Source organism: Vulpes vulpes, chromosome 4 (assembly GCF_048418805.1).
Source record: "Vulpes vulpes isolate BD-2025 chromosome 4, VulVul3, whole genome shotgun sequence".
Taxonomy (NCBI): Eukaryota; Metazoa; Chordata; class Mammalia; order Carnivora; family Canidae; genus Vulpes; species Vulpes vulpes.
Genome location: NC_132783.1, coordinates 4134351 through 4278529, shown reverse-complemented (window position 1 = coordinate 4278529; position 144179 = coordinate 4134351). Strand labels below are relative to the sequence as shown.

The 144179-nt window shown below is 43.5% G+C and overlaps 1 long non-coding RNA gene and 1 other non-coding gene across 5 annotated transcripts; both read right to left on the bottom strand.

Annotated features, from left to right (window-relative positions):
- Positions 1 to 13969: 13969 nt before the first annotated feature.
- LOC112934952 (U6 spliceosomal RNA) lies at positions 13970 to 14076 on the bottom strand. Its single transcript, XR_003238079.2, has one exon. It is a non-coding gene; the product is annotated as a U6 spliceosomal RNA (small nuclear RNA).
- Positions 14077 to 56866: 42790 nt separating this feature from the next.
- LOC140598496 (uncharacterized) lies at positions 56867 to 120996 on the bottom strand. 4 transcript variants are annotated; one of them, XR_012000922.1, is made up of 7 exons: positions 120848 to 120996; positions 103508 to 103719; positions 101277 to 101448; positions 98818 to 98980; positions 90354 to 90541; positions 57962 to 58136; positions 56867 to 57145 (listed from the first exon to the last, which is right to left on the bottom strand). It is a non-coding gene; the product is annotated as an uncharacterized lncRNA (long non-coding RNA). The 4 variants fall into 4 exon arrangements; XR_012000920.1 differs by lacking the exon at positions 90354 to 90541 and adding an exon at positions 78581 to 78767; XR_012000921.1 differs by lacking the exon at positions 90354 to 90541.
- Positions 120997 to 144179: the final 23183 nt, after the last annotated feature.

The window sequence follows — 144179 nt, the reverse complement described above, 5'->3', positions numbered from 1 at the left end:
TTTATTTCATTCCTATTTCCGGATTTTATATTGGCACTGACTCTCCCAAGCTTGGATGTCTGTTTCTCCTTAAGGAACTGGACTGAGGCAAACCTTTCTTACCCCTCTCCCTTCATTCAACCTGACTTGAGGCAGCCTGGAAATCCTAGCACTCCCCAAACCCAATGGCATGTCTCTAAGCTTCATGCAAACAGATCATATCCACAGTTTTTAATATGGCTTTCCACATTATCCACTCCAAACAAGAAAGGTACGGAAAGAGGGAAAGCAGGGATCACACATGGAACTGGTCCATAACCTGGTCCCCACTGCAGGAAAATTCACACAGAAGGAGGGTCAACCACCATCCCCTTGTACACATGCCCTTCCCCATGTTGGACAATTTCCTGAAGGTGAGTAAAGGAAGTCATTAGAATTCTTGAAGGAAACAAAGTGAAAGATAATGGATGCTCTACTCATTTAAAAAAAAAAAAAAAAGGAAAGAGAAATGGCAAATTTTAAGTTATTTAAAATAACTTTTTTCTCTTAAAAAAAGAATTTTTAGAATTCTCTAAAAAAAAAATTGTCACTAAATTTCTCTCCCACTCATACGGTAGAAATAATCTTTTCAACTAGCACTAACTCCATGGCAATTTCTCCACAGCAGCACCACTGACATTTTGAGCTGGATAATTATTTGTTGTGGGCACCACTGGATGCTTAGCAGCATCCCTGGGCTCTACCTACTACATGCCAGTAACATCACTCCCTCCAGGTTGTGACAATCAAAAATGTCTCCAGACATTACCAAATGTCCCTTGGGAACCAAATTGCCCCAGGTTGAGAACTGCTATTGTAAGGCATAATTCCTATATGTAAAACATCGTGAAACCTAGCCCCGGTTGGGGAAGTAAAAGTTAAAGCACAAATCATCTTTTCTGGATGTTTCGCTATAACCGTAAAATAAAACATCCATAAACATTTTTCCCAAAAACTTTCCCAAGAGTTTTGATTTCTTATCACAAGTGTTAATTACACTTTTACTTAAATCTTCAGTTGATATGGGGCGGGGTGAGTGTTTGGGGAGGAAGGTAAATTTCTAAGCTGAACCTGCATTTTTTAGTTGCCAAGAAAGTTGAGGAATTACGATTTCACTATATAAAAGTTAAAAATATTGCAGGTTCAGAAAAAAATTAACCCAAATAAAATAGGCAAAAATTCAAAACCTATAACAAAGATTAATGTTCAACACAGTCTCTAAAAAATGAAACCGATTCTCTAAAAAAGGAAAGCCACTGAGCTAGCAACTGATAAGTAGCCAAAAGAGACATACAAATAATTTACAAAACAGAACACTCAACAAGCAAATAATGAGCACTAGAAAACTGTAAGCATCACTAGAAATCAAGGAAAACTAAATTAAAGACAATTTTTGTCTTTAAAATTAATATCTTTTTAACTAAAATGATTCCACACTGGTAAGGGGGAGATGAAAAAGACACACACAGTGACGGAAGAACTTCTAAAACTAATTTGGCAAAATTTATAATAAGCTTTAAAAACATTCGCTTTGCATAATCTAGCCTAAGGAATTAATCCTAATTACTGGAAAAGCTCAAAGATACTCATTACAGCATTATCTAAGATAATGAAAAATAGAATATCACGATGCCCAACGAGTCAGTATATTATACAGGTTCTTTGTGACAATTAAATGGGATATTATGAAGCCATTTAAAAGCTGCCCTAGAAATAATAGGTAAAAAATCATACTAAAAGTATCATTACTATATATATATATATAGTAGGCACTAGATGGATACCTATGGGTAGCTGGAATACAAGCAAAACTTTTCACTTTTTCTATTTTCTATTTCTAAATTTTTTGTAATGAGCATGTATAACTTTTACAATGGAAACAGTAAACTCCATAAAAAGTTATCAATTCTTCTAAAAGTGCAGCTCAATATAGTTTAGGCCTTAAAAGAAACTGGCTTCTCTGCCATGTTTTCTTCAGATTGGGCTATTTTGAAAACATTCTCATCATATAAAAGTTGATTGAAGCCAATGAAACCTAATCTGCTCTAATTTCAGGGTTATCAACCTCAGCCACGTAAATAACCAGGAGAAGATAGATTCTGGAATGCTCTTAAAGAAGCCTTAAGACATGACTTTTCTCCCTTCTCTCATCCCATTTCTTCACTGAATACATCAAACAGCTTCTACACACACTATTGGTATCTACACACCAGTAGAAAATCCCAAACAGAGAAAAATAACATCAAGTCAACTCTGATTGATGGAGAGGAATTTAAAAATAAATAAATACGTTGGCAAATTGATGTTAATGTTAAAAATATTAAAAATAAATCAATAAATCATGAACCCTCAGTGTTTCCCCTTCATTATTGAATCCTGATCAATAATATTTATTACAGCTCTGTTCCTCTTATTGTATTACATTCATGAGTCATAAGAAAAAACAAAGACATGAAAAGATCTCAGTTTTAGGAAATAATATGATTAGGAAGTAGAAAAAAGATGAATGAATGGATAGATACATAACTATTTATCTCCTAACAATTCAAGTCAGAAATTTGTAGAATTTAGGAATTAGAAGGTACTTAAATACAACTACCCCTACCTCCTCATTTTGTCTGTGCTTTTGTGTCAAAACAGAGAAGAACGATGTAAGCGATCATTGTAGACAGACTTCAGAACAGGCCACAATGGTGGGAAGAGCCTTAGAATAGCAGTCTTGGATTAAATTATTAAATTAAATTAAGCAATTAAAATGGTAGCGTAGTACCTTTAGCCATCAAGAGCAGGATTCTTCTCTACATCCCTGACAGATGGTCACCCTGATGAGGTTGGAATCCTTTAAGAATTATATCACTGATGCCTTCCTCCCCACAGCCATTCCTAGGTCGTGTGAATTTTAATTTGAGAAGGTCTCTTGCATCCATTCCACCTTTCCTATTCTCATCAATCTAGATGGAAATAGGGAGGAAAGAATGGCATTAATCCAGGCAGAGAATGAGGATCTGAGCTGAGATGGTGACAAATGAGAATAGGGAACAGAACAGGGTAGAGATGAGACGTCCATTAAAGGAAGATAAACAAAGGTATTGATGACTGAGTGGATTTAAAGGTGATGTCCATGTCTTCTGAACCAAAAAAAATGGGACACGTGGACTGACGATCATGAGGGTACTTTTGGGTTCAATGGGGCAGATTATTTGCTCTCAGGACTAACACAGAAAATCCATACAGACACTTTTTTTTTTTTTTAAGTGAGCATGGCTGAGAGTTATAGAAGAGGAGTCAGGATGAAAGAGCATGGAGAGCCAGCAACAGGTAAAGAAAGAAGGCCTCTGTGTGCTCTAAGTACTAGCTTATTTTCTGTTTCTATTCAAGCATGTTCTCTTCTGCTGGAAAATGCTTTGTTAAACTGATCTGAGGTCGTTTCCATCCTCATGAGAAATCTGATGCAGTATTTCATCCTAAACATTATAAAGCTTGGCATTAAAAGCTTCCCAAAGTCTATTTTCCCCTGGAGTCAGGTACCGTTTGTCATTTGCTCACACATTCCTTCTGGCAGACTGCTTTACGATGATTCCCATGGGCAGCTATGGGGCTGGAGAGCATCCTTCACACATGACTTCCCTCCGAGTCCAGAGGCCGATGGACACAAGTAGAAAACGAACTCACCCCGTTATTGATGGCATCTAACAGTTAGGGCACACATGGGTTGTCTTCTTTTTATACTGTTCACCTGGGTTTACAATGCACCACAGAAAAACAAAACTTGAAACCTGAGAATAAGTTCTATATTAAACTACTCATCCTATGAATCCAATATTGTTCTTTTTGGGTGCTTGCCCAAGCCTATCTGTCCCAAAGAGACAGGGAATAGTAAGTATACTCTCAAGGTGAAGACAAAGGATTGTTAAAAAAAAAGGGGAGGGGAGGGATATGAGCAGTATTGTAACCATAGATATGGTGACCACATTTCTTGAAACAAAAAGTATGATTTATAACCCCCCCAAATTTTTATATTTAATACAATGGAGAACAAGAGACAAGTATTTTTGAAATTAACACTGAAAAACCAACACCATAGCTATATAGTCAGATGGAGAACAGACTTTCCTTTTTAATGAAAAGATTTCTTAAATCCTGAATTATTAAATTTAGAAAGAAGAAGAGGTGAGGATCAGAATATACATTTATCTTACTAATTTTTTTAATTTTATTTATTTATTCATGAGAGACACAGAGAGAGAGAGGCAGAGACACAGGCAGAGGGAGAAGCAGGCTCCATGCAGGGAGCCCGACGTGGGACTCGATTCTGGGACTCCAGGATCACACCCTGGGCTGAAGGCAGCGCTAAACCGCTGAGCCACCTGGGCTGCCCTATCTTACTAATTATATGAGCACACCACTGTCTGGTTTTGTAAACATGGTTCACAGTCTAGAAAAAAAAATTTTGGTCCATAACAGCTTTCTTTTTTTTTTTTTTTTTTTTTTTTTAGAGAGGGAAGGATAGGGGGTCAAGGAAGGGCAGAGGGAGAGAGAGGATCTTAGGACTCTATGCCCAGTGTGTAGCCCGATGGGGGGGATGATCTCACAACCCTGAGATCATGACCTAAGCCAAAATCAAGAGTCGAACACTTCGCTGACTGAGCCACCCAGACGCCCCCATAACACAGCTTTCTAATACTCTTTTGACCTACAGCCTAAAATGAGTATTAAGCACAGACCCTGTTGGGAGTTGTGGCAAGTGTTCAGAGTGTAAATTTTTCTTACCTTGTGATAGGAAGGAGTATGGGTAGATGAGTGTAGAGCCCCTATGAACAAAGCACCCTAAAATAGCAGTTTGATAATCTGCGATAATTGGTGGTGGTCTGTTGTACCCTCAGAACGCATGCCTAAAAGCCATTACACTTGATGGGGGGTAGTGGCGACACAAGAAACAGAGCTCTAAACAAGGCTTTTCGGAAGCTGTGTCTGTGAATATGAGGTGAGTTTTCTGGTATCTGTTAATGTTATTGATCAAACCACAACACTTATATACCCAGAATGTAGTTTAAGTTGAGTATTTTTCTTTTAAATAAAGATTTTCTGTACCTTTCAGCCCCCCCCCCATTTATAGTGGAAATTTTTCTCTGCTCAAAGAGCAATCATAAGGTAGAAAAGGCTCCCCCACCGCTGGGCACCAAAGAAGGGGATTCCTGAACCACTAGACAGGCCTTGGGGTAGTTAAAACCATGCCTATATGGCCTCTAACTTGTGTCTCTCTCCATATGGCAGTGACAGGTTTCCCCTACCAACCCTCACAGACCCAACCCCCACTGGAACCCCACGTTCAGTGTTCGGGTACCAGTTCGGTTCAGTGTTGCATACCACACACAATAATCCTATTATTTCAGGGAGATGAAAAGAAACTGCCCCTTGGAGGAGTGAGGGGGTAGAGAACAGGTGTCAGACCTAGAGTAACTCATTTCTACGGAGGGTCTTGTACTTCCCCTGAATACCAAACAGATTCCGCAAAACTCCAGAAGAAAATGGGGCATATTCTCAAGGTGTCAAAATGCTAGGAAAGATCTAAGGGAAGAGGCAAGTGTCACTCAGTACCACAGCCATCAGGGCTGTGTCTACACACAGGTAAATTTATGTTTTCTTTGTTGAGTTCAAACAAAACTCATATGGAAAGTTTGCCCCATGACTTAGGCCTATCTTTAAATTGTCACAAACATAGGGACACCTGGATGGCTCAGGTCGCGATCTCAGGGTCGTGAGCCCCCCTTGTGGGGCTCCATGCTCAGTAGTGAGTCTACTTCTCTCCCTCTCTCTCTCTCTCTCTTTCCCTGCCCCTCTCCCTCTAAAATAAAAAAAAAAACTTTAAAAATAAATACATAATAAATCATGATAAATATCAATAGGTTTAACAATTCTGAAGGACAATTATTTATTTATAAATATTTATTTATTATTTATTTATAAATATTTATTTATTTATTTTTCTGAAGGACAATTTAGCAAAACTTTTCAAAAGCTTTTAAATGTGTATGTACTCTAGGACTCAGCAATTTCCCATCTAGAACTTTATCCTGAAAATGTATGTGTATGTATATGTATATATATGTAAAACCATATATATATGGATTTATGCAAAGATCTAACCATAAAGGATATTTAACCTATATTTGTTTACAGTAGGAGAAAACTGGAAGAAGGGGCATCTGGGTAGCTCAGTTGGTTAAGTGTCTGCCTTCCACTCAGGTCATGATCCAAGGGTACTGGAGCCCCACATCAGACTCCCTGCTCAGCAGGAAGTCTGCTTCTCCCTCTGCACCTCTCCCTTCTCATGCCCTCTCTCTCTGTCTCAAATAAATAACTAAAAATCTTAAAAAAAAAAAAACTGAAAAAAAAAACTGGAATCAATTAGCTAGCTAGCATTAGGAGATTGAATAAACTCTAATATATTTAAAAAAAAAAACTCTAATATATTGGCATGAAACGCTACACACCATTTAAAAGTAGTGTTATGGAAGGATATTTAGTAACATAATACATTAACAGGGAAAAAAGATTATAAAACAATATGAACCATATGATTCTATTGGGGAAAGCCACCATAAAAAATATAAGTAAACAAAAGTAAGAGAATCAAAAGCTTCACCAACGTGTTTATATTTTGGGGTGGCTTCTGAAGTCTATACAACGAATATGGACTATTTCAAATAAAAAGTGAAAGTTGTTTAACTACGACTTCTAGATCTCAAACAGATATCCCCCAATATTAATTATTAGCACAGCTACTGGGAAAGAAGAAAGAAGGGAGGAGAAAACTAACTTGAGTTGTTTTTGCTTATTCAAGTTCATTGAAATGTAGGGTCAACCCAACTTGAATCGCGCCCTTTTGGTAGATATCAAATATAATTAGAATGTATATCCTCTACTGAAAAAGCAGGAGGAAAATGCCTTGCTTTTTCTCTCAATCCTTTATCATTAAAACCCTATGATTAAGATTACTTCTTCTATTTACTGAACCTGGTGAATGCTAAAGTTTTTTTTTTTTCCTGAGGTGAAGGTGTTAATTTGCATTACCTCTGATTACTCATTCAAAAGAACGAGCCGGGTTGCATCTGCTATATATTATGCAGTGAGCTGTTGATTATCTGCGGAGACAAGGACAGTACAAATAATAAAAATCCACAGAGAATACCCAAACTTCATTTTAGCCAGAAGTGTCAACAGTTTGCCAGAGTTGTTAGCAAGGAACAAAGCTGATTTGAGTTTTATCTCCCAACTCCCTTCCATATGCTTGAGGATTATGCTAATAAGAAGTGAAATGACCAGCAGCAGAGGCAGCCCTGAGTAATTCCTAGTCAGGAGAATTGGTTTCTGATTAATCAAGATCTGGCTGACTCGGAGCAGGGACATGCAACTGTCTCCTGATAAGGATCCTAAATATTCCTTAAGTGTTCAACGCCTAAAAAATTCCGTTTACTTGACAACCTGTTTACCGGAGTTTATTTTACTTACAAAATCCCATCCATGTACTATCCCATTTCGGCCCTACGTGAACCCTAGGTGCACAGAATAAACAATGAACTCATCTCTCTTTGTCATCCTGTCCTATGAAACTATCAAATTAAAATTTCTAAATATGTGGTTTTGTAGTAATTACAATTCCATTTACCGGATCAATCTATTTAGGCAATATGCAATTAACATAAAATTCAATAGCCTAAAATTACTAGCTTTCTAAAGCTTGGAAGGAAAATGTGTCCTTCTGTGACCTTCCGTTAGTCAGTGTAATCCACAGAAATTCTACACTCCTGCATATTTACACACACACATAAACCCTAGCAATGTCCACGATTTGATTTAACAGATGCCTCTGACACTCCATATGTCCACATATCTCATTTGAAATTTGAAATTAAGAAACTTAAGACAGGCCTTCTCAGACCTTGGGAGAAATATCATTTCTCTAAAACTGCTTTTCGTTGAGAGACTATCATAAATTGACTGACAGGGATGTTAACTGCATTAACTTTTTAAGATTCTTTCAAGCCTCTGTCTTTTGTGAAATAACTATAAATTCAGACTGGTGGTTCATATGGCTTTCTTCCCCCACAACAAATACGAGTAAGATAAATTGAACTAAAACTCTTTTATGCTTTATTGAATAACAGCCAGTAATAAGACAGGCTCAGGGAGCAGATTCTAATATCAGATGCATGGCGTAGCTTTAAATATCTCCTATTGCACTGGATAGCAGGTTAAAATCTGTCCCCTTCGTAGGAGATTCAAATTGCTTCTTCTAGACTTTTTCAATAAGAACTTTTTGGTCTTTCCTTTTGCAAGTGATAAGATTTTCTTCACCTAGTTCATACATAATTCGTGTCCCTCTCCTGGGAAAAAGTTCCATTGTCACCACCACCTAAGAAAATACGAGGCATTCTAAGGAGAAACTGATTTATGATTTACTGATTCTTTAACAAATCATACTCTTTTTATTATGAATGCTGTGAGTCATTGTCTCCAAGTTGAAAGACAAACCCGAACAATCATCCTCAGTGATCCCTACTTAAGTTCAAGAAGCTTCCTGGCTTCATGAAAAGTAATATAAAAATTAATTTGCATTAACGTAAAATTTCAGAAAAAGACCACCAACTTACATCTTTCCTGGCCCATATATTTGCTTCCTGACTCGCCCTTTCTTTAAATAATTGGGCTCTCCCACTGGAGTCTGGAGGTCTAGTGGCTTTCTTCTGTATATGCGACTATTTCAAATCAAGCTTCACAGTCACTATCTCAATGTCTCCTACATGAGACACAGGAAGGAGATCTAACACATTAGAACACTGCACAGTGATTTCTAACACCCATTTCCTGATTTGTGGGTAATTTTTCCCCCCAAAGTTGATTAAATGCTTTAAAAAGACAAATGTTTATTTTCTACCTAGAAACAATCCAATCAAACTTACTGCAGTATTTCCACATCCTATAAAATTCAGCCTCAACATCTATTGATCTTTCTGGACCTCAAAATGTCCTGGGTAGTTTCTAAAACCAAAAAGTTGAAGAAGTAGGATTGAAAAAAAAGAAAATAGCATCCACTTAAATATGAATGGCCACGTCTAGATCACATATTCATCAGGCATTCAATAATTGCTTACTTTTAGCAAAACAAACTCGAGTGGCAATGATAGGGAAAATTATGCCTTCCATGATAAAAATATGATGCCATTGTATGATGCAAATTTTTCCAGATTTGGCAACGCTCTTTTTTTTTTTTTAACACTTTCCTTACTCTTTTCCCTCATTTCGACTTGTTGGCAATGGTCCTGAACACTGAAAGCTTGAACTCCAAAGGAAACATGTTTACTTAGCCCAGAATCAACCTGATGGTCAGGCCAAGGGCTGATTCTCACAAGAAGACCACGGAGTCTCCAAGTTCCTGCCTCCCTCCTGTACCTTGTAAAATTCACTTGGTGGACAACGGACAGCTCTGTTTATTCCCCTAGCGCAACCAGGATTTGAAAAGCCCTTTCACTGAGAGCACCGAAAATGCTATTTAATACTAAAAAGGAGTTTAATAATAAAAGGAAATAATAATAAAGTTTAATAATAAAAAGGAAATAAGTGGAAAATATGGTAGTTGTGGGTCTCATACTGACTTTTATAAAGAAGTTGGAAATCGTCCTTTTAAAATATAAATGAATCAAATGTGTTTTGCATTTTTTTTTTAAAAAAAAAAAGCTCTTTATACAACTAAATGTTACCTTAGGTTAAATGTCTACTGCTTCTTTAGCTATTAGGTGAAGCCAAACTCATTTATGCCTTATATACTAATTTTAAACCAATGTATTAAATAAAGTAGGTTCTATATCTCTGCTAATTTTAAAAAGTCAAAAAAATGTCTAGAGTAAAGAGGAGACAGGTCAGATTCCCTTGAGGAATATTCTCTTTAAAAGGCTGTTAGAAAGAAAAAAACAAAACAAAACAAAACGTGGGGGAATTGAGCAATGGTCTCCTGATGTCATTAATTGTGTTGGCTATTTGAAAAATGTACACTTAATGGAGTCTGGGTTTTGTTTAATAGCAATACTTAGGGGCCTGAGATATCTAAATATCAACTTTTTTTTCTTTGCTTTACATGCAAGCCTACACTGAAAACACTCTAATTAGGAATTTATCTTGCTCCAAGGGGCACCTGGGTCCTCAGTCCATTAAGCACCTGCTTTTGGCTCGGGTCATGATCCCGGGGTCCTGAGATGGAGCCCCAGTGGCGACCTTGGGCGTTCCGCCCTGTCCTCCTGGAGCACCTTTGCATGTTCTAAGAGAACTTCCATGCAGCAGGGGACCCATTTATTTGTCTCCCCCACCTCCCCACTGTGTAGGAGCAACGCCACGACAGGCTTTAGCCTTGTTTATCTTGATACCCACATCGCCCACCCAGGGTCTCAACTCTGCTCTCTCCTCAATCTCAGGAGGTAGGCCAGCAAGTGCTGGATGCTGCACGGTAGTAGCTACTTCTCATGCCATCGAGACAGAGAGGTCTGGCCTGATTTCTTTCCAGGCAAAGTTCTCATCCGTACATTCCTCATCCCAAGCAAGGAGGGTCCCATCTCAGGCCTCCGTGTCATCAAATATCCCAAGGCTCCTCTTGTACCTGAAATGGAGCCTGCAGGGGAAGGAGGTGTGCGGTGGCCAGGGGAGAAGGAGAAAGCAGACACTTAGGAAGTTTCCAAAATAAATCCACTTTTCCTGCCTCTGCCTCCTTCCCCTGCTCTGTGCATTTTCCTCTCTTTCAGAAGCACTGACACCTCCTAGCCATCTAATCAAGACAAATCTTTTACGCGGTAATTAAAATACAGCTCATCTTCAAGGGGAACAGAAAAACAAAGGCTGGAACAATTAGCTGACTGCGCCAAACAGCACGGTGCGCCCCCTCCCCTCCCGCCCCCACCTGCTCCTCTCCCTCCTTCCTCCAACTGCTCGCTTTTAAGTATTTTCACAGGAAGGAAAACTTCATTTTGCTGAAAGGTAAGAAACGGAACAGACACTTAGACTAGGAAATAGTTTAATTGAATTTCATATGAAAAATGCTTAGGACTGTTTAAGACAAACGTCAGGTTCCCTGCTCGACTGGAATCACATTAGGCAAGAAAGGGAGTCAGGGACACTTGCTAATCTGTTTGGGGTTTTTGGGGGGGTTTTTTGTTTTGTTTTTTGTTTCTTTTTTTTTTTGTTTTTTTGTTTTTTTGTTTTTTTGCTAATCTATTATGGTCAGGTTAGAACAGAATATTGCATTAGCATGCAAAAGGACACAGGCCAGCAATACAGGAGGAGACGAGCCCACCCAGAATAAAGACTGTAGAGGGAAGAGGTAAATGGTACCAGTAATCACTCCGAAGGTGGAAAATGAACTTGCACCTCGTCGGGCTGTGTGGGCCTTGATTACATTAGCGCTGCTTGTGATATTATGCAGTATATTCATTTTTATTGTATTAGTTTTTGAATAGTCTGTAAAAAGGCCAGTGTTTTATTTGGCTCCCTGAGCCACCTGTCTTTTCTACAACATCCCCTACCAGCACGTTCAAGCATTAGCATTCAGGTTTTCTAAAATCTTTTAACCATTGATGGCTGCCAGCAGTCAAATTAAATTCAAAGGGTTTAGTATAGCTCCAGGTTTTAGCTATATAATTTACTAAGAATGCCCAAAGCACTTGCAATCTAATTTGCAGTTCAGCAATGAATACCATTTCCTAACGAAATCTACCTGAAATTTCCTTTTGAGGCTCTGGAAAAAATACGCTGGTGACACCTGTGTGTCTTCCTTCTGGCGCTGACTCAAAAACACAAAACAAAACAAAACCAAACCTGCCAAGAGAACGCTATACCTTGTGCAAGGGGGCATAGGAGAAGGAATCACAGGAATGGATTTGTTTTTACTGCCGGGTTATCTGAGCCAATACAGCCACTCTACATTTCTTTTTTAAATTTAGACTTTTTTTTTTTTTCCCAGTGTCTTCCAAATCCACTAATGTGCCATATCCATGAGAGCTTCACCAGCATGGACTTTACCCAAATCTTGGCTCTCTGACAGATGATGGATAGACAGATAGATAATAAGTATCGATACAGAAAAACCCAGACTTCATCATTTCATAACTGGCCGGTCTGTCTTCCATGGCAGTCCAGAGTGTCGATTCCTAATCCTAGTGCCAATTTCATTTCTGTCACTTACTCCGGAAGCACCACTGTCTCCATGTCACCCTTACGGAAGGGAAATAAAGTAGAAAGTTACTGGTCACAGTGTACAGCTAATCATACACTATCGTTTTTGTCTTATAAACAGATAGCTCTCTCCGACCTTCTCGAGATTAAGGCACGAGGAATCCTTGAAAGGTGTTTGGGGAATCTTCTGTGAAAGCTGAAAATATGTTACTTAACTTTAATTTTTAACTTTAATCTCTCCCCCCTGGTATAGAGGAATTCCGATTCCTAGTGTCAAAGCAATAATGACAAAGCAGGGGGATCCCTGGGTGCCTCAGTGGTTTGGCACCTGCCTTTGGGCCAGGCCCTGATCCTGGAGACCCGGGATCGAGTCCCGTGTCGGGCTGCCTGCATGGAGCCTGCTTCTCCACCTGCCTGTGTCTCTGCCTCTCTCTCTGTGTCTATCATGAATATATAAATTTAAAAATCTTTAAAAAATGATAACAACGACAAAGCAGCTAAGAGAAATTGCAGCTAACAATTGCTAGGTGAAATCTAAATTCTTACAAGCATTCCCGATCACAGAGATAATACTCACCAGTGACGGAGGCTATAGAAATAAAATCACCAGGCTGAGTTAATTTAGTTAACAAATGGCATAATTTGGAAGCCTGTTAGAAAAGCCAGAGGTGCCAGCTCTACCCACAACAGCGTTAATCACTCACCATCCAGCCAATTTAAGGTAACCAGAGATCAGACCATTAAGGTATAAATTGGAAAAAGCCAAGTTCGTAATGACTCCAATGATCTACATCTGGTTGTCGATCTCTCATTTTCCACTCGATAGGCCTCTTTATACCTTATAAGAAGTTCTTGAGTTTATAAATTTTGAAAATACTAGTGGAGAAGCATATTTAATGTTTTTAAGGCCTACCAAAATACCAGCCATTGAAAGGGAACAGAGGCATCCCAAAACAAAGGAGCGGAAGCTAAGGCCACAGGAGCGCCTGCCCCCAGGTCACACCTCCCATTGCTAACCCCTCTCCCCCACGCACGACTCCGCAGGATGCCTCAGGTATCCAAAAGCGTGGCAGACTGTGCAACAAAAGAGAACGCCACAATATTTTGATTTTTCATTTCCATCACCATGGAATGAAAACCATAACCTATTGAGTAAAAATGAAAGTGAACCTGCTTTTCAAGCATCCCCTTGCTCCTCAGTCCTAACCGAATGGCTCTCCACACACTTCAGCTAACAACAAGAACCCGTATTTGTTTGTAGAGCACCAGACAGAAAATTAATGTAGTCAGCTGTTCACTTTCCAATTAATTTAGTGAAGCGGCAACTAAATAATCCAATTCCATCAAGTCTGAACATAAAAATATCAGCTGCATAGCACTCGGCAACAGGAGAAGGAAGAGAAGTCACTAGCATTTTTAAATGCCCTCTACATCGGGCACTTCGCTAGGCCCTTGCACGGATCTTTTATATTTTCATCCTCATAGGAGCACAGGAAAGGAAGGAATGATTATCCCCATTTTACATAAACTCTCCTTAAGTGCAAAATTTAAATGACGTCCCCAAGACCACGGAACGAGTGTGTGGTATCGCTGGGACGAGACCCGAGGTCTCTTGGACAACTTGAGTTAAAATGGAAATAAGGAAATGATAAAAAATCATGACACCTTATGTATGATTATTCACTACGTGAGTCTCTGGACTTAATTTTAATAATTCTGGTTGGTTTTTTTTTTAAATATGGAACGCTTCACGAATTTGCGTGTCATCCTTGCGCAGGGGCCGTGCTAATCTTCTCTGTATCATTCCAATTTTAGTATATGTGCTGCCGAAGCGAGCACAATTCTGTTTATTTTTAAGTGTTACATTTGCTTTGCTTCTACCTTATTCTTGGGGATAGTCATTTACTTCTTAAGAAACAAGAAGCTCATCTGTACCCATTCCTTTCTCCTCCTTCATCTGCACCCTTTCCTTCCTTCACTGGCTCGTTTAGATCTCCCAGGGATCCAGGCAAGTCAAGATCCCCATATGACTTGATGGGAATTAATGAATTGTGTTTAGTGAAAAATTAATTCTGAATACAGATTGTTACACTTTATGGATACTTCTCGTGTGCGTTTGTGATTAGAATAACTTTACAGAGGATTAAGGCCCAATAAAACCCCACAAAATGTACAGTGAATGTGTCAGACATCTAAAAATTCTTGAGAAAGCAATTATACTGAGTGCTGTCTAATAATAAATCCAAATGGACAGCTCTGGTACGAACCGCGTATCCTAACAACACTACCCCCACCTGACTCTGCATTGCAATCTTTGCTAGACTCTCTGCAAAAGAACAGATGTTCTGCTTTGGGTTGAGAAATCAACAGTTACCATTCATATGTTCCAAAAATTCAAGGGCCTAGTGCTGCTGTTTTAAGGATGCTAATTAATTCTAGCCCTTATGCTCCAATATTCTTGCAGTTTCAATCAACCGCATTCTCATAGGACTTTGGTCCCAGCGTCTCCTTTGAAAGCCTGTGGGGAAAAGCAACTAGGAAGTGTACACTCCACGGACCTGGGGGGAAAGAAAAGGATTCATCTGATATGCTCTGATTTCGTCTGTTTCTCATAATGTTCCTCTCTGTGTATTGATTTGAACAGGTAGGCCCAGCCCAGACGACAAATTTAATTGAAATCAAACCTGGAGATGCCTTTGGTCATACTTTTTTTTTTTTTTTTTTTTTTTCCCATTTATTCGCCACTGAAGCACAGGAACACAGACTAATTTTGGAAGCTGCATAGAAAGAGCTATTTACTGAATCTGCTTCTGGGTTTGTTTATGTCTTTGTTTTTATGTCTGGTGTTGACTGTGCATAACATCCAGCTAGGAGCGGGGTAAAAATGCAGGTTCCTGGGCTTCACAGCGTACAGATCGGCAGATCTGTGAAAGTACTGAGGTATCTGCAACCTTTATCTAAAAGCCCTTCTCTGAAGCAGATGATCTGGGGGACCTCGGGAAGTGCTGTGTTCATCCTCATGCACGCCTGGACGTGGGTGTTAACGATCCCTGTGACCTTGGCCCCAGATGAGAGAGCTCCAGCGAAAACGGTGCCACGAAGCAAGTCTGGCATTAAGATCCCACTCCACTTACTTTAACGGATCCTGTTCTGCTCCTGGCCCCACAGACATCCTTCACACCAGAGTTTTCCATAGCGTCCTATGGTTTGAATCACCTGGGGTATGACAATCCCTGGGACCTCGGACGGAGTCCAGTGATTTGCTCTTTTAACAAGCATGCCAGGCAAATGTTACGTACCCTAAAGTTCGCTGCGTAACACCAAGGCAAGTATGCCCAGGGAAAGAGCATCAGCTGAGGAGTCAGCCAGACGTGGGTTAGAACCCCAGATATTTTACTTATTACTGCCTGACTTGGGTGTGTTCCTTAACCTTGACCTAATTTCCGTGAGCTTTGGGTCCCTCCCTGTAAATTTGGGATAGCTCCAAATTGTTGTGAGAACTAAATGTGAGAATGTATGTCAAAATGCAGAGCACAGAGTACAAATCTGAAAACAGGAAGAGCAAGGGTTTTCACATTTGTGTGTTGCCCACTCATCTGAGGAACAGGGCCTGCCATCCTTTCCAACAATTATTCGCATCAGTTGATATACAAGATTCTTTTGTTGTCTTGCTCAAGGAGGGCAAGGAATTATTTTTTGTTTTAGGAGAGTCTGGGAGGGAGAAATGAAGAACACAGGGAAGGTAATAAGGGACCTATTCCCGCCCTGCCACTTGGCTTCATATGGTTCCTCAAGTCAGGGAGGACAAGGTCTGAAGGAGCTGTGTTCTTTTTCTTAAAGGTTTTATTTATTTATTCATGAAAGACACAGAGAGAGAGAGGCAGAGACACAGGCAGAGGGAGACGCAGGCTCCATGCAGGGAGCCCGACGTAGGACTCGATCCAGGGTCTCCAGGATCAGGCCCTGGGCCGAAGGCAGATGCTCAACCACTGAGCCACCCAGGTGCCCCTGAAGTAACTGTTTTCTAAAGCAACTTTTGTGACTGTATACCCAAGTTGTGATGTTTTAGGGCCCAAGTGAGGCAAAGAAATGGAAGAGAGCCGTTCTCCATTTCGGCGGAGAATCCCCTGACACTCAGAAGCCTAAAGATGGGCATGAGTAGAACCAAAAGGCAGCACTTAGCACCAGTATCAGTGGCCTCACAGCTGCCACCATGACCGAACAGACATCTGAGATGCAGAGGCCCCCCTCCGATGGCTCTGAGGGCTGGGAGCCAGGGGGTCGCCGCAGAAAACAAGCAAAACAGTCCATAATGCTGCTTAATTTCTAAAGCTGAGAATTCAGTTGTCAGGTACATTCCCCGGCTTCACCTGGGACCCCCCACACGCCTGGAGAGGTCTTTAAAAAAAAAAAAAGGAGGACAAAAAAAAAAATGCCTATTATTGGTCCCAAGGGGGACCAGCCCAGCAAGAGCAGAGAGAAATAAATGCTTTTTTTTTCTTTGCCAGAACTAAAAGCTCCAATGGTGTTAAGGATCATTTCTACATGGGCTTCGTTGTCAGTGGCTCAAACAAATTATTTTACCCTATATATGATTCAGTCTCCTCATCTGTGAATTAGCCCACCTGAGAGATGCTCCAGGCTTAACATCTGAGGGTAAAAATAGCTCAGTATGATACCTAGAAAGCATACAAAAGAGTCAAAACTTAAGGATTTGGTCTATAGCTGATGATCAAGAGGTGGTGGAAAGGGAGGTGGGCGGGGGTGGGGGGTGGGGGTGACTGGGTGACGGGCACTGAGGGGGGCACTTGATGGGACGAGCACTAGGTGTTATGCTATATGTTGGCAAATTGAACTCCAATTAAAAATAAATAAGTAAATAAATACTTTTAAATTAAAAAAAATAAATCTCTCACCATCATAAAAAAAATACAGCATTGCTGTCTGTGAATTAGATTTTATTCAGAGGGGTGGCAGGAAGAGCACAGAAACTGGGGGTTTGCTCTGCCAATAGCAAGCTGAGCAACCTTGAGCAGGTCCTTTGCTCTCTGTGAGCCTCACTTTCCTCCTCTGTAAAGGGAAGGGGTCTATTTTGTCCGTCACGTTCAAGGTAGATGTCAGGTCTTGAGAAAGGCAACTAAAAATATGATCTCTTTGTGATGCCAAGGGAGTTTCATCACCCCACACTTACAAGAACCCAAATGTTGACTGAGATCTTCTGTAAGCAAAAAGAAACACTGAAAAGCCTTGTCAGGCATTCTGTAGTCGGTTGGTAATGCAGATTGGAATGTGTCTATCTTGAGCAGACCCAGATGTTTATGCCATTTGGATGTGTGTTAAAATGTTAATGCTTCACTTAATGAGATGCATCCAGGCCCCTTTCTGGCAGTAGAGCCACAGTGAAGGGGGGTGGGGGGAGGAACGGGACAGTGTAGCCCCACAGGGACAATGGCACCCTGCAGTCACCAGTTATTGATGACACTGGTCATTAGCGTTCAGTCCTCTGTGCTAATTCATTAGGTCATCAACAAATATTTACTGTGTACCTTTCCTAAGCTAGGCACTGTGCGAAGATGTGGGGAACGCAGGGCGTGGTACCCTGGCCTTCCCCCAACGTGAAGTCTCGTTTGAAGAGACAGGTATCCAAGCAATTATAAAAACAAGGCTGAAAAAATAAATTAATTAATTAATTAATTAATTAAATAAAAACAAGGCTGTTTCTGACGAGCGTCACGTGATTCTAGGCAATAAGTACCATTTATCCAGAGCATTCTAAATCTATCCAATTTTTTTCTTCAGCTGAATGAGGCATCAACTGTTGATGGCGTGCCCCAAGGTCTTTCCAGTGAACCTGGAATTTGAGCCTTTGAGCCGGATGGAATGGACACAGGTAATGAGAGGAAGGACCCGGAGGAAGCTGACTTTAGGAAGGGAAATTAGCATAAACAGAGACACTGAGCTGGGAAATCCCAAAGCCACCAGGACAAAGCAGGTGAAATCCGACAGTGTTGCTCAATGCGGGAACCACCTCCAGGTCCCCACTCACTATTTCTGTGCCTCGCAAAGAGGATCCCATCCAACTGACTATTATAAACAGCTCCCTGCCACCAAGTGCTTGTTTCTTTAACCAGAATTAATCATTTCATTAACTTAAGTGGTTAGTTGCCAGACTACAGTCCAGAGATGTGTAGATCCAATCTTTCCAGTAACACCAGGCAAAAAACAAACACCTCGCTCTTGCTCACACCCAGTAAGAAGAGAACAGTGTGCGGCCCCCACTGCGCTCTTAGTGTTAGGTGGACCTTCGGCCTTTAGCCAACCTGATAGCCATCAGGGCAGGAGCAAGAAAGGGGCCAAAAGGCCAAACCAAGGGGCTTCCCACTGGAAAACAGATTGACGTATCTGGATGGAGCAGTACGTCATGGCTCTGCTGAGCATGGAAGAGATGCTGCCAACCATTGGCCATTGGTGATACCCTATCCCTACTGTGACCGTTCCTTGCAAACTACAAAGACCCTTAAAATGACATCAGCAGTCGCTGGGGCTGGAAATAAACTGAGGATTAATACCAGCCAGAAATGTAAATATTAGGATAAGCAAATATGTTCCCCCAAAGAGATAGCCTGCAGACCATACATCTAGCCATACCCTCCCTCACAACTGAGTTGAATTCATCCTATTTAATAAGTGGGAGCCTGAAACAATCCTCATCATTTTACATATTTTTCTGTAGTTGGAGTACTTTAAATCATACAAAGCTTTTTACAAACAAATTACCTTCTTTGCCAAGTTTCTATTTCAGTGACCTTCCGTAACACGGCAGGTCTGTTATTTTAAAGTTTGGTGTTTTTCCTTCACCTTACACATTCCACCCTTTGACAAGTTTCTCTCAATTGGCAGTTTCTATTTATATTTCAACATATTAGTATAACAAATTTAAATAAAATCCTCCACTTGTATCATTAATTAGCATTTGGCAATGGGCCTGATTATATGCCCTTGGCAGCAAAATGATTTAAGTATCTAAAAGGTTATTTTTATCATTTATTAAGAATGCCTGTTAGCAAACTATTCCCGCCAACTTCTCAACGAGGATTCTGCAGATTCCAGTGCAGCTCTTGACATACCTCTCCAGGTTCTGCTGAGTAACTGACAGTCGGTGTGGTCAGTTTTTCTAACAAATGAGGAAAGCCTGTCTGAATAAAAGGAAGTTTAAATGATAAATAATAATAATAATAATAATAATTTAAGTTTAAATGATTTAAGATAATTTTGCTAATCTCTGCTGGAATCTGAGGAAACAAAACTTTCCCCTCATCTTTGACAGTTTAGCAAAATATGAACTGGGCTTTATTTAACCAGCAGAAGTCCTAATCTGTACTCTTCCAACTAAGAAGCTGAATATATCTCTTCAAACACCCTGACTGAATATGAACTGCACGAAGCCCGGAAAATTTTTGCTTTATAGCTATGAACTCTCATTCCTAGGTCTCCGGCTTACTGGGTATTTCCAGAAACTAGCCCAGAGCCTGGAATATGAGTGCTCAGTAAATATCTATTACGTAGGGGCGCCTGGGTGGCTCAATCAGTTGAGCAACCAACTCTTGATTTCAGCTCAGGTCATGACCTTGGGACTCGGGCCCCGCATCCAGCTCCACACTCAGTGGGGAGTCTGCTTGAGATTCTTCTGTCTCCTTCTCCCTCTCCCCATCTCCCCGCTCACACGCTCTCTCTAAATAAATAAATAAAATCTTTTTTTATTTTTATTTTTATTTTTTTGTAAATTTATTTTTTTTTTTTTTGGTGTTTAAATTGCCAACATATAGAATAACACCCAGTGCTCATCCCATCAAGGGCCCCCTCAGTGCCTGTCACCCAGTCACCCCCACCCCCCGCCCACCTCCCCTTCCACCACCCCTGTTCGTTTCCCAAAGTTAGGAGTCTCTCATGTTCTGTCTCCCTTTCTGATATTTCCCACTCATTTTTTCTCCTTTCCCCTTTATTCCCTGTCACTATTTTTTATTTTCCCCAAATGAATGAGACCATATAATGTTTGTCCTTCTCCGATTGACTTATTTCACTCAGTAATAAAATCTTTTTTAAAAAATCTGTTACATAATAAAGGGAAGAATATCAATTGCCTATATGCCTCTAAAGAGAGAAAATGACTTAAAAATGATGTGAGTTGGGGGTACCTGGGTGGTTCAGTCAGTTGAGCATCTGACTTTTGATTTCGGCTCAGGTCATGATCTTGGGTTATGAGATGGAGTCCCTTGTTGGGCTCCATGCTGAGTATGGAGCCTACTTGGGGTTCTCTCTCTCTCTCCCTCTCCCTCTGCCCCACCCCACCCTCTCTCTCTCACTCTAAAAAAAATTGAATAAATAAGTAAATAAAAAATGAGGCCAATTGCCATATGTTTTGTATTTGTTTGTGATTCTATTTAAATATGAGATACAACTATAAGACCTGAACAGTATGGAGGAAAAATTTTTGGAGCAAGCAACGTAGTAAACCTTGGAAAATCAGCCACGGTGATAGCATATTTTCAAGATCTTCCAAAAATTAATATACATACTGTATAAAATGAATAAAAATATCCATTTGCTGTGGCCCTTCCAGGCACAGTGTTTTGTGGTTTTCTGACTTATCAGGAGAATTAGAAACAATGTTCCATGAAGACAATGCTTTGATGACTAGAAGAAAGACCTGAGTATTACAAATAGGGAATTTGATCTACTGGAGACTCCCCTGGGCTTTGGGCTTATAAATATGGATTTATTGAGCAAAGAGATTTAAGACAGGAAGACTTCCTTCAGGGAACTTACAATCTGGTGGCTTTCAATAAGAGTCTTAGGAGGAAGAAAAGAAAAATAGGGACATGGAGAGAAAATCTGTGTTTCAAGAAAACCTTCAAGAAAGAAAGAGAAACTAGAAACTTCCAAGAAATGCCAGAAGGGGAAACTATGTAATAGAATCCATTTAACACCTGGGAGAGCCTGAAACTCCAGGAAAGAAAAAAAAAAATGTAATCCACCTCCACCTTCAGTCATAAGTACACTGTCATTCAATTTTAGCAAAAATGAAAAAAAAATCCAAATATGGAAGGAAATGAAAATAGGCCTGTGCCATATTGTGAATAAAATATTCATCAGTCAAACAAAAATTCATAATCAGAAGCTGGCTACTTTTCAAATATAGTTCAACAGTGAATGAGGTGAATTTTAGATTATGTGTGTGGAAGAGGCTTCAAATGATTCCCTGAATATCAACACTAGGTTTTTAAACACAGACAAGACATTCTGCAGGCATATTGGGACCCCTCCATCTTGGGCAATGCCCACCTCATTAGTCACAGAGTCTCACTTTTCTCACGTTTCTTTAGTGCTACTGAACAGTAAATAGTTGAAGAAAGGTAAAACCATCAGACTAATGGATGACGTGGGCAAGCCCTCCCTGTGATAAAAGAGGAAAAGATGGAGAAAAGTCTTTATTCCACATGGCCAGATGCTGTATTAAGTATCTTATATGCGTTAGCTCTTTTAATCCTTACAACAACCCTGAAAATTAGTATTAATGGGAATATTATTTCTATTTTTGGAGATAAAAGACTTAAGAACCACAGGGATTTACAGTGCTCACAATGCTAGCCATTAGTGGAAATAAGATATGAACACAAGTCATTTGGGTTAAAAATATGTCTTCACCCAACTAGCCACGCGGCACCCTTAAAAGGGAAAAGTTCAATAAAACCACCACATGGACTCATTCTGAACTACAAATATGCCTTCAGTCTTGTATCCCCTTCATTATGCCTGAGTGAGTGCTACCGGTGGCTACCACTTGGTTGCAACTATAACATGTGCTCTAGAAGTGATACTCATACAGCCGCATCACGCCCTTTGGGGACACTTTTTAGGTAGCTCTCGTGTGAAGTGAATATTGCATGTTTCATAGATATTACATTTGTCTTGTGGTATCAGTCACCTCCACCACCACCAATGCCACCACCAGTTGTATCTTACTATTCTCTAGAGCCCCTAACACAGTGCCTTGCAAATAATTGGTAGTAGATGGTTGATAATTTGAACCAAAATATAGTAAAGATATTGTCCTGAATTATAGGATAAGGCAGCAGAGTCCTCATCATCTTTGATTCAAGTAATTATTGAGCACCAGCTGAGTGCCAGATGACAGTCATATTTGCTACATTCATGGCATTTAGTTTTTCTACAACATCTTTTAAATGGTAAATGGGACCCCATCATTTATACTATCATTACGGTCCCCTGTATCTGGAGACATAGTGGCATTTGATATTTTTACCTTTTGCCATTTAGAGCTACAGGTCAGTACTATGGATGAGTCCAGGAAGCATTTTCCACGTGACATCCCCCCCACACACACATTGGGAAGGTAGAAATGTAGACATTTTAACCTAGAATCCTTTCAATTATGAAAATCCAATTCTTGAGTTACGTGGGGGCATTGCAGGTTTAGAGGAAAGTGGGAAATCTGAAACCATATCAAGATGCTTTGTGATTTACCCCCTACCATGCTCAGATTTCCTCCCCACCTCCTGTGGGAATTCTGAGAACCCCAGTCCCTGCGTAATTGAATCCGCTGGTTTTCCATCTTTCTCCCTTCTTTCCCATGTGGCCACTGCAATGTGGCCATTCTGGTTGTTAAGATCTACAAATCCTTGGGGACGTAATTAAGGAGGCATGAGATGCTTTCATCACAGGGAAGTTCATCTGTTGCAGCTCTACTGCTGTTCATGCAGGTTAACTACTTGGTAGTCCTTTCATGTCCCAGAGTCAATCTGTGTTTAAAGGATGGAGGTGAGTGGGCAGGACAGGGCAGTTTATCTTCACTGCCTTCTCATTTATGATTGCATTGCTCTCTCACATAGCACTACCTCAGCTGATCAAAATCAGGGACCACATATCATCAGAGTCATTGGGATGAAAGGCAAAATACATTCTTTGTTCAATCTACATAAGAGTATTTAAAATAATCATGGCAATAAATCTGATGGAAATACGCGGACATAGAAATGGCTTATTCCAGAGCAGGAATGACTGTCTTCTTTTTCTGCTAGCTTCCCACAGCAGTCACAGACATCTTTGCAATATATGAATATTCTCAATTATCAGATCAGTCTGTAAAATTGTGTCAGTTCACACACTCTGCCTGCAGCCAACACATCTGTGCTTGATTTCAAGCAGGGAATGGCCAGTGATCAGCAGGAGAAGTTCAGCTCCATTCTACTTCCTGACATAAGGCCATAACCCTTTGAAAGTCTTCGGCATGAAGATGTCATACTAAAATAGCGTTCATCCAAATTGTGCATTCTCTCTGTCCTTCCCAAAATTCAGCACAATCGGAATTTATTAGGTGCCTATCATGTTCCTATAGGGTCAGAGTGAGAAGCTGGCAAAACGAAAACAGAAGAGGCAGAGCTGGGTAAGGCCTCGGGGAGCTGGACTAGAAAAGATGCAACCCTGAAAGAAATCCTAAAGATTTCTCAAAATACCAGAAACCAAACCCCTGAAATCAAACGAGAACAAAATAATGAAAGCAGAAATTTTTCCATCCCTTGAAAAGACATGAAAAGTCAATCAACATAAATGTGACAGCCCAGGACCCTTAACACAGAAAACCTGAAGCAAAAATCTGTGCCAGGAAGACAGATGGAATTCATCAGTCCTTTCAGTTTCCTGAAATACACCGAGCTCTGCAAACTACCCCTCTGAACTATGAGAGGAAAATCATTTAGCACAGTCATTAAATGCAAGAGCCATAACGTGTATAACAACCACGTAGAGGTGACATAATTCTACTGAAAAATACCCAGGACATCTCAAACTTTGCTGGCACACTGAACAACAACAAAACACTGGACAGGGGTTCCACACAATGCTGGAAAGCTGCCTGTTTCACCCAAAGCTACCGTGAAAACACCATCAGCCCCAACTTAGCACCATCTGATAAGCACGTGATCGGAAGTGACTTAGTGGAGAATGGCAATCCACGTGCCAAGAGAATAGACACAGGCCTCATTAAACGGTGGAGGTGGTGGGGGTCCTGGGGGCAGAGGGGGAGATTTGGGTGGCTTCTCCATTTTGAGACCCAGATGTGGCTTTTCTAGGGGTCTCCACATAGAGCATTTTTGCTGCAATAAAACATTGTCTCTGAACAAGCCATCCCAGCACACAGCAGCAGGAACTGACAAAGCCTGGAGTCCAGTGGAGGCCACCTCCTCGCACTGTTATATTATCTGTGACCAGTGGCCAGTGTTGCTATGACAACTTTTCAAAGTAGCCTTATCAAGGACCAAAAACACACACACACACACACACACACACACAAAACCAAACCTCCAAGCACAGATTATGCCTACTGGACATGAAAGAGCTGGTCAGTTCAGTGAAGGGTAAATGGTCAGGACAGCTCTTAAGCAATATTTAGAAGCCCTCCACCCCTCAATTTTTAAAAAATTGTCCTATATCTTCACCTATAGTGTCATGAAAATATATAGAAGTTTCTTTGTAAACTTTAATACAATAATTACAGAGGACCCCACAAGGTTGCCCTTTCTGGTTCCTAGGACCGAAATGCCATTCTCTCTGTCCCAGTACAAGCATCTCACATTGCAGGAGATTTTTATAGCCCACTTGATATTCAAGCCCCATGAGGGAGGACCTTTGATGCACAGAACCAAGTGGAAAGAGGAGATGAGAAAGTCCCCTTCTCACAGTGACTCCACGGTCAAGGGCAGGCGACCAAAATAAGATAGATAATAAAGGACTTTGCTTCCTTTTCCAATTCTACCAAGAAAAAAATTACTTCCCTCAGTAATTATTTATTTTCCTGTTTGCACACGTGGTTCTCATGATAATTGCTAACTTTGTGAAATGTTAGAACACTGACACTTATGTAAAGCAAAGTGCCTTTTGACATTTATGAAGTGCTGATTCTCTATAAATATAGAAAAGTGGTAATCATCACAAGAACTACTCAATGGAATAGATCAATAGCAGAGACAAATACTCTTCTTTCATTGAAATTCAGAAGGCAAAAAATAGGCCATTTTTCATCTCTTGGATAAACTAGCGCATTCTGTGACTTGCCAAATAAGATTGAAGATCAGAGCTATGACACGGACACAGGGAAACTTTAGGAAGAAAAGAATCATAGGTCAACTTGGTCTATTTCCTCTCCTCGTATAGATCTATATATAGATACATGTGTGCAAACACCTCTGGAGACAGATAGTGGTGGCTATACTGTCATTCACCTTATGAGCTCTTATTAAAAAAAAAAAAAAAAAAAACACTGATTGTGGGCAGCTTGTAACACAACATAAGCAACGATATGTATCACAAAATTGCTGGAAAAGCAGATAAGCTTCGAAGAGTGATTTGGGGCATATTAAGTGTGAATCGTGCTTTCATTTTCCGGTGACATTTCTTTTTCCTCACAACCACAGAATAGTGCCGGGGAAGGCACAGTGTTCATTGACACCTCTGTGCAGAGCACACGTAGTCCAAGTCAGAAGCTACTCAAAGGACTGAAGGGGCGCATTTACGTTTATTGGCCAGTTCACGTCTCATCAGGCGAGCCCACAATATGAGTGGAGTCCAAATATCTATGAACCAGAAAGCAAGCACCACGCCAGCAGAGGCCATGCCCATCTCGTGAACTCACCCCGAATGCTGAGCTCGTTTTAGCATCTGATACTTCTAGTGTGGCTCTCCGACACCTCCTTACACCACCTTTCATCATATTTTAATACTTCAAAGGATCAGGGATCTGATTGCTATCCATAAGGTTTCAATCCCACATGGGCGTTATAGGCCTCTGAAAATATGCCAAGAACCATCATTCATTTATTGAACAAATGGAGCACCTACCCTGCTGGTGTCTATCAGGGCGTGTGGCATCGTTGTCAAAAGTGTAGACGCTGGACCCGGGCTTCCAGATTCAAATCTTGGCTCTGCCATTCGCTTGTTAGGGTGGCCTTAGACAAGTTAACACTTGACCGATCCGTGCCTCAATCTCCTCATCTGTAAAATGAGGATAATAGAAGTGCCTACTTCCTATGGATTCTGTGAAGATAAAGGAGTCAATACATGTGAGGCATCTTGACAGTGCCTCGTATACACTGGTATCAGCCCCTTCGTCTTACCAAACAGACGCTGAAGTCCAGGCATATGGCGAATTAGGAGCTCCTGGTTTCATATTCCTTATGTGGTCTGGTCTGTATGATTTACTTCTCAACACCAAAGAAATAAACCAAGTAGGGCATTCTTCTATTTTTTTTTTCTACTTCGCCTAAGGTATCCAACTAAGTGTTTAATAAACTGTTAATTCTCTCAGTCTTCCCAAAGCTATTTACCGTAACTAATCTCATAGTCCATTAGGACAAACTGAAAAAAATAATAATCATAATTTGCTTCAACTTCAAAAAGGCAATACTCTAACCTTTCAATTTATTATGATTATTGTTATTTGACATTTCTTGGTCATTCACTCTATGCAAGGCCTTATGGCAAGCACTTTATAAATCTTAAACTTCTCTTAATTCTGACAATCCCATGAGGTAGGTGTGAGTTGCCCCAGTTTATAGGTGGGGAAAGTAAAGTTGATAAGGACCATGTGCCTCACCTAAACCCACACGTGTAATAGAGCAACACTAGCTATCATAACAAACAAGCCCCCAAGTCCCAGTGGCTCACCAAAGTACAGCACTGTTGCTCATGTTGCTCATGCTGCCAGATGCAGCAATGGCAGTAGAGGTGGGAGGGTAAGTGGGAGCTGCCACAAAGTCAACTTCAGAAAGACCCAGGCAATTTCTATCCCTTCAGTTCTCTTCCCGCCCATCCCCTCACCTTGGCGCTCTCCCTTCCCACCCTTTCGCCATCTCCATTCAGCTGGCTGAAGGGGAAAGGGAGTGGGCATCACACATGGAAAGTGCATACCTGGCGCATGCCTGCAAGTGGCAAGCCCTGCCCCTGCAGCTCACATGCTAGCAGCCAGAAGTCAGTCACGTGGCCACAGCCGAACAGGGAATGCTTAGAAACGTGGCCGACCTGTGTGCTTGTACTCACACTGCCAGGTCCGGAGCCAGACCCATGGGGCTCCAGAGCCCATACTCTTGCCTCCTACAATAGTCATATCTGCATCACCTTTCAGATTTCCCTGCCTCGCTCTGCCAGCCAACTCACTTCTCAACAGACTGTAAGGCTAAGTCACTCAATCTAAACTTATACTTGTAAAAAAAAATTTTTTTTAAAGTTCTATATATATCTAGTTGTGTATAGCTATTTACCTGACATGGTTTATTTAATCTCATCAAGAAGACAGTGGAGGGGCACCGGGGTGGCTCAGTCGGCCAAATGGCCAACTCTTGGTTTTGGCTCAGGTCGTGATCTCAAGGTCAGGAGATGGAGCACCCCACACCCCTGCTGCTCTCTTTCCCTCTCTAAATGAATAAATAAAACCCTAAAAAAAAAGAAAAGAAAAGAAAACAGTGAAGAACACTCAATGACTTCTATTTACATATCTTAATCTCTCACCAGTCTTTCCAGAAACAAGGACCATTTCTGACTAAAACAGTACAACTTCCACAGGGATTCCAAATCGTTGCCATCTCTTCAAAGTCCATGTCAAAATATTACTAGTAATTGTTAGTAAATTTAAACTTAGTAAATTTACTAAATTTAAATTTGTGACATATGAGATTCCCATTAGGTGTAGGATGTCTGTTTAGTCATACTCACACCCATGTCATTGGATTGTTGTTTTTTAAATAAGGAAATAAAAAGACACGCTGATGACCCACCTTATCAATAAGTAATAAACATTATGAGAAGACTTTAAGAACGATCTGAAGTCTGTTATGTTGATGCTACACTCAAAAAAAAATTGAAAAAAAAACTGATGACAAACAGTGAAGATCATTATAGTCAATGCAAAGCTACACAATAATAAAACATTAGGGAAAGCTTCAGCATGTACAAAATAGAACCATAAAAGTCTTACAAACAGCCCATACATCATGTAAGAGCCTTGAAGCTGATTGGTTAATTCTTCTATGTGAGCAGCACACTACTGAAAATCAATTCAAGAAACTTATCAATCCCTAACAATAGAAGCTTTTATGTTCAACTATTGGAAAACTTCTATTAGCATCATTATTTCCATTCACCAAATACTTTCAGCTTTCTACCTTCCTAATGAAGGGTAGGAGTCATTTCTATATTGTCCTTGAAGTTGGGCATGACTGTATGAGTTGCTTTAGTTTATGGAATGTGAGTAGAAATGACAATCGTCATGTCCAGGCAAGAGATTGAAGAACGAGTACCTACCTGATGTTGCTACAACCCCATTTTCCTGCTTTGGTGGATTGAAATGGCCATAAATTCTGTGGTTTCTTCAATCAAAAGGTGGGCTCTTCCCTTCCTTTTGATGCTGAACTGGCTCTATGACTTGCTTTGACCAACAGAACGTGGTGAAAGTGACGATGTCACAAGGACGATGTCCTCAAAAAGACGTAAACCTTTGCCTCTCGTTCTTGCTTGGAACAATGCTGCCATGTAAGCAAGCCCAGGCTAGAATCCTTGAAGATTCAAATCTGGGCGGTTAGAGAGATCAGCCATCCCAGCTGCACCAGCAGTATCAATGGACCCCACACGTGTGATTGAGGCCACCCGGCAGCAGCCAGTCCCCAGCCAGCTCACCAACTAACTGCAGCTGCATAAGTGATCCCAAGAAAGAAAAGCAGAACTGCCCAGCTAAGCCCAACCCAAGGCACAAAATAGTGAGCAAACACATAGTTGTTTTAAGCCACTGTGTTTCGGAGTTGTTATGTAGCAACACGTAAACCAAGGCACCACCATGGTCAGCTGGAGAAGCAGATCTGAGCTTCCTTCAGCCTGGATCTCTGGGTGAGGAGGGCAGAGCAGAGGCCCTTAAAATGTGTAACAGGAGTAAGAGAAAAGACTGTCATTGAAGTCACTGTAATTTTTAAGTTGTCCTTTCCCATAGCATAACCTATCCTCAGAAATCGGTGGAACCTATCCTGAGAAATCAGTATCAACAAGTGAAATTCTGCTCTGCCAGAAGAAAACTGAAATGTGAGGTCAGGGAGTGGACAGAGAGGAGACCATTATCAGAAGCTCCACGGATGACAATCTCTATCCATGATGACACAATATTTAGTGAAATAGCCACCTGTGAAAATTCAGAAGCAACAATGTGCCAGATGAATATGTAGCTTAAGGAAGAATGACGAGGACGAGGAACAAAGTCCCCCAGGACCCGCCCGGTGGGCACTTAGCACGAACAAGAGAGAGACCTCCCCTTTTTACGACACTAAACTGTTGGTAGTTGATTGTCATCTAGCATGTCCTGACCAATACAACCTATGAGCCATTCATAACTCTAAAGTCATGTCTGTCTGCACTGAAAGAGGAAAGACACCAAGTCATTGCTTTACTTTGACCTATAGAGAAAAGTTCACCAACAAAGTGAACAAGAGCAATAATGAACTGGGACATACAGCATTTGGCTCTGGAGAGCCATGAATAGGAAATAGCAGCCAAACGTTAAAACAACCTGACTTTCTTGACTTAAAGCATCTGGTAGCCTCAGAAATACAGGGCTGCAAATAAAGAGAAGCCCAGATATTAGGATTTTTCTTCCCTTTTTAATATTCTTATGCCCTGACTATGGAAAGTTCTTTGTCATAAGCAACAGCAATGGAGAAAACACAACTAAAAAAAAAAAATGAATTCTGTCTTTTTATCAACATTGAAGACTGGTATAATCAAATATACAGTTAGGGTATTATGTAGAATGGAACTCAAAAGAGATGGCTTTGTTGTTTTTTTTTTTTATTATTTGAATTTAGAGGTAGTTTAGAGAAATGTGATTTTTTTTTTTTTTTGTAAGACTACAGGACATAGAGGAGCAGGTAAAAATTTACAGTGATTCTTAGACCTACCCCAGATTTCCTGTGATATTTTTATAGACCTGACCTCCACTCAACCTTTTCTCCTTCTGGAACTGCAACCACCATACTTGAAGTGTGCAAAAGAGGACTTAGATATCAGCAGGTACTCCAGGTGGGGGAGTGAGATTTAAGTGCAATTGATATCAGGCATCAGATAAATCTCAACCAAGGGAATGAGTCTGTCCCTTCTCAAGCAGCAGGCTCAAACATGCCCAGATCTGGGATTGATAGATGTGTGCCGCTGTTTCATATACACCAAGGTGACCCCATTCACTCAGCCTGCCATAGCAATGATTCTTGAATAAATGTCCCCAACTGAGAAAGAAGTGCAAAAAGTGAATCTAACAAGCCAGACTCATCATGAGAATCAACATCCCTGAGCTCCAATGACTGAACCAAGCCAGGCCAACCGCGGGGAGCCCAGGACTTCATCAGTTCCACTTCATGAAGCAACAAATAGGAGTACCCTCCCTCTCAAAAGCCCTGCTGATTCTCGGGGAAATGGGCATCCTAATATTAATACCAGCTGGGTATTAAAGAAATAAAATATTAAAGAAAGAAAATATCAGTTATCCAAGAGGACTACCAGGACTGGCTACCAGTAGGGAAAGGGCCCTGGATAAAGCAAATAAACCCAAGGAAGGAAAAATTAATACTTCAGAAGAAGTAAGAACACAATGAGTCATGCTAAACTATCTGACCGCTTAATTGGGAAAGAGTTGAATGCAAGCTTAATGAAATTTGAGAAGTGACGTATTTATGATTCAAAGGCATGTTTTTTTTCCCCCAACAAAATGGCACCAGCACAGAAAACGTTCCCATTTAATGAGGATTGGAAAATATCTATTTTTTTAAATAGCATTTGCTGCAGGCTGAATCACTCTTCTCTCGTTAATAACACGGGTAGTTGAGAGATATGGGGCTTATTGATGCTGTACGGTTAGCAACTTGTGAGGTATCTGATTCTGGTATTTATGTTGCCTTTAGAGATTTAATGCTTTAATAATTTTTTGGCACTTTGATTCTCTCCATATGTGAATTTAAATATAAATACACAGCCCAATCCCTGGCACCATCTTCATGTTCAAGAATATGGTAATAGCGGGCAAAGTGAAAAAAAAAGGAATTCCCCACCATTATTCCTATGGAAAGACTAAGGCTTGTTGTCAAAAGGCCCTTGAAACCCATTATAAAAGGATAGGTTTCCTTGAACAGATTTTTGTTTGTTTTTGTGTTTTCACAGATTATTTTTCCTTCCAACTTTATGGAGATATAATGGACATATAATATTGTGTCAGTTTAAGATATAGAACATAGTGACTTGATGTATGTATATGTTAAAAAAGGATCACTCCACAGGGTTGGTTAACACATTTATCACCTCAAAACAGATTTTAACCATGTTTACCCACACACAAAGAACTTTTTTTTTAAATTTTTTTTATTGGAGTTCAATTTGCCAACATATAGCATAACACCCAGGCTCATCCCATCAAGTGCCCCCCTCAGTGCCCATCACCCAGTCACCCCCACCCCCTGCCCACCTCCCTTTCTACCACCCCTTCTTTGTTTCTCAGAGTTAGGGGTCTCTCATGTTTTGTCTCCCTTTTTGATATTTCCCACTCATTTTTTCTTTATTCCCTTTCACTATTTTTTATATTTATAGTTATATTTCACTATTTTTTATATTCCCCAAGTGAATGAGACCATATAAAGTTCACACACAAAGAACTTGATGAAAATCAGTCAAAACCATTTCAAGATTCAGACCGAATAATGTGATAATCTTTTAGTTTGTTAGTTTGGTATTATCTAGGCACTGATCGTGTGAATGATAAAATACCAAAGGGATTTTTTTCCTGCCCCAAATTTGGGCTCTGTGCTCTTCACATCTTGGTTGACACCAATTTCAACAATTTCAACCCAAGGTCCATCATGTTATCACTGACTAAAGAACAAATCCTACTATCGAAACCAATCTCTGCAGCCTCATGTCCCACATGTACTCTTACAGACCCCTCCTCATTCACCTGTGATCCTACCTCACTAGACCGTCACCTGATGCTTCCCAAACATGCCAGACTCTTTCACACCTCTCCTTGCTGCTTCTCATACCTTTAGTTCTCTTCCCACTCGTCAATGTAGTGAAATTCGAATCCAGCCCAGTACCAGTAACTCAACACAATTTCCTTTAAAGACACCTGGCAAGATGAACAGCACTCTCCTCTCCTTAAAAATGCTGTTCCTACAGCTACTCTAGCAACTACTATAAAACAATATGCTCCTTAAAGACAGATCATTCTTTAGCCATCATCATATCCTGATCAGCCGAGAGAGTACTGTATCAGTTATCTATTGCTTCAAAAAAAATTATCCCAAAACTTAATGACTAACTTAAAGTATCATTCATTATTCCAGTGTCTGTAAGTCACAAATTGGGCATGGCTTAGCTGAGTCTTTTAGCTCTGGATCTTTCATAGGCTGGTGTCAAGGTGCTGGCAGGGGCCATAGTCTCGTTTGAGGGCCAACTGGGAGTGGACTTGCTTTCCAAGCTCACTCCAGTGGTTGTTGGCAAGATTCAGTTCCACGTCAGCTGCTGACTGAAGGCCTTCCTCAGATTCTTGCCACCAAGGCCTCTCCATAGGGCAGCTCACAACATGGCAGCTAGTTTCATCAGAGCCAAGAAATGAGAAGGGGAAAGAATTCCAGCAAGAGATGGAGGGCTAGCAAGACAGAGGTTAAAGGTTTTTGTCATGGTTGGAACATCCCAACACTTGTGCCATATTCTGTTTGTTAGAAGTGAGTCACAAGGTCCGGCCCATGCTCAAGGGGAGGGTGTTACACAAGGACATGAATACAACAGTTGAGATCATTGAAACCTTTGTCAGAAGCTACCTCTCATAAGTGTGTTACACCAGTAAGCGTTCAACAAAGCTTTATTTACAAAAGTAGAAAAGAAACGAATGCTTTCTTCAGATATCTTTACTTTTATGATCAATTCCATGAACTTTAAGTTTATATAATAATAAAAATTATGAAAAGTCCATGTTTGGAAACATATTGTCAAAATAAGTGTTTGCTTGCAAATAGTTGATTTTGAAGAAAAAAGAGTCTGCCCATTCTAACAAAATCACCTCAGCCATAAAATTTGGATCAAAGCTTGATAGATCTTCATGGTTATGACTTGCTTTCCAGAGGTTTAGAAGAAGAAAACAATATAGATCGCTAAATAGGAAAGATACTAAAAACATAGAGAAATATCAACAGCTGGTTAATTTAGATGAAGGATATAAGGCTGTTCATTGCTTAATGCTTTTCAACTTCTCTGTAGGCTTTTGACATTTTTCCAAATAAAAAGCTAAGGGAGGATTTTAAAGAACTGCTTCACGGAGCTCCCTCATTAGCCAGCAGTAGCATCTCAAAGGTCATTGAATGAGAAATTTTCCTAAGGAATACAAGCTATTGTAACTAACAAACCCAACAACTCCACGGCCTCAAGTGATTAAAGTATCTTTCTCAGTGTAGGGTAGCTCTCCTCAGTGACTCTGATCCACACAGTATGACACTGCATCTCTAACAAATTTCAGAAAGATAAAGTATGTGAGTGATTATAAAGACATTTTGATGGGTAGAACTGAAAATGGTACCCATCACTTCCCCTCAGAGCCCATGGATCAGAAACCATTGAAATGGACCCAATTCAACTGTAATATAAGCAAGGCTGGACCATGTGGTCTTCTCTGTGCCCAGGGAAAGAAAGTAGGCAGGTGAACACCTAGCCAATCTCTGACAGAAGAATGCAATCACTCCAGTGGCTGCCTTTGTAGATAAAGAATGAAACCTTCCTGGGACACCTGGGTGGCTCAGTGGTTGAGCGTCTGCCTTTGGCTCAGGTTGTGATCCTAGGGTCTTAGATCGAGTCCCACGTCGGGCTCCCTGCATGGAGCCTGCTTCTCCCTCTGCCTGTGTCTCTGCCTCTCTCTCTGTGTCTCTCATGAATAAATAAATAAAATCTTTTGAAAAATAAAATAAAATAATCAAACTTGTAGCTTGAATTAAGTTGTGTCATGTTCTCACCGTGCTGCATTCATCTAGTTACAATTAGGCTTAAACAGCATCAGTGTCTTTAGTCAGGTATGTTGCCATTTTAGGGCGTTGAAGTCAGTCCAATGCAAATTTCTTCATTCAGGCCAGATGAAGCAGAGTTCCCTTAAGAGCCTAGCTTTGAAGCAAATCTTTTTTGCTTATATTGGCTAAAAATATTTAGCAAAGCCAAAATAGAACTCCATCTCTATTTATGAGAAAAGTAGCCACTATTTGCATTCTGAGTCCAAAATTTCTCTTATTTATACCAGAGGCTCCAGAAGACCAGGGAGAGGGGGTGGGGGTGGGGGGCATATGGAAGGCAGTCAGTAGAAGAATAATGAGACGACCCACCCAAATTTATACTGATCTGTTAGCTGATGGGTTGTCATTTCAGTCCAGATGCTTTTTTTGCTTTAGAGAGTCAGCTGGTGGGGGTGAGGGAGGGGTGGAGATAGAGAGAGAATCTTAAACAGGATCCACACCCAGCCTGGAGCCCAATACAGGGCTCAACCTCACGACCTCAAGATCATGACCTGAGTGGGAATCAAAAATCAGACAATCGACCGACTTAGCCACTCAAGTGCTCCTGAGTCCAGATGCTTTTAAGAGACTCAAAAAATTTAGAATTCTCATGTAAATGCGTGGGGAAAAAAGTGTGAAAATATTATGTCTTTTTTATATGCTTGCAATAGAAATAGTTAATGCAAAAAAAAAAAGTGTGTGTGTGTGTGATGTGTCCAGTAGGAGAAGCCCTGTCTGCTAATATTGAACAAATTGATACAAAGAAAGGAGAGCTTATAGATAACCACTCCACCTTATGGATGGTCTGCATTAGCCTTGCAAGGAAAAGGGAATCATGCCTCTGCGTCATGAATAATGTATGCAGCATATTGAGCAATGCAATTTCTCTTTAACTGTTAGCATCTCTTTCACCAATAGAAATATCACAGACAACCAAACTCATAGAAAAAGCGATCAGACTTGTGGTTACAGCTGTGGACAGTGGAGGAAAGGGGAAATTGGAGGAAGGTGGACAGAAGGTACAAACTTCCAGTTAGAAGATAAATAAGTGCCAGGGATGCAGGGAACAACATGATGACTAGAGCTAACGCTGCTGTAGGATATATAAGAGAATTGTTAAGAGAGTACATCCTGTGAGTTTTCAACCCAAGGAGAAAAATTTTTTCCTTTTATCCTTTTTCCTTTATTTTTTTATCATATCTATATGAGAAGATTGACATTCACTGAAACTATTTGTCTACTCACTCCATTGTCCATGTAAATCAAATCATTATATTCTACATCTTAAACCTATATGTGATATATGTCAATGATTTCTCCATAAAACTGGAAAAAAGAGAAATATCAGAGACAAAACTCCAGGACTTGATAAGCACATATTTTGTTATACGTAGAGGAATTTGAGGCCAAGGAATATCATGCAAGTATTGACTATGCTTGTACTAGGGATGCCTGGGTGGCTCAGCAGTTAGAGCAGCCAACTCTGGTTTCAGCTCAAGTCAGGATCTCAGGGTCTTGAGATCGAGCCCCGCCTCGGGTTCCATGCTCAGCACACAGTCTCCTTGAGGATTCTCTCCCTCCTCCTTTTGCCCCTCTCCACTCTCTAAAATAAACAAATATATCTTTTAAGAAAGAAAGAAAGAAAGAGAAAGAAGAAAGGAAAGAAAGAAAGAAAGAAAGAAAGAAAGAAAGAAAGAAAGAAGAAAGAAAGAAAGAGAAAGAAAGAAAGAAAGAAAGAAAGAAAGAAAGAAAGAAAGAAAGAAAGAAAACTGTGCCAAGATGGAAGAATTTAGCACAAGGACGACCATAATGCCTGCAGCTATGTTACATCAGAGCATGAATTCCTCATGACCATCTTGGTGTAAGTGGTCAAACACCAAAAGGTCTTTAATGATACAAAGACAATAATTTCTTCCATATTTTTCTGTGCAAAGCATGAACTGAGACTGTTGGTATAATTCAGTAATCCTTTAATTTGCTAGAACAAAAAAATACATCTTTTGATTCCAATCAGACTAGAAGTATACTCCTCCTATTTATTTGCAGTTGTACAAGAAAAGAAGGTACTTAATTAAACATACCTGACTCTGCAACATTCAAACCAGGGTTACTTGTACCCACCATAGATACAGCCAGAAATTGTAGGGAAGGTTCCATGCCCTTAACAGTTAGTTCTCCCACGCTTCTGAAAAGTTATACTCCATCCTTATGTTTTCCAAATTCCATTTATTTAGAGTAGAGCTTTGTCCTTTAATCTCCTGAAATTGCATAATTTTTATATGAATTTGTGACATTTTCCTGGAGAGAATGTCTAGGGCTCTCATCGGATTCCCAAAAGGAACTCTGAGCACACTAAAACTAAGTCACTGGACACTTCTTTGGTTAATAAGCTCTTCAAATGCAAATTACCCTTGGAAGTAAGTGATGCCTTTTGCACAAACAGCTCCCAAAGGCTGGTCAGCATTTGGCATATGCATGCAGAAATGTTTACCAGTCTTAAGCCTCCCTCCTAGGTCTATTTCTGATGACTCCAGGTTGGGTGAATAAGGCACTCAGGTTTCATAGACCTATATGCCAGCAGATGCTACGTGATGCTCACTCTATAGTCTCTTTGCAGAAAATTGGCTAACCAGACACCCTGCTCATGGCTTAATTTCTCAGGTTTCTCACCAGCAAACTGCAAAGAGAAGTTGTGCCAAAGCACTGGGCTTTTCCTATAGTTCACCCAGAACATGTCATACTGAAGGAACAAATTAAAGAGGAAAGATAGGGGGATCCCTGGGTGGCGCAGCGGTTTGGCGCCTGCCTTTGGCCCAGGGCGCGATCCTGGAGACCCGGGATCGAATCCCACGTGGGGCTCCCGGTGCATGGAGCCTGCTTCTCCCTCTGCCTGTGTCTCTGCCTCTCTCTCTCTCTCTCTCTCTCTCTCTCTCTCTGTGACTATCATAAATAAAAAAAATAAAAAAAAAGAGGAAAGATAGGGTTTTGTCAAGTTCCTCCATGAGAAATTTGATATTTGACAATGAATATGCTTTAATAAAAAAAATTTCCAGATCATGTTAAACAACCGTGGTCTCTTCATGTAGGTTGTGCAGTTGGCAATTTTACATGTAAACTGATAACATGAAAATGAATGTTATGATATTATTGAATTCCATCTTCTAAAAATAGATCCCATTTAAAAAATATATGTTGGGGCGCCTGGGTGGCTCAGTCACTTAAGCACCCGACTCTTGGTTTTGGTTCAGGTCATGGTCTCAGGGCCACAAGATCCCCTTGTGAGAGCATCAGGCTCTGAGCTCAGCAGGGAATCTTCTGGAGATTGTCTCTTCCTTTCCATCTCCCTCTACCCCTCGCCCTCCTGTGCACTCTTTCTCTCTAAAATAAATAAATAAATCATGAAAATATACATACCTAAGTCAGCATGAAGTTGCCAAACTCTCTTGTATTAAGCTGAAGAAATACCTTTTATTATAGGATTATACATATCATAATTTAAAGGTATTAGTCTCTATTTTATGAAATTATTGTGATAGAAACTACGTAGAAAAGATGGAAATACCAAACTTTCTTATTTTCCCTGCTTCATAAAATTCAAAAGCCTAGCACTGAATTATGCCATGTGAATATATTTATCGACTTGATCTTCTGAGGACTCAGCGGGCAGAGTGCTCTAGGAAAGAAAGGGGTAAGCAAGGGGAGAAAAGATACACAGAAGGAGGGATGTTTTGAAGGTCAGAACCCTGAGGGAGGGTTGGCATAGGTGCGGCACTCTGGTGGTGTTTGGGGAAGTCAAGGGCAGTGTGAATGATCTGTGGATCCGGCAATCCCGAGTGCCCAAAGGGAAGGTGAAAGTCCCCCAAGACAAATTCTGTCTCTTTTGTCATGTCATCAATGATGTGCCCTGGCCGTCAGGGTGTATTTGTGGTAATCACTGCCTCACAAAGCTAAAAACCAGTGCCTTAGTTGCAAAGACATCTCGAAGGTGTTATATTTTATAGAAGTCTAAACGTTGTATTCAGAAAAGATCATTTGATCTGTTTATAAAGACGTCTACACATTTTTTTAAATTTTACTTTTGTAGCTCTATCGCCCTGGGGATATTTTAATATCTAAAGAGAAACAGAGATGTCGCTTAAGTACAGCCAAATCTAATAGAAACCAAAGAGCTCACCTGCACAGTTTACTTGGGCCCAGAGACATGGCCACGTTGCATGGAAAGTCCTCGTAGTCCTCATACCATCTCTGCCATTCTGAAGATTGTCTCAGCCATCCCTTCACTCCTTCAGCAAATAGTTATTTAGAATGAGCTGGATCTTTCCATACCATACAACTCAACTGACTCATTGACCAGCTAAACAAGGGTATTGGATGTTTAAATACCAAAGGCCACATTTATATTAAGAGGAAAATATATTTTTACATTTCCAAACAGCCTGGCAGAGGCCTGGATTTGGGGTGGTTGTGGGAGGTTTTGTTTTTTTTGTTTTTTGTTTTTTAAGAATTGTGATCATCAGGGCAGCCCCGGTGGCACAGCGGTTTGGCGCCACCTGCAGCCTGGGGAGTGATCCTGGAGACCCGGGATCCCTGCATGGAGCCTGCTTCTCCCTGTCTGTGTCTCTGCCTCTCTCTCTCTGTGTCTATGAATAAGTAAATAAAATTAAAAAAAAAAAAAAAAAAAGAATTGTGATCATCAGTCTGGGAAGTGACCGGTCACCTAGTGGCCCGCTATTGAAATCTCTCTGGGACACTCAGTGCCTTTGGTTTACAACAAAGAAAGGCTCATTCTGCCACTATATAAAAGGATCTTCTAATAAAAAAAGCATCTTACCTGTTCTCAAAGGAATATTGGAACAATGAATTAGATAATACCCTGAAAAAGTACATTTAAACAGTGCTGTAGAAATAGAAGGTGCTAGCCTATTGTCACTTTTTTATAGGCAATGTTCCTTGTTTGTCTTGGAAAAGCTACCTTTTCATCAGAAAAAGTCAAAAAGCAAATATACTTAAAATGGCCATTTTATGGACTCAAAAATATTATTTGGGGCTAGATGGACATTTCCCTTCTCCCTTCCTGCCCTCCAAGTCCAAGCAACCCTGTGGGACCAGAGATCTCTGTAGTCAAGGTTCGGAGAAGAATTGAGATAGGCAATGGCAGTAGGTAAGCAGAAAACAGCCAAGAACAAAACTACAGAAACTGATCAGCAGAGGACACCGCTGATGGTATGTAATTCAAACCCCTTGTTACCCTAGGGAGAGACTCGAACCCGGAAAAGTCAAAGCGACATTGTGACCATTTCCCAGCTGGTTGGGAACAGAGTGGTGGTAGTTCTCGACACATCCTCAAAGGGCCAGAAGGTGAAAAGGCAGTCTCCCGCCTGTTCCAGCATCACCGTGGTCCCAGAGCCTGCCTCAGGTTCAAGTTCACGAAGAAGGCACCCAGGCCCTGGTTTTCTACCATATGGGTGCTAGGAGTTAGGAGGGACCATCAAGTGCGGTGACCTGGGCTCCCTCCTAAGCCCACCCCACTCTCTCTAGCCGGGTAACCTTAGGCAAACTCTCTCTCCAAGCTTAATTTCCCTCAGCTGTAAAAGTGGATATCATCAGTACATACTCACCATAGGGTTGTGGAGAGGATTAAATGAGACTACATAGACAGTGTTTAGCACAGCGTCTAATGATAATTGTTGCTTTTAATGTCTCTAGATAGCAAAATTAAATGAGGATTAAATGAGAAAATGCATATAAAGTGCTCAGCAGGGTGCCTGACACCATAATAAGTGCTCAACAAATACTGGGAGGTATTATTACTGCATACTCCCACACAAGCGTTCATTTTACAAGTGTTCCTTGAGCCCCTCCGAAGTGCCAGGAACATTGCTATGTCCTGGGGATTGCACTCCTCGAGCTCAACCTGCTTACAGTCAAATGGAAGAGGAAGACATGTGTTCAGTAAATGCTCTGCACCAGGGGTGGGGGAACTAAGCCCACCGGCCAAATCCATGCCTGTTTGCCCCATGGTCCATGAGCCGGGAACAACTTTCACATTTATAAGTGTTTGGAGAAAAAAAAATCAAAGAAAAATATTTCATAATATATGATGAATACATGAAGTCCAAATTTCAATGTCCATAATCAAATTTTATCGGAGCACAGCAACACTCATCCATTTAGATATTGCCTATGACCACTTATACCCTGTAACAGCCAAGTTGAATAGTTGCAGCAGAGACCATATGGCTGGCAAAACCTAAAATATTCCCTATTTGGCTCTATACAGAAAAACTTGCCAACCCCTGCCCTATAACCTGGTGAATAATACAACATATATGTGCACTGAATGGTGCTATAGAAGCATGTGGCACAGGATGGGGGCCCTTCACTCTGGGAATTTGTGGAAGCTTCACCAAGGAGCTAAGTCTTAAAAAAAAATGACTATAGAACCTCCAGGTGAAAAGGGGGACCCACATGTATAAAGCTCAGAATCATGGTCAGCAAGGAAAGTTCTGGGAAAATAGTGAGACACGAGATGCTTCTTTAAGCCAATCCTGACCTCACTGTCCTAGCAACATCCACAAATGCCGTCACTGTACGTTCCTAGGCAGGAACACACTAGATTTTCAGCTGTCTAGTAATCTCCGGAACACAGTCCTAGATGCCAGAATAATTCTCTCCTCTCAGAAACATCACACAGAGCTTTTGATCCCTCCCCCCGGAGGATTTCAACATTCTGATGGAAATGAGATTTAATGGCCTCATTAAGAACATGCTCCTTCCTTGTGTCCATGTCTGGTCTCATTAGCATATGTCACAGGACTAATCTGGAACTGTGAGTGGCTCTTACAGCCGGTGTGAAAACCACACTTGGCCGTGAAGTTTTAAACTGAGATGTGCTCCGTGGAGAAAAAGGAGGAAAAAAAGAAAATACACAGAGAAGGGCAGGACTTCGCAGGTGGCACCGAACTAATAGCCAGTCACATGGGAAGAGCAGGTAGGGGATGTGAAGGCCTCTGATTCTGGGGCCAGAAAATGAGCAGCCCTGACAACCAGAGACATTCCCGACACTCGAGAACGTGGAGAAACGATGGCAGATGGGTGAGTGACGTCAGTCACCGAGGGCTGTGACGCGGCACTGGCTTCACTCAGTGAAGTCATTCGAAGGCTCTGCCCTTGTCCACTCAGAGGCTGCCAGACGCTTGAAGTCACATAACAGAAACTAGGAAAGATCAAACTCCAGATGGGAAATGCATACGAAGGGCAAAATGAAAAACAAAAACAACCAATAAACAAAAAGCCCAAGTATCAGGTTCCCTTGTCCTCTCTGACTTGGAAGTGTCGGTTCATGGGTGGTTGACAGCCCAGGGTAGCTCCATTCCCCAGTCCTTCCCACTCCCAGACAATGCACATAAGCCCCCCCCCCAGCTCTTCCAGGCACCCCCCAGGGCAGCCGTAAGCCTTACCCCATTCTTGCACCCAACTTTCGTTCATCTCACAGCATGTTGACTGAGCGCCTCTGTGGGGCGAGCACGCGAGTGCTGGTGACCTAGTTCTTATTTCTATAGGAAATAAGACAGGAGCCATCCCTGCTTGCATGGGGCCTTCTGCAGAGCAGGGACGATAGAAGTGATGGTCAAGGAACTGAATGTTCTAGAATGAGACGATCAAAAGACCTACTAGAGCCAAGCTGGGAAGTGGTTTACGGTGAGGCAAGAAGAGGGAGGATAGACAACTCTCCTCTGTGGACAGTCCCCCAAGGATGGCTAAGTGGCATGATCGGTGTCCATCACTGGGAGAGTCAATTAAACAAGTCTGGCCTTGGTTTATAGGCACAAGGGCAGGGGGGCTACGTCAAGGAGACAAGTCCACGTCACATGCAACCACAGTACTCAAACATCTCCACCTGCTCCTGACTTGCCCCCTTCAAGTCAGGCTCTCGCCTCACAGGTGCTTTCCCAGGTGTCTCCATGGTCCCCTGCAAATAGACTTCCATGGGCGTCCCTACCGGGTCAGCAGAGATGCCCAGGCGCATATGCGCACCTGCAGGGACCACTGCTTGTGCTCCTTCCCAGGAAGCTACAGAGGATATACGTTGAAAACCGGTCTTTCCGGCCCCTGGTTCATTAGCTATTGTTGGACATGTCTACACCACGCATGTACAAACCGGTATTCCAGCCACGGGCATACCAATATCACTTACTGAGTGACCCTGGATGCAGAGAAATTGTGCAGCGTGGATTCCTGGGATGAAGATCGAATCTGCACTGCGTATTTATTCCCCTAAACAATATTCCCACGTAAATCAAGCTCTAGCATTTTGTAGAAATGCTTTCAGCTACAAAACCCCTCACTGTTACATTCTTCACCCACAAACTGTGTATTTTCTTAAATACAGAGACAAAATGGGGATCCCTGGGTGGCTCAGCGGTTAAGCGCCTGCCTCCGGCCCAGGGCGTTGATCCTGGAGACCCGGGATCGAGTCCCACGTCAGGCTCCCTGCATGGAGCCTGCTTCTCCCTCTGCCTCTCTCTATCTCTCATGAATAAATAAATAAAATCTTTAAAAAAAAATACAGAGACAAAGACAGCACAACATTCAACTAAACAGGGGAATGTTCTTAATGCAACAAGTATTTTCTTATGCTACCAAACTCCAATGAAGTCGGGGAGGAAATATGCTTCCTTTGCCCTCAATGGAAAGAATGAGCATGAGTTTGAGAAAAACTGAGGGACCCACTTATACCCTCTCTCACAATAGCAATCGAATAAGCTACGGACTCTGTAAAGAATGACTACCAATAAATCTCTTCCCACCGAAGTGAGTAATATTGTTATTTTAATATTTATATGTAGGCCCAAAGCAGACACAGCCTTATACAATAAATAAGATTGTGCCGAACCAACAGTAAGGCCCCTGCCCTAAGGATCTTTACAATCAAACGGATAAATAAAGCAAGAAGGAAAGCTGCAGAAGCTGGAAGTGGGAATGGAAGGTGGAATGCTTCAGTCAGTTTGTGAGCTGCCTCTGGTTTCGAGAATGTTATAGAAAGAAGAACAAGTAAAAAAAAAAAAAGAGAGAAAAGTGACAGTGAACAGTTGGAAAGTGAAGCGCTGTCTCTCTCCCCCTGGGCTCCATCCCTTGGGCTGTTGTCCGACAGAAACTCCTCGTTGAGGAGACCCAGAGCAAAGAGACTGGAGCAAAGGAGGTGTGCCTCAGGTGGGGGTTGAGGGCATGGTCTCAGAGATAAGACTGGGTGGCAATCCTGGCTCTCAAAGGGGGTGCAATTTGGATCAAGGTCCTTAATCACCTCCATAAGCCTCGGTTTCCTTATCTGTTCAATAGGGTAGCAGTAGTATAGTTTAGTGCTTGGATTCGTAGGGGTTCAGGAAGATTAAGTGAAATAATAAAGTGCAGTACCCAACATACAAAAAAAGCTCTAACTAAATTTTATCTATGTGATTTTTTTTTTTACATAAATCCATTTGTCTTCATCTTGAAGGAAAAAGGATGTGGTTGAATGGTGTGGTAACGGGAGCACCGGCTGGCATCTCAAAGGCCTCGGTTTGGGTGTCAGGACTAGGCAAGTCATCTACCCAACCTAGAGCCAATTTCCTGTAGAAGACTAAAATGTTGGACTAAACTATCCTAAAGCTCCCTCATAGCCCTAAAATAATTCCGTAACTCTGAGATTAAAACCAGTTAAGTTCCTATATCACATTTCTTGCCAAAATGCCAAGCACCATATGGGCTCTCTTGCTCTCTCTAATCTGGATGCAGTGTTGCCGCAAATTAGATCATGTCTCCTAAGACATAACCGATGAATTTAGACTAGAGTGTGGGTGTTTGTCCTGTTTCTCTGACAAGAACTACAGGGGGTCAACCCCTTTCTTCTTATGCTTCAACATCAGTCACAGGAAGACCAGGCTCTCTTTGTTCTGAAAGCCAACTCACTTTGGTGCTGCTCCAGGGAAGAGGTGGCAACCATTACCTTCCTCCTCTGGGGGGAAAAAAAAAAATACCCCAGGGCCCGGATTTATGAAAATACATCCAGTTTACTTTGTGCCACTTTCCCAAATTTGATACCCCTGACATACAAAACACAATGCTTACTCTGAACACCAAAATGAGGTTGGAACTGCATGAGTAATTACAGTAAAAGGAATCACGGAAACGTATCTTTTCCAGGAAAATATCTAACGACAGGTGCTTTCTGAAGCTGGGGGTCGTGCTTCTGAGTGGCATACATGCAATTTCAGGATATCTCTTCACTCGTATTTCTCATAACCATCAACGCAATACTCTGGCTCTTTTTGATAAGAGTTAGATATCGTTTCATTTCCTTACTGTTTCACAAGCATTTCGAAATCCCGTAACACAAGGTGATATGAAACGGATGTGTGAGATTTATCTAAAATCCAGTTGTGTTTAGCAATAATGCTGGTTATAGAAATCCCCCTTGTATAAGATCCTATGTGATATATTTATACAGCAATATACAGTTGCCCCAATCCATGATGTGAGTGATTACCTAAGCTGGGGGCATTAATGTTGCCCTCCTCTCCCTTTCCTCTGGCTACTCGAGTCCCTTTTGAACAAGGCTCATTTCTATGTAATTCACATCCCTTTGTTGAATGTGCTGCTTCTCCCACATATAAATTAAATTAAATTCCCTAACAGCTAAAGACAGTACACAAACCGAGAGAAAACCAGCTCCGCGTGTCTCCACTGCGCTTGTAATAATAAATGTTGATTTTTGTTCAGTTTCAGTTACTGAAGAGCAGTTCCAATTTTTGAGAAAATAAAAAAATAGTCCTATTGTACCGTATTGGCTCAGAGCGACAAGCTAATCGGACAGGAGGATTTTAGGTAAAATAAAACGGGTGTAAGTCAGAAGATCTGGGTTTTCATCCCAGCCCCACCACCTATTGTGTGTGTCGGAGGCCCCGTTGGCTCATCGGTAAAATGAGAGATGGGATGCTCCCCTCATAGGACCATTATGAGGATTAAATAAAGTAATTTAGATCAATGAGAGAACACTATGCAAATATTAGCTGTGATTCTATAATTTAATCAATGCCACCTCAAATCCTTTGTGGATAGAAGTGGAATGATTAAACGGAGATAGATGATAGGTGGAAAGATAGATGGGAAGACAGATAGATAGAGACCAAACTTAATAATAATTCCCAATACATGTATGATATTTTATCACCACAAACTCAACTTTAAAACTCCTGGAGCCTCTGCATACAGCTGTGCAATGTGTGGCCTGTCCCAGGGCACCCTTCCGGCTGAGGGGATCCAGCCCACAGTTGGCTCACAAGGAACGTGTCCTGGCACAGGACTGCATTTCCCTGGAGGTATAGACGCCTTTTTCTAATTTTCACAAAACTCTCCTATGGACCAGCAGTGAACCTGACCAGAATTATTGTATGAAATCCTCAGACAATTCTGAGAGAGGGTATTGCGGCACTCTTACAAATTAGAAAACTGAGACTCAAAGAACTGAAATGAACTGCCCAATGGCCCAAAGGACTGAAGCAAAAATCAAGGTCTTCCCATCCCTTAGCCAGTGCGATGTCTGGCACACAGCGGAAACCTAAGAGCAAAGGCAGGCCGACGTAAGCGAGGAGTGGATGGATGGAAAGCTGGACAGGACATGGCAAAGATTCGGTCGCAGAGGTTAACACTCCCTGCTCATGTCCATCGACAGATCCTTAATCCACAAAAAGAGAGAAATCATGTCAAGAAACCTAACACAACACAACACAAATCTAAAAGAGACAGACAACAACCTCCACCCCGTACAAAACAGTAACACGGTTCTATCCAGCAAAATGCTTGTAATACAATTAGAGGAAAATGTTCATAAGGATCATGATGGAAATACAATATGATGTGTTTCCTAATTTGGGTCTATAAACTGATGGGAGATTGGGACCAACGCTCCCAGGTTGGGGTGGGATGGGGCCTCAGACCTGGTGGGATCAGAGTTTGGGTGGGTGACCTCTAGGTATGTGCTTTAGAACCCTTTGTAGCAAAGCTGTCGGGGGATACTTGCTGATACGGGTCACCAAAGATGGGGCAAGCAGCTACACCTTCCGCATCCCGCAGGCGAAGGAGAGCAGAAAAGACCCAAGGGATGCACAGAGCAGATAAAAGTTGCACAGAACAAATCAAAGCCTGTAAACTGGAGAAGAGGATATCAAGGAGACCTGGATGGTGGCAAGTGATCAAGGATCCAGGAGGGATGAGAACAAGGAATGGCATGGGAGGAAGAGGGAAGTCTGAACAAGCGACAAAAAAAAAAAAAAAAAAAGTGAGCCCCACAGAGGGCTCATTCTTACTGTGGATGAACTAGCTTCGTTTCAATGACCTAAGTCAGAAGGGACAAAGGACCTAAGCCCTGGAGCCCTGGAAAGCCAAAGAGTGAATAAATAAAATATTGATACGGCTCAATCAATGATGATGCCAATGAAAGAGTCCAACCGTCTTGGGGGGATGGGGTCTCCCAAAGCTAAGGTGAATGGACTTGGGAAGTAGAAAAGTTACCGGAACATAATAAATACAAAGGAAAATCTAGCACACAGCAGAGCAGCATTCGTTCACTCATCTACTCATTCAACAAAGTTCACCGAGTGCCCGTTAGTGACACGCAGTAGTGAGAGTAGTAAGAGCAGCAGCTACCACATAGCACTTCTCCCGGGCCGCACGTTGTTCCAGGGACTTTTAAATATGTGCCCCTTGCTCCTCGATGAGGATTATCTGATTATCTGATTATCTGATTATCATACTCTGATTATCATAAAGAAGGAGACTGAGGCACAGAAGGGCTCAACAGTCTGCCTGAGGTCCCTTGGCTAGTGAGTGGTGTGAGCAGGATTGAAAGCCGGGCTCTCTGGACGCGGAGCTCACGCCTGCATCCGTAGCCAGATAACCTCGATGTCCTGGGGTGCCGCCTGCTTTCCCAGCTGAAGCAAGACCTGCCTCCTGCCATTAAAGGAATGGACGATCCAGCGGAAGTTCCAAAAGAGCAGTGAACAGGAACATGGAGGAGAAGGTCCTCTGTGAGGCTTCAGTCAATCACAGTTTTCCCCGGGTAGGCCCAGATGGTCTTGCCCTCAACGGGGTCACCAACTGGAGAGCTGGCCGAGGGCGGGAGCCCAACAGCAGCATCCAGCAGAGGGAGGAGGGAAAGTCAGACCTCCCACACGCTCCCCTGCCCTCCTCACAACAGATTGGAATTAGGCACATGTCGCTGGAGCACTTAGCAGGTATCTGGAACTTATCTCTGGTTTCCCTGAAATCCTTTATCGAAAACGAAGTCTAGGACATCCTATGGGTTGCCACTACTGGACTCTAAGGCCCTGCCAGGACACTGTTGACGTTTCATTTAAGATGATCTCTGCGAAAGTTAAATGGCCTTTGGGAAGCAACTCTGCATTAGTGTCCAGGTTAAAGAGTGCTTATGAGCTGAACACACTGTAGAAGAGGGACACGTGTTCCCAAAAATGTGCAGGAAACGCAGATGCACCCGAGCTTCCTTGCTTCAGAACCCGCATGACTGTCACTGCCAGGCTCTGTGCCCTCTGGCTTCGGCTCCTTCAGAGGACCCGAGAAGAAGTAGCCCTTCACCCTGCATGTGTGTGTGCACGTGCGCGTGAGGCCCACCAACGTCATCAAGGACTGTTCCCTGCAGTTCTTAAGTTCTCTTTAAATAAATGAACTATTGGGGCACCCAGGTGGCTCAGTGGTTGAGGGTCTGCCTTCCGCCCAGGGCGTGACCCCGGGGTCCTGGGATCGAGTCCCACATTGGGCTCCCTGCATGAGCCTGCTTCTCCCTCTGCCTGTGTCTTTCATGAATAAATAAATAAAAATTTTAAAAAATATAAATAAATAAATAAATAAATAAATAAATAAATAAATAAATAAACTATTCCAGTTATTTACTGCTCCCTAATAAAGCACCCTAAAGGGATGCCTGGGTGGCTCAGCGGTTGAGCGTCTGCCTTTGGCCCAGGGCATAATCCTGAAGTCCTGGGATCGAGTTCCGCATCGGGCTCCCTGTGTGGAGCCTGCTTCTCCCTCTGCCTCTGTCTCTGCCTCTCTCTCTTTCTGTGTTTCTCATGAATAAATAAATAAAATCTTTAAAAAAATAAAAAAAAGCACCCTACAACGCAGAGGTGTAAAGCAACAAAACAAACCCTCCTTTTGCCCCTAAGTCTACAACTGGGGCAGAGCTCAGCAAGGGACCCTAACTGGGTTCTTTACTCCACCCGTGGGCTCTCCAGAGGGACACCTTAAGGTGGCCAGACATTCTCCGGGTCAGCTCAAGGCTGCCAAGGCCTGTGTCCCAAGAAAGGGAGCCAGGAAAAAAAGGCTTTATTGTCTTTCATGGCCTCACCCCAGAAGTCGTGCAGCCTTACGTCTACTATATCCTGTTTTGGGTTTCTTGGTTTTTTGTTTTTTGTTTTTTTTCCAAAAGAGTTTCTTCTTTTTTAAAAGAATTTTTATTTAAATTCAATTTGCTAACATATAGTGTGACACCCAGTGCTCATCCCATCAAGTGCCCTCCTAGTGCCTGTCGCCCGGTCACCCCATTGCCCCGTAATCCTCCCTTCTGCAACCCTTCGCCTGCCATATCCTGTTGATCAAGGTGGGGGCGGGGGGGAGGATGGGGACAGACTCCGCCTCTTGTAGGGAAAGTAATGGAAAAGATGGTACCTGTGATTTTTTGCTGCAGTCTACCGTCCGAACCCACAGGAAGAATTTGTTTCAGATCCTATACCAGGGATTAATGTGATGCTACCCAAGAAAATGTTGGCTGAGCTTATGAAGCTATGGATCTTGTTTCTCTTTTATCCATTGGCTTCCAGAAAACTCAGAGACAAATATGTTGCCTTCCTGTAGCCAGGCCCCTTGGCAAACTTCATACATAATAACTTCCCTTGTCTTCATTTTTACTTTCCTACCATTATTTTCCTTTGGCTCCAATTTTCCTCACTTTAAAAGCACCCTGTTGTCGTGTGCGTATTTTGTTAGGCTGCCTTAAACAGAGTGAGATATGAATTTTAAAATATTCTAAGAAACCAGAGAATCTATGCAATAGGAAATAAATCTAGTAAAAAAAAAAAAAAAGATACCAAAAGAGTATAAACCTCACTAGTAAACAGAGAAGTGCACATTAAAACAAGGCACTTAAAATTGAGTGTGGACCTGAGGCTCAGTGCACAGTCCCTCACTAATGTTATGAATTATTAAATTGATTTTCTTTCCTGTAGTTAGGGGTCAGGGTATCAATAGTGCTATCTGGACCTGGGAGAAATGTGAGCTGGGACAACTGTTTTCACAAAATAATTTGGTGATATTTAGTAAATGCTGTAAACATTGAAAAAGAGCTTTTCTATAAGAATAAAGAAATAATCCAAGTTCTGGGAAATGTGTGTTACGCAAAAGGACAAATGCATTTCCTGTGTGCATTAAGGCATCATCTCGGCTTTCTTTTTCTTTTTCTTTTTCTTTTTCTTTTCTTTTCTTTTCTTTTCTTTTCTTTTTTTTTTTTTTTTTTTTTTTTTTTTACTGTGGTAAAGTACACACACACAAGACTCACCATTTTAGCCATTTGTAAGTGTACACATCAGTAGCATCGAGTACATTCACATCGTTAGGCAATCACTCCATCGCCAAGACTTTTTCATCATTCTCAACATTAACTCTGTACCCATTAAACAGTGACTCCCCACTATCTCCTCCCCCCAGCCCCCGGTAACAACCACTCTACCTTCCGTCTCTATAAATTCAGCTATTCTAGGTACTTCATGTAAGTGGAATTGCACAATGTGTGTCCTTTTGTGTCTGGTTTGCTGCACTTAGCACAATGTTTCAAGGTTCATCCGCATGGGAGCATGCATCAGAGCTTCATTCCCTTTTAATGCTGAGTAATATTCCATGATATGTAGAGACCACATTTCATTCACCCATTTGTTCATTGACGGGAATGTTGGTTATTTCCACCCTTTATCGTGACTAATACTACTCTTGTTAGAGATGGAATTGGCTTTGACTTATTTTATATCAATGAAAAATTAGAAGTAATCATCATGTACAACAAATAAGGGAATTGCTAACTAAATCATGGTACATATTCTTGATATCCATCTCCTTTTAAAATGAGAACTCTGGAGACCTCGCAGGCTGCTTCCGGCCTGCCCTCCTGGGCCCCTGGTTCTCCACACCCCATTCCTGCCTCCATCACAGAACCTGTCCTGCCATGTAATAGCTCCGTTGAGCGTTTCCCCTACTAGGTCCCTGTCAGGACAGAGATTTTCTCTTCCATCTCTGGTCTCGGTTCCTCAATAGCTGGCACAAAATACAAGCTTGAGTAGTGTTGATTAGACAAAAGATAAATTAGCTAGAAATGGGAGGTCAGAAATCACCTCATAGTAAATATGATTCAGATGCCTACCAGCTGATTGTGAAAGCCTTCCCAAGGACATGAACCTAGACCCTAATTTGGGGAATACAAAATGAAAATCTTAGAAATGATGGGAAAATCTTAGGCGTGTGAATATACCTAACATTTGAAGGCACTGAGGTGGATTGTTTAGTTTTAGGATTTAATATACAGAGAAAGAGTGAGATTCTTGAAAGACCCGAGTCTTTTAGGAGAGCCAGGCGACTCTTTCCCACACAGAAGCATTCACATCTACACATTACCCTTTCCTGTCTATTCCAGTGAATGTGCACACAAATATACACACCTATATTCTAAGATAATAAATGTGTCCAATATTCTATAATGCCAGAGCTAGTAGAGATTTAATAGCCATAACATATCTAACCCACTCTTAAGTCTTAAGGAAACAAATTCACTTTTAGTAGCATATATCAGTAAATCCCAAGTCTTATTCAATCCAGATCTTCCATTTTTTTCATTTAATAGCGCATCCTCTTGAAAATTGAGTCAGACCTTTATTTAATGTCACTTCCTCCAAGAAGACTTCCCTGATCCACCCCTCCCTCGAGCACACCCATCATTGTCCTTCCATGGAGACTCTTCCTGTCATTGATTATCACTTGACTTGCCATGTGTTTAATCTTTCTTTTGTTTATGTCTTCCCCTCATTTTAAAAGGTATACAGCAAAAGTTTTTATTTATTTTTTATTTTTTATTATTTTATTATAAGGTGCTTAGGGCTTCACCTAGAATACAATAGCAACTCAATAAAAATTTGTTAAATGACTATATATAAAGTTAAACTTAAAAATCAGGAATTAAATTATATACACAACATACACACTCCACACCCACACACAATTATGTGTAAATACACCAATAGTTAACCATAACATCACAATTGTAACATGGGTGGGATGCAACTGGTCTCTTCTGTATTCTAATGCTCTAGTGTAGTTACATTACTTTTATTGGTGGGCTATGTACCTGGGTGGATATTGCCAGAGTGGGCAGTTTGCTACCAAGAATTCTCATGTTAGGGCTTCAGTAAATGCACAGTGCTCTAGCATCTTCTTTTTCAACTTGGTAAGCTCAAATAGTTGATCTTTTTTCTCAACCTGAGATATCATTCCTCTATGGAACTCACACTAACGTTGCCTACAAAAGACTAACATATAAACCCAAAAATGCGAATTATGTCTTTAAGAAATTTCCTGCTAGGGGCACCTTATTGTATCCCATCGATTTAGTGATTATAGAATCAGATCAATAGTATTTGCTTTTAAGATTCTGATGTTTAATATGATAGATAATTCTTTATGGGGTCAGGCTGTTCCTGTCCACAGGCAGAGGAAGCCTGGTGGCCAAGTGATCCCCTCCTAGGAAGAACTGGGATGTATGGCAAATGTGGCTCTGTGACTTTACAAACTTCTATTACTGACCATCTGCTTCCTTTTCTGATTGACATGTTTTTTTCTTATGACATATTAATACAACAGAACCCATAATAGTTTTTTGACATGCTAATATAGCTGGTTTTATTGTACTTTCTGCTTCTGGATCTGAGCAATATTTATATTTAAGTCATGTTTTACATATATCTAATGTCATTATTATGGGCATAGGATCAGTAGGTTGAGTGGTTGCCTTCAGCTCAGGTCATGATCCCAGGGTCCTAGAACCGGCCGCTGCATCCCCTGCAGCGGGCTCCCTTCTCAGCAAGGAACCCGCTTCTCCCTCTCCCTCTGCCACTCCCCCTGCTTGTGCTCTCTCTCTCTGCTAAATAAACAAATAAAATCCTTTTTTTAATGTCATTATTATGCTTTGATTTGATTTTAATAATTCCCAGAGACTGAGGAGCACCTTCTTTTCACTGTTGCCTACATTAGATTCATTAAAAAACCATTTCTTAAGTGAGAAAGATAAATAATCCACATTATGAGAAGTTCCTTTTTATATCATTTTTTAAAATCTAAATGCTTCACAGACCAGGTGTCCATCAAATGATGAATAAAGAGGTGTTATATATATACACACACACACGTATATACATATATACGTATATACAATAGAATATTACTCAGCCACAAAAAAAGAATGAAATCTTGTTATTTGCAACAATGTGGATGGAACTGGAGAATATTATGCTAAGCAAAATCAGTTAGTCAAAGGAAGACAAATACCATATGATTTCACTCGTATGTGGATTTTAAGAAACAAAACAAATCAGCAAAGGGGAAAAAAGAGAGAAGAGAGAAAGCAAGAAATCAAGAAACACTCCTAACTACAGAGAACTGATGGTTACTGGGGGGGAAATAGGTGATGGGAATTAAGGAGTGCATTTGTGATGAGCATCGGGTGGTATGGAAGTGCTGAATCACTGTATTGTACACCTGAAGCTAATATTACACTGTATGTTGACTACTTGGAATTAAAATAAAAACTTTTAAAAATACGTATCAATGCTTCAGAATTTATAGCAGAGTTGAATCCGAGTGTGTCCTCCCGGATTCAGTACAAATGGGCATTGCAAAAAGACTGGTGGAACAGGCTTACCAGGGATCTAGTTTAGTGATGATCCATGCCCTTCCCAGGGAAGAACTCATCCTAAGGATACAGGCAACAGTCTTGGCTTGGAAGGGAGGCGTGAACGGGAGCATAGCACGTGACTGTCACTCAGACTTTCCTCCAGCCCACACTCATGGCAGGTTGCACCCATAGGAACCAAAATACTTCTTTCTCTGAAGCTTCCGTGTGGCCTTCAGACTGTGAAATATCAGCAACATTGGTGCTAACGGTGGCCAGGTGGTGACAGCAGCAGCTTCGCGCACGTTGTCACCACAGATGGTGACAGCTTCGAAGCCCTACACGTCAAGGGCATAGAGGTCAGTGCCCTCCCTGCCAGGCACTGAGTCATGGTAACGTTGGCAGCTGTGGGGTTTGAGGTGGGCACTGGGGACATAGCTGAGTGTGGCATCTGCAGTAACTGGATTCGTCATTACAGCAAGCCAGGAGAGGAGATGTTTTTGAAGTTTACACGACAGACATTTCTTAGAGACCTTTAGATTAGTTCACCAAATGTGAGAGAGCTGAACTTTCTGCAGACCAAGTGAGAACAGATAGGCAGAAATATTGCCTTGTGACTGTCTTGGAGCCTCCTTCCCAAGGTAGATGTAGCCTGGGAAATTCGGATAACACACCTAAAAGTTCCATCTCAGCTGCATAGAATCATTTCATTTACAGAAAATGACTCAATCTCAGATGACAGGAGACCAAGTAATCACTGTTATTCTTCTTAAAATCAAGTTACATCTTCCTTTTAAAATGTTTGTTTTGAAATTTGGGGAAAAATATTTTTAAAATGCAGAGTACAAATGACATAAACACCCTCCCTGCCACTCAAAATGAACATAAATATATTTTTAAGATTTTACTTATTTATTCACGAGAGACGCAGAGAGAGAGGCAGAGACACAGGCAGAGGGAGAAGCAGGCTCCATGCAGGGAGCCTGATGTGGGACTCGATCCCAAGACCCAGGATCACAACCCGAGCCGAAGGCAGTTGTTCAACCCCTGAACCATCCAGGTGTCCCTCAAAATGAACGTTAATATTTTGTCATGAGTGCTCTCAAATTCTATCTTTTAAGAAAAAGCATCACCATCAAGGATATTGTCCCCTACATTCTTGTCCCCTGACATTCCCATCCTTCACTCTCCATCCCAATAGGAAGTAATGGATGCAATTCTTAAACAACACATGATTTATGGATACATAAATACAGAGCAAAAGTCTTAAGACAATGAACAGATACATACCAAGGTAAAATTTTAAAATAAGGGGTGGGAACAGAACGCTTTACTCTTCCTATAAATACTATCAAGAACCTGATTCTTTTTTAATTCAAGGAAAGTCGAAGGCTTTATAGAAAAGTATTGCACAGCCATAATCTCACTCCTCCTTTTCAATTGAGTGTGAGAACATGATAGAAGGAAGTTGGGAGCTGGGAACCAGAGATAAAATAGTTTCTTCCTTCGGCAATTCTTCCTTTTCAGAACCTGAAAGAGGAGGAGACTAGGAGAAACCTGCAGTTGATCTCGGAGCAGTGAATAGCTGGAGGCACCATGACACCAGCCAAGCCTAAAGGATAAAGCAAATCCCTGGGCATGGCTTTTGATTCCAAGCCAAGCGATTCAAAGTAAGCTACAAAAAGCATTCTAATCAAGGCCGACATATGTTTGATTACCATAAACAGGTATATCAGTAAAGTTAGTTAAAAAGCTACCCAGTTTCTCCATAATCTTTCCACAGTCTTTATTCGCTTTAAGAGTATAAAGCTTCAGTTAAGCACAATAGTCATTAAAAGTATTTAATAAGGTTTTCAACTGAAGAGCAAAAATAATGTACAAATTGCGGATTATATATCAGGGGTCAGATTTCTAATTAAACAAGAGATTAAACCTTTTATCTCTGCTCCTTCCTAAAACCCAACCAATATTAATACTAAAGGAATAAAAATCTATTAACTCTCACGTTTCCAGTGCATAGGTAATGGTTTGGCAACTGACCCTAGATTGGGGAGAGACAGTGCAAATCTCCCAGAGAGCAAACCACAGAAAACAAGAGGGCAGACAAGAGCAGGAGAGAAGTAGCAACAAGGCTCTGGGAGCTAGAAATGAGGTGGTCTTGTGGTAATTGAGTTAGTCTAAGAGGGAGGGCTAGAAAGTACTGTAGAAAGTGGAGAATATGGGAAGAAGACAAGAAGTAAAATATCAGAAAGCGCGACAGAACAAGGAAGACTCCTAACTCTGGGAAACGAGCTAGGGGTGGTGGAAGGGGAGGTGGGCGGGGGTGGGGGTGACTGGGTGGCGGGCACTGAGGGGGGCACTTGACGGGGTGAGCTCTGGGTGTTATTCTGTACGTTGGCAAATTGAACACCAATAAATAATAAATTTATTATTTAAAAAAAAAAAGAAGACAAGAAGGATTCCAGAAAGACTCAAGGTCTGGAAGTGCTGGGAGACAAGGCTGACTGATAAATCACACCCCCAATTTTTCTCAATTGAGTAGAAAATCAGTTAAAACCTAAATGCAGGGTGCCTGGGGGGCTCAGCGGTTGAGCATCTGCCTTCGGGGTCCTGGGATCGAGTCCCACATCGGGCTCCCTGCAGGGAGCCTGCTTCTCCCTCTACCTGTGTCTCTGCCTCTCTCCCTCTGTCTCTCTTAAATAAATAAATAAAATCTTTAAAAAAAAAAAAAAAACTAGATGCAGAAGCCAGACAATAGAAAACCAAAATATCACCTTTAAAGGGAAATCCTGGATTAGATCCTGGACCAGAAAGATCTGTGGAAAAGCTGATGAAATTCAAATAAGAACTGTGGATTGGTTTATTGTACCGTGTTGTGAATCTCCTGCTCTCTGTCTTTGTACTGTGGTTAGCAGGCCAGTAATAGCATCAGGGGAAGCTGGACAAAGGGTATATGGGAACTCTCTACTATTTTGGCAACCTGCCCGTAAGTCGAAAGTCATTTCAAAATTTAAATGTTTTTAAAATGTCTCCTTTATTACTAATAAAGCTCTTATTAGAACATAACAGGTTATTCTGCCTAAATTAGATGAATGTGCCAAATCCATTCCTGAATCAGATCTGCCCAATCACAATCACAGGCAAAGATGGGCCAACTCCACAGAATCAACCAGTAGGCCCTACGCTAACCTGCGGCTGAAAGCTGACAAGGAAGCACACTCTCTATTGACAACCAAACCTTAAACTTAAGATTTTAGGATTCCCCCAAAAGAAAGGAGAGAAGAAAAGACTTAGCCGTGTTTGCCTGCCTCTCCCATGCTCCACAGGTAAGTCACCCTTGCTGCCTGGGGAGAGGCAAAGGAGGAAGAAAAAAGAACCCAGGAGGATTATTCTAAGGCACGATCCCAGACTTTGGGGTCTCCAGACCCCTTCACACTATTAAAAACTATCAACGACCTAGAAGAACTTTTGTTCATGTTGGTTTTACATGTATAGATATAGATACAGAGATATTTACCAGAGGGTACTTTTTAGTGTTTAGTTATTAATTTATTTAAATAATATTAGTCAATCTGGCACATATTAACACATATAACATATTTTATGAAGGATGATTATATATCCCAAAAAAAAAAAAAAAGGACAGTGAGAAGAGTGGCTTTCTTGCACATTTTTACAAATCTCTGTGATGTCTGGGCTTAACAGAAGATAGCTAGATTCTCTTATCTGCTGCTGTATTCAATCTGTTGTGATATCACACATCATGTTGCCTCTGGAAAATTTTTCTGTATGCTCATAGAAGAATCTGAAAGAAAAGAGCAAAAGATATCTTAGTATTATTATAAAAATTCTTTTGACCTTTCAGACCCCTAGACCATACTCTGAGAACCACCATTTTAATAAATGCCCCTCTACATGCAATAATGGCAAAGGAAAAGTTCCCCCAAAGGAGAGAGTGAAGACCTGTGAAGGCTGGAGGAAGGGGGAGTCTGAACCAGAGCAGCATTGGTTGAAAGTCTGCCTATGAAGCAGTTGAGTCCTTACTCCTAGGTGCCCTCGCTTAGCCGGCAAAATCAGGTGACTCTTTTATGCTGGCAATTTACTGAGAGGCAAAGCCCAGACAAGCCACAGACTCAGGGTGCCAGCCAGAGCTGAGAAACACCCTACAAAACCAAGAAAACTGGGTGAAGTCATGCATGAGGTGCGCTGAGATCCCAATTGCCTTGGACCCATTTGGCTTTTAAAATCCTGGCAGCGTAGTTTGTTATCCATCCCCCAACACACACATCCAAAGCAGGAGATTGGGTAATTTTTCTCTGAGGAAATCGAACAACCCAAAAAAAAAAAAAAAGACCTATAAATACTGATAGTTGGGATATCCATCAATGAAACAACACCAACCAATTACCCTAAATTAAAGCCCACGTTTTGACAAGGCCTGCCTCTGCACACTGTTCCAATCAGCTTTTGATGCATCACTCTTTAGTGGTAATAGACAGTCCAGGACTACTAAGCCAAACATTTTCAGAAAGCATCCAATGGGAAATAAAAAAATACACCAAATGATAAAAGTAGAATTAAAGTGCAAAAAATTTTCAGAAAAAGAAAGAAAGAAAGAAACCTTCATCAGGGACGCCTGGGTGGCTCAGCGGTTGAGCTTCTGGCTTTGGCCCAGGGTGTGATCCTGGAGACCCGGGATCGAGTCCCACGTCGGGCTCCCTGCATGGAGCCTGCTTCTCCCTCTACCTGTGTCTCTGCCTCTTTCTCTGTGTCTCTCATGAATGGATGAATAAAATCTTTAAAAAAAGAAAACAAAAAGAAACCTTAATCAAATAACAAAGTACTTCTCGAAAATTAAAAATATCAAAGCAGAAGTTTAAATATCAATAAATTTCAATAAATTTATTTCAATAAATCAACTGGAAGATCCAGTTGCAGAAATCCTTCAAAAAGTAGATCAAAGAAAAATTGATAGAAAATAGAAAAATAATACTAAGAAAACCAGAGAATCAATATGAGTTAAACACATCACAAATTTGACCCCCAAAAAAGTTAACTGAGAAAATCATCAAATAAATAAAAATAAAAACTTCACCGAATTAAAGAGCTTGAGTTCCTAAAAGGAAAGAGCTGGTCATATATTCAGGAAAAAGTCGGCCTCTGAAGCAGTTAAATCCGTATTCCTCAGTCCCCTCTGTTAGCTGGTACAATCAGGTGACTGCCTCTTTCTATGCTGGCAATTTACTGAGAACAGAAGCCCAGACAAGCTCCAGAATGAAGCTTGGAATATGAAGAAGAAAAACACGCACACACCGAGATATGAAGCTCCAGAATGCAAAGAATAAGGAGAAAAGTCTAAAGCCGTACAAACACAAGAACAAGGAACAAGGACCATGGAGATTCAGAATGGTTTTGGCTGAAAATAATAACTCGGAAAACTGCATGATAATGATCATGGGGCAACCCCTTCAAAATTCTGAAAAATAATATCAACCTAGAATTCTAAACCTTCATTCAGGGATGAGGATAGATTAAAGACATGTTCACAAATGCAAAGGCCGAAAAAGATAACTTCCCAGCCAACCTTTTTCAAGATGCTACTAGAGAATGCAATGTAGGGCACCCAGGTGGCTCAATTGGTTAAGTGTCTGCCTTTGGCTCAGGTCGAGATCTCGGGGTCCTGGGATCCAGCCCCACGTCAGGCTCCCTGCTCAGCAAGGAGTCTGCTTCTTCCTCTTCTTCTTCCCCTCTCCTCCCCCTGCTTGATCTCTCTCTTTCTCTCTCTAATATATAAATAAAATCTTGTTTAAAAAAAGAAAGGAAGGAAGGAAAGAAAAGAAAATGTAATCCACCAGAAGGAATTAGTCAACCAATGAGAAAAAAACATGGAACCCAGGATAAAAGATGTGGTAGCCAGTCTTCAAAGTGGACCCAAATGAGCCCGTCGTCCTGGGATTCACACTCTTGTACAGTTCCCTCCCATGTTGGACAAGGATTGGTCTGTGTGACCCACAGAAAATGGCAGAAGGAACAATCTGTCACGTCTGAGATTAGGTTATAAGGGACAGTGAGGTTTCCATCTTGGTTGCTCCCTTGCACTCTTTGTCGAGTCACTCACTTTAGGGGAAGCCAACTGCCATGAGATGAGCAGCCCATAAAGAGGTCCATTTGGTGAGCAATTGGATCTTCCTGCCAACAGCCACAAGACTATATTTAGAAGCAGATTATCCCACCCCAGTCAAGCTTCAGGTCATTGCAGACTCTTGAGAAACCCTGAACCACAGCCATCTAGCTAAGTTGTTCCTGGATTCTTGACCCACAGAAACTGTGAGAGAATAAATGCTGCTTGTTTGAAGCTGCTAAATTTGGGGGTGATTTGTTACACAGCAATAAACAACTAATATATGGGAATCCAACCCAGAGGAGAAGTGAAAGAAATTCCCAAGATAAGAAAGCCCCAGGGCAACAGCCCTGAAGCAATCTTAGTATCCAGTTCACATTCAAGCAGGAAGCCAGAGGGCTCTAAAGAAGGATGTCTCCCCTCTAAAATAAAAAAATAAATAAATAAATCAGAACTGATGAAATTGTCTTATGTAGCTTTTTTGATAGAGAGACGTGTATTGATTTGCTTCAGTGTGAATATACATTTATTTACACTCACACTTTAGTTTTCAGACTGGAAGTGTTAACAGGTACAAAAAAAACTGAGCAGAAGAAAAATTGGAATAATTATTAACTCTAGGGGGAAAAAAAGATTGATAAAGAAAGGAAATGTAACTAAAGTACCTATGGATCCCAGATGTGAACAATATTTATAAAGTCATAGTAATGTAGACACTCAACACTGATTTATACCAAAATTATAATAATCCCACGGAGGGTACAAAGAAACGAAAGTGTGCGTAGCGTGGAGTGGGTGGTGGCAGGGTGTGCCATTTAAGAAAGCTGAAACTTAGCTTCTATAGGAGGAAGTCAATAGATAATACATAAAAGTTTAGAGATAAAAAAATTGCAATGTAAGTATGTTATGGAGAAATTCAAAGGTTAATAGAATACCAAGATAAGAATACCAAGGTAAGAGCTAAAAGAATTAGAAGCAGTTGACTCTGGGAAGCAGAAATTAAGGTTGAGGGGAATGGGGCCACAGAGCACTCTGACACTCTGAGCCTTATCATTCTTTGTCTTAAATATAAATAAAACACTTTGATTAAAATACAATTTTAATTTAGTAGTATTTACCTACCAAAGGAAAAAAATTGTAATCGTAATGAATAAATCACAAAAATAGAAAATTTCACTGGGTGTTATGCTATATGTTGGCAAATTGAACTCCAATAAAAAAATAAAAATTAAAAAATTAAAAATTAAAAATTAAAAAATAACAATTAAAAACTGCAATAAAAAATAAAAATTTAATTAATTAATTAATTAATTAAAATTAATTGAACTCCAAAAATAAAATAAAATAAAATAAAAGGAAGAATATCTCCTTACCTATTTGTCAGTAGCCACCGGAAGATACCAAAAAGAGATAATAATCCAAATGTGCGTTCCTCTGGGAGGCAGGACTGGGAATGGCGTGCCAACATTTATTACTGTGCTACAAACTACCCCAAAACTTAGTAGTTTAAAATAAAAAGAATCGGGACCCGAAACAGAAACAATGCAAGGCCTGGTAGGAAAGGCTTGTCGCTGCTCCCCCAGAGGCAGCTGAGCTGGGGGACCAAGGACCCTCACCCCAGACTGGTGCCAGCACCACACAGCCTCTGAGTGCCAGCTCTTACGTTCTGACCCCTTATGCTCAGCCCTAGGCCCACACTGAATTCCTAATGTGACTTCATTCATTCGTGCTGTTCTGCAAACTTGCTGTCAGCCTGTAGGAGTAAGAGAGAAAATCCCCCTACCCTGGGGTAGCCCTTAGCGTTCAGGTTCCCTCGTTGAGCCAAGCAGAGATGGGCGATTTATACTCTTCGGAATGAGACTGTAAATGAAGTGGCCTTTTTTCCTACATTTGTCCTGCATGTGTTCAAAGAAAAAGAACTGTGGCCAGCCCTGGCCTCTTACTTCATCGCCACGAGGCCCAAGTCACACGCTTGAACAACAAGATGGGTGACAGGGAAGCTGTCGGTCATACAGAGTCCTGCCAGGAGACAAGCAAGGAAAGAATGAAGAAAGAAATGCCATCCCCAGACCTCTGAAACTGCCCCAAGCCTGAAGCTTGACTCCTTTGTGTCTGAAGTCAAGTGACTGACCCTGGTTGGGTGACTTTGAAGGTTGGACACAGGTGACATTTTTAAGGGTTGCATCTGAGAACACACCATGGCCTTGACACTGGGTTGTGAAGAGGAAAACAATACAGCCCCACGTGTGATAGGTCTTTCTTTTTGAGGAAAGAGTCTATCTTAAAGCAATTTTACTTCATGCCAGTTTTGGCGATTTTGAAAACTGGTTTCTTTTTTTTTTTTTTTTTTTTTTCTTTTTGCCTCGCCTTTTGCTTTTGTCTGAAAGTCTACTATAGTAATAATATAAAATGTAAACTGGGCTGGAGCTCCTCTAGTCCCTGGGTGAGCCATGATCAACCATTACAACCGGGAAGTAATACAGCAAAGCTAATCAACAGGTAATCAACAGGTAATACAAAGACCTTAGCTTCTTATTCACACAAGCCTTTTTTCTAGACTTACTCTCATTCTCTCTCTTGAAGATGTTTACATATAATGAAATGACCAAAATTTTTAAAAAGCTGAAAATTTTTTATTTAATTTTTAAATAAAAATCCTCCTCTTCAGTTCATCTTCCTTTATTCAAGTCTTGTAAGTTGTCTACTTTTTCTTTTGTTTATGTATTTCAAAGTTCAAAGGAAATTGCTAAGCTGAAATTTCCAGACATACGAGAGGATGCACAGTATGTACCTCAATTCATCAAGAGTCACCATTCAATTAGAGAAGACTGAAAGAAGTCTCCAGCAAGAGACCAGTACACTTTGCACATCCAGAGTTCTGCATCACTTGACTAATCAGAAAATATTTATTGGAGAAGTATCTTTCGGGTACTCTTCTAGGCTCTGGAGGACGTAGCAATGTTCTGGGTGTCTATTGCTGCAAAATGAGATATCTCAAAATATAGTGGCTTAAAAAAATAGCAATCATTTTATTATTAAAACACATAGATATGGAGGTTGACTAGGGTAACCTAGGCAGTTGTCCCTTGGGGTTTCTGATAGTTTCAATCATATGGTGACTGGGGCATAGAGTCATCATCACAAAGTCTTCCTCAATGACATGGCTGGCCATTAATGCTGGACCGCAGCTGGGAGTGTCACTCTCTCAGTTAAATATAGCTTATTCTTGTAGTCTGGGTTTTCTCACAGCAGGGCAGCAAGGTTCCAAGACTGAGGATCCCAAGGGACAGGGAAGAAATCACATTGCCTTTTACGAGTTAGCCTTGGAAATCACATAGCATCACTTCTGCCAATAGTCACAGGCCTGCCAAGATTCAAGAAGAAGAAGAAGAAGCATAGACCCACACATCTCTCAATGGAGGAGTGTCAATGTCACATTCTAAGAAGAGCTCTTGCAGATTCATGTATGCCATGAAAAGTAAGCAAAAATATAAAGTCTCTGCCCTTGAGCCTACGTTTAGGGATAAAGGAAGCCCGTCAATAAACAAATCAAGAGGTAAATGCAGGAAATATCAGGTGAAAATAATTCTTTTTTTTTATATAAGGTGAAAATAATTCTATGAAGAATAAGAAGGGAAAGGAAAGGATATTGAGAGTATTATTTATTTTATAAAGGGCAGTCACAAAAATCTTCTCTCCTAAGAAGCCATTTGTGCAGAGATTCTGGGGCAAATGAGCCATGCAGATAGTGGGGCAAGCGCGTTCCAGGTGGAAGAAAGAGCAAGGACAAAGATCACAAAGGGAGAGGGGGCTTCAAGTGGTCAGGGAACAACCAGGAAACCAGTGTGGTCAGAACAGTAGCAAGAACTCCAGGAGAGGGCAAGGGGGTTGCTGGAGACCAAATCCACAAAGTCTTAGGCCACAGTGAGGACCATGGTGCTCGCTCTGAGTGAAATGGAAAGCCATGGAGAGTGTTTAGCAGGCAAACGACAAAACTGACTTGCATTTCATAGGAAAACTCTGGATCCTGAATGGAAAGTAAAAGAGCAGCCTGACCAGGGGTAGGAAAAAGGAGACCAGTTCAGAGACTTGCAATCACCCAAGCGTGAAATGATGGTTCCTTGAACAAAGTATTTGCAGTGGACATGGTGCAAAGTGGTCAGGTTTTGATGCCAAAAATGTTAAACTCCATTATTTTTTTGCATTCAGGTAATAAGCTATTTTTATTTTATTATTTATTTTCTTACTTTTTTTTAAGACTTTATTTATTTATTTATTCATGAGAGACACAGAGAGAGGCAGAGACATAGGCAGAGGGAGAAGCGGGCTTCATGCAGGGAACCTGACGTGGGACTCAATCCTGGGTCTCCAGGGTCATGCCCTGGGCTGAAGGTGGCGCTAAACCGCTGAGCCACCCGGGCTGCCCAATAAGCCATTTTTTATTTTTTTATAACCATTATTTATTTTTTGTTTACTGATCTAAATATTAAAACCCGGGCTTAAATAATAAAAGTTGATAGATAAAAATGCATCAGCTATCATCGGGCTGAACGTCACAAGCAAATTTCTTTTGGCATTATGGATTATCTCAAACACTTTGGAAAACTTTCCCTTCTACAACTTTAATATACATCCCTCCTTTGACATCTTCTCGTCCCTGTGTTCAAAGTGAAATGCAAGGTTAAGGTAATCATCATTAAGGCCAAAAGCCAATTGAAAAAAAAGTGTTTCAGGGGTTCCACATGACCCAGGTAATTACCTCAAATTTCCACTTCCCTTTACATATGCAGATAACAGTAGCAGCTGGGGTAAAATTCATGGGTAAGAAATATGTCACCCCTGTGGGGTAAATGGCTTTTTGTAGGACAAGAGAGTAAATCTCTCTTGGGGGTACTAGGTGCCCTAAAAGGGGCCACTCCCTCCCACACATCAGATCACTTTATTCCCAGGGAGTTTGCAGCTCATGCCGGCTCATTGACCACACAGTCAGGATGGCTCTGCAGCCCTTAATCAATTATGGGTTATTTCCTTATTATGTTTGCTAAATGGTGGTGCATCTAATCATTTTTATCACGTAGGGAAATTTCATGAGATCTCCCCGGCCCAGCCAAATCCCAAAACAGGATTCCCCGTTTATTCCCTACTGCCGTAACTAAAAGTTAGTTGAACCAATTAAAGAGTACATAATAAGCCAATTAGTTGTTCCTCACTTTTCTTAATGAGTGTATAATGTGTGCCTACTCAAATTGCAGCTCATTTGATAAGATTCTCTGCTACGCTGCTACTACTACAATTTGGCATTATTTCATTTCTTTTAGTATCCACGGCATCAATCCAGTAGCTGAGATTCTCCTTTGAGATTCCATAGGAATTGAGCTCGTTGTTTTGTTTTGTTTTGTTTTGTTTTTACAAGACAATCATTCACCCTTCAAATCCAGCATCCTGACCAGCAATCCGAGTTGTTGCAACATGGCCCCTCAGCAAAACTAAGCTGAAGCCAAACCACGTTCTGAAGACAAGACACTTTCCAGGGGAATCAGCCAACCCTTCAGATATAAGGGACTGTTATTTCCAAACTTATACTAGTAACTTGCTGCCACCAGAGGTTAATCACTATGTTCTGTTAGGCTTTCTTTGCCACGATTCATCCACCAAGATCAAGCACGCACGACCTATCCAAGGCCAACATCCTATCCATAGATTACGAGGAAAGAGAAACTCTCGGATTGTTGTAAAGCAGCCAGCTCTAGTATCCAAAGAGAAAACAACAAGCTTTGGGGGGGAGGGGGAGGGGAGAAAAGAAAAAAAGAAAGAAAATTTTGTAACTTTGTCAACATTTATTTTCACCAAACAACTCATTAAATCACTATAAAAGTCAACGCATATGGTTGGATATGACAGTTTAAATTCCAGAAAGAGTTATAAGTCAAGTTAAACTCATAATACATAATGTAGCCTGGGTGTCTCATCCATGAATTATAACATTTTTATTACATCCCAACTGCAAATTATCAACTTGTTCCCTGTCCTGCCAATTTCTTGATTAAATGAGGGACTGTTGGGCATTATGAAAATATATTATAGTAAAGGATGACTCTATCATTTGTCTCGGTTATTTCAATATCTTTATTTAAAGCTTTATCACTAGAACAGCTGGCCCAAACTGAATTGTTGATTTAGCAAAGTGATAGCAGGGACAAAATAGAAAAAAAATTTTTTTTGCCCTAAAAGGCCCATGTTCCATAGTCATTATCTTGCTGTGTCTCCTCATATCTTTCTCTAATATTTGTGTGCCTTTGATACTTTGGTGTCCATTTTGATCACTTTAGTTCCTTCTCTTCAAAGTTATTCTTGCTTTACAGGCCTCATTCCCATGGGCCCAACTGAAGGGTATTTTATTCTGTGTCTTACACTGATAATGGGGCAATAACTTGTACCCATCAAGTTTCCCCATAAAATGGTTTAATGTCTTGAAGCAGTGCCAATATGTCAGCTGAGGGAGTGAATCAAGTAGATATCATTTCACGTATATCAGAGGCCTACAGTGTATTAGGTTCTTGTAAGGAACTTGCTCAAAAATTACTCTCTTTTAGAAGTTTAGAGTCTATTCTTTTTAGAAGTTTAGATTCTAAAACTAAAGGACATAAATTTTTCAAAATACAAATAAGTACCCATATATTGATCTTTTCATAATTTTCCTCTTATTTGTGTTTGTTTTGATCAAAGTGGTTCATCTACTTTTTTCTAGTTGCAAAGAAATGCATATCAGCCTAGAAGTTTTGAAAATCAAACATCCTAAAAAAAAAAAAAAAAAAAAGAATCACCCACAGTCCCAAAATCCAAAGAATGGAGTAGTAACATTTTACAGTTTTCACAATTCATTCTGTTTTATGTTCTCCATTCGTAGTAAAAGAGGAAAAAAATTAATGCATTTCCTTGAGAACTTTCCTCAAGGAAAAAGCCTTCTTTGTTTAGGAGCACCTAGTAGACAGGTTTGATGATAAACTTAAGTCAACAGCTGCAAGCATACAGGCTTGGCTTGAATCTTCTAAGACAAGACAAGACAAAAGAAAATCTAAATGCTTTCCCCCAGAAATGGACAGGAATCATAATCTAGGAAGAAAGAGAAAAATTAAAGAAGAAAGGGGTGTCCCTGGCATGGTAGAAGAAATGACCAGTAATTTTTAAGGCAGATCTATCTGAAGGATAGAACAGAGGAATGTCTAATATGCTTTTAATACTAGCAATGAACTCAGACCCTCTGACCCTCTAGTTCAGCTACTCTCATCCCCAAAATTTTCAGTAAATTCTGCAACACACAGTATCTTAAGTTGGTGGGACTCTGGGGAGAAAACACATTGGATAAGAGCACTATGCAGCAGGATAACATTGTGCAGGGGGAAAAAAACAGCATCCAAGAGGGCAAAATGCAGACGGGAAATCAAATAGGGAATCAAAGTAGGAACTCACAGCCAGAAGCAATTACAAAAAAATGTCACTTCCCTAAAATCCCAGAGATAATGGAAGAAACATTGAGTTTCCCACTGGGATGGGGACATAAGCCAAATTTTATTTAAATATCAAAACAGATGACTCCCAGCAAGCTGGAAGCTTCAGACCCAGTATGTGGGTTACATTTTTAAGAAAATACTGGAAACTTTAGATAATGATGGTGATGCTTACATACTTAAAGGTGGATGTGATGGAGGAGACTATGGGAGTAATCTAAAAAAAAAAAAAAAAAAACTACTCAGTCAGTCAAGTAGCCAAATAAAATTCCAATATTTGCCAAGCACTTCCAGAAACAATTTGCTCAGGTAGGTAGAACACAATCCTGACTGCATCCGGGTTTCAGATCTGTCCCGTTAATAGCTTCTAAATCTACTCCCCCTATCTACAGCTAACTCTTTAGAGATGCTTTGGCATTGGTTACATGGTAATGAAGGGGGAATACAGAAGGAAGTAGAGAATGGGGTTGACTAAGTAAGTCCATTTGCATTATAACCTTGTGCTGTGCCCTAAATCACAGGCAAAAGGAACTACAGATATATAACCTTCAATTCACAAAGAAACCATATAGGTGGTACCAACTACAGTCCAGTGATCAGGTAAGGGTAAGTCATTAAAGAGGGGAGATAGTGAAGAAAGAAAGAGAGAGAGAGAGAGAGAGAGGAGAAGAGAAAGAGAGAAGGGAAGAGAAGAGAAGAGAAGAGAAGAGAAGAGAAGAGAAGAGAAGAGAAGAGAAGAGAAAGAAGAGAAGAGAAGGGAAGGGAAGGGAAGGGAAGGGAAGGGAAGAGAAGAGAAGAGAAGAGAAGAGAAGAGAAGAGAAGAGAAGAGAAGAGAAGAGAAGAGAAGAGAAGAGAAGAGAAGAGGAAATGCCTGGGTGGCTCAGTGGTTGGGGGTCTGCCTTTGGCTCAGGGCATGATCCTGGAGTTCTGGGATCTACTCCCACATTGGGCTCCCTGTGGGGAGCCTGCCTCTTCCTCTCCCTCTGCCTGTGTCTCTGCCTTCTCTCTTGTGTCTCTCATGAATAAATAAATAAAATCTTTAAAAACAAAAAAAAGAAAGAAAGGGAAGGAGGTAGGGGGGAGTGGAAAGACAGGAAAGGGAAGGAAAAAGAAACAGAGATGAGGGAAGATCATTCCAGACTACACAAGGGTTTGTTAGGACATGGGAGATGGGAGAGGGCAGAGAATATCCCAATCAAGCAGAAAGTCTAAGCTCGGGTTAGAAACCCAAAATAGGATCAAATAATGAAGGCTAAAAAGAAGACGGAGTCTCAGTTTATGAGGAGATGGAGAGTCCGTGCAGATTCTTGATCAAGGACTGCCATGACAAAAGTGGCACATTAGAAAAATCAATTGAATCTAGTGAGAGGGATAAAATATAGTATGGAGAACACCTGAGAAGGAATCCGAGTTCAACGTGATGAGAGATGTGCCTTAAATGGGCTCCGCGGTGCTATCTTCATGGAGACACCGGCTACATTGAACAGGAACCTAAGAGCAATCACACAAAGAAACAAGAATCGAAGTGCCTATTTCTATTTGTCTAATGGGTTAATAAGAAAGAATAAGTAGGACAAGAGGGAGATGCTAAGGAGTCACATGGAATAAAGGGATTAAGTAGGAAAATAAGAAAATCCAGAAGACAAAATGCCACTACTACTGTCACAAGTTGTCACAAATTTAGTGGCTCGAGTAACACAAACGTGTTACCTCCTATACGTCCACAGGTAGTGTCCTCTGTTTACACTCATTGACTAGAACGTTGTCATGTGGTTCCACTTAGCTGGGAGATGGAGGAATGTGGATCTGAGATGGGCCAGCAGTCAGCAGGGTCCGTGACATCCATAAAACGATTTTTTTTAGTGGAATCGGAAAGTTTTCAAATACAGACTCACCGTTGCTTCAGGGGTAAGCACCAAGGATGAAAAACAGAAGGGAGAGGAAGGAGAGATGCAGGTAGAGAAACGTCGCCTCACAGAGTAATTTCTTGATATTTGATAGCATTTATGGGACATCAGAAACTATTTCCTAGCAATGTGGGAGGATGTCTTTCCCTGGAGATATTTAAGGATTTTCAATTACAATCAAGTGGACAGAAATGTTTTATGATTTCTCTCCTCTTAGAAAGCAAGGAAATGGACAAAATAGTCCCTGGAGTTGCCACGTAATCCCAACCTGTGCTTCTGGAATGTTAGGTCTCTGTCTTCTCAGTACTGTTTAGGGAAGTGTTCCTGGCAATAATCCAGAAGCTTCCAAGTGCAGGGATGAGGTCAGGAGAAAACAAATGCCAGATATTTAAAAAGTAAAGATATCAAAATATTTCTGGGGATACATAAAGGATGTGAATGGCTTGATTATAATGTCATTTTTTTGTTGTTTGAAAGATAATTTTCAGAGTCATGTCACCTATAATGAGTCAAATTCCATACATGAGCTTCCTCCATATCTTCAAACATGTAAATCCAATGAAAGTAAAAAAATGACTCACAAAATCTTTCAAGAATCTAGTCACTTAGGAGAAGATATTCTCATCACAAATATTCATGGAGGACTATCCAACTGAAAGAGAGAACACATACCTGTGTGTGTGTGTGTGTGTGTGTGTGCAGGAGACAGAGGTGGAGAGAGGACTGGGAGGGGCAGCAGTAAAAAGAAATAGAAATGTTTTTTTATTAATAAAACTCTGAAAACACTGCCTTCCACCTGTGCGGAAATTACTGAGAGCGGCGCTACTTTGCTGATGCAGCAAGATATTTGGTTAACAAATCTCCTGACTACACAAGAACGCATCGTCAAGTTATTTAACGTGCTAAGAACTTCAAAAAACAGAAGTCCTTGGCAGCCTCTTTTGCTATGGAGGCATATTTCTGGGTTGTGGGCTCCCCTTCACTGCTCTTGCTACAGCTCTTCTCCCTCCCCTCTGCTCTGGCAGTCTTCCTCTTCCCACCCTTTGCTCCCAGTCCCATTTTACCCAACTCTCTTTGTCCAAGAACCTGCATTGCAGCCCTACAATCTCATGTGTCCCTGTGCAGACTGAATATATTCATTGGTTCCCTGCAATGATCCTCTTGTCTAGGCTCGTATAATTTATGAAAAGAAAGTTTGTGAAAGTTTAAATGGGGGCTGCACCGTATTCGGTTTAATTCAATGCCTTTTGATCGAGGGCCACCCAGAATTGTGCTTTGCAGTGTGTGGAATATAAAAGGAATACATAGCCCCGTCCTTTCTGTCAAGGAGTTTGCAATATTCCTGGGAATAGACTTTGGATGCTGAAGTAATTACAGGATACAAGACAGTATAGAGCAACACAATTAAATTATGTAACCAAGACCAAAAATATAAGGTGCAGACGACATTAGGTCTGGTCAGCGCAGGCAGGATGGAGCTCCAGGGAATAGCTTGTAGAAGAGATGGAACTTGAGTTTGTCCTTGAGGGATGTATGGATTCGGCTGAGCGCAACTTGAAAGGAGAAAGGCACTTGAAATAGTGGGAAAAGAGGGGGGAAAATTGCAGAGCAGAAACGGTGGGCATGATGTGTCAGAGGGAATGTGAAAAGCTGGCCTAACCAGAAAGAAGGGGAAGGGAGGTCTCAGAGCTGTGTTAGAAAAAGGTGGATGAAAAGAATATTTAAAAACTATGGAAAATCTTGAAGGGCACAGAAATGAATTTGAACTTGAGACATGCTCTTAATCTCTCTCCCTCCATTCCTTGATGCTGGTTCTTTCATAGCCAGCAGAGAACTCACACATTGGCAGTCAGCATGACATGGTGCGAATATGGGCCCTAGAGAAAGAAAGTGCTGACCCTGAGACACATATGACCTTAGCAAAGTCATTTAACTGCTCGGGCTTCAGTTTCCACTACTGTGAAAATGGGCAAATCAATGCCAGTAAGTTAAGGTTGCCTTAAAAAAACAGAGATAATGTGCATATTGCACCTTGTGGGTGTAAGTAGACGGACTCTTTTATGAGTTTCATTCATTCTGTATCTGTTGCATGTCTACTCTATCCAACGCTCTGTTCAGCACTAGGAAAACAAAACCAAAAATACACAGTGTCGCTTCTCAAGACGTGAACACATACAGTTTAAAACAATGGAGAAAGCAGCAGCTTGGAGTTGAAAGCCATTGCCACCATTTACTGGGCGTACGAATTTGGGGAAACTATTAAATCAGTCTGAACCTTGGTTTCATCATTTGTACAATTGGTCTAACAGTATCTACCATATAGGCTAACTTGGGAATTAAATACAAATATGTAAAGAAAGTGATATAGTACCTGATGATTGGCAACACTCAACAAATAATATTTATGTTACAGTAGAAAGGCAGGCATAAAAAAATAAACTTTAAAACAAGAAGTAAATGACTGGAAGAGAGTTGGAGAAGTTTTCACAGATGACAAAATCCCTGCACTGAGACTTAAATAGTGAATAGGATCTGCTGAGGGCGCCCGTATTGGGGAAACATTCCTGAAAGAGGAAACAGCACAGGACAAAGCTTAGAAACATTAAAGGACTAGTATCTTCTAGGGCAGGCAGGTAATTCAGTGCTGCTAAATCATAATAAGCTCCAGGAAGAGGGTCCAGGAAGTGAGAATGGCCAGAAAGAAGGGGCCAGAAGAGCCTGGAATGCACTGGAAGGGGTTTAGAGCCCATGCAACAGGCAGTGGGCAGTCCTTGTTTAGTATTAAGAGGTAAAGTGACACGACCAGCTCTCTATACTGGAAAATTCTCTGCAGTACGGAGGAGAGGGGCAGGAAGAGCAGTAAGAGAGCTATCGAAAAGATCTAGATGGGACAGGAGATGAAGAAGAGGTGATGATTATTGGAGACATTCAGGAGTTGGTTCCAACAAACTCAGTTTTGACTGGATTTTAGGGGAGGGTAGAGATGGGGAAAGGATCTAGGATGCTTGTCTCCTTGCTGGAAGATTTCTTGAGAATAAGAATGCAGATGGGAAGCAGGTTTGGAGTCAGGATGAGACATCCTGTCTGGGTCGTGAATTTGAGGTGCCTGTGGAATATCCAAGGAGAGACTTGGACATGTTGTCCTGGAGACAGGAGAATGAAGAACTGAGATGGCTGCTGATACGAACCTGGACGTTGTTGACACGTACGGGTGAAGGTCAGCCTTGAAAATAGACTTGCCCAGAGAAGAGGCAGTTCCCAAGTCAGGCCATTCCCGCCTACTCTCAATCATTGAGCTGCTCAAGCAGACTCAAATCCTTGAGGGCGGAAAGATAAACCTCTGCATGAGAGCATGCTGCAGTGTACCCAAGGTCAAAGAAATCCATTTCCTGGCGTACCTTTTCTCTACGTAGTCGAAGTTTCATTTGTCGGGAAGGAATGAGAGGGAGCACACGGAGAACAGTTCTTGGATATTGAGGGACTACACACAGAATGACAATTATAAACAACACTGTCTCTAGAAAAGCGCTTCATTTACAAACCAGATTTGACAGCTCAAGTTGCTTTTTGGCAGAGCAACCCTGCCTTGCCCCTGTGCGACCTGGTGAGCTTCGATTACAGCTTTGATGCTAGCTCTACCACAGAGACCCCCTAAAAGGGGAGTGATAAATGAGGTCCTGTCAGGCTTCATTCCCCGGGTGGCCTTGAATCTCTGCCATTATCTGTTACCTTGCCAGCACTGACAGTGATGAACACAAGGCAGGCAGCTAACGACACCCCGATTCATTACCCAAAAAGAAGGGAGAGCAGAAATAAAGGGAAGGTGACTGCCATGTCGAAGCTTCCCTCACATCAGTGCCATTTTCCTCCTACAGGTCTGAATGGTGAAGAAATGATGGAGCCCATTTGTCTCAGACAAGGGCTCTAATGATACTTAGAACAGAACAAGTCACAGCAAAGCTTGCCGAGGAAACTACACCGGCCTCTTCACGGTCAAGTTCTCCACAAGCCTTACAGACATAAGAAAAACATTTATAGGGCCTGGTTTCCTTTTAGCCCACTCTTACTCTAGGAAAACACTTAAAAAAAATCAAAGACGCATAAAAACATCCGTCTACACTGCTTGCCCATGCTAAATTGTTATTCATTCCAAGAGAGTACACAGTTTCTCTCTGAAACATTATACTAAGCCTATGACTCTTCAGGAGCAAACATTTTAGGCAGGCCCAGCCATTGCTTCCCATAATAGACATTTATCGTTCAAGCGGTATCTGGTTCCGCTCTAAGCAATATTTCATCAAGATTTTTGTTTCAACTGGGTTTTTTTCCTGACCTCATAGGAAATGAAGGCTTTTACTTCATTGGCTTCTTTTTCTTCTCAATGGGGCTCCCTGCGCTACCTGAAGACATTGTGCATGTTCAAAATAAATACATCTTGAATCTAATTCCCACAAAAGACAAGATTTTCCATCTTAATCCGAACTATCTTAATCCAGGATGTTAATCAGAGCATGGTTCTGTGAGACACTAAGAGGAAGGAAATTTCAAAAAAGAGGAAAAGTAGTTCCACGGTCAAACAGATTTGAAAAACCCTTGGTTTATACCTTCCTTCAGATTTCTTTCCTACAGGACTTTTTCATGGTCCTTAATATGCCAATGGACATTTTGATTCCCCTAAAACAAATATAATATGTAGTATTTTTCAATAGGTTTTCTCCCCAGAGGTTTTTTTTTTTTCAGAATATTTTTATAAGATATATATCTAGGCCACACTTCGGAAGCTATTGGTCTAGCCTTGCCCACAAGCCCTATCTTCTCACTCATTTATCCCATCAACAAAACCAAATGATTTAGATTCAAGCTATGTTCTCAATATTTGGCAAAATGAGATAGCCTGAGGCTGGAATACATGTTAAAGAAGATGTGGCTTCTGACCCTAAAGAATGAATACATCCTAGCCTTTATTTGGCCCCCATGTATTCTGCGCTTTATCCTAATTTTTCCCCATCTAAAAGAAAGAAGCATCAGTTAAAGAAGATGCTGAAGCAGAGAGAGAAGCAATAATCTTAAATTTGGGACAAAGGCAGTGGGGATGATTAATACATGGATTTTATCCTTGCTCTTCACTAAAGATCAAATTCTCTTTCTAAAAAGTAGCATAAGACATTACCACTTCTTTTGGAGAGCATTCCAATTTTTTTTTATGTTAGTGCGAATGAAAGTGGTCAGAGCTTCAGAATACCTAAAAACTACAGCTCAAGTTAAAAAACAAAAAGTGACGAATCCAATAGCAAGCACAAAAGGGTAACTCACTTTAATATTATCAGACGTCTTATGTGTTTCTTGTTAAGCATCATATGCTGCTTCTTTAGATAAGACATATACACATTTCTCATGTTGGTTATTTGGTTTCCTCTAATAAAGTAAGCTACTAGTTATGTTCAAAATAGCTGAGGAAATCTGAAACCTGGGCTTTGGCACAAACAAAATTTAAAAAAAGAGATATGAACTAGCCAGCTTTATTTATGAGCGTTTGCTAATTAAGCTATGGATCAAAGACAAAAATAAAAGACTAGAATTTTCATTACCCAAAGAATCTTAAACTAGTATCAAAACAGTGTGTAAGTGGCAAGCTTGTAATGACTAGAAATGGACTGCAAAGCCTCTGTGATCTTTTTCATCTTAAAAAGCAATCAGGATTCTGGTGGGGAGAACCGATCATCCAAGAACTAAAGTAATATCTGGAAGAGATGAAACCATCATTATAAATTAGAAGCAGCCCATCATTCATTTTTCTGCTCTCTTCTCTTCAGGAGAAAGTAGACTCTCTGAAAAAGCTTACAGCCTTCTTTCTTCCTTCATGTGCTCCAGGAATTCAAAAGCCAATTATGATGTTTCCTAAATAATGGACAAATAAAGACATCTACATTTTTTCCCCCTCGTTCCCAGTGGCAGATTATTTGGATCCAGACCTCACAGAGTTTACCAGTGATAGGATGGATATAATTCTGTGGGTTTTGAACACAATGAGGTTTCTCTTTCCACCACATCCATGCAAAATTCTTTCTTTCCAATTTCCTACAACCGTGCGCCTTCTACTTTTCCTGCAGAGCCATTTATTTCTGCCTGACCAACCTGAGCTGTTCCGTTGCCTTGCTACCCACACGGTGACAAATATACTCCCTCATTTCTAAGTTTTCTGAGAGCCGGAGGATTGATGGGCATGAAGGAAGAGCTGGGATCACCAATGCAAGGAAGGAATTCATCTTATTACCTTCTGATTTGAGTTAATCACCAGGGAGATAATATTTTAAGCTGCAAAAGACTTCTTGGAAGTTTCCAGAATTTCTCCAGAGACACAGATCAATAGACCAGAATAATCAAGAAAAGAGAGCAAGTTTGCCAAATGCCACTCACTTGGTAGGGTGTTTTAGTTGAGTAAGCAAAAGACTTTTAATGGAATTATTCCAACCCAGTAGAAAGAAGGAGCAAACCAGCCCTCCAGGGAAGTGCCTCCAAACCAAAGCTAAAGATAAAAGAAAGGGTGACACTTTAATTCCAATCTCTAACCCTCAGCACAGGGATAGAGATGGCACTTCTTTGTTATGTTGCTCAATTGACAAATAGCTTTCCCGTCACACTGAGCAATCAACGCCCTGTCCACTCAAAATAATGCATGATAACATGAGGGTCCAGGGCCCCATAATTTTGCAGAAGACTCCTCTCTCCTCTTTTAGCTAGAATAACTGAAAATGAAGTCTGCTTGATTGCTCTGAGGGCTCCTTCTTTGATGTTTAAATATCAGCCCCCAGAGCCCAAACTAAACTCCCATCAGCAAAGCAGAAGCTCTCAGTCCTGTTACCCTGAACCAGGCATGAAAATTCAAAATTTTTAAAGCAAAGCCTAAATTTTAAAAACAGAGAAGAAATCACACCTGGTAAGGTACAAATAACCAGTAAACCTCTTGCTCCCAAAAACATTTCAGAAACTTTTGTCCTCAACTTGATATGCTCTTCTCGTTTTTCTCATCCCCCACCCCACCCGCCTCCGCTCAATCTCTTTTTCTTTCCTTTTCATTCCTCTCAATCTCCCTCCAGGTGCCTTTCTTCTCTGCTTATGGCAGCCACTTAAGCATCCGTGGGTGCTCAAACTTGGCTTACCTGGCAGGGGGGCATGGAGGCTGCCCAGGAGAAAGGAGACACTAAGAAAATATAAAAATCTGAGCAGGAACAAAGCATTTCTTTAACTTGAAGTCAAAGGTATTTTCCTTAGCCCATGCTGCATGTGCTGTATTGTTAAGTTCTATCAAAGGGGTTCATATCTTAGGAATCACGGGAAAGTTTCAAACATGACTGATGGCTGGTCAAAAGAACATCCACAGCGCGATAAGCTGCAGAGAGGGAATGTGCTGAGCCGGTTAAGGATTGCCTGGCTGTGCCTTTCAAATTCCTTTCATCACAATCGGTGACTGTAAGCACTGCAGGGTAAGAACAAGCCAGGACTTTGTGGAATATTCTTAACCGCTGATATGTAATCCATACAGCCAGTGGTAGCGGCCCGAGGATAAAAGATTTAAAGAAATGGAGACACAAGGACTGATTTTTTTTTTTGAAAGGCAACTTGGAAGGGGAAAAAAAAGAGTGAGAACAGTAAGATTTATGTTAACCCATTGGGAGTGCTCTGGAAATCTCTTTGATGAAGGATTGAGATTGCTTTGAAGCAGACTTTATTGAAGCAAAAAGTAAGTGTGGTGCCCGGGGACTCGGGTTGACTGGGTCACTTACAGTCTTCCTGACTTTGAGTTTCCTTTTTCTTGCAAATTCTGCATGCTACCAAACTCCTAAATGCTGCTCTACAAAAATACTCTCCTTCTGAAGAGGAGGCTTTTATTGAGCCTTAGTAATTAGTAGAAAATTGACTGGGCGGCAGGGCGGGGGGCAGGGGGTAGCGGGGGGACATAAGGTTAAAAAACAAGAATCCAGAAAAGAGAACACACACACGTGCACAAACACATCTCAGTATAACATATAAAAGGCTACTACATAGTCTTAACCATTATGCATGACTTTTCTTACCAGGAGTTCAGGTTTCAAATACAACACTCCAGGAGAGTTGTGAACAACTCATGGGGGAAGTATCAAGGGGAAGCAAAATGGTTAACAGTTTCCACAGCTGGGGGAACAGGGGCTGGGCCACTTTGACTTCAGGAGCTGGAAGTCAAGATGCTCTTGGCTAGAAAGGAGACACCAACAAATAGAGTTTTGAACCATCAAAGAATTTGCACGGAACCAGGAATACAAAAGCTTCCCTTAAACAAGTAGGACTGCCAGTTTAGGGATCATGGAAGAAATCCTTAGCAGAAAAAGATTTTTTTTAAAAAATCAAGGAGGAAAAAATAAAATTAAATTAAATTAAAAATAAAATAATTAAATAAATAAAAAACCAAGGAGGAAAAGAGACAAGTACTAATGAGTGAAATAATGACGAGAAAAGGACACAATGCTGACGATCAGGAAAAACTGAAAACATTGGACTGTCCTTTCTAGCACAAGCCATTGGCTGTGGCTGTGCTCAGGATGTTATTATAATCATTTTATGCTTGTCAGCTGTGACCATAGAGTAAGGAGACCGATTTTTTTTTTTTAAGAAACAAACTACCGCTTATCCATTCAAATGGTGTTGATTTTTCAAAGAGATCAATACTGGCATTAGATTGTAAAGTCCCTGATACCAGCAAACTATTGTCCATGTGACTAATGTTTTGCCTCTGAAGGCAGTTTCCAAAGGGAAGTCCCAGAAATGGTTTGAGCAATCACACAACAGTGTCCTTAATACCACTGGAGTCAGTGTTTAACCTTCCCAGAAAACTCTTTGGAAGAACAATACTAATCTGGCGATACAGGTTCAAGAACAGTAGTACAGAAATCAGGCATTGGTCACAAGATGAAGTGACAGGATTATTGCAGCAAGGGGGGATTGATCCTTCTCTATAGCCCTTTTGACAGATACTAAGAAAGAAAGCAATCTGGTTACACTGATAAATGAAGAAACCACTCTAGAAAATATGAAAGCAAGAGCAGCGGAGACTCCACCTATTAGGTCATCATAGCTCCAGAAACAAAATGAAATCATTAGGCTGCCATTTGCCCTGATAAAGAAATGCAAACACAGCGTATTCTCAGATGTTTAGCGTGCTGATGTGTTCTACCGAGAGTCACAAACCCAACACTAATGGCCAAGGTGATTCCTAGGGAAATCAATAATACCACTACCTGGCAAACGTTCAAACCCACTGCCTCCTCTTAGATTTTCCATGAGAGAGCAAGAACACTTTAAGACACAAAAACTTCAATATCTTAAATGAGTATCTGTCTAGAAGCAACTCATTCTTTATAGAAGGAACCAATCAAGGGTCATAACAGTAAATGGATACATCTCCATAGGAGAAGACCAAGTGGCACCATCCCATTGAACCTCAGAGAGTGTCAAAACAACAAATGCTGTGTTGTTTTGTAACATCTGGGCCAGTTTCCTATGTTTTATTACACTGCCCGCCATTGTTGGAGTTCCTCTGGGGTGGTCAACACCAACGCCTTATAATTATGGCATTCTTATTTGGCTTATGGGAAAATAAACAGTGAACACATAAACTTTGGGAAAGGTTTTTTCTACTGTTTCCAGCTTCTATAAAATCAATTAGTTACCTGAAGCTTTTTCCTAAACATGAGAGAGCTGACTCAGCTTCAATTGTTGAATTCTGATACTCAGAGGAAACCCGAAATCCAATACAACAGGTCAACATATGGGCAGATGTGATGAGCTCCAATGTGGCATCACTTCTAAGGCTCCAAGAGATGAGCAGGGCCCAAGCAGGGGAAGTTCTTGAGGTCACTGCAGGGATCATAGTCAGAAAATTATCACAGCTGATTTCAGACTTGGGGCTAAGTCCCAGGAAAGCACTAAAAAACCAATATGAGGAAGAAATGGTTTCTTTACCATGACTGGCCAATCTCTCTGATAAGCCAAGTTGATGTTTTCTGTTCAGCCTAAATTGATGTGTTAATGGAGAAAGAATAGAACGAAATGACATTTGTTGAACCTCTATCATGTGCCAAAGACTTTATATCACAACAACCAGCGTGAGAAGAATCATCGCCTCCACTTGTGCAGATGAATCAGTTGAAGACTCTGAAGTGATGTGATTTATCCACCATCACAGAGCTTGCAAATGGCAGATGCGAGATTCAAACCTCCGGTCTCTGTGGTGTATCTAAAGCTGGGTACTTCTCACATCCCTAAGCCGAGCTCAAGTGAAGGCTCACAAGGTGTCTTACAGTTGTTTCTGTTTTCAGGCAAGCAGTACTAGGAAGATCCGACTTTAGAAGAGAGAAATGAATTAGGATAAAAACTCTGTTTTAAAAATAATTTGTCTTTCAGTTCCTTTAATAAGGGGCTCACCTGGAGCATCTTCATAAATAGGAAGGATTCGTTCTCTTGCATGAAGTAGGTGTATTTGTAGAAGTATGGGGTCTTTTTTTTCTGTCGAATCACAAATCCCCTTCCTCATCTAGCTCTTCACTCTGCCCCCCCACCAGCACTGCTACCAACAACTCCCAGCTAGGCCTCAGGGGAGCCACAGCAAGGGGCATTTAACAGGTGAAAACAACTGAGGAGCCTGCACTTGGTCATGAGACGACAGGGTGTGACCCCTCCACTCTGAGCTCCCCTCTGCACTGGTGTTCTGACTCACTTGGCCCAGCCTCCTACTAGAAAGCTGTATGGCATCCATTTTTCAGTGTCAGGCACTCATTAAATAAAACATAAACACTATACTCCACGGGGTCCCAAACAAAACCATAATTCAAACAGCGCTTAAAGGCTCTTGGTCACCATTCTGTTACTCCCATCTCCAGCCCGGTTCAGAAGCCTCATAACTTGTCCTCTCCACAAGTGACTTGGCTACAAAGCAAGTTGTTTAGAGTATCAGATAACAACCTCCCTTGAAAGAAACTAGTGAGACATTTTCGAAAACAGGGTCTGTAGCAAATGTGGTCACAGGAATCACACAGCAATCTCTCAGGACTCGTTCCCTTAAGCATCACCCTAATGATGCTGCTCCCAGTCTAAACGATGGAGAAGAGTGGCCCAACACCCCCTAAGGGCTGTGACGCCCCAGTATTTTCTCTGCATCTGATGTGCAGGGAAAACTGAACGGATGACAGTGCCAAAGGACTTTCTCCTGGTTAATAGAGAGAATTTGAGATCACCTGGAGAGTCTCGGTCTATTGCAAAGACTCTTTGGGCAATAATGAGACTTGCGAGATTGATCTGCCTTCAGGCAAGGCCTCTCCTAAACTACCCCAGATGAGACTCTAGCCTATTTTAAAGACCTCTTTAGAAAGGAGAATCTTAACTCTTCCCTCCTATGCAGGAGTAGGGAGAGAAATCGAAAGGCAATTTATTTACATCTCAAATCAGCATATATTGGAGTCAACATGATTGGCCAAACAAAACTGAACTCCATGACATCAGGTAAGTCATTCTTAGATCCTTTGTAATGAAAGTACATTCCTATCACCAACTGATAGCATCTGAAAGAAGAAAATGCAACCGAATCATTTCCTTGATCATGACTCTCCATAATCCAAGGAATCTCATGCAAAGGAGACTAAAGAGAGAATCCCTCTTCTCACATGCCACACATGCTCTCTTAAGGCCTTGCACTTAGTGTTCGAGACAGCCTATGGCTCATGCCCTCACTTCCTTTAAGTCTATCTGCAAATGTCACTTTCTCACTTAGACTTTCCATCACTATCCTATTTAAAATTGTAATTGCCCAACACACACACACACACACACACACACACTGAACTTTCACACCTTTCTCTATAGACCTTATCACCATCAAACATACTCCGTAACTTATCTTTTTTTATTGTCTATCTTCCCCTATCAGAATAAAAACTCCAGGAGGGAAAATATTTTGGTCCACTTTGCTCACCGTTTTATATTAGTTATTAAAACAGAGCCTAGTACATCTAGTACTCGTTACGTGATTGGTAAGAGAATTCAATGAACATATAGCTTCCTGCAAGACTTAGAGTCTTGTATAAGCTTCCGGATCATTACCTTTTTCAAATAGGACATGGACTAATGAATATGCAATAGTTGTTTCTAGTTAAGATCTTACTTCTAATTCTCTTTAAGAGTCTGGAACAGGGGGTTTCAGCTGTGAGCACCAGAGCCTTGGCATTCCTCAGCAATATTTCTTCCCCTCGGCCCTCAACCCCTGTCTCAGAGCCATGAGAGGGAAGACCGAAAAGCAAGACTTCTGGCTTCCTTACCCCTAACCTCAACCAAGACAGCTCTTCTATTACCTGTCTTATACACTAGGATTTTCTGTCAGATGTAGTGGCAAGGAGACTGTCCCATTGCTAAAAACATAGAAAAACTATAGCCTGGACCATGAGACAGAAAAGCATGAAAGAACACTGGATGGAGTGTCATAGAAACACAAACTTAATTCATTCAACGAATATTTATAGAGCATCCATTGCGTCCCCAGGTTTGTGCTGGACAATGGGAATACACAGACAAGCAGGACATAGTCAAACTCACATTTAACCAAGTTCACACAACAAAACATAATAATACCCTTGAAATTTTTGGAAAAATCAAAGGAGAGTTGCATAAAGATGTTAGGGAATGTACCCTCTTTAGGACTCAGTTTCCCCAACTGTAAAAAGGGGGGGAGGATCGAAAATTAGCTGATATGGACTATCCCTCCCAAGTATAAAAAAATGTATGGATCCAAGTTTTCGTACCTGCCCTATAACCAGAAAACAGCAATCATTAGCTTCAAGCAATATTGCTGAATATGGAACATTTTGGCCAATTCATTTGATCATTAATAATTTATCTGGCACAGCATGATGATCAGTGAGTCCCAAGGAGTCTTTTAAATTAATTGGTTTTCTTCCATGTATGAGAGACTTTTATTGCATTACCCAACTTCAATTTCAACAATTGCACTGTACTATGCTAAATGCCACATATGAAGTAACCTTAACACAAGCTATGGAATCACAAACGTCATTGTTCACCATTAGCATCAAGTTTGTCTTTACATTTGAGACATTCTCCCACATTTAACATATTGAGCAAGGAAGCAGAGCTCTCTAAATCTGTTAAATTTGGAACGAAGAAAAATTTCAAGACATTTTCCTCCTCCCTGCCTTCAAATCATAACTAACATATCAGCCAGGAATTTGTTCACTGTCATCAACTACCAAAAACTGTCAAAAGATACCAGGTTAGCATGACGATAATGAGTGGGATTCTGTATTAATGCACTTTGAGAATGTCTATGTTGAGCTTTTGAGGCGTATAAATCCCATTACACTTATGGTGCCCATGAACGTGGTCACTACCCAGAGGATCAAAGAAAAAAGACTTAGCATTGAAGGAATCAAGTCAATGGCAGTATTTCTAAACACAAATATTGGGGTATCCTTAATCTTAAGAAGAAAGGGAAAGATATGAAAGGAGATATTCTTAAATTATGAAGTGTTCACTGAATTTACTTCACAGTTCTGACACTGACTGGCTGTCATAACTTGTCCTCTCCACAAGTGACTTGGCTACAAAGCAAGTTGTAGCCACTGTGCAGACATGACTTGAGTGTTTTGATACTGTTTCTTCATTTATCAAATGAGGGTATCAATACCTATCAGAATGGAGACAATCCAAATGTTTATCAACAGATGAATGGATTTTTAAAATGTGGTATATCCATAAAGTGGAATAATATTCAGCATTAGTAAAGACTAAAATACTAATACATGCTACAATATGGATGAACCTTGAAAACTAAATGAAAGAAGCCAGTCATAGAAGATGATATATTAAATGGTTCCATTTGTATGAAATGTCAAAAAAAAAAAAAAGCAGATGTATAGCAGCAGAAAGTAGACTAATGGTTGTCTGGGGCTGGGGTGGAAGGATGGTGAAATGACTGCAAAGGGGTATGGAGATTCTTAGAGGGGTGATGAAAACATTCTAAAATTGATTGTGGTGACAATTCCATACTCCATGAATGTACTAAAAACCACTTAACTGAATACTTTGTATAGGTGAACCGTATGGTATTTGAAGTATATTCCAATAAAGTTGTGATTAAAAAGTAATACCTTTCAGGTTTATTGTGAGCATTAAACAATATAAGAAAGATGAAAGATCTTCATTAATTATGAATATCCAAAATAAGATTAGCCATACAGTTACGTTTAAATTTTCCTCGAAAAAGATGCTTTCAATGCCACCTTCCAGTGATATCTTCAAGCCTAAAACTATCAAAGTAGCCACGATCCACCACATGCTCTTAACATCAGAGTGTCTACCCAGAATGGAGGCTGGCCCCATGATCCAGCGGTGTGGCAGGAGGAGTCTGTCCGTCTCACTAAGATGCCATGTTCCATCTCCATCGCTGAAAACTTGGGCATCTGTCACTTTAGACTTCGTCAAACTTCTAATTGTCTCATTACTTGATATCTTGCTCTGAACAAACGCCAATAGAGCAGACAAGGATCAAGGTGCTGGAAGGTGTTTGGATATAGAAAATCTACTGTAAAAAGAGCTGGTGCCAGGTGTACATAAAGCAGGAAAGCTGGAGAGGAATTTTTCTCATGTGATAGGACCATGTTGATTCCAATTCTGAAACCATTTCCCCTTGCAATTGGAGGACATATTGGTGAACACAGCTTTCTCTTGTTTCATTTAACAACTGCTGTTAAAATTTTAGTGACAGAATGAGAAAGCCATTTAATGGAGATTGCCAAATGTCTGATGAGATGATGGTGGAAACCAAAGGAGGGGAATCCAACTGCTAAATATAATAAACTCAGGCAGAAAATCATTGATGAAAAAAGAAAATGGCACCTTTCTTTTTTCAAACGGGGTACGCGGATTAGATATTTTCTGCGAATCCCTGTTAAGTCCATTGTCTAGTTATTGACTAACTGAGCTTCAGTCCTACATTGATTTCACATCTGATCAAGCTAAGACCCAGAATCACTGCAAACTCATTGTCACTAAAGGGGAAAAAATGAACATGTGCTTCTAAAATTTAAGAAAATAAGTAAAAACCATAAAAGAAAACATCAATCCGGCTACCTGAAAATCTTAAACTACTTTTAAACAAAAGTCACCTAAACAAAAATCAAAGACAAAAACCAGATTGTGAACGATATTTAAGACAAACATGAAAGACAAAATGATTGTATCCAGAAAATAGGAAGAACTTCTACAAATTGATAAGAAAACAGACAATCTAGTAGGAAAATAAACAAAGATACAAATAGGCAATTTATTGAGAAGGAAATACAACTGGACAAGAAACATAATGACAATAGGTTCCCTTGCACTATTAACCAGGGAAATGCATGTCAAATCACTGATGACATTTTGCCCCAATCAGTCAGGAAGAAGTGTTTAACATTTGAAAATTCCAAGCATTGGCGAGGTTTTAGAGAGAGAGGGAGCCATTTGCCAGCGCTGGCTGTGTAAATTAGAACATTCATTTTGTACCACCTGTCAAAACATGTCCACACCCATGGGCCAGCTTTTATACTTCTAGATATCACTTTTTAAATAAATAAAAAAATTTTAAACCCCTCTGAGCATACGCAAAGATGTTCATTGCAATAGGTACCATGGAACTGTTGAACAAAATGTATATTCAAGAGGTGAAACATATGTAGTGGGTAAAATGAATGAACTAAAGAATGAGCGTGTGCGTATATACGCACATAGCCATAGGTTGTTTGGTTTACAAGTAATTTGCATTAAAATATGTAAGATACAATGTAAATATGGTTTTATGTGGCAAGACAACACCATACATTTCATAGAAATACATATATATGTACGTTAGTACAAAAAACAATTGTCCGGAAGAATATAAACCAAATTCATGATTATGAATACCATAAAAAGGCAGCACTAACAAAAAGGGAGTGCCACTCACAAAAGAGAGGGCAAAATTTAGATGATAATTGACAAGAACTTCAGCTCTATCTGGAATTTTTTAATAAAAAAACATATAAGGAAAATACAGTCATATGCTCCTTGTATATTTTTTAAAGTGCATGCTTTAAAAAAAGCCTGAAAAGAAGTCTATCAAAATGTTCAAGTGGCTTGCTTGATGATAGAGATGATAGATAGATAGATAGATAGATAGATAGATACTGATATTTTCACATATATGGGGAAGAGTGAGGGTGGGTGTGCGTATGTATGCGTAGATGTGTTTCCCAAATCCCTCACGTTAAAAAAAAAAAAAAAAGAAAATATGACTACTATAGTTTGCTATTCAGTCATATGGAATGACAAGCCCAACTGTAAGAGTGGCCTGGATTTCAGTGTGGTAAAAGAACTTATATATTACATCGGAGGGATAACCCACTAACCAATCCACTATTATCCAATATATTAAACATTAGATTAAAATCTTCATTTAGTTTAAGCTTTCACCTTGGAAATCAAAGAGAAGACCTTTGAAGAATGAGCAGGGCAAGTAGGTTTTTGTGATTAAATATTACTACATAATTTGTCTTAAACGCTTTTCCTTTTTAAAATGTCAACATAATTATATGTTAAATATTACCTTAATAAGCCCTAGAAATTCAAATTTTAATTATAGAAACGTAGGAAACATGAGCTTCTAGCCTCACATCATTTAACTCTGGCCCCATGGAGTTTGCAGGTTACACCAGAATCCTTCATTACCTGGTTACACACTAGTGGACAATATGACATTTTGCTTGGAAATGATATAGGATAATATGATGGAAAATAACTGCACTTTTTCTATTGTGCTTCTCCTGTAAGGCTATAAATAAGTTGAATTGTGCTCCCTTGATTTATGTTTATGACTATTATTATGATGATTTATTTTGGGTTGAGTGCTGACAGTGTGCTGAGTGCTATACCAGACTCATAAGAAGAAATGGTTATGCCCCAGAGGCTTACATACCAAGACAAACAATTCGGCCATAAAATACACCAGCAAAGAGATGCTTAATCTCAGCAGTGCAATGCTTCTTGGAGTTTATATGTAGGTGGAGAAAATTTCCTCCACCTGGAGGAAGAAGGTTAATGCTCTTTGAAAGACTTTGAGGACCAGTTTTAGATAGAGATTTCATACAGGGGTAAAGAAACATCAAAGTTCATGCTCTTAGACATGGTACAAAGCATGGCTGATTGAGGGTTCCCCAGCAAACAGTTTCAGCTTTTGAGTTACATATTGTGGACGGAGATTGCCCTTCAAGGGCTTCAGTCTAGTAGGCACACTCAACTATCTGATTCCAGGTAGAGTCAATGTGCTACTTTGATATTGCAACCACCTTAAATCTGTTGTGGAATAATATGTGTTATGGACATCTAACTAGATCAGTGTTTCAGAATGTATAATTTAAAGAACACCAGATTTGGAGGTTGTTTTTAGGTGTGACAAAGTGAAAAAAAAAATCTGTGGACAAATAAACTTGAGAAATTCTGGATTGAACAAAGTGACACAAGTATCTCTATCTCAAGAAGACTCAGAGTCATCAATCAGGCCATGAAAATTGTGAATCTCTGAGTTTGAACGCAAAATGATTTTTGGTAGAGCACTTCACAGGACCAGGATCCTGGGAAATACACACTGGGAAAATGTCAAGGTTGGCAGAAGACAGACCAAAGAATAAATTAAACTTCCAATTTGTTTTAACCATGATGCTCATTGGCATCTTTAGCTTTCTGATTTGAGGGATCAAAGGACATTGTGCACGCTGTGCCTCTTTCAGCAAGGCTGAGCAAGGCACAGTTCTCCCGACCATGATCCAAGCATGGATAGTAGGTGGGGCATAATAAATGAGTCTACACTTTTGTGGTAGACAGCCTCCAAGATGGTGCTCAGTGATCCATGCCTCCCTGCATTCTTGCCCTTAGGTGGTCTCCTTCCACAAAGAATAGGGATGACTTTTGGAATATTGTGGAAATAATAGGATAGGATATTGTGAAAATAGTAGAGTGTGACCTCCAAGGTTAGGTTGTAAAAAATATCTTAGCTTCTACCTTGCTGTTTTGTTTTTTTAAAAGATTTTATTTATTTATCCTTGAGAGACACAGAGAGAGAGGCAGAGACATAGGCAGAGGGAGAGGCAGGCTTCCTGCAGAGAGCACAATGCAGGATTCAGTCCCAGGACTCTGGGATCATGCCCTGAGCCAAAGGCAGATGCTCAACCGCTGAGAGCCACCCAGGTGCCCCTACCTTGCTATTTTGGATCATTTGCTATGGAGAAGTTAGCTCCCATATTGTGAGAACATTTAGCAGTCCTATGAAGAAGCTTATGTGGCAAAGAACAGAGGCCCACCTACAGCCATCTCAGGGAGTCATCTTGGAAGCACCAAGTCAACCTTTCAGGTAAGTGCAACCTCAGCCAACATCTTGACTACAGCCTCATGACAGACCCTGCACCAGATAACCTGATCCCAAATTCCTGATAAACAAAAACCATGTGAGATAATAAATGTTTGTTGTTTTAAGCCACCTCGGTTTGGGGCTGGTTTGTTACACAGCAATAGACAACTAACACAACAGATTTTTCAAGTTTTCAAGTATCCTGTTGTTTATCCATATGTCCTAATTTGAGGATTCAAAACATTTGATCGCAGGAAGAAATGCTTGCCTTCTTCATAGGGTGAGAATCACTGAATCTCAATCAGTACCAGCACCAAAAGAGCACTCCAATAAAAATCTGTGTGGCACCCTTTGAGAATATATTACTACCACCCACTTCACTGAAAACTTCTATTTCCTAGATGGGGCAGGCCAACTTCATAATAGACTGATAAAATCTCAGAAATAATGAGATTTTTTCCCTTTTGGAAAATAGGCCCACTGATCAGGCTACTGAGAGTCAGAAAGTAGCCTCTGTTCTCAGTTGACACTGATACTGCCTAAGCTCCACTATGAGGTAAAGCTCCACTATAAGGTAAAACAGAAGGTTCAATCTCTTATCCTAACTGAGCTCAGGTGTAGAGATGAATCCAGCTCTCCTCATGTTAACATTAGAAAGAGGGAACTAAATGGTGTCCAAGGATGAGGCAAAGATTGGAAATAAGAGACACAATACAAAAGGCCTAAAGAAAGTTGTGCAAGATGGTAAGAGAGTTGAAACTGAGATAAGGACAGAGCGAGTGCGTCTAGAGGAACATGTCCTAGCAGCACATCAGCAGGAGCCCTGTAGAAAGGAGCTGTGGAAAAATGCTAAGCAACTTGGGAAAGACAGTGATCCAACCTAGACGTATGAAAAGTTCCCAGATGATACGGGAGAAGCAGACTGGCCTGGAAGGAATAAACACGTGGGTTAGGCAAGGCTCACAAAGCAACAAAGGAGTAGCATGCGCAAAAGAGGCTCTGAGATGTGTGACAGGGGGCACATGAGTGGGAAATCAACCATTATGAGAGAGACCTATCTGAGCTATGACCTTAGGGTCATACCCAAAAATGAGAGGGGGAAGAAAGGAGGAGAGGGAACGGAGGGAGAGTAGGAGGGAGGGGAGAGCCAGAGAAGTAGGTGGACTTCTTTGCTCATGGTAGCCACTGTTCTCCTTAAGGAGGTTTGGGAAACACTTGGCAGCCGTCTAGCTGAGTATGGATTTCTGGGTAAGGAGGTAAATCATAGGAAAATAACCCAGGGCCATCTGGACCACAGATGCCTGTGACTCAAGAGTGTAGGGTACTTGAGCGTCTATCAGTCTCCTTTTAAAAGAATGGTAAACTTTTAAGGAATTCTGCACAAATAAGTTGGAATTATTTTCACCCATTGCACCAAGTCCAGAAATAGTCCATGACCAATGATCCATTACAGCTGCCGGTAGAAATAAATTTACTTGAAACTTTGCAACAGGCTCAATACACAATCTTGCCCATGGAAACGCACGTAGCGGTAATCAGTATTCCTCTCTGGCCCCAGACCTGGTGGATAATTACAATTAAGCTTCAATGGATTAGCTGCCAGCGGGACAGTAGATAGTGAGTGGTATTTTACATCTCTACTTTTTCAGCAAATTTGGGCATGTGGGTTTATTTCCTTCTCCATAGAAAACAAAAAAGTTATTTCCAATTAATTCAGGAGGCCATCAAAATTACTGAAAATGGTACTGTTCCCCATGGTAGGATCAATGAGGTACAGAACGACTCTCCTCATTGTGTTAGAAATGCAAGGGTCGCTCATATTACTTACAAAGCCCCTAGTTTACATTTTCCAATTAGGAGATAATCAGTGTGCCATTATGAGTAAAAATTGTTGGAATGACCTTTTGGCTGTATATTTTAACCAGCAAACCTTTGGGGAGGGTTTGATTGAAAGCATGACAGAAGAACAAGGCAAGTTATACTGATGATAAATAAGAACAATTATCACACTTATTATCTGATAAATAATTTATTGTGATTTCCCATTAATCCATCTCAAGCCACCTCCTGGATAAAAATACACCCCAAAGACTGACTTCTTCAGCTTTTCCCACATCATGTCAGAAATTCTTGTCTGAAAAGCACAAAGGAAGCATTTACCTGGAATATAAAGAGCTGTCACTGCATACTTGATCATTTTAATCAGGGCAGATAAATTATGCCCCTTATATAATGGTAAATCAGTACTTGGCTCTCAGTTTAAAAAGAAACAAAGCAAAACGAAACCTGCGCGAGGCCATTTTGAGAAGCCACAGCTCAACAAGGAGCCAAAATCACATGGCACAAATCATCATCACTATTTTCTTCTTATATCTTGTCTCCCATTCTTATCAAAAAGACCTCAGCCTACGCACTCTCAGTCAACACCTACAGCAATTGCAGAATGTATATATTATTAATTGCAGAACGTATATATTATTATGAGAGAATAATTAAATTCTCCATAAATCCATAAAACTCTCCATAAATCCAATTGGTAAGGATTGGTTGAGTCTATAAAAATGATTCTAAATGTTGGACATTAGGGATAAATGTTGCTTCTTCTACTGTACTCTACTTGATAATTCCAACAGGCATCTATGTATTATTGTTGGTCCTGATGCCAGATAAGGAAGATAGAGCTTTTGTACATACAGATCACATTTCCCCAGTGACTTCATCTACTGGAGATTTTTTTTTTTGGAGGGGGGAATATTAATACTATCTTTCCCTTCGTTTCCTCAAATCTAACCCCATTTGTGTCTCTTATTCAAAAATGACATCTTAATTCTGCTTCTTCTCTTTTTTGGTAGGTTGTTCCTTTTCAAAATGGATTTTTTTAAAAGCAAATTAAGTCAATTTCTTACTATTTACCTCTGATGTTAAACATATACCCTCTATTAGGATTTTTTTTCCCACACTTTTATCTCTTGACATTTTTGGTCACCACTTTACTATTATTTACCCAGTCATCCTACCTATAAGCTTGGACTCATTCCACAGGATTCCAGGAACATTTTTAAATCAACAGAACATTGAAATTGGGCAGAAATCCATGTATCATTATCAGAAATTACAAACTGGCATTATCTGATCCAGTCTTCCCAACCACAGAACTGAGTTATGGACCTAAATCCAAAGGATACTTTTCTCTGCCTTCAGGTATCTGAAAGAGATTAAAATATTTTTTAAACTCGGTTGAGAATCTGATTATATAAACATTCAAGCTATTTGGCATCCTCAGAGTTAGGAAATACTTCCCCATAGTTACCCAAATTCCTCCATCTGCAATAGAAACCCATTTTAAATTTGATTTGGGGACTGGGGGACTTATTGAACTCCAAATTTCACAGATGAGGGAAGAGTGGGAGAGCAGACACCACAGTGCCTTATTGTCAGTGCGTCCTTAGCAATGGCTGAATGAGGGAGGTGGAATTTTTTATAGTTATTCCTACCCACAGTCAGAGAGCTTTCTATCTACCATTATGAGATGAGCCAGGATGAACTTCATGAACCCCAACGAGAGCAGCCCTGAGAGACCCAGCCCCACGTGCTTTACAGAGCAAAGCAATGGGATGGAGAATTATGGTATAGTTCATGGCATTCTACAAATAATGGGTAAATTTTAGATTATACTCAATTTAAGGACTAAGACACTTCTCTTAATTTCTAACATATCATACACGTCACAAAACCTCCCTCCACGTAGAATCATAGAAACTGTGTAAAGAAGCCTAGAAAAACCAGAAAGAAAAATGCATGCAGCTTTCCCTTGCCTGACATGAGAAATAGATTTCACTAATGCAAATCAGGACAACTGAAGGTCTCATGATAATGCAGCATTCAGTATTTTAAAGCCACACCATGAGAATTCATGAAAGGAAAGAATTTTTTTCTCTCTCCTATTTCTTTAGCGAATGCGTATGTGCAAATGCGTGTGTGTGTGTGTGTGTGTGCGTGTCTCAGATGACACAAGTACTGACAAAAAAATAAACGGCACAACAGAAAGAGTACTCTACTCTCCTCTAACAAAATGAATATGAGCTTCTCATAGGTGTGTTACTCTTTTTATTTTTTTTAATTTTTTTTTGTTCTTTTTTGTGTTTTTTTGTGTGGTTTTTTTGGTTGTTGTTTGTGTGTGTGTGTGTGTGTGTGTTCCTCTTTTTAAAAGACAACTCACTTTGAAAGCTGGTAACCCAACTCTCCCCAACTGGAAACTCTCTGGAAAATTAGGTAGATGGTATTTGATTTACCAAAGGCTAACAGAATGCTTATGGGCAGATCCTTCTGTTTTAACCAATTCCAGAAATGGCCCTTCTGTGACGATGCTTGTGTTAGAACATTCCAGCACTCCCTACCATGCAGAACAAAGCTCACATTTCACACAAATCCAGATATCCTCGGGCCTCCCAAGTTACCACCTGTGGGTTTGGATCTAAGCAAACTGAAACCTAAAAGAGGAGAAAAATCATCAGGAAATCTTGTAGGTGCCGATCCACAAATACTGGGAGCCAAGGGAAATAACCAGGAAGTGATGCTGCCAGAAAGGGAATTATGATCCGGTTGGCCTTGGGGAACCTGTTGGAATAAATCAAATGACTGAAATGTCAATACTGAGGCATGCAATCTGTGAGGAGAGGACAAAGAGGTGGGGCAGGGAGGGCTTACGCTATAGATCACAAAGGGTTGGACCCACAATGAAATACAGATGGATGATAAAGGAAGTAGCAACGCTGAAGCTTTATGAGTTAAGGTAAAAGAAATATATGAAATAAAGGGGAATTAGCGGTGGGGGTCCCCTGTGCACTACTAAATCAGGATGCGGTCACTGATAAATTACCATAGAGGGGCTCAAACAGATACCCACGTCCCCCTAAGCAAATAAAACGTAGCCTGCGGTATAAATCTTAGGCTCTCCCTGCCGCTACCCAGTACGATGTCCCAGTGTGCTTCCCCCCCTTCTCCTCTTCCTCCTTTGACTCCCAAACAAGTGTGAGCCTGAGACCTCAGTTCAACTTCTCATCTTTGGATTAATGACGACATTCCTGGTTTCGGTGCTGCAAGTCCCTCGGGCAGACGTCAACCACTCCGGGGTGGGAAGGCGTGGTATAAGTAAGGCCAACATAAGGAAAATGCTAAATGACAAGATCACAAAACTCTACTACTCTAGATTTCAATTACGGAGACATTTCTTAAGGGATCATAAAAAGAGCAAAACGCGGGTCATCTGGGAATTTTTAGAGTTGTGTTGCTATTAGTTGCTTGTTTCATAAAGTGGAAAGGGCAGCTAGAGGTGAGGCAATTTGGGCCTGCTCACAACAACTAAGGAAGAAACAATCAGGACTCTCGGGGTGAAGGGCACTTGGGAGCATGACCTGATTCCATTTGCTATGCTGAGAGGAGCCCTATTTGGGCAACTTCTCACAGATACACAAAATTGGAAGAAGGTGAAGCCGTAAGAGAGAATGCTGCCCTGAAAGTTAAAACTCACAAGGGAAAAATCTGTGAAGCAAAATTACACTGTGAAATGTCATTCTCTAAAGGGCTTAAACAAGAAGTGTGATAAATGTTATTACTCTGCAGCGCCATAAGGGTGTCGAGGACGCAGTCACCGCTCTGATTTTGCCCAACAAGTGCAAGAAGGCAGTTAGGGGAAAGCAGCCCCTGTCTCAAAGTGCTTTCAGCCTAAAGGCTGCAGGGAGAGAGGCACGACGGGAAAACCACTAATACAACCATCAAGCTCATACATAACTTCGGATCATCACTATCTGGTTGCCCTCTTGGGTTTAAAGGCACCATGGGGTCAGGGTAAGCGAAGAATGAATAAAGTGAAAGGTCAGAAAGGTCCAGAGAAAATCCACTCAAGAACCAAAAGAAAACCAGCCTAAACCAATCTTTAAGACTGATTTTCTTAAAGATCTCAGCAAAACAGTTTCGAGAAACCCCCTAATGTCACTTCGAAATCAGGCAAGTGTGTCTAAGACCGGAGAACAGCTGCACTGCTAATCTGGGATGCAGATAAAGAGTATCTAAACAGTTAGAAATTAACACCCGTGGGGATGGTGCTCAGATATGTGATCACAGAAACTTTACAAAATGTGTGTGAGCGTGTGTGCATATCGATACGTGTGTGTGCGCGCCTGGACGTATCACGTCATGTCATCATGGACTCTAGCAGCAGTGCAAAAGAGACAGACTTTTATGAACTAAAGTGTTATTTGAAATTTTTTTTTTTGGTCACCCTTTGCAGAGGGTGGACATTAAGGCTATGTTACCCGAGTTGTAATCAAGCCTTCCCAGGCTACAGCCCCTGTAATGTGGTTTCCCAAGAAGGGTCCATAAATTAAGAGGAGGATCTGAAGGCGTCATGAAAGAGAAGGGCAGAAAGGGTCAAGAATCAAAGAAGGAGTTTGTTCCCCCAAATTCTCCTTAGACGCTCAAACAACTGGCCCTGAACGAGGAGTGCTCCTGCCCAGTGCACAAGGCTATCTCCGAGCTCATCAGTGAATCAAAGCCACCAGCAAAAGCAAGACAGGAGACTCTGAGCTCAGCTTTGGGCTTCCCCCGCAGGGAGGCCCAAAGTCTCCCTCACAAACCTGCACAGACTGATGGGGAAAGGTACCAGCGACGTACTAATTTTTTTTTTTTTACAAAGAAAGTTATAGAAAAACATGGGTAATATGATCCCATTTTTGTTAAAATACATACACATGGGACACCTGGGTGGCTCAGTGGTTGAGCGTCTGCCTTCGGCTCAGGGTGTGATCCTGGGGTCCTGGAATCGAGTCCCGTGTCGGGGTCCCCGCATAGGGCCTACTTCTCTCTCTGCCTGTGTCTCTACCTCTCTCTCTGTGTGTCTCATGAATAAATAAATAAAATCTAAACACACACACACACACACACTTGTACCTGTAAGTATTTCATGAGCGTAGAAAAAGACCTAAAGCAATACGCAACAATCTTTAATGGTGTTTACTGTTGAGTAAGGCCAGAGGGAGGGCTCTTATTTCGACTTGATCCATTTTTTGCAATGTTTCCATTCTTATAGTAATCGGGTCTTATTTTTATAATTATTATTATTTTTTTTATAATTAAAAAAAAAAACAACTCTGATTTTCCCTGAATTCAACCTTGAGGCCTCCTAGCTGCCTTCCAAGACTGCTTGTTAATATAAAGTAACACTGGTCTATTCAACTTCCCCGAACTCTCTTAAGGTCGAGAGTTTACCTTCCCCGTGAAAGACAAACAAATGAAGCTGCTGCTCCAAGTGAAGGAGACGAGACACGGGACAACCATGCACAGTGCGTGCGCACCTGGTCTGGATCTGGACCAAAGGAGCTTATTTTTGTTGCCTTGCCATGTAAATTGACAAAGTTTGAATGAAGTCCGCAGACTTAGTAGAACTGTCAGTCTAATTTCTTAATTTTGATGACTGTACTCTGGGCATATAAGAAAATATCCTCACTGAAATAGAAGCAGAAAGAGGCATCTATCTTGTCTTCTGCTTCCGCTTAAGTAGGTCAGAAAAAAAGCATAGATAGGGATACACACACAAAGAGAAAGAAAGAGAAAGCAAATGTGGCAAAATGTTAGTTAGCATTTGGGCAATCTGGGTAGAATTTATACATGAATCCTGTGTACTATTCTTGTAACTTTTCTTAAAATCTTAAATTCTTTCAAAATAAGGTCTAAAAAGAAAAAAAAAAAAACAGAAGAAAGAGAGGGAGGGGAGGAGAAAGGAAGAAACTTGTTCTAGTCTTTGCTTACAAAGGGTGCTCTGCTCCTCTGTTCTGTGTAGTTGGTTTTATTCATTTACATAGTCTGATCTGACCGGCTGATTTCCTTCAGAGGAGAGGTGAGTTCTCACAAATATTTGAGATGAATTTAGCTCGTAAACACCTCGACATATTTCATAAGCAAATATTGATGGCAGGTGTGAGCAACCCGATTTACTAAAAGTCAGAAAAACGTGAGAAATTTGGACAAAGTCAGAATAAGTCAGTGGCAGGATCGGAAATAGAAACCAAGTTTCCTAGCAGCTCACTCCGTATGATTTTTTAAGCAGGAATTTTGTGATGCAGCAGCTATTCTATGGTGGAAAATTGCCCCTGGGAAGCTACAAGAGTTCATCAAAGGCAGAGGGTCAGAGTCCTCTGTCTGCTACGGTGAGACGCTGGTCATATTGCTATGCACCCCATAAATCACAAATAATAATATCCCGAGGCATTCTCCTCTGTATTAAAAGATAAGAACTCTGTTTTTGTTTCCAGAACCATTGCTCTCTTTCCCTGCTTCACATGGCTCATGTAATTCAGAAGATAGACTTCATTCAAAGAATGAAAAATAGGTGAGTCTGACTCCTGGTGCCTCTCTCCATCAATCCAGCAGGCCGCAGCACGTTATCTGCCTTGTAAGTAGCCCGGCTCCCTCTAACAAGATGAATTTTGTTTCTAAAACAGGTTTGCACTTAGGGGTTCGCCCCCCGGCAGCATTAGCACCACTTGGAAAAGGATGCGCTGCTCTGGGAAGCCCAGATGTGGGCCTTGTCAAGCGCACATGGGCCTCCTCCTTGGAGGGAACGAGATGCACAGGCCCCGCCAACAGCAAGCCCTCGCAACGCGCGATCAGGAGACGTTCTCCATGAGTCTGGCACAGACAGAGAGGCAGGCAGCCTCCAAAGTCAGCCACCAACTAGGAATGGACCCAGAGGCTTCCTGCAGGCCGCCCTGGCGTGGATCCGAAGCCTCCCCACTCTCAGTGTGGCCCACACCTGCAGCCTCAACACCACCACCCTCCTTTTTATATATCTTGTCCAGTGGCTCACGTTCCGGCCACATCCATCATCATGATGTTCAGGTCGCAGAACACCATGTGGCCACACTGAGTGGCCACAGCCAGGAGGTGTGTGGACTGTGCTGGGCCCCAGATGGATGACATTTGGCCAGCGGTGGCAACGATAACTTGGTCAATGTGTGGCCTAGTGCTCCTGGAGAGGGTGGCTGGGTCCCCCTGCAGACATTCACCCAGCACCAAGGGGCAGTCAAGGCTGTAGCTTGGTGTCCGTGGCAGTCCAATGTCCTGGCAACTGGAGGGGGCACCAGTGACCGACACATTCGCATCTGGAATGTCTGCTCTGGGGCCTGCCTGAGTGCCGTGGATGCTCAATCCCAGGTGTGCTCCATCCTCTGGTCTCCCCACTACAAGGAGCTCATCTCTGGCCATGGCTTCGCCCAGAACCAGTTGGTTATTTGGAAATACCCAACCATGGCCAAGGTGGCTGAGCTTAAAGGTCACACTGCCCGGGTCCTCCGCTTGACCATGAGCCCAGACAGGGCCACTGTGGCCTCAGCGGCCACAGATGAGACCCTGCGGCTATGGCGCTGCTTTGAGTTGGATCCTGCACAGCGGCGGGAGCGGGAGAAGGCCAGCGCAGCCAAGAGCAGCCTCATCCACCAAGGCATCCGTTGAGGACCAACTCATTACCCCAGTTTTTTGTTTTTGTTTCTTTTTTATTTTTCTAATAAAGTCATGTCTCCCTCAAAAAAAAAGAAGAAGAAGAAGTCCAGGCCCCTTCGTGGACACGTCGAATCAGGATCTGCACTTGAGCAAGATCTCCGGGAGACTCTGCGGCACATTGGAGTGGGAAACATGGGGCAGAAGAAATGGGGCAATGGAGAGCTCGAGCCAGGGAGGAGCACAAGGAAAACTCTGCATGCACGCGGGCGTGCGCACACACAGACACACACGCCGCTGGGAGTCAGAGAGGACCACGGAACACCCCCTGTTCCAGTCCGAACTAGCCCCACTCTGGCATCCTGTACCCTGCCACCTCATCCCACCATCCCATCTGCATTCTCTCTCCCTCCCCTGAGTCATGGGTCGATGACCCACGTTCATCCAAAGGGAGGGGCGGATGCTCTGCAGCCTCATGGACTGTCACCTTAGACGGTCGTGTGGCCTACATCTTTCATTCTTTTGATGCAGATGAATCCTATTGAGTGATCTGCATGTGTTGAACCATCCTTGCATGTCACGGGTGAATCCCAGTTGATCACCGTGTGTGATCCATTTAATGAGCTATTGATACAGTTTGCTAGTATTCTGGTGAGAATTTTTGCATCTCTACTCATCAGGGATATGGGCCTGCTGTTTTCTTTTCTTATGGTCTGACTGTACTATTTTTATTCTTTTTTAAGATTGTATTCACTTGTTCATGAGAGACATAAAGAGAGAGAGGCAGAGACACAGGCAGAGGGAGAAGCAGGCTCCAGGCAGGGAACCTGACGTGGGACTCGATCCCAGGACCCCGGGGTCACAACCTGGGCCAAAGGCAGACGCCCAACCACTGAGCCACCCAGGGATCCCTGACTGCACTATTGTTAATTGCCTGGGAGACTAAAGGAAATAATTTCTGTTTATTGAGTGCTGACTACGTACCGGGCCACGTCTCAGGTACTGTACAAATATAACTTCATTTAATGCTTGTGACAGTCCTGTACGGTAACACGTCAGGACCTCTCTTACGTGAATTTAAAACCTGAAGCTTTGCCCAAGATCACGCAACAAGAAAATGTCTGAGCTGGGCTCTTACTCTAGATTTCAAGGTCCTTGTTCTTTCTCTTCTACCACAACTACACGGTAACTAAGATTTTTAGACTTCTTATTTCTTAAAGGACAAAAAGCCAATTCTGTAGGACTCCACTTCCACAGGAAAGTAGATTCCCTTCGGGGCAGCATATCGAGTTGCGGGCAGGCCAGAAATTGTTTGTGAGCTCTTCTGGGGGATGGGAAGGAAACTTACAAAATGTGATGGAACCATTGTCTGACCGCCTTCCACGGGCTTCTAGGGGGTCATCCAGGCTAAATACATCCCAGGCCATGCATTTCCCTTAAAGCATTGCCTTGAATGGTAACATGGAGAGCAACTCACTTCCCTAAGAACCTACCCAATTCTGTTGAAACATTTCATCCTCCAGTGGAGTCAAAATAAGCTCCAGTGCTTCTTTGGTGACCACACAAAATAATCCCAAACTCTTCTCTCCAGCAGCCTTTAAGGAACTGAAGACAACAAACGATACACACAAAAGCAGAGCTTCTCCCTTGCCATTAAATAGGCTTCTTGGTCTTTGATCTCTTCCTTATAGAACATGATTTTCCATCTCTCTCCCATCCGATTCCAGCCCCAGGGACACAGCAACCTACCCATGCCCCCCTTTACAGGGAGCACCCATTACCTGTCTCATGATTATGGCCACGACGTGGCCGAGGCAGAGTCATTTCCTCCTTACCTAGAGTTGCCCACCCCCCCACCCCCTGATTTTTACCCTAGCCCCTCACACACAGGCTGCTCTGAAATGTAATTCATCTACCGAAGGGCAAAGCCGCTGATAACTACACAAATGCATTAACTCTCTGAAGTGTTTCACCAACCCACTCACCCACCTGCCTCCGAAGTGGCAATGTGATCCATCAAGTCAGTCTCCTGTTCCACAGCCCACACAGTACAGGGAAAAAAATTAATGACACTGACTGTTCTCGCTAGAGAAGCAACTCAACTAGACAGCAGCCTTCACAACAGAAAAGGAACGCTTCACTTTTACTCATCCTGTAAGAAAGAAAAAGAATGCGTTATAAATACATATAAAATGTGGAGGTTTTCACTTCCTGTACACACATGAAGTAACAAGCTATTTGTCCAAAACCAGAGCAGGGCGCAAGCTCTACCGGCCTAACGGAGAACCAGGATTCCCGTTTTCACTCTGTGCTCAAGCATCTCACGGACACCAAAGGCAGTGAAGTCAGAAGAATTTGATTGAGAGTCCCACCTCGGCCTCTGCGGTTTGCAGATGGGACTTCCAGACCAACTCCATGTGGATGGATGCATTACAAGGACAGGAGAGGCCCCCCCGTGCCATCCATCACGGGCTCCCAGCAGCTCCACTTCATTTCCTGCCCACCAGACCCAGAGAGTAAAGGCGAGCTGCATTTCTCTTCCTCTCTCTCTCTCTCTCTGTGTGTTTCTTCCTGCCCCTCATTCTTGTTTCTAGACAAGCTCAGGGGTCAGCCTCCCCATTACAAAACCCACACCCATCCCTTGCTCCAAAGAACTGTGAGGTGTTGAGACCTACTCTGCTCAGCCTTACGCACAGTCGCCTGACCTCTCCTCTTTCCCTCACCACCCCCAGAGGCAAACAGCCTCTCTGTGCCCCCTCTCTTCTCTTTCCCAAGACCTACTCAGCCTTACGCATCCTTAAATATTTGTTTGCTCAATTAGGTTTCCCGGCACCCACATTATTTACACAGAAACAGTACAGAGGAGTCGAGGGCAATGGTTTCCCAAGAGACTGTCGCAGAGGCCTAGGGTATCAGGAGGCTTCAGACCCCCTCACATTTCTCGCTTTTACATTTAGGAATTCTCTGTAGGATTTTTCTGTAATAGGAAAAGTCTCTCACTCAAAAGAAGGAAGAAAGAAAAAGCAACACTACCACAGGGAAACGTTCCTCTCCTCACACATCGCCCTATGACCACAAAACACATGCACAGAATGGCGCGTGCCTTCTCTACGCTGTCATGAAAGGAAAAGAGCTAAGAAAAGCCTTTGTGTTGGACAGTGAAAAGCCACAAACAGGCAGGATGTTTCATGCTTCGGTTTCCCCAGTGCTGAGGATGACACAATCCCGGAAAACTTGGGATCATCTGTCCAGCCCTTCATTATTCAGATTTGCAAAAGAAAACTCACCGAGGTTAACGACTTGCCTTACTAACTTAGAAGCCAAGTCAATACCATGACTTGTTTATACATAGTAGAGACTCCGTGTTGAAAGAAGAACTGCTAACAGAATTAATTTGTTAATATATACCCAAATCACTCGAGAAAAGACTTCAGGAGATTTTTCTAAGAGACACAAAAACAAAAGAAAAAAAAAAAAAAGAATGGGATTTAACAGGAGTGAAAAAAGAATGAGGGGATAGGACTACAGTTTTACTTATCTTGAACTCGACTCTAAAAATGTGTTCTTCGCTGTCCAAAGTACTCGAGACTCTGAAAATTTACATTCATTGCACTTTCCTCGGCTGTTCTAAATTTTGAGTGATGAACAATTTTCTACTTAGAACTTTAAATTGCTAGTGAGAAGCCAGTGAGGACTTGCAGTGAGATTTCTTGTGGGTAATATATTTAGGTGGATGCCGCCTTAATCTCATGAAAATTTGCTCTTCTCGGAAGACTAGATCCTTTCTACTCGTGCTTGCTGTAAGCAAAGGGCATCGGCCCAAAGGGCAGCCCATGCAGGCCACGGAGGGGCCCTAGGTTGGCCTGTATGGCGTGCAGGTGCCTCACGGAGTCCGCAGTCTCCCTTCTCCCCAGTGGGGCTGCACACCAGCAGCCTTGGCCTGTTGAGAGCTCGGTACATGGGCAACATCTCAGGCCCCAGACCCACTGGATCAGAATCCACTTTTCCACAACACCTGCAGGGATTTGCATGCACATTAAAGCTTGAGAAATAGTGGCCCCAGCATCCTCGCAGCCTCAGATGCAGGTGCTCAAGGTGCAGCCAGAGAATAACTAGAGAGAGCCTGACCCGTAGGGCCAGAACAGGGCCGTTGATGAGAGACCTTGTGGTTTCTGGGGCGGGGAGGGAAGATTCTGCTTTGATGTGGGTTTGTTCCTAACGTGTTCTGGTGTCCTCATTACTCTTGAGAGACCACATCAAGTGAGAGCAAGGAGGGGAAAAGGTGCTTTTCGAGCCACATGTTGACGCAGATACGCGCCCCACCCCCCCCACGGGGCGTAATTGTTCTTGAGAAGTGACTTTGTTGTAGAGAAAACTTTGGTTTCCAGGGGCGCAGTCTACACAGCACGGAGTGGAATAGAAATATGGCGATTATGCAGTTCATTTACCTGCTGTACACAGCCAGGCAAGCCCATCCAGGGAGAGCAGGCTACCCACACACTCCGAGGGCCTGAGTCATCCGGGTTCCTGCTAAGGTCGTTCCAGGGAGCTGGATCTCGGCCAGACCCGCACGTCCTCTGTGCTTCAAAACATTGTGCAGGGGAAACCTGCACCAGCAGCCTTGAGAGGGGGTGGAAAGGGGTCAGCAACTCCTGGACCCCCCTCCGGCCTCTGATGAGGGGAGGGACAGGTGTCAGCAATCTCTGGACCCCCTCCTGGCCTCTGATGAGGGAGGGACAGGTGTCAGCAATCCCTGGGCTTCCGCCCCCGCCCCAGCATCTGATGAGGGGAGAGACAAGTGTCAACAACCCCTGGACCGCCCCCAGCATCTGATAAGAGGAGGGACAGGTGTAAGACCCCCTGGACCCCCCTCCCACCCCGGGCATCTGATGAAGGGAGAGACAGGTGTCAGCGGCCCCTGGGCCCCACTGGCCTCTGATGAGGGGAGGGACAGGTGTCAGCAACCCCTGGACCCTCGCAGTACCTGATGAGTGGAGGGTCAGGTGCAGCAATCCCTGGACCCCCAGAACCTGATGAGGGGAGGGACAGGTGTATGACCCCCTAGGCCCCCCGGGGCCTCTGATGAGGACAGGGACAGGAGGGGTGACATTAGGCTTCGGCAGAGCTGCGGCAGCCGCGTCTGGGGAGCGGTGGTGTCCCGGGGGGCGGGCGGCCTGCCGACATCCAGACCCGGGACCGGCCACGCAGAGAGGAAGCCAGATGGCAGCAGGACGGGGCGCCCGGCTGCTAGCGGCACACCTGGGCCGCGGGCACAGTGGCCGGGAGAGGGAAGATTTCTGCAAAGGCCAGATTGTGGCCACCAGTAGGGCCTGCTGGAAGGCGTCAGTCCCGGCCGCCGTCCCCGCTCGGGGTGTTTCTGTTACTTGTACACGACAGCTTCTCCAAACGAAATATAAGGACAAATTATAGCTAGATTTCCTCCGGGCCCAGGGCATGTTCTGATTGTGACTTCGGAAGAAGAGAAACTCACGGGGATCTGTGCAAGGCTCCAAGCCGCTTTCCAGGTGCTTTGCACATATGTTTAAAAGTTGGTTCTAATGGGGCGGCGGGGGGCCTTAACCTAGGAATCAACCTCCCCTAAAGAGCTCTTGTCTGGACTTTAGAGATCCTGAAAGTCTCCAAAATTGTGTGAGGTTTTTGCGTATATTTTTTTTCTGAGAAGGGAAGAACATGATTCCCAGCGGGGGATGCTCAAACAGACCAGGAGCCCCAAAAGGTTAAAAAAAGATTAGTTATCTGAATGAACTACAAAGGATATAAAGAAACTAATAACTATTGAGTATAGGCCCAAACATAAGTGATATTATCCCCATTTTAGAGTTAAGGGAAAGTAAGGCTAGAAGAGGAGCCTTCCCAGGTAGACACGCCTTAGTAACTCTAAGACCTGGAACGTAAACTCTGATCTATCAAGTGCAAAATCCAAAATTTTTCTATGATACCATGCTTCCTGGGTTTTAGGGGGGTTTGGGGGTTGGGGCATAAAGGGTTATGGGGGAAGACCAATGTGCCAATGCAGCCTGAGGAATGAGTCGAGTGTGGGCATCTGGAGGCAGAAGGAAGGGCCCTCCTTCCGGCTGCGGAGGACAAGGTGAGCAGCCGACCAAAATCTCTAACAGAGGATCTCATCTTCCCTCCTGCAGGCTCGGGGGCTTCCTAAAGGCCTGGGGGCTAAGTCATGTTCACAAGACTTGGCAAATCAAACTTCAATTAAAAAAAAAATAATAGTGGCTCAGCGGTTTAGTGCAGCCTTCAGCCCAGGGCCTGATCCTGGATCGAGTCCCATGTCGGGCTCCCTGCATGGAACCTGCCTCTCCCTCTGCCTGGGTCTCTGTCTCTCTCTCTTCCTCTCTCTCTCTGTGTCTCTCATGAATAAATAAATGAAATCTTTAAAAAATAATAATTATATATAAATTATATATAAAACACAAGACTAAACGTACCCAGGGGTCAAGCTTCTACCCCATTTAGTTCCAAATCTCCTGTCACCCAAACCCCAGTGCACCAGAGGATCACCACTCCTATCCGAGACCCCGACCTTTAGCCCAGGGGCGGCTAAATGCCCAGTATCGATTCAAACAAGTGCATTTGGCTTCTTTCCAATGTGTCTCGAGCCAGGAGAGCAGGTTTCCCGCAGGTCAAGAAGAAGCCGAGAGCTTACCCGGGGCCACTGGAGCCCAAACAGCAACACGCAGCCTGTCTGGCAGTGAAAGATCATCCGTTAAGTGTGAAGGTTTAATGCATCTCCAGTCCCCCAAGACGCTCTTCTCTCAATATAAATAATATCCAGAGACTAAAATGTTCCACGTGCGCCACCACACATTTAATCAGGCTTTCAGACACGCATGGACTGTGTGGTGGGATCCTCGCCTTCTGAAATGGAAAAGCCACGCGACGGGGGAATGTTAGCATGGAATCCCACGTAATTGAATTGTGGTTTTAAATCCCCTGATTAACAGATGGCAAAGTCCTGCCCCTGTGCGCTCGCTGCCCCCTCCTTCTCCTCGGGGGACACAGCACACACCCCTTCCAACCATCAGCAGCGGCCTCCTTGCTTCTGCTCCCATGTTATTTTTAGCCATTCACTCCTTTTCTGGGGGGGGGGGGGGGGGTGTCTTGTTTCTATAATTTTGTTTTATCCAATTGTTGTCTAAGTATCATTGACATCACCTATTTTACTAGTTTCAGGTGTATGACAGGGAATCGACAATGATACTTGTCACAAGATGCTCACCAGCAGTGGAGTTACCACGTGTCGCCCCACAAAGGAATAACAGTATTGTTGACGACATGCCCTGTGCTGTACTTTTTGCCCCTGTGACTTGTTCCTACGTCACAACTGGGACTTTGTACCTCTTGATCCCCTTCACCTATTTCTCCCATCCCTCCCTTCTCCTCCCCTCTGCTGACCACCAGTTTGTGAGTCTGTTTCTCTTGTTGTCGTTGTTTGTTTGTCATTTGTTTTGTTTTTTGGATTCCACGTATAAGCGAACTCAAATGGTATTTGTGTCTCTTGGATTTATTTCACTCAGCATAGTACCCTCTGGGACCATCCGTGTTGTCACCAATGGCAAGATTTCACCCTTTTCTGTGGCTGAGTAGTAGCCCATTGTGTGTGCGCACCACGTCTTCTTCACCCGTTCATCTACGGATGGACAGTTAGATTGCTTCCGTATCTCCGCTGTTGTAAAAAATGCTGCAGTAAACATCATAAGGGTGCATACGTCTTTTCGAGTTCGTGTTTTCATCTTCCTGGGGTAAATACCCAGAAGTGGTTAATAACTGGATCGTATGATACTTCTATTTTTGTGTTTCTCCGGAACCTCGGTGCTGTTTTCTTGTGCAGCTCTGTGGCCTTATGTCTTCTGTGTAGGTCTTCAATCCACGTTGAGTTGATTTTTGTGTCTATAGTAGAATAAAGTGGCCCAGTTCATTCTTCTGCAAGTTGTTGTCCGGTTTTCCCGACGCCATTTGCTGAAGAGACTGTCTTTTTCCCGTTGGATATTTTGCGTCCTCTGTTGGAGTTTAATTAACCACTTCATGTGGGTGGATTTCTGGGCTGTCTATCCTACTCCTCTGACCTGTGTGTCTATTCTTGTGCCAGTACCATACTGTTTGGTTACCACAGCTTCGTAGTGTATCTTGGGATCTGGGATTGTGACGCCTCCAGCTTCGATCCTTCTCAAGATCGCTTTGGCTGTTTGAGGTCTTTTGTCCATACAAAAATGGACTAGATCCATACAAATTTTAGGATTATTTGACATATAGGCTTTTGTAGCAATCTCATAGTTTTTTTGTATTTCCGTGGTATCGCTTGTGGCTTCTCCTCTTTCATTTCTGCTTTTATTTGAGCCCTCTTTCTTTTCTTCCTGATGAGACTGGCTAAAGGTTTGTCAGTTTTGTTTATCTTTTCAAAGAACCAGCTCTTAGTCCCGTTGCTCTTTTCCATTTTTTTTTCATATCTCTTTCATTTATTTCTGCTCTAATCATTATTATTTCCTTCCTTCTGCTAATTTTGGGTTTTACTTGTTCTTCTTTTTCTAGTTCCCTTGGGTATAAGGTTGGATTGTTTATTCCAGGTTTTTCTTCTTTCTTCAAATAGGCCCATATTGCCATGAACTTCCCCTTAGAATGGCTTTTGCTTCATCCCAAAGATTGTGAGCCATAGTGTTTCTGTTTTTATTGATCTCCAGATATTTTTTTTATTTCCTCTTTTATTTCTTCATTGACCCATCGTTTGTCTAGTAACATGTAATTTAGCCTCCACATGTTTATGTTCCTTCCTCTTTGGGGTTTTTTTTTTTTTTTTTTTGGTTTTGTTTTTTTTTTTTTTTTTTTGTAATTGATTTCTAGTTTCATGCCATTTTCTTTTCAGAAAAGATCCTTGAGGGGCTCCTGGCTGGCTCAGTGGTCAGTGGAGGATGCGACTCTTAATCTCAGGGTTGTGAGTTCAAGCCCTAAGCTGGGTGTAGAGATTACTTTAAAAAAAAAAAAAAAGACGCTTGATATAATTTCAATCTTCTTAAATTTATTGAGACTTATTTTGTGGCCTATCACATGATCTCTCCTGGAGCATGAGCACTTACCTCGTCTTCATAAAGGAGCCATTTCACAAGTATTACTACTCCTCAAGTAAATAAGTCCAAGCAAATCTTCTCAGTGGCTTGTAAATGAATTTAAGTGTATAATGGCCCAGACCTCTTCAGACTCCCTGGAGGGGAATTCTTGAAATTTTACTTTCCATAAATAGAAGGCAAAAGAATATTAAAAGATAAAGATACACTCTATTCATCTTGTTTTAGTAGATCATAAGTTCCTTGAGGAAAGAAACAGGTTATTGCTGTGATTGACTTAACATTCATTGAGTCCTAACTATCCTCATGTACCATAGAAACAGATCTATCAACATACTTCATTACAAGAAAAACACATGGCGCTCTTTCAACAGGACCAAGCAGCATTCCCTTGGATGCTTTCTCTCCTTTATACTGATTAACGACTTGAAAGAGCAGCTCCTGTTCTAAAAAATATGAGTAGAAAATACTGCATTCTAGTCCATAGACTTGAAAAATAAGATTCTCCCTCTCTGAAATGACTAGGTGATAAGCAATGGAGGGTCTGCCGTGGAGGGGGACAGGAAAATTCAAAATCCCTGACAACATTTCACTTTCAATGCACACAACCTCAAAAATCCTGCATAATTATGAGATTTCATATTTAGTATTTCTCAAACCACGGTTTCAACTGAAATGGATATGCTGCATAATGAAACTTAAACATCAAAATGTCAAACACACCCCAAAAGGAGCAGACAAATTTCTAACAGAGTCATTATCAAGACCGGGAACCATGTGCCTGTGAACGCATGGCCGACCAGCGTATCACTTACAAGTGCTTCCTTACACCGGGGTGGGGACATGACACGGGAGAAGAGGTGGCTGCACTTTTACCCACGCCAACAAACACCCAGACCATCCACCAGAGCAGCACAGGCCAGAGCTCCAGGAAAATCGGGAGCCCAACTCTGGCAGCTTGTTATCAATTCAGTGTGGCTGCCGTTTTGTAAACACATCTAATTTGGTTTAAAATTTTAATCCATAAAGTCATTACTGGAGGGCTTCGGGCTGCTGCAATGATGAACCAACTGCTTTTAAAGCAGACAGGAAGGCACCAGAGTCGGTCCGGGTTTTGCCTCCCTCAGGTCCCTCCTTGGTCTCCCTTATTCCTCTCTTGCCTCTGATGTCCTTCCCAGCAGTGTGCTGACTTCCCCGTCCCTGTTCGCCTACTCACACCAAAAAGGTTCTGTTGCTACCCACCTGCTCTGTCTCTATAGCTATACTTGTCTCTCCCTGTGTCTCACTCTGTCTCTGTGTCCATGTCCCCGTGTCTCTGTCTCTCTCTCACACACACACACACACAATTTCTTTGCCCCTTTCCAACCCGATATCCCAGTCACGGCCTCCTCTATGCTTCCAGTCGAATCTACTCCTCCTCCACTTCTCCAATGCAAACCCGGCTCTCTAACCAAAAAGATCAGGCTAGTGAGTCTGGGGGGAAAGAAATTGTCTTAAGGAACTGATGGCAGGAGACATAGCTGACCGACAGATGGACTGACCGGCTGCCTGGGGGGACAGCATCCCGTCGGCTGCCCTCCTTTGAGAATTGGTTCTCATGGGTAATTAAGCAGAAGATGAGAAGGTTTTCTTCAACAGAAAGACCAAAAGGTGACTCTTTTAAAATCTGGCATGTTATAAAATTTGGTTTATCAAGCAAACCATGTGTCACCACTGATTGGAAGGGACTTGTGAACTTCAGCCACCTGTTTACTCTCTGTAACGCCCCTGGGAGACGGTGTTACTCCTCTCCCTCACTCCCCGGGAGACTGAAGCACAGAGAGGTCAAGAAACTTGCCCAAAGTCACACAACTGGAAAGTGACTGTCAGGATTTCCACGCAGGCGGTTGGTCTCCAGAGTCCACGCATTTAACCGCTCCACTCCGCTGCGTCTTATTTGAGTGATTGCATCTCTGTCTAACAGAGAGGAAAATTTGCATTCATTTTTTATGCATTCTGTCTACTATTAAAGTCAAGTTTCTCTTGCAGAGAAAATAGATGACTGATTTACCCTATTGGGTAATTATTACCCTACTTACCCTATTGGGTAAACATTTATCCTATTGTATAAATCAGCTGTTTGCTCAAAATTCATGCTTATGGCCCCCACCATTAACAACACGGATGTTGACCAGTGATGTTCTAGACCAGCTTCTCACTTCCCTCCCCTATTCCTTCTGCCCATACACCTACAGCTGAAATTCCCTTTCCAAAAAGCAGCTTCCCCACCAGTCTCAGGGACGTCAGCCTCCTGCTCAGTGAGGTCTGCGAGGGTGGCCCAGAGCAGCCAAGCAGCTCTGACCCCGGGACGCCCAACATAGAGGCCAAGGGAGCTTCCCTAGAGAAGAATTGGGGTTGATCTAGAATTCTCCACGTTCTGTGCTGCTCTGTGATCATCTGCCTAAGTCCCTTTCATTCCACACTAACGTGGGCAAAACAAATCCTAGACAAGATGGGAATGCCGGGAGAGAGGTCCCATTCTCTTCAGTCGTAATAAGAACATTTCTGTGCTGTTGGACTGACCTTTTCTGTCAAGCTCCTTCCAAAGCACACGCTGCTTCAGGCTTGTGCAACCCGAAGGCCCCAAGACTTCTCCTCTTTCAAAAAAAAAAAAAAAAGGATGGTTCTGCTTTTCATTTAAGGTACAGTTTAGGAAGAAGCAGCCTGTGAAGCCAATTAACTAATTGGAAATCACTTAATGACTGTGGCAGCATTTTGGATTTCTGGCGCTGGTTCACAGCAGTCCGGAGAAATTGCTTTTCAATATTATGATCAGGTAAGCTGTGGAGGCCTCCCGGGAGACGATGAGCACTCAGGTGCCCCCCAAAAATACCAGAGGCACTATAACAGGGAATGAGGTGATGGTGAAGTAAGCAAAACATAAAAATCTGAAGATCTGCAGAGATCTGCCGAGATCTGCCGAGGATCAACTTTGCAACCACCGTTCCTGGCTCTGATTTTTGAGAGCTGACAATCTTTACATGGACCCCAGGCTCCTGAGGTCGTGCTCACAGAGAGGGCCGGGCGTGTGCCCAAACAGAGGTAACGTGGGGAGGAGGAAAAAACACGGGAAGGAAGGCTCCCCGCAGAACGATGATCCAATTAATTGTTTCACTAGGAACAGAGTCACGTCCACATGAGGGAAGTAATCCAGTTAATCGCTCAAGAGTTCACATAGCCGGAGAAAATAAATTACCCCAAACACAAGATTTTTATCCGATCACCATTTGCTTGTTTCAAGGTAGTGGATGCGCTTAGCGCGTTTCTCGGAAGCATCACTCATTAGCACAAAGTCATCACCGTGGAAAGCGATATGCTCTATTTTTAACAGTCTATCTAATGCCTTTTGGCTTTCCTTTAAAAAGAGGCCTGGGGTTAGGCATAGACCTGTGCAACTTAGAATTGCCTATTTCTCTGGGCCTCACAATCGTTTTGTGAGCGTGGATGGCCGGTCTTCACCTCTCTTTGCCTTCATTTACTCAGCTGCAAAATGGCCTGGTGCCAGTTAGTAGAAATAGGTTGACCCAAATGATGATCATGGGGTTTTGCGAACCTATAGTCCCTCCTGCGATGACGAACTCTCATTTTCCTCCTTCCCTAGTGACACGGTAAGTGTGGGCGACAGAGATAGCCGCTGTTGTTTCTACACACGCCTGTCACTCCACCACCTGCATGTGCGCCTTCCCCAGTCCCCAGCTTTATTAATTCAGTAATGTGGGTGCCTCCACTGGGTGCTGCCTTAGATGCTTGCTTTATACCCAGTGATGACCCACAGGAAGGAAGGTATCCCCTGCTGAGGCAACAGCGTCAATAAAGGTGAGCACCACGCGCACATTGCAATGCCCAACGTCAGCCCATCGGACTGTAGGACTGTGGTAGCCCATTCCCATCACCGGCCTCCCATATGGGTGCTCATTCAAGGCACGATGCATTTTGCAGAGCCACATCCCTGGAAGTCCTGCGCCCCCACCCCCCCCCACCCCCGCCCAGGGCAAGGAGAGCAACATTAAAACCACCATAAATTGATGACCCGTCCCTTCAAACAGTGTTGCATCCCAAGTTGAGCCGGGAAGAAAATGTCTAACCCACTATGTTTCTTGGGATTCAGCTCCTAATCTGCATCCTAGAAAATGACACCCAACTAATATCAAAATTATATCAAGGTAACAGGGTTGATAAACTCCTTCAATTACCAATTAAGAGAATCAAGAAGTAGAAGAGAACACGGCATTTGATATACGTGAGGGGAGCAGCCCTATCAAGAACTTCCTGGGTGGAGGTTGCACTCAGTCGGGAAGTAAGAGGGAAACATTTTCATCTTGCTAATAAAGGAAAAACCTGCAAAATACCAAAGGAGGGAAATCTTGCAAATGAGCTTCCGGACTGGCTCAGGACATTTTCCAGATGACGTACCCGCGGGAACGTGTGACTCAGCGGATAGCCTTCCGAAGCTCATCTGTCCCACTTACCACGTGCTGCACGCTGACCCCAAGAGGAGGCTACACCTACGGAGACAGGCTGCTTGCCAACTGGTACAACCTCATTTGCAGAGCTCGGCACTCTGGAGCTTCAACGTCCCTGCCTAACAAATGGTGAGCAATTAAGTCCATTGCGCAAAGCCAAGACCAAGGCCAAAGTCTAACAATAGCTCCCCTCTCCCTGAGTCCTTGAATTAGTGAACGTTATCACAAAAAGAAAATACACTTTTATCTGGGTTGTCACTTCTTCCCTCTGCTGTCTTCTGCAGCTTTGCCTATAAGCTCACAGTTTGTAGTCAAATTGGACAATTACCGAGCGAGAAGTGAATAATTAATGAACAGTCACCGTGGATGTTTGGGAAACTGTGACCCAATCATTGAACAGATAGCTGAACCACTAAAATAAATGACTTGTTCCAGTCATTACCAGATCAGCATTTGTTTAGAGGTTCCTAGGTGCCCTATCAAAATTCTAATCAGTTCTATTTAAATTACATTTTTTGCACTGCATTGTTATAAATGCTAATTTATGCCCAGAATGGAACAGCTTTATTTCTTACCTCCTGAAGAAACGGATGAATAAAAACATACTTCTACAGGGCATAAAAGATTATCAAGGGTTCAATGACTATTGGATTTTGCACTTGCCAAAACACATCCCGAAGCTCAGAGCCGAAGCTTTAGGAGACAACGAGGACGTTCACGTCCTCCCACAGCAAAGCTGTCCCTGTGAGGGGGCAGAGGGACTGTCACAGCAGCATCTGCAGCCACAACCCGAGACTTCCTGCTCCTGGGGACAGGAGCAGCTCTCGTAGGGAGGAAGGGGAAGAAGAGGAAATGCTTACTGCTGGGGAAGAATGACCCAAAGGAACATAAAGGCAAATGGTTATTTCACAGTCTCTGGACACCTTCCTGCGTTGAGAGAAATGCCTCCAAGCCTGGCCCCACGCCTGCTTCTGCCAAGGATATTCATGTCCGCCAGCCCGTAGGAGGTGACAAAGTTACCATACAAAATGGTAACTGCACCTCTTTTTGCACAATCAGTTTGCTCCTCAGCCTTAGTCCCAAGTGCCCCTCCGAGCAGGGAGAGCTGTTGCACCCAAGAGAACACAGAAGCACGTCTTCGCTCCCTCGGACGTCTCAAGTCAGGCCCCTCAGTCCTGGGCCCAGGAAGGGCCTAGCCAGACTCCAAGGCACCTGCGACTAGAAGACCTCTGAAGAGAAAGAAGATTGAGAGTGATGTTCTAGAAATAGCTAGAAATCTCCTAAGGAGACCACCCAAGTCCCGCTTCCTGCCATATGAGGCCCCCCATGTATCCCGAGCCCGGGGTCCCCGTGGAAGTCAGCGAGCCTGCCTCTAGCCTGCTTGAAGGGGGAGGCGTTGGATTTGGAATCCGTTGCTAGAAGTTTTTTGCAAGCTGAAGAATTACCTTGAGAGGATTGAGTTGCTGAGTGTAAGTCAGCGGCTGCTAGGGGGGCTGAGGCCGCCCCCGCCACCCTGCCCCAGCGGGCCTCCTGTGCAGAGGGGACAAGACAAGGCCGGCTCAGCCTGGCTCAGGGCTGCGTGGCTGGGGGGGCGGGGGGGGGCACAGGTTCACACAAGCATTTAACCTCCTGTGAGCAGTGCAGCGTGGCTGAGGCTTAAAACAAGGCTGGAACATTTTCTCGCTTATTATCACCTTGATAACCTGTTCTTGTGGCTCAGGAAAGATGTGGAAAGAGAGGGGGGCCGAGGGGGGCCCTGACAGAGGAGGGGGCGGGCCAGGGCCCTGAACCAGAGGAGAACAAGCTGCCGTTTTCTTGTTTTGTGAGCGCCGTTAGGAAAAGGGGGGAAGGTGGTGTGCTGTCTAAATATTTCTCCTCTTAAATAGAAACAGTATTTTTTCCAGAAGTATGGCTAATCCCTTAATGGGAAAAGGGAAAAAAGAATCGCTTTCATTCATTTTTTTTTCTCTGAAACCTATTGAGCAGTGGGAAAGCAAAATTTCTCTATGAGACACCTAAGTAATGGTGGGGCCTCTGCAAGACGCAGGGGTGGGGAGGGGTGGGGACCGGAAGAGCTGTGCTCAGGTCCTTGGGGGGTCGGGGATGGCCACCTGGGATGGAATGTGGCCCCAAAGGCTCTGCCACAGGAGTAGGCCTCAGGGAGAAAGGCCTTCCGCACGCCTTCCCAGAGTGGGGCTGATGGAGCATGTGATAGTCTTCAGTCTCGTTTCAACTATAATAATAACCGATCCCAATAGTCATAAAAATTTCTCATCGTCCTTTAAGGTTTCTTGAGCCAGGACACCTAGGGGGGCTCAGCGGTTGAGCGTCTGCCTTCGGCTCAGGTCGTGACCCCGGGAGTCCTGGGGTCGAATCCCGCATCGGGCTCCCTGCATGGAGCCTGCTTCTCCCTCGGCCTGTGTCTCTGCCTCTCTCTCTGTGTCTCTCGTGAATAAATAAATAAAAATTTTTTAAAAAGCCATTATAGGTATATTATATTTTACCCAAAATCATGTGAAAAATCAGTGAGGCTCTTACTTTGCTTATAAAATCAGGATAAGCCATTGTGATATGACCACCCAAAATGCTAATTCGATTTTTTTTTTTTTTAAGGATTCATTTGTTATTTGAGAGAGAGAGACAGAGAGAGTGGGAGTAGGGGCAGAGGGAGAGAAGCTTCAAGCAGACTCCCTGCTGAGCGTGGAGCCCAAGGTAGGGCTTGATCCCATGACCCATGAGATCATGACCTAAGCCAAAACCAAGAATCTGATGCTCATCCGACCAACCAGGTGCTCCTGCTCATTCAATTTTAGATTCATGAATAGGCATCTAGTCCAAAACAGTAGTTCTGTTGTATGAGGGAGGGTCGGACATCACATTGCTAGCCTAGAAAAGCTAATATAATCTCTTTCACCCACTATTGAATTCGAGCAAGTCATGTGACTTGAGCTCCAGTGTTCACATCTGAAAGTGGAAATAGTAATAGCTGACAAACATATTCCTATAAAACCGTTATAAAATCAAATGAAACCATTTCCCTAGAAGTGTTTTAAAAAATCATAAAGTGAAAAAAAAAAAATCATAAAGTGTCACAGCCCTGGACATCTGCTGTTTGTTACCCAACAACCATCCACTTTTTTTTGATAAATGTAATACAGCTCTCCTTTGAGGAACCTTCCCTCCACCATCCTAGCCACCTTGTGAACCCCAACTGGCTGAGGCCACAGAAATCTGTTCAGGAATGAGCACATAACCTAATCAGGACAGAGGAGACATGAGGAGACGATGCTACAGCTTTTGAAAAAAGAAAAAAAAAAAAGAAGTCCTGCTCCGTTTCTGTATTTGGAAACATAAGATGAGTCTTGGGTTGGCATCCTACTACCGTGGAAAGAGTCAGCCCTAAAATGAGCTGCTGCACAGAAGGCAGAAACGAAAGAGACAAGAAACTAATGATCTCATTTGATATTCCGGATTAGACCTTGCCCCTGGGTCTGGATTGGAAGCTGAGATTCCCTTGACCATGTTGTATTCCAAGCCAATATTTTCCCTTTTCTGAGCAAAGCATCTCTGTTACTTGCAACAGGAAGTGGCCTATGATTATAAATTTGTTTTAATGCCTTGGAAAATCCAGTTATTCAATTGTATGGAAATAATAAATGAGAGAGTTTTCAAATGGACGTATATATATATTTCTTCAACAAAAATCAAATCTATATTTAGAATGTGTTCGATTGCTGTAATTGTTAGATTGTATTAGGTGGTTAGATTGCTATGTTGGATTGTTTCTCGGAACAAAATTTCATTACTGACTATGCCTTGGATTCTAAAACTCATATAAGGAATTACATAAAAATTTCGTTCTTAAGATAATTTTTTTTGCATTCTGCCTCTGGGAAAGCCATGTTTCCAGCCTTCCTCATCTTGTCTTCTTTGTCTTCCTGCTGAGCTAATAGCCAGATCTCCAACTAAAACAGCAGTACCCATCTCTGATTAATGGGACCTTTCTCCCCACCTTTTTTAATGGCTTCCTCCCATTGCGATTTCAATCAGAACAGTGCTGGGAATCCCTCCTGGTGCCTCTCCAGGACCACTTCTATTGCCATTTTTTATACATTCCCCCTCAAGAAGGGAAAAGCCAAAGAAATGTCTCCATACTCCAAGGCTGAAATCAATGTGCAATGTGAAAAAACTATAGCACTTTCTTGCTAGAGAGGGTCTATAGTATTCAACTAGTCCAGGGGTCGGCGATGTAGCCCATCCAGGCCACCTGATTTTGATTTGCAGGTGTAGGTAAATAAAATTTCACTTGAACGCAACATGCTTATTTGTTACGCATCGTCTATGGCTGCTGTCATGCTACAATAGCAGAGCTGAATAGTGGAGAAAAAAGCAGTATGGCCCAAAAAGCCTAAAATATTTACTATCTGGTCCTTTATTTTAAAAAGTTTGCAGACTTCTAAAAAAAAAAAAAAGTTTGCAGACTTCTGAACTATTCCAATTATTTAGTTTTTAAATAGAAGCTCAAGCCCAGAAAGGCCTAACCCAAAGAGGCCTAACCCAAATTTATTCTAGGTGGTGTTTTCATGTTCTATTCTGATCCACATACTAGATTTACAGATGCCTGAAAACAGATACTGGACCTTATATTTCTGTGGCATCCAAAACAGTGGAGGCTGGATATTGAAGTCACCAGTAAAGCGAGTTAAATAAATGCATAGGGATTGAGGAAATTAAGAGATTCCTTCAGAGACCTCTCTTCTATGTAAACCATTTCCACTCGTGCCTCCACAGCCTCCAAATACTTGTAGACACAAACCAACCCTTCTCACACTGGTCATCAGGCTGCTATCTATGACATCATATGTTAAGTGCCATAAAAGTATCTACCTCCCAGAGTTGTGAGGGTCAGATGAGATAAAGTGTATGAGGCATGTAGCACAGCACCTGGTTCATGCTCAACATTCAAAGAGTAGTAGTAGATGATGATGATGATGATTTATCATTATCATAAAAACGGAGGCAACTTGAAATATAACTGGAGATTGGGGGGACATATAATTACTGAACTGGCAATTTATTCTTAGATTCTTTTCTTCCACAAGCAAAATAGGAGGAAAAATACAAGAAAGTAGGGTTCCAACACTCGATTTCTGCAAACAATCTAATTCATATTTAATTGCCATCATCCAAGGAAGTCAGAGCACAAGTGGAAAAATATTTCCCAACAGTACTTGTAGCATTGGAGGGAAAGAAAAAGATTCTTTCCTTGGGGCCAAGGCATTACATAGAGCAACGCATAATAAACTGAGGGCTCTTGACCAAGGGTTCAATAGACTGTCATATCTTCTACTGCGTGCCAGCTGCCTCCCTGAGTCATGATGGTGAGGGTCAGAGTAAAAGGATTGAGCCATATTGAACACCATATTGGCACCAGGGCTGCTTTTAACTCTGGCAAAGTAGATACTGTCACCATCAATGACCCCTTCATTGACCTCAACTACACGGTCTACATGTTCCAGTATGAGTCCACCCACAGCAAATTCCACAACACAGTCAAGGCTGAGAATAGGAAACTTTCATCCATGGAAAACTCATCTCCATCATCCAGGAGCAAGATCCCACCAACATCAAATGGGGTGATGCTGGTGCTGAATGTTGTGGAGCCCATCGGAGTCTTCATCACCGTGGAGAAGGCTGGAGCTCACTTGAAGGGTAGGGCCAAGAGGGTCATCATCTCAGCCCCTTTTGCTGATGCCCCCATGTTTTTGATGGGCATGAACCATGAGAAGTATGACAACCGCTCAAGATTGTCAGCAATGCCTTCTGAACCACCAATTGCTTGGCCTCTCTGGCCAAGTTCATACATGACAACTTTGGCATCATGGAGGGACTCATGACTACAGTTTATGCCATGACTGCCACCCAGAAGACTGTGGACAGCCCCTCTGGGAAGCTGTGGGGTAATGGCCGAGGGGCTGCCCACATCATCTGCTTCTACTGGTGCCACCAAGGCTGTAGACAAGATCATCCCTGTGCTAAATGGCAAGCTCACTGGCATGGCCTTCCATGTCCCCAGCCCCCGCATGTCAGTTGTGGATCCGAGCTGCCACCTGGAGAAAGCTGCCAAATATGATGGCATCAAGAAGGTGGTGAAGCAGACATCAGAAGGCCCCCACAAGGACATCCTGGGCTACATTGAGGACCAGGCGATTTGTCTCCCACGACTTTAACAGTGACACCTATTCTTCTGCCTTCGATGCTAGGGCTGGCATTGCTCTCAATGACCAATTTTTCAAGCTCATTCCCTGGTTTGACCATGAATTTGGCTATAGCAACTGTTTGGTGGACCTTATGGTCCACATGGCCTCCAAGGAATAAGAGCCGCCTGGACAAACATCCCCAATGAGAGCAAGAGGAAGAAAGAAGCCTTCAGCTGCTGGGAAGTCCTTGCTCCAACTCATCCCCCAATATATTGAGAATCTCCTGACCTCAACAGTTACAATCCCAGACCCCCTGAAGACAGGGAGGGGCTTAGGGAGCCCTACCTTGTCATGTACCATCAGTAAAGTATACCCTACCCAGAGTAAATAAGTAAATAAAAGAAGGAAAAACTTAGCAGTGTATCAAATAGCGTGTGTTCATGTGGAACCATTGGTGGCCAAGGATAGTTGCCCTAATTGTCCCCACAATGGGAATAGTCTCACGTGAGTCCAGGAGACCCCCTCAGGCCACATAGGCCTCTGTCTAGTGTGACTAACCTTGCCTTCTTTAAATTTTATGGCCATAACTCTCTCTCAGTCAATAGGAATTTATTGTCATTGCTCAACAGCATACCACCTACATCGTATGAAAGACTTAACCAGGGGCAAAATATTTTTGCCATCCATTCCATCCTTTTGCCAAAGAATTACGCTTATGATGTTATTTTGTATTTTAATCATGCCTAATATGGACATCAGAAGAGAAAAATGGGCCTTATAACCCCAGCTGTTGGAAATAGTCAAGAACTGCTCCTCCACACCATCTCTCTTTCCGGCCTAGGATGGCAGGGGGCGATCCCCCTTTAGATAAATGCCCCTTTAGAACCTAACAGGGACAGTTAGAGCACTGCAATCTACCTTTTCCCCCACACAACAGTTTCTTTTTTGTTGTTGTTGCAAATCACAGGGAGTAAACTTTCTCCGGGGTTACTTAGTCCATACTGAGAATCAGACCCTATATGTGGTCCTCTGTGATGTGCTAAACTCATCCGCTTCCTCCTTGGCATCCAGAAAAGATATACTGGGGCTAATAACTAGTAAACTCCCACTTTAGAAGGGCCTTCCCCCGCCCCCCGCAGCCCCCACCCCTACTGCCACCATCTGTGTTTGTTCTCTTGCTATATAAGAACTCAAACTGGGTGGCGAGCATGTTATTTTTAAAAATCTTTTAGTGGCGTCTATACCCAGAACTGCCTCATCACAATTATCCTCACCAAACGAGGCAACTTCACATTGAGAATGGATATGGTGTTCAGCCAGCACCAAATGTCTCTCCTTCTGCCTTTTTGTCTTTCCGATCAATCAGAACATGTGAAAGTCCCAAATGAAGAGTAAACACACGGCCCAGGTTCCTTTCATCTCCTAACATATGTCATGAAGGGGGAAAGAAAAAGCCCTATTCCCAGCTTCAATCAGCCATTCGTTTTCTGCAACTTGAACCTTCAGCTGAAAGCGGGACGGGTGGGGGGCAGTGGAGGAGGGTTGAACGCGGGCCCACTCCTTGGAAGATAATAGGTATTCGCCGCATACCTGCATCTTGGAGTCATTATCTCCCCTGTGAGCACTTCTGTATTTATATATAATGAGATCATTACCAGGCAGCTATTCCAATTTTATTCAGACTTTAATATTTCTTGAGGAAAAAAAAAATAGCATACAAAAGGGTTTGTGATGCCAACTCAATCAGACGTGCTGTTGATGGAGAATTATTCAAGTGCAAGCCGGAACAGGAAAAAAAAAAATCATTTCAGAGAGGTTTCTGTCAAAGTCGAGTTCTCCTGTGATGATGTTTCGAGTGAATGTGCCGAAGTGTCCAGAGGTGAGGAAGGAAAATAGCAACTAAGAGAAGAGAGGGCTCTGAGGGCTCTGTGTGGGATTAACAGGGAGGCGTGTCCCCCTCAGCCTGAGCAGCTGGGTAGGGAGGGCAGGGCCTCCTGCCAAGACTGGGCCCCCCCCCCCCCCCCAGCTTTTCCCCTGGTAATTAGACCAGGGAAGCAGCCCTACTCGCCTGCCTTTCACCTCTGGTGGCCCAAGCAGGGCTCTGGTGTCAGAAACTACCCCTGTGGTGGGTGTTATTTCCTCTGGTGGTTGAGCTCAGGGGGTCAGGCCAGGTAGGCAAGACCATTCCCTTCCCGTTTTCACAACACGCAGCTCTCCTGGAAAGAAGAGACTTTGTCTCTCACCATCCCTGTTGCCTCTGCCGGACAAAGAACATGGCAGGGTTTTCTTTCCTTTTGTTTCCATTCATTCAAAAGGCCTACAAATGCAGTGCCCCTGCTAATCAAGGGTTCTGGCTAAGGTTGAACGAACCATACTCTATCAGTTCCCAGGAAATTAGGAAATCAAATGAAAGAAACCAAATACTAAGATCCAACGAAAAGGCATCTCTCTTCCATAATCCACCTCAGGATTATTCCAAACCTTAGGTGACGATTAGGAAAGTTGTTTATCGCTGGCCGGCACTTCTAGAAATAGGCTCCGCTAATGTGAGCTCTCGGGATGTTTGAACTTCGGATAAACATGAATTTACTGGTTCATTTCTAAGACCTACAGTTTATCCTGAGATTACAAATCCAAGAAGAGGATCATCTTAGCTATTAGCTCTCGAACTACAGATGGGAACAAGCTCTTGGAACGGGAATGAAGGCTTGTCATCACAATAAAAGTGAAATTAAAGGATTCTGGGTCTTTTATTTATAGTGATTGTAAAGTACTAATTCTTTTTCCCCTAGCATTTCCTAACAAGGCAAACCAAAGTAACACTGTAAGAGAATTTGCAAAATGTACATGGTGTCCACTTAGCCCCCAAATGTGACTCAAGCATGGTGTCGGTAGACTGCTTATTGTTTGCGTTGTCCCACCTTAAAGAGATATCTTGAAATGATCCATAGTTAGTTCTGGTAAAATTGTTAAGGCTATTTTATAGATCCTGGTCTTGGAATGCACTCAACATTTAGAAATCAGTTTCTAAGAGAAAAAAAGGAAGGGAGGTAGGCTAGTGATCTCATGTCTCCATGAAATATAGCTAGCTCCACCGAAATCTATATTGTATAGGCAAAGAATTGCATCAAAAGAGTCCTAAAAACTCCCAAACTCAAAAGGGCCTTAAACAAGAAAATGGGAACAATTTTCTCCCTCTCTCTCTCCATAAATCCACAATAGCTAGTCATAGCAATTATTTGAAGATTAGCTCCTTGCAAAGGAGAAGAATCTGCCCAAGCAAGAATTATTAAAGTTCTTTGCATCATTCACTAATGTGTGTTAGCATATTATGTGGGTGTGCATGTGTGTGTGGCGGGGGGGGAGAAAGAGAGAGAGAGAGAGAGAGAGAGAGAGAGAGAGATTTTTCATTTACCATTAACACAGACTCTCCAGAGGAGCATAACAACTCCTCCATCTGCCTCCCTTATTTCTCTACCTTTTGGTCTTCCCTCACAGCCTTAAAAGAAGAGACTTTCTTTTTCTCAAAAACCTTCTGCCTCTCCAGCATCGTCCACCAAGCCTCCAGCGTCCCATTCCTTCTGTCATCCAATATGCTTGCAGTCCCCTTCTGTGGAGAATCCTCCCCAGGCAAGATATCAGGAGATGCAGCTCCCAGCCCCTGCTCTTCCATGTGCCCACATGACACCTACAAGACAGCTGGGAGCAGGGGCACCTTGGTAGCTCAGTGGCTGAGCATCTGCCTTTGGCTCCGGGTGTGATCCCGGGGTCCTGGGATCGAGCCCCACATCGGGCTCCCTGCAGGGAGCCTGCTTCTCCCTCTGCCTGTGTCTCTCATGAATAAATACATAAGATTTTTTAAAAACTGCTAGGAGCATCATTTCCCCCTGTGCTGTATTTCCATATGTTGGCCTTGCAACCCCTTGCAAATATTGTCGTATTTTAATCCTTTCTTCAACAGCCAAACTCTTCACACCTCATAACCCATTCTCTCCATAAATACCTAAAATACAGCTTCCACATCCACCAAGCCACTGAAATTACTCTCTAAGATCATAAAGTCCAAACCTTTTGTCAAATTAAATAGTCTCTATGGACTCCTAACCTTTTGGACTTTTTGGAGAGACCTGAGATGACCAAGGAAACTCTTCTTACAGTCCTTTGCACTGAATTCCCACTGGATCTGCTCCCCTGTACCTCGCCTCGGTCTGGTGAGGGCACCTACCTGCCACAGGGCTTTATTCCTAGCTGGGCAGCCAGGTATCTGGTGAGGCTTCAGAGGTGATGAGCTCTCCACCCCCACCGTCCCCACCACCACCACGCACAGAGCACCGCTCTATGCCGAGTACGTGATTGAAGAGTCATCTTTTTGGGTTAAAGTACTGTGTCTCGCAGAATCTTCTGTCTGAAAAGTAAACGCCTTTTAAAAGCTTGTACCTTAATTCCTCATCTATTAATACAAAATTAATTTAATAGATAATTAAATGTTAGCTCAGAAATCAGAAAGAAGCACACGAAGAAGTGGAATATAAAATGAGTTCGTGTTGAAGGAATGTCAACCCTCTTGCCTAGACAGAACAAAATAAGATCATGCCTGAGAAAATAAATATACTTTAATGCCTATAGAAACACTGTTCACGTAATGAAGACAATATGAAAATTGCCATAATTGACAACAGGCAAGGTGATATCTTACTAATTCTGGGACTCTGATTAAAAACGACAAATTTGATGCCCCCTCAGAGAGTTGGAGGTCTATAGTAAGGAGGATTCTGGGGAAGTTAATTATCAATATCTGTCTATGAAGGTTCTAAAATAGCACAATGATTTACTGCCGGAAATGCAAGAGAGAACATTCCCCACCTACCAAATGTCGTGGTGCTTTCTAACTGCCCTGCCTGACTCTAACCAGGGAAAATTGGTCACAGTTTCTGCTGAAACCACAAGGACCTGATCCTTTTCCCCATAAATAGCTTTCTCTGCACATGTGCTCTGTGGGGAGCGCTTAACCTTGTATCACTGCTGTTGATAAAGTCTTGGGGCCTCACCCTAATGATTAGCTCATTGCCATTTAGACTATTGCTGGCAATCACCGTGCTCTGTGTAAAGCAACTGAGTGTTTATCTATCAGAATTCACTCCTTAATTTTTGCAGCTGTCCCATATGCTTCTTTCCTGCAGCCCCAGAACCTAGATCAGTGGGTAGAAAATAAGTCGTCTCGACACAGAGTGTGAAAGTGGTCAGGTTTAAGCTCTCGCTCTCTCTCTCTCTCTCTCTCTCTCTGCAACATGTACTCTGGTACCAGATTAATAAGATTAGGCCTCCACTCTGGAGCAAAGTGCCACCTTTAATCATTTCCAGAAGTGGGCCACCCAACCTTCTGCCTGGGAGGTTCGCGAACAACAGGAAAAAGGTCAGCTAGCAGTGCCAAAGGCCAAAAATACCTTGTCTCCGAAGACCTTCTTCTCGAGAAGGGTCTAAGGAATCAAAGCAAGGGCAGAGCCACCTGGCATTCCCCAAACAGGGGAACTGAAAAACCCCGAGCATCTGTGATAAAGGAGACTGCAAATCACGCCACTATCAGAAGCACACAGGATTTGCAAGTAACTGCCCTGATCTGGTATGCTGGCATCGCGAAATGCGATTCAAAGACAGCGCAGAAACTGACTGGATCTGACTATGAGCCGACCCTTAGGTTGTTTGTCTCTTGATGTGCCTGACTGGCCATGTCTTGAAGGAGAAAGCACATTGTGGTCAGGGAGCGAAAATGAGACTCCCTTGCCCTGTTACTAGTCAGTTCTAGTGAACAGGGTCTGAAGATAGGAAACATGAGCCAAAGGTGACTCCTTTAGCTCTTCTTTCCCTGAAAAAAAGACACCTGCCCTCTTTACCTGTATCAACAGGATGCCTGTATCAACCCGGAGCAGGAGTTCTTCTTAATTGCAACGTATCAGGCGTTGGCAAACTATGGCCCACAGGCCAAGTCCAGCCCATTGTCTGTTTTTTGCAAATATAGTTTTATTGGAACACAGCCATACGGATTCATTTACGTATTACCTACAGCTGCTTTTCTGCCACAATGGCATAGTTAAGTAGTTGTGACAAAGTGCTCATGGCATGCAACCCCTGATATCCACTTATTTATCCTTTATTTTAAAAAAAAGAAGGGTCACTTGATGGGATGAGCCCTGGGTGTTATTCTATATGTTGGCAAATTGAACACCAATAAAAAATAAATTTATAAAAAAAATAGTCTACTGATCCCTGCCCTATATCCTCCATGGCAAAGTGAAAAATAATTATAATAAGGGCCAATGTTTATCAAACTTTTCAATATTCAATACACTATTAAACACATGACATGAATTACATCACCCACAACAGCTGTATGGAGTAGATCTTTTTGTTTTCCCCCATTTTAAAAGTGAAGGATCCAGGGTGCCTGGGTGGTTCACTCAGTTGAGTGTCCGACTCTTAGCTCAGGTCATGATCTCAGGGTGGTGAGAATGAGCCCCCCATCGGGCTCCACGCTGGGCATGGAACCTGCTTGAGATTCTCTCTCCCTCTGCCCCTTCCTGCCCCCACCCCACTCAATAAATAAATAAATAAATAAATAAATAAATAAATAAATAAATAATCCAAGGCTTTCAGGACTAGGAAGTGATGGAGGCAGGATTCAAAGCCTGTCCGTTTGACCCCACTACCCACTCTTTCAATCAGTAAACAATATTTCCTCTAATATAATGACAGTGATACCTACCATTTGCCGAGAGTTCACTATACACTAGCCTTCACATATACTGTCTCTAAATTTCACCACTGTCTACGTTTGTACTTTCCAAAGATCAAGGGATGGGAACCCAGATTGGTTAAATAATTTACCCAGGATCAGACAGCCTAAAGTAGAAGATCCCGTGTTCAGCCTCAGACACCACTGTTCTTTCATCACATATACACCTCATAGGAGAACGACAGTCTTTAGGAGAAAGTATCATCAGCATAAGAAATAATGGATTTTTTTCTAATTTTCCATTCTGTCTAGAAGAACTGTGGGTCACCACAATCCAGCACTAGCCCTGACTTAGTCACTCATATACTATCTGTGTTGCCCTTGGCCCAGCATTTAACCCTTTCAGATCTCAGTTTCCTTGTTGGCAAAAAGAGGAGGTTCAGGTTGGATGCTCTCCAGCTCAAACACTCTCTAAACCCCCCATTCCATCCCCTCACAGAGTTATGTGGTCCTTTTCGCTCTGCGTGTATGTGCACGGTCCTGGTAATTGCAAACTATCAGAAAGAAGTAGTCAATTTTCTGATTTAAAACTCCTCCCACGGGATAATCTCTCATTATGGATTCTACTTGCCTTCCATTCAAGGGAGAGTCTGAACTCAAGTCAACTCCTCTAGACACTTATCATGACAGGATGGCTCATGAAAACAGCTGCTTCCCCTTAAAACAGCGAGAGGACACCAGACACTAATGACTTTTGCTTCTTTTTGTTTCACGTTGTTGCCTTTGATTTGGGGTACTATGGCTAACTTATCAAACAGCCTGTAGGATCCAATTCCTGAGACCCAGATGGGTTGAATGCAGTAAATGTACATTAAATAGTATGTGATTTGGTAGAGGTGATTGTTTTCCTTTATTATAATATTTTGAATCGCTACCATCCATCTGGTAAATTAAAATAGTGAGGCTTATGGCTGTTCATAAGGTACGACTTTTCCAATGAGCTGTTTTATCTGTATCTCATTTCCTATTCCTATTATCTTTCTCTGTAGATTATCAAACATTAAGGACCACGGAAGTCACCATATAGTTGCCTTCATCAGGTTAAAAATGACTTCTCGGGGCACCTGGGTGGCTCAGCAGTTGAGCATCTGCCTTCGGTTCAGGGTGTGACCCCAGGGTCCTGGGATCAAGTCCCGCATCAGGTCCCCACAGGGAGCCTGCTTCTCCCTCTGCCTGTGTCTCTGCCTCTCTCTCAATCTCTCTGGGTCTCTCATGAATAAATAAATAAAAACTTTTTAAAAATTGGTTTCTCAAGCAGAGGCCAAAGTCTAAAAACTGCCATGTAGGGGCTCAAAGGGCAGATCTTCTCAGCCAGCATTCCCCTCACTTTGACTGCTGGGCAAAACTGATGTAAGGAAATATTTCTATTGAGTTGACTTCTTTAAGTAACTTGGTTAAAAAAAAAAAAAAAAAAAAGGCCATCTTGCCAGTGATCCCTTTAAGCCTTTTTAATTGCAAAATTCTTTTTTATGGCATCGCTGACCTAGCCTTAGCAGAGTTCATTTCAGAAATGTGCTGAAGTGGGTACCAGTGCTGACAACTAAGGCTGAGAAATGTCTTAAGTATCACGACTCTACATTTTTCTCCTGTCTGTGAGGTTCAGGGATTCATCCTGTCTGAATCAGGCCTGCCCTTTGTTTATGCATGAATAAGACATTTTGGACACTGAGGACACGGCATAGACACCAGCCCTTCCTGGAAAAATAAGACCTAGATCTCAAATCAGGGTGAGCACACAGATGGTCCCCAGTGCCAACTCATTTCCGAATGTGAATACAGAAACATTGGGGAGCGGTCTTCTCCTGTTCTCCCATCGGCCCCTCACCTTTAGCAAGACAAAAATGTCGCGCAGAATAGATCCTAAAATTAACAGTACTCTTGCTTTTCAGCTGGCCAGATCCGCCCCCTAGCTCCTCCAGATAAGAGGCTGTCATGGTTTGAGTACATTTAACGACAACGCAGACTTTAGGCCCCAGAAAATATCTGATAACTTAGAAGCTTGGAATATGGATCATAAATAAACGTGCAAAGAGCCTCATCTCCTAGTTCTTGGTAGGGCCACACCTAAAGTGTCCTGTATCATGCAGGAAAATCTCTTCTTTGCAGCCGCATCTGCTAACCACTTCCTGGGGACCTGCTATTTACGAGACACTGTTCTAGGCTCCTGGCAGGCTCTAAACACGAGAGACAAAGTCCACATTGTAATAAATCTTACATTCTAGTAAAGGAGTCAGGCAATAACCAAATAAACATGAAAAGTGTACCGCAGGAACTAGTGCTATTTTGAAGATTAACCAGGTTAATAAGCTACAGAAGGACAAGACTACTTTTGAATAGTCAAGCAGCTCTGAGGCGTTGACCTTTGTGTTGAAACTGGAATAAAATGATGATACCCTGGGAAGATGTTGGCCAGGGGAAGAACATTCCAGACACAGGGAGTGCTTAGTGCAAAGGCCCTAAGAAGACAGCTAGAGGTTTTCAAGACATGGCAAGGCAGGGTAAGAGAGAAGAGAAATACAAGATAAGGTCAGTAGGTGGGCAGGGGCCAGAACTCGTAAGGTCCTGAAGACTCCGTCGGAGAGCTCCATTTGGGCCTAGTAATAATGGGAGCTAGTAGGGGTTGATAATAAAGAGAGCTTTCTGACCCAATTCTTTCTTTTTAAGAGTATCGTAGCTTCCAGGGGCTCCCGGGGGGCTCGGTCGGTTAAGCATCTGCCTTCAGCTCAGGTCATGATCCCAGGGTCCTGGGACAGAGCTCCACATGGGGTTCCCTGCTCAGCAGGGAGCCTCCTTCTCCCTCTCCCCCCACCCCCCCCCCCACCCCCACAGGAGCTCTCTCTCCTTATCTCTCTCTCTGTCTCTCAACTAAATAAATAAAATCTTTAAAAAAAAAAAAAAAAAGAGTACCCTAGCTTCTGTGGGAGAAATGGCTTTGGGAAGCAAAAATGGCAACAGGGAGGCCACTTAGGCCATTGCAGTGGTCCAGGTGAGAGATGATGGAGGCTTTCACAGGGTGGCAATTAGTGGAGATGTAGAGAAGTGGGAAGTTTGGAGAAATGCTTTGGAAATAGAATGCCAGGATTTGCTGACAGACTTGATAGCGCAAAATGGGGGAGTCCAAATGCCTCTCCGGCTTGGGCTAGCTCATCCACTCTGACCCTGTCCACTCCTTTGGCATCTGAGATTGGGATGTTTCAGCCAAGTGGCACCAGAGGCATGTCCAATTGCGCTGCAAATTTGAAATGCACCAGAGGAAACTGGTATATTTTATAAACTGTCGTCAGAGAAATCATCACTGTTCTGAGTCACTCCTACAGAGCACTTTTTGTTAGTCGAGAGAGCCCCCGAGCCCCCGGCCTAAGAGCAGTGTTCTTAACTTAGGCAGAAAGAGTGCATTTCCTCATTATGCTCCCGTAGCCCGGAGGCACACGAAATAGAGAGTGGGCCTGGGATTCTGTGCTTTGTTAAAGTGAAGGGACAATCAGCATCAGGAACATTAGCCTTGGCAGCACACGGGCTTGCTCGACCATGTATGAAAAGGAGAACCAGTCATCTGAATTGAATTTTCAGCTGGAGCCTAAGAGGCCAAATTTAATCATCCACCTAAAATTATCACACAAGTCGATACTTCCTCCCCTCTCCTTACAAAGGGAAAGAGACTGATTCTTTATTTTTCCGTCAGGCAGGTGGCCTCCAGGCAGCTAACCAGCTGGCTGAAATCTAAATACCTTCGCCAAGACAAAAGCCAGTAACATGATTGATGATCTTGTCTTTGGAGGAGAAGAGAACCTCCCCCAGCCAATCAGCCTGCAGAACCACTATGGGCTCGTCGTCGGTGAACAAAACTAGACTTGCAGCTGATAAACCGAGTGCCCAAGTCCCAGGCCCCGACTGGCTGGGGCTCCAGCCACCAGCTCAGTTCCACTTAAAGCATTGATTTCCACCAACGTTCAGTTAGCTCCTTGGGTGGGAACCCCAAGCTTTCTTTTTTCAGATCCTGATTAGGTGTCTACACCCCCAGTCAATCATTTCAACACACATGCTTCAGAGTTGGAATTGGTCTGCCCTTAGAGAGAAGACCCTTCTCAAACCTCTTGGAAGTATGTAGACTTCTGAAGGGCGTATGGAGTCTCCCTCCGGTGTCTTCCAGGGGTGAAAGGACCTTGTGTACATCCCACTTAATTGGGAGCCCACAGTTAAGATCCCGAACCACAGTTCGTTGTCCTACATCCCATGGACCTCGAAAGCAGAAAGCAGATGGTCTCAAACCTGATTTATTTGCAGAGGGAACCACCAGGTCGGGGTGAGGCCAGGCCAAATGGCCCATATGAGGTGGCACCCCCAAACTCTGGCGGGTTTGCTGCCTCTGTGCTGAAATTCTCCTGGGCATCTACAACATCTTCTGACCTCAAGCCTAGGAGGAATATGAAAATTGAGACGGACATATTTTAATAAGCAGGTGACCACAGGTGTCAAATTGCTCCTGGCGGGACCTCAGATTCCTCATTGGTAAGACAGAAAGGAAGAGTCACCAAATAAAACACTGGACAGAGGGACGTAAAGCAGGGCAATTAATCTTCTCCTGCAAGATTAATTCTATTTCCCCTGGAAGATTTCTCCCGAAATCCCATTCGAGGGCCAGAGCAGCTCCTTCTGAAACAGGATAATAATATAACAGTGTCCCTTATTCCTAAGAAAACCAAAGGATGCCGTGCACTTTTCGGGAAGCTTCTTTTCTCTTCTTTGTGATTGCCAGTGTCGTGGTTTGTGATGTCTGCTGCCCCGATAGGTGAGCTTAGGAAAAAAGGCCCTCATGGAAAGAAGCTGTCACAGAGGCAAAAGAAGCCAAGCACCCATTACGCAAGCCCAGGGTGAAAGGCGAGGTGAGGGCTTTCTCTCTGTGCCCTGGCGCAGAAATCTTTCCTCCGTCAGCCCAAGAAGGTTATTTTCTTCCTAAAAACTGAACATCAGACTTGTCAAAAATGTTTCCTTATTGGGCCCAGCCCCGGTGGCGCAGCAGTTTAGGGCCGCCTGCAGCCCACGGCGTGATCCTGGAGACCCGGGATCGAGTCCCACATCAGGCTCCCTGCATGGTGCCTGCTTCTCCCTCTGCCTGTGTCTCTGCCTCTCTCTCTCTCTCTAGCTGTGTCTCTATGAATAAATAAAATCTTAAAAAAAAAAATGTTTCCTTATTGATCAGACGGGGACAGAATATTGAAGTCAGAGGGATATTTGCTGAACCATCTCCCTTGTTTCCAGGGGAAGCTGGAATTCTAATGGTGCCTCTGCCATGAAGGCCTCGATACGGGTAGTGTGAGGATGGAGGCCGAGGCCCTCCCAGCTCCAGCCTGGAAATACAGGCCCGATTGTCGCAGGCAAGAACACCAGCAACGGAGCAGGGGAGCTGGGGGAGGATGGGGAGCCAGGTGACCGCTCGGCTCCTCTCCCCCCAACAGGATGAGTGAGGAAATCACAGGAGCCCCAGAGCTGCTCTGGTTCTATCTGCATCCTCCCCTCCTAGGCCCTTACGCAGAACCACAAATACAGCTGGTGAGAAACCTCGTGGTTTCTGGCAGGGGAGGAAGGCTGGTCTCCAAGGAATCAAGGGAGCCTCAGCTCAGCCCTGAGGTCCCTGCAGAGCCTGCTTCCCAGACCCCTGCTCCTCCCCGGGGGGCTTCTCCCCAGTGCACAGGGAGGCCATGGGGGGGCCATGGGCTGCTCTCGGCGGGGGGGGGGGGGGGGCTTTAAATGTGGCTCCTCTCTCGGGGTGACCAAAACTCAGGTACGGTTCTATCTATAGGACACGAAAGGTAGACAAAAGCCTTTCTGTTGCTCTTTTGCTTATTAATGGTGTTTATGTTCGACTGGTTGTTTTTAATGGTAAGGAAAGAAAAGCAAAAGAGAAGAAATGAAAAGGGAAGAAGGGAAAGGAGGGAGGGAGAGAGGGAGACAGAGACGTTAGGGAACATTTTCAAATTTAAAAATAAATAAGGGGGTGGCCAATGAACCTGCTGCTGTGTCATCGAGCACAGTGCTCACGGGCCCGGCACGGAGAGGTGAGGGTATCACCCATAGAGGGGTCCCACAGCAGCAGCTGGGGGGGGGGGGGGATTAGCTATCAGAATTGCCTGAGCAGCTTTTTCCAGAATGTCATTCTCCCCCAGCCCCGCCGCCACCCCGCCTCAGAGATTCTGAGGTTGATCCACAACTAACAATTTGGAAAGATGTCCAAAGTGTGTTAGGTAAAGACACAAGATGCCAAAGAGTCATTCCATTTCCGTGAATAACGTCGCCATAATTACAGGTCACATTTGCACGTGCCGTTACACGTCATTACGTGCCTAGAATGGTAGAGAAGAACATAGAGCAAATGTACATAGCGGTTCGTTCTAAGGGATGGTGTTAGGAAGCGCTTCCTGTCTTGAAGTATAATGTGGGAATATTTCTGATTATTAATCAGTATGTTTAGCCCCAGAACTAGAGTCACCAAGACCCTTTACAGGTGCCCTGGCATGAGTCACACACGACAGAACAAGAAAAAGTGTTGCCAATACTCAACTTTGAAGGAAAAGAAAAATGTTTTTGTTTTCTGCTCCGAATCTAGGGCGGGAAGATTTCTGCCACATGCTAACAGAGCAAAGGTTTAAGAGGGAGCAACACAGGAAGAAAAGCCCCCATGGGCTGGAGAGAAGACGTGCAGGGAGCACCATCAGGGACCGAAGAGGGTGACAAGGAGAAGTTGTGAGCCCCACGTAGGAAAGAAAGGCTTGCCAGGTCCAGGGAGCTGCAGGGAGCTGAGAGTGGCCAGGTTATCTTCCCTCCGTGCCTCGGTGAGGACCACCCACGGCCAAGGGTGGTTTGCCACCTGGTGATGCTCACCTGAGAATGACACTGATCTCGGCCCCCCGTGTACCGAGCACCACCCCATGCCTGCTTCCTACCCTCCGCCAGTTGGAACACTCCCAGTAGCTAGTTCAACCACACCAAATACTCATGACCTGTCAACTTGCTCCAAACTAGATGGACCATGAGCAATAGAAAGTGGTTACAGGGGTAAGTAAAGCCTTGCTCCGGGCTAGATGAACAAATACGAAATTACTGCCAGGATGGCCATGGGAACATACCAGCCCTGATATATGAACATTTCATCATGTTTTCCCTTTCTGCTGCATGCACGTACTACCTGGTGATGAGAAACATGTTTTAGGGACACCCGGATGGCTCGGTCAGAAGAACGTGCGACTCTTGATCTCAGGGTTGTGAGTTCAAGCACCACATTGGGTGTAGAGATCACCTAAAAATAAAATCTTTAGGGGCACCAGGACGGCTCAGATGCATAAGCACCGACTCTTGATTTGGGCTTAATTCGTGATCTCAGGGTTGTGGGATCGAGCCCTGTGTCTGGCTCCAGGCTCTGTGTGGAGTCTGCCTAAGATTCTCTCTTTCTCTCTCAAACAAATTTTTTTAAAAATCTTTTTTTAAAAAAAGAGACTTTTTGGGATCCCGGAGTGGCTCAGCGGTGTGGTGCCTGCCTTTGACCCAGGGCACAGTCCTGGAGTCTCGGGATCAAGTCCCTCATTGGGCTCCCTGCATGGAGCCTGATTCTCCCTCTGCCTGTGTCTCTGCCTCTCTCTCTCTCTCTCTCTGTGTCTATCATAAATAAATAAATAAATAAATCTTTAAAAAAAAAAGAGACTTTTTCAAGATATGTTTATTAAGAGAGAGGCGGAGAGAGAAAATGTGCACAGGCATGCTTATGGAGGGAGCGGGAGACGGAGAGAGGGTCTCAGGGAGACTGCCCACTCAGCAGGGAGCCCAACCCGGGGCTCAATCTCATGACCCATGAGATCATGACCTGAGCAGAAACCAAGAGTCAGACACTCCAGCAACTGAGCCATCCGGGTGCCCCAAAAGGAAACATGTTTTAAGAGAACCCAATGTGATTCACCATTCATCAACTCTAAAGTCAACATTAGCTCTTAAGACCTTCCTTCTGTCAACTTTCTATTAGACCAATTCAGTGTCTAATTCATGCCCTGATGACACCCTTTCCCCCATTCCCAGGTACACAAGCACGTGTGTGCATGAGCGCACACCCCCACGTGATCCCTTCTTTCCGTTGCATGCCCAGGCTATGCCTGGGTACCCTCTTCCTTCCGTCCCTCTCATTCCTTCAGTTACTAAACGCCGACTGAATTCCTCTTTGGCTTTTGAAAACAACTACCTTGCTTCACAGTTACTCGACCTGCCACTGCCTGTCCTCACACAACCTGGACTAGGGATGTCTCCTCAGCAACAATGGTTAGCTTCCACTCCACACGAGTTGTGGCACACGACTCTCCGCTTGTCCACTGCCTCTGAGAGAGGATTGGAAATCGACTGCTCCTCTGCCACCTGATCACTTACCAATAATCCTAGACTCTAAACGTTGTTTCCAGCAAGGATATTTTCAGGCTGGAATGGGCTTTTAATACTTCCTGGTAGAAGTTGTAATCAGACCCCCTTATCAGATTAACAGAGAGTGGTGAGGCTGGTGAGTGACATGTGCACAGAAATTTATGGTTGACAGAGACCTCTTCACAGTTGGCTTTCTTACAGACCCCCCTTCGGTCCTCAAGGAATGGGACATTAGAATGAGACTCTGCTCCCATCTCAACTGAGGTGCCACAAAAAGGGTATCTGCTATCAAGATGACTGGGACACACCACCCAGCAGATTCATAGAGATGGTCCCAGAACCCCTTCCACAACCCTTGGTTGTGTATTCTGATAAGGGTATGAAAAGGGGCATCGAGGCCCAGTAACTTTGATGAGGTGTTTTGATGAGAATATCCATAAAGATGTCTTCAGACACAGCTATGCTGCTCTGAGTACCCAACAAAACTCCTTGTGGGGCAGGTGGGGTCCTACCCAGAGCAGTAAGAAGACTTCAGAGGAGCACCCTGAGCAAGCGTTCTATGTGGCTATCTCCTTACCTCCTGACCAGAGTAAGCAACGCTCAGAAGAAAGAGCGATTGAAATGTGAAAACCCAGGAGATCTGGCCTGCATTCAGTTTGCTTCACGAGTCCGGCAGCCAAAGGAAGAGAATTTGGCTGGAGGAGGAGCTGCAGGCCAATTCTGGCTCCCTCCCTACTGGGTCAGGGGCTTCAGCAGCCGGGGAGGAGGTAGACATTTCTGGTCCTGCTGTGGTCACATCCCAAACTCTGTGGTCTGGCTGTTGGGCAGCAGGGAACAGTCCCAGCCTTGACCCATGGGTGGCTCCACATCACTGAATGGGGATGCCGCCCAAGGAGATAGAACCATTATTCCCCATTTGAAGGCCGGGGGCCATGATTTACCTCATCTTGAAGGGAAAGACAGACACCTATCTCCTTGCCTAGAGGAAGAGGAGAGAGGAAGGGAAGAGAGGGGATGGAGGGAAAGACATTGCTGGTAAAATAAATAAATAAATAAATAAATAAATAAATAAATAAATAAATAAGTCTTTGGAAGTATCAAAGATAAAGGCAAATCCATCTGCTTCCTTGATTATTCTGGAAATGAAGTTTGACCAAAAAGCCTGTTGATGAAAGCTCTCATCTCGTTGAGAGCTTCTGCATTGTCTAGCTTAGGGTCTAAACATGAATGTGTGCAGGGCACCTGGGTGGTGGTTGGTGAAGGGTCCAATTCTTGGTTTCAGCTCGGGTCATGATCTCAAGGTTCTGAGACCAGGCTCTGCCCTCAGTGTGGAGTCTGCTCAAGACTCCCTCTCCCTCTGCAGCACCCCCCGCCCCAAGAAATGATACATCTTTAAAAATAAATAAACATGCATGTGTGCCTTAGTGTACACCAGCACCACTTTTGCAAATGGCCATGTGGGCCCGAAGTCAATATGGGATGACTGTTTAGCATGATGGAAAGCAGTAAGACACCATGGAACTCGGGGTGGGTGTGGGGAGAACCCTGGCAGACTAACTGTCCCCCACTTACGATACACAGTGATAAAAACAACGAACCTGTTCAAAATCACTGTGCCACATTCACCTTTGGGAATCTTGATTTGATTTGAGACGCATCAGGGTTAGTCCCCATTTTTGGAAGGAGAATGCACTGATTTGTAACCTACTTTTTTCCAGTCATAAGCTTGCAAGGTCTCTAGGTAAGTCCCTGCCTCCGGAAGGGTCCCTCCGCTACAGGCAGACCCCAGAATGTGAGCCCTGCACACATAGCAACTACCCTGTTCTCTCCGGGCCAAGTCCATGCAGGCCAGGCCTTCATGCCATTCGTGCGTTGAGCGAGTAGACCGAGGACCCACCGTGTGCCAAACACGATGCCAGTGGCTGAGCCTAAGAGAGTGAAAAAGACGCGCAAGGCACCTGCCCTCCTCGTGCAGTTCCAGAAAATTAATTTGGAGAATTAGCTGGAGATCTATGACAGGTAAGAGATTTCAAAGGATTTGTAACTCAACATCAAATTAAGGGTAGGTATGTGGGTTTGGGGGGCTTGGGTTATTTTTTTTAGCTCCCCGCAAGTACATTCTGCACAAGATAAACAATGAGCACACAAAGAGGTCATCAGTAAGATACCGAAAGGGGCATCATAAGCAGGAAATTTCGGCCTTTTGTTCATGGCACCGCTAAGAAAAGAGTCGATATTGAGAATAAATCGAGATGCCCACGAGTGTGTGGGGCTGGCTTCATGCAGACGCTGCTGTCGGTTCTCACTTGACACTTGTCCCACATTCTGCGACTCCCAGCGCCCAGGGAACACGCGAGACTGTAGGAACCTAAGAGCCACCTAAGAGTCACGGCCACAAAGAACCGTATTTCTGCCCACCGGTGTTTTGTTCTTAAACTCCCTGGCGCCGTGGGCGATTACGTTCTCAACGGAAGACCCCCTTGTGCTTCCCCCTTGAGGCCCCTTCCACAGGGAAGGGGAGTGTCTGTCCACTTGTCTCTCGACCCTGCAGATCCTGACTCCGTGGATCAATGGGAACATGTCCTGGACGAGTCGAATCTTCGTTTTGTTGGGGGAAGAACAGCCGAGACTGTGGCTTCTGTGGCCTGCGTCCCTCAAGCTCCCAGGCCGTTGCCCAGGTGTCTGGGTCAGGGCGTGAAGGGCCCAGCGCGGCCCCGGGAAGGAGGTTCCACAGGAGCAGCGGCCCGTGCTGGATGTGCGGGAACATCCTTCTCCGCTGAGAGAGAAATTTTATTTCTGAGGGAGGGAAAAAAAATACAACATGTGGTCACCAGGCCGCATTATGCACCCGTTAGTGCGTGTGGGATCATGAGCACGAGCGAGGCCTCCCCGTCCCCAAGGATTCCTGAGCTGAGGGCGGAATCGCAGGGTTGGGCCCAGCGCACACCCGCGCCCGCACAGAATCTTGCACGGACCTTTGGCCCCATCTAGTGGCCGTGCGCTGCGAGGTCGCTCACAAGCGTTTTCCTCAGATTTTGAGGAGAAGGGGAGGCCCTGGCAGTGGAAGAAAGTTCCAGAGCTCCCGTCCTAAGGGCTCGGCGCAGGGCAGGACGGGCAGGGCCTCAGAAGGGCCCGTGGGCACCGCATGTCCTCACAGGACAGAGCCGCGGCCGGCGGCGTGGCCTCCTGACAGGAGCCATCTCGGGCCAACCCCTGAGGTGCCTCAGTCACCCGCGGGAGACACACTGTCTGGGACACCCGGGGCAGGGGGAGGGGAGTGTGTGTGAGTGTGTGAGTGTGTGAGTGTGTGTTGTGGGGAAGCCGCAGGACGGTCCTCAGGCCTCGCCCTCCCCGCCAACCCACCGTCCCCGGGGCCTCCACATCTCAGTCAGCTGTCGACACCCTGAACCAGAGGGACCCCCTTTGTCCATGCTCTGGTTCAAAGGCCCAGAAACGGGGCCCCTGGGGGCCCAGCGGGTGAGTGCCTGCCTTGGGCCCAGGCCGTGACCCCAGGGTCCCGGGATCGGGTCCCGCATCGGGCTCCCTGCGTGGAGCCTGCTTCTCCCTCTGCCTGGGTCTCTGCCTCTCTTTGGGTGTCTCCCATGAATAAATAAATAAAATCTTTAAAAAAAAAAAAAAAAAAAGGCCCCGAATGCAAGGCGACGCAGGCTGGCGGTGAGCGGGGCCGTCCAGGAGGTCACACGGCAGCCGGCGCTGCGGCCTCACAAAGGCCGTGACCTCACAAAGGCCGTCCAGTCCCCTCCCCCTCTGCGACCCTGAACCTGCCCCACGGTCACCGGAGCAAAATGGTCAGAGGCCTAGACACCTGCTCTCCGTCATCCGCTTTTCCTTGTGCTCCCCCGACCCCTCAGGAGCCCCACGACTTGGCCGGTGACCTCTAAGAGGGTCAACAGACGCCCATCGTCCGTGAACCCGGATCCTGGCTTCCCCAGCAAGCCTGCATGCGGGAGGGGACCTGAAGGGGGGCACCACCATCCCCGCCGGCCCGGGAGGCCTGTGGCACTAAAGCTTGAGCGACAGCCCACCTGCCTTCCAGAGCTTCCCAAGGACGGGCTGGCGGGGAGGGCCCTGGGGTCACGACCACCGCCTCCACTCACCTCAACCCTGGCAGGTCGGGAATCTCGTCGCCACTGCTCTCTCTTCCCCCCTGCCCTATTTATCTTTATTGCCCTATTTTTTTTTTCTTTTTACATTATTTTTAAACTATGTTTGCCTGCCAACTGGGAATTTAAAAGCAAAATGTGGGTGGGACAGCAACTCACTTTTCAGGTTCCCCTATTTAATTCCCAAGTAAAAAATGTGAACCTTAACCATCAAAACCACATCGGTGACCTCATTAGCCCGCATCCTGCAAGACAGAGCCCTTCCCAGCATCCGCCACATTGGGCTGCTGGAGAGTTGAGCGTGTGGATACGTGTGCAAGGCTTGTAACGGCGCCTGTGCTCCCAGTCAACGTGGCCGCGGCTCCCCACGTGCAGCGCCCCAAACGAGCAGGCCCGGGGGGCTGACAATGACTGTTCACTCTTCGAAAATTCTCTGTGTAGGTGGCATGACTACGTTTTCAGGAAATGCACGTCATCTTTCCAGGCCCTCAAGCTCCATAAGGAGGAGGAAGCACTAGGAGCTAGTCCATGGGGGCCTGCAGCCCCCCGATTCCACCCACACGTCAGGAGGCCGGGAGAACTGCAATGGGAAGTTGGGGACTCTGCTGCTGCCCTGCACCCTGCAAGGCCTCCTGGATGACCACGCGCAACCGCCTCCCCGGGGGACCCTTCCGGGGAGAGGGCCCCACGGTGGGGATCACCCGCCGTGGGGTCCCTGCAAAGCCCTGGCAAGCAGTGTAGATGCGTGCTTCCACTTGCAGGGCACACCCGGAATTTCAATTCAGTGACACTCTCCCAACAGGCCACTCGGGAGAAAGATTGACATGCCACGGGCGGGGGAAAGCGCTTCATTATTCATCCTTCCTGGGAAGACAAGTAATTTCAGCCCGACGAGACGAAAATGAGCAGAGGCAGACGGAGCGAGCGAGCGAGCAGATGAGACGGACAGGCAGACGGATGGGGGCTGCCCCGAAGGACAGATGCACGGGGACACAGGCGCACGCACACGCGCAACGATGGATGGATGCACACGTGGGTGCCCACGGACACGCGTGGAACGACAGAGACAGACACACGCACAGATACGTAGATCGACAGACCCCAGGCCGCTAAGGCAAGGGGTACAGCGAGAGCCCCTGGTCCTCCCTGGTCCCCACCCAGCAGCACACGCCTCCCCGGCTCCGGCCGCGCGTCGTCCCTCGAGGCTCCGTGTGAAGCTCGCTCGGGGGGGTCCTGTCCTGACCCCGGAGCGCTCGGGAAACCCTGCCATTGACTCGTGCGATCGCTGCACCTGCTTATTCACTCCCGGGGAAGTGTCAAGATCTTTTTTATCCTTTTGTGGAACAGAGGCTACAGGGAAGGCACTTTTCTTTTTTCCGAGACTTTTTCAGATGGGGTGGGTTCGGTGTCTTGGGTTTTTTTTTTTTTTTCCCCTGCTATGATTCCAAAGATTTTCCTTTAGGCTGCGATGGCGAGCACAAAGAGGCATTCAGCTCAGCCTGCCGGTTGCTAGAAAACCCTTCACATCCCTCGGAAATTAGAGAGGCAGCCGCACTCATCAGCAATGGTGTATAAATTTGGAAGGAGTGATTTTATAGAATCAGACCATTTTAGAATGAGGAGAAACATTAGGCCCTCCTCTGCATCTCAGAGATGAGGGGACTGAGGTACTTAGGCTCTAATCTTTAGCTACTCAGGGCCTCGTTTTTCTCACCTGTGAAGCAGGAGGGGCCTAGCAGCGTGGCTGAATTAACCGCAGGTTGGTGGCTCCACGCTGCTGAGCGGAAGCAAACCTAGAGCCCCTGCAGCCCCGGAGCCCCGGTCCCAGGCCTCCTCCACCCCTGATTCACGGGGAAGACACCCGGGTAGACGGCCTGGCTCGTCCCGGGGCCGCCCGGCAATGACAATTCTGAGTGTTATTTACTCGACGACCACATTAGGCACACACCTGCGGTGGGGAACATTCCATGCATCTGTTTGGGAAGCAGCTTTGCCAAAACTGTGCAAAAAAAAAAAAAAAAAAAAAATGCACGTGAGGAAATTATCTCTTGGTCCCTCTGTGGGTATTAGGTCTTTCACTGTCTCTGTGTTTCAAAGTATTTCCTTTTTTAAAGATGCAATCTTAAAAGACTGCTCCATGGAGGGCACGGGGAAGAGCGGAGCAGGGAGAGAAGAACACAGAGGGGAACTAAGAGAAGCAGCAGGCAGGCGTCTGGAAAGGGGACAGGACGGTGGCCCGCAAGGTAGCCCATCCTCACTCCACCCATCCCAGAAAGCAATGTCTACATGGATGAATCGAAGTTTAAAATACGAATTGGACCTTGGGAGCAACAGCCTGGAGCTCTCAGGGAAGGGTGAACACGACTACTTACTTAGAGGAAGGAAAGCCGGGGGGGGGGGGGGGGCCTCCTGCGAGCTTCCCCGCTCTGAGAATGGTCGCGGTGGCCGAGAGGACGCAGAAGTAGGCCAGACGGGTCCCGACGGTCGCCTGGCCTTCCTCTGGTGTCCGAGGCCACACGAAGCTATTTCTGGCCCAGGAAGAGGAGTCCCTAAGTATTTCGCCCGAGCTTGCAGTCTCTACCTTGGTCTTGGGCTGTAGTCCAACCTCTGCCTGGCTCCGCACCCCACGCACGTGCTTTCGGGAAGGTCCAGGGAAATGAATGTCACAAGACAGGAACGGGCGGCCTGTGCAAAGCAGTTCCCAAGAGCCACCTCAGGGAACCCGAAGCTGATATAAGGCCCCCCACACCTCGAAAAGATTAGGAAGGAGGACTGGGAAGATCCATAGGCCCGTCGGCCTGAGCCGCATGGGCTGCATCCAGGCTACGCAGCCCTGGGTAGCTAAAACGGGCCACATGGGGCGAGAAGGACGTCCAGGAACGTCTCCGTGGGATTTCCCAACACAATTTAAGAGAGGGAGCACAGAACTGTAGATAGGACCCGCCGCCAAAGGAATGTCACAAGATGCCTAGAATCTTTGCTATCCCCCCCCCCCGTGTCTGGTTTCTGTCCCCCACCCCCGTTCTGTTTCTGCATGATGAGCAGCACTAGGGCCCTTGGACCAGATGCTCCACCTGCTGCAGGAAGCAGGAGAGCTAGAGAAAGAACCTCCTGCTCTCTAACCACACCTGGACTGGGAAAAGAGGGGGCAAAAACCCTGGAGGGGGAGGGGGTGACAACTCAGAAGAGGAGCCCGAGGGTCAGGCTGACCCTCTGGAGCCCTCATCGCCCAGACCGTGAGAAGCCAGCGGTGGGACCTGAAGGGTACAAATCCCAAGAGCTCAGCCCGGAACCGTGAGCGAGGGGCCAGGAGCGCGGGGCCAGGGCGTGACCCCGTGGGCAGGTCTTCTCTACCTCTCTGGGCCTCCCAAAGGAGGAATTGGCTTCTTTACTGAGACGTTGGCCGGAGCAACGATGCCCGAAGGTGGTGGATGTGGGAATGTTTAGCCCCGCGTGCAGGACAAGAGACGTGCATGGTCACGAGAGAATGTGGACACAGGGATAGACCTGGCTCGGTCGCCCTGCCTTCTATTGTCGCCCTGCAAAGGCCATTGAAAGCAGAGTCTGCTAAAACGCTCCTCTTGGCCAGGGTGTCTCATTGTACACACACCCGGACACCTGTTTGCTCTGAGGACAGAGAGCCCCCAGTTGGCAGGAAGTCCCCGGAAGAGCTTTCCGATGCTGCTCAGTACTTACGAATGGTTAGCGCCACCCTAACGCTGAACCACAGTCCTGCGGAAAAGCGAAGAGAGGTGACGGCGTGGGCTGCAGGACGGCCCCCCAAGATATCAGGTATTTGTAGCCAGAGCCCGTCAATGTTACTTCACTTGGCGAAACCTTTGCAGAGGTGATTAAGGGGCTTGAGGTTGGAGGAATCGTCTCGGATGGTCTCAGTGGGCCCTGAATGCCATCCTAAGCAGCCTCGTAAAGAAGAGGCAGAGGGAGATTTGACACAGGCAGAAAGGAAGGCAACCTGGCCGCTCGAAGAATCGAGAAGAGGTGAGCAACGGATTCCCTCCTGAGCTCCAGGGGGAAACACGGCCCTGCAGACACCTGGATTTCAGCCCAGGGAAACTGCTCTCCGACTTCCAGCCGCCCAGGATGGTAAGAGAATGAATTTCTGTTGTTTCAACCCACCCAGTTTGGGGTGGTCTGTGACGGTCGCAACGGGGAGCCACTGCAGGCCGTGAGGGGCAGGTAACTGGAAGGAGAGAACATCTTCAAAGGGGAATTGTGGTCTCCACGACTTCACTCCGGGCTGCACCTTCTCCCTGGGGCCCCACATTCAGATCATCCGAAGGGAGCAGGAGAGACTTAGAGATGAGGCCTTGTGAACACAGAGTTGAAAAACCAGCTTCCAAGGCTCCAATCCCCCCATCCGACCTCTGGAAAACTTTGTCCCAAAGAAGGTGGTGACCACCCCCCACCCAATAGCGCCCTGGCAACCTTGTCGTGAATCTGCCGCCAGACCAGAGTTTCCAGGGCAGACACCTGGCCTGGCCAGGACGTCCTGGACAGTTCCTGGAGGGCCTCCCTCCGCTGGCTTGGCCTCTCGCTCTCTGTCTGGACTGTCCCTTTGGTGAAGGTCCTTTGTGTGCTGTTCAGATGGAGATCCTTTACCCGTGGCACGCAGCATTTCACCAGTGACCTACTTTCTCACTCCACGTGTTACACAAACCCAAATCCGTGCCTAAAGTGAGAAGAGGACGGAGCCAAGAGTCCCAATAAATGAGCTGTGTCTTAAGCCCCAATGGGTGGAAGTGAAACAGCAGGCTCACCTGGGCTTGGCTTCCCCCGTAACAGGAGAAAACCCCAAAAGCAGCAAAATGCCACGAGAAATAAGGATTGATACTGGTTAATCAACGTACCGAGCACGTGAAGTGCCTCCGTGGCTCCCCCCAGGGGCGCCTCACGTTCTCAGGGTGCTGCTGGGCAAAGCCCTATCAGGGCTGAATTTCTGTGAATCCAGACACAGCTTCAATACGCCGGGCCCGAGCTGTTCACTGAGGAAATCTCCCCGTGAATTCTTTCATAATGTGAGGACTCTAGTTTTAATTTATTTCTGATGTAAATCTGGATTCTTCCCCTCCTATTTGTTTAAGGAGAGATGCACATTTACAAGCACAAATTCGAGTGAGTTCTGCTCCACTGCCAAGGTGAATTGCCGTCCCTCTTTCAGGGAAAGCTGGGATGCGAGGCCTCAGCTGCACCGTTTTTGCAAGCATCAACCTGCCCGGCCTAGATGAATTCCCCCAGCAATTCCCGCAACCTACTAGATAAACATTAGGGGTTTGAGGAACATTAGGGCCACGAGTCAGGAAATCCTTGAGGGTCCCACAGCAGTAAAAGGTACTAAAGTATTTCAGGAGGAGGTAAGGCTTTAAGGAGCAAATAGCAAAAGGGGATACTGATATTTTTAAGCAAGGGAACGAAGTCTAAATATTATATGATTGGGGGCGGGGAAGAAGAGAAGGACTGGAAGAGCAAAACAGAGGAAGAAGGGAGGAAAGAAGATCAAAATAAAAATAAGGAAAAAAAAGAAGGAAGAAGAAAAAAAGAAGGAAAAAACAAAAAATAAAAATAAGAGATAAAGGAGGAAAATTAAGTGTCATGAAAAGAAAATGCAGGCTATGAGGGGAAAGGTGCAGTGGGCTCAATGTCATTTCTTACGGTTCTGAAGGCTGAGGAGACCCAAGTCAAGGCTCCAGCGGGTGTGGTATCTGATGAGCTCCCCCCCCCCCCACCAGTTTGTGGATGCCTCCTCCTGCAGGTGTGCCTGCCTGGTCTTTTCTGGTGCCGCTGGCTCAGGGAGAGAGCCTCTGTGTCCCTCCCTCCGTTACAAGGACACTAATCCCATCGTGGGGCTCCACCCTCATGACCTAACTGAAACCGAATTATTTCCCAAAGGCCTCACCTCCAAATCCCAACACGTCGGGACTTCAACATATGACTTTTGGGGGAGCCAGTCGTTTAGTCCATGACGTAACCCAAACCACAGAACCCAGGGTCTGTCAGAAGTTTCCAATAGTGGGCACCTGGGGGGCTCAGCGGTTGAGCGGCTCAGGGCGTGATCCTGGAGACCTGGGATCGAGTCCCACGTCGGGCTCCCTGCATGGAGCCTGCTTCTCTCTCTGCCTATGTCTCTGCCTCTCTCTCTCTCTCTCTCTCTCTCTCTCTCCCCGTGTGACTATCGTAAATAAATAAAAAAATTAAAAAAAAAAAAAAAGAAGTTTCCGATAGTAAATAATGAGACTGGGTATTGGTAAAGACCATTGACCAGTGCTGACATGGCGATGGCCAACGCAAGTGGAAAAAGCAGAAGAGAAGAGCTCTCGAGAAGACCTCCTCCTACCTCAGGCTGCCCCAGACACAACTGCAAAGTGTAGAGAGTTTATCCGGGACCCTTCAGCCCCTCTCTCGGAAGCCTCCCATCCTTGGATAGCATCCCTCTCCAGGGAAGCCCGGGGTCTCCAGGAGCTACCTCCCCCTGTCGGCCCTCTGCTGAGAGTTTTTCTCCCTACTGTGGACTCAATGTGTGTGTCCTCCCAAAATTCCAAAATCCGTATGTTGAAACCTTAATCCCCAATGTGATGGTATTTGGAGGTGGGGTCTTTGGGAGGCAATTAGGTCATGAGGGTGGGGATGGGTGACCTTATAAGAAGAGGTAGCTGAGCTCGAGCTCGCGCGCTCTCTCTCCTCCCTCCGACTTCCTCCTCCTCCTCCTCTCCCTCCCCCTGTCATCCCCATGTGAGGAAATTCAGGAAGACATTCTCACCAGAACCCAACCGCGCTGGCACCAGGACCTCAGACTTCTAGCCTCCAGAACCAGAAGATATAAATGTTCGTTTCAGCCCCTCAGTCTGGCATTCTGGTTGTAGCAGCTGGAACTAAGGCACTCCCCCCAACTTAGAAACAAACACTTGTGTCCATCTAGTACACAAGGCCTTGGGCCACCACCACCACCACCCCCCGACCCCCAACTCACACGGACACAGTGTTGTGCTGGTAAATGTTCATCAGTCCAGCTCTAAAAGAAAAACTGCCCTCACTTGCAAGATTTGCCTCTTCGAGAGCGTAAACACTACCACCATGGCTCATTTCGAACAACCAACAGGATGTCACCCGATGGGGAGTCGGGAAGAGACACCGAATCGTCGTGACACAGCATTTCTACCGCACGGACGCAGCAGGCGCGGAAAGCTTCAAAGCATCAAGCATTGTAAAATAATTAGAAAATGATGAGTTTTTAGCATTTATTACCTTTGTTTCTAACATAATCTATTCAATTGTAGTTTATAGAATTTAATTCATGACAACGACGGCTGTGTTTAAGACCAGCTCACGAGTGCCCAGAGGATAGTGAGCTCTATCTTGCCCACAGAGGCCGCCTGCAGCAAACCATCCCACCCGCTTCCCATTCGGGCCCTGTCTCTGGTTTGCCAAGGGGACGACTAATCGGTGACATTTTTTACGTGACTCAAGAGATCAACTACAAAGGTCGAATTTTTCTGCAGGTAACTTTGCAGGTTTATGCAGTAGGTGTTTCTCGCTCTCCTGTCAAATTCTAAGCGTTTTTCAGTAGACGCTCTACCACCAGACAGATGGGCCACCCTGTGCCCGCTGGTGGCCGCTGCCCCGTACTTCATGTCAGCGGAAACACATAGCCAGGAACTCTACACGGCCCCCAACATTGGAATGCACAGTGAAGGGACTGCTGGGGGGGCTCAGGGGTTGAGCGGCTGCCTTTGGCTCAGGTCGTGATCCCAAGGATCCTGGGATCAAGTCGGGATTGGGCAACCTGCATGGAGCCTGCCTCTCCCTCTGCCTGTGTCTCTGCTTCTCTCTGTATATATAGATATAGATATAGATCATGTATAAATAAGTAAAATCTTTAAAAAAAAGAAAAAGAAAGAAAGACATAGGGGGTAAAAGCCAGCCCCCCTGCTCTGCTCCGATGCCCTGGACTAGAGGCTGAGCTTCCTCACTCGTCTTCCCAGTCACACAATATTTGAAAAGAGGACGGCACAGCCAGCAAATCCTCTCATCAAAGAGGCATTGACTTTTAATTTTACAAATGTGGCTCTTTTCCATAAGGAACAGAGAATTCATTAGTAATCATGCTCTAGAGACTTCTTCCACCTGCATCTTTCTTTCTTCTGGCTATCTTATAATTATACCCCAGATTTCTGATTACAGAAACTTCTCCCCTTCACCTCTGTACAGTTTTAAAATCTCTCCTTGGCCGG